General features: G+C 46.9%; 1 protein-coding gene across 3 annotated transcripts; it reads right to left on the bottom strand.

Moving 5' to 3' along the window:
* Nucleotides 1-35031: 35031 nt before the first annotated feature.
* Nucleotides 35032-99977, bottom strand: LOC141059932 (uncharacterized). 3 transcript variants are annotated; one of them, XM_073556151.1, is made up of 10 exons: nucleotides 99846-99977; nucleotides 97064-97147; nucleotides 92468-96124; nucleotides 91358-91541; nucleotides 91173-91265; nucleotides 84534-84794; nucleotides 68971-69011; nucleotides 66343-66412; nucleotides 49915-49958; nucleotides 35032-36566 (listed from the first exon to the last, which is right to left on the bottom strand). In XM_073556151.1, exons 3-9 carry the CDS (start codon nucleotides 95996-95998, stop codon nucleotides 49948-49950), a joined length of 4191 nt encoding a protein of 1396 aa, XP_073412252.1. In that variant the 5' UTR covers nucleotides 95999-96124; nucleotides 97064-97147; nucleotides 99846-99977; the 3' UTR covers nucleotides 35032-36566; nucleotides 49915-49947. The 3 variants fall into 3 exon arrangements, with proteins under 3 accessions (XP_073412252.1, XP_073412254.1, XP_073412253.1); XM_073556153.1 differs by lacking the exons at nucleotides 97064-97147; nucleotides 99846-99977 and having other exon boundaries at nucleotides 92468-95571; nucleotides 95737-96124; XM_073556152.1 differs by lacking the exons at nucleotides 97064-97147; nucleotides 99846-99977 and having other exon boundaries at nucleotides 35032-35571.
* Between the last annotated feature and the right edge of the window lie 32998 nt (nucleotides 99978-132975).

Here is a 132975-nt window from a genome sequence, read left to right on the forward strand (position 1 = left end):
AATCCATTTTTTAGAAATAAAAAACAAACAAACAATAAAAGTACACATATTAGGTATCGCCGCGTCCGTAACGACCCGCCCTATAAAACTGTCCCATTAGTTAACCCCTTTAGCAAACCCCTTAAAAAATAAAAAACGAAGCAAAAAATAATGATTTATTATCATACCGCCAAACAAAAAGTGTAATAACGCGCGATCAAAAAGACGCATATAAATATCCATGGTACCGCTGAAAACGTCATCTTGTCCCGCAAAAAACGAGCCACCACACAGCATCATCCGCAAAAAAATAAAAAAGTTATAGCTCGCAGAATAAAGCGATGCAAAAATAATTATTTTTTATATAAAATAGTTTTCATTGCATAAAACCGACAAAACATAAAAAAACGACCTAAATGAGGTATCGCTGTAACCGTACTGACCCGAAGAATAAAACCGCTTTATCAATTTTACCGCACGCGAAACGGTGTAAACGCACCCCCCCAAAAGAAATTCATGAAACGCTGGTTTTTGTTCATTCTGCGTCCCAAAAATCGGAATAAAAAGCGATCAAAACATGTCACGTGCCCGAAAATGGTACCAATAAAAACGTCAACTCGTTCCGCAAAAAATAAGACCCACATGACTCGGTGGGTCAAAATACGGAAAAATTAGAGCTCTCAATATGAGGTGATGCAAAAACTATTTTTACAATAAAAAGCGTCTTTTAGCGTGTGACAGCCGCCAAACATAAAAACCGCCATAAATAGTAAATCAAACCCCCCGTTATCACCCCCTTAGTTAGGGAAAAATAATAAAATAAAAAAATGTATTTATTTCCATTTTTCCATTAGGGTTAGGGCTAGGGTTAGGGCTAGGGCTAGGGTTAGGGTTAGGGTAGGGTTAGGGCTAGGGTTAGGGTTAGGGCTAGGGTTAGGGTTAGGGCTGAGATTAGGGTTAGGGGTGTGTTGGGGTTCGGGTTGGAGTTAGAATTGGGGGTTTCCACTGTTTGGGCACATCAGGGGCTCTCCAAATGCAACATGGCGTCTGATCTCAATTCCAGCCAATTCTGAGTTGAAAAACTTCCGTGAAGCACTGGGGGGTTCAAAGTGCTCACCACACATCTAGATAAGTTCCTTGGGGGGTCTAGTTTACAAAATGGTGTCATTTGTGGGGGGTTTCCACTGTTTAGGTACATCAGGGGTTTTCCAATCGCGACATGATGTCCGATCTCAATTCCAGCCAAAAACGTCAAATGGCGCTGCTTCCCTTCCGAGCTCTGCCATGCGCCCAAATAGTGGTTTACCCCCACATGTGGGGTATCAGCGTACTCAGGACAAATTGCACAATAACTTTTAGGGTCCTGTTACCCTTGGGAAAATAAAAATTGGGGTGAAAAGATCATTTTTGTGGAAAAAATATTATTTTTGAATTGTACCGCTGTACGTTATAAACTTCTGTAAAGCCCTTGTGGGTTCAAAGTTCTCACCACATATCTAGATAAGTTCCTTGGGGGGTCTAGTTTCCAAAATGGGGTCACTTGTAGGGGGTTTCCACTGATTAGGTACATCAGGGACTCTCCAAACGTGACATGGCGTCCGATCTGAATTCCAGCCAATTTTGCATTGAAAAAGTCAAACGGCGCTCCTTCCATTCTGAGCTCTGCCATGCGCCGAAACAGTCGTTCCCCCCCACATATCAGGTGTCAGCGTACTCAGGACAAATTGCGCAATAACTTTTGCAGTCCAATTTCTCCTGTTAGGCCGGTTTCACATTAGCGCTTTTTAAGCGCACGCACGGCCGGGGGTTGCTCCGCCCCCGAGCCGGCTCTCTGCCCGGCGTGCCCGCCCCTTGCTTATAGCGCCGCCTCCTAGCGGACAGCGGCGCCTGCGATCGGCGCACCCTATCTTTAGCATAGGGTGCGCAGATCGTGCGCAGGCCGTGCGCTAGTTGCGCTTTGACCTGCGCTGCGCACTTCTGACGGTGCGCCGTGCGCGCCAAAATCCGAAAAGTTCAATTTTGGCGCGCACGGCGCACCGTCAAAAGTGCGCAGCGCAGGTCAAAGCGCAACTAGCGCACGGCCTGCGCACGATCTGCGCACCCTATGCTAAAGATAGGGTGCGCCGATCGCAGGCGCCGCTGTCCGCTAGGAGGCGGCGCTATAAGCAAGGGGCGGGCACGCCGGGCAGAGAGCCGGCTCGGGGGCGGAGCTACCCCCGGCCGTGCGTGCGCTTAAAAAGCGCTAATGTGAAACCGGCCTTACCCTTGGTAAAATAAAAAAAATTGAACCTGAAGTATTTTTTTTGTGAAAAAAAGTTAGATGTTCATTTTTTTTTAAATATTCAAAAAAATTCCTGTGACGCACCTAAAGGGTTAATAAACTTCTTGAATGTGGTTTTGAGCACCTTAAGGGGTGCAGTTTTTAGAATGGTGTCACTTTTGGGTATTTTCTATCATATAGACCCCTCAAAGTGACCTCAAATGTGATGTGGTCCTAAAAATAAAATGGTGTTGTAAAAATGAGAAATGGCTGGTCAACTTTTAACCCTTATAACTTCCTAACAAAAAAAAATTTTGGTTCCAAAATTGTGCTGATGTAAAGTAAACATGTGGGAAATGTTAGTTATCAAGTTTTTTGTGTGCTGTATCTCTGTGATTTAAGGGCATAAATATTCAGTTAAAAAAAATTCAAAGTTGGAAAATTGCGAAATGTTCAAAATTTTCGCCAAATTTCCGTTTTTCTCACAAATAAACGCAAGTTATTTGAATGAAATTTTACCACTAACATGAAGTACAATATGTCACGAGAAAACAATGTCAGAATCACCGGGATCCATGGAAGCGTTCCAGAGTTATGACCTCATAAAGGTACAGTGGTCAGAATTGTAAAAATTGGCCCGGTCATGAAAATGCAAACCAACCTTGGGGGTTCTGACCATTGTCCGTTTATGAGGTAATAACTCTGGAACGCTTCCTTGGATCCCGGTGATTCTGACATTGTTTTTCTCGTGACATATTGTACTTCATGTTAGTGGTAAAATTTCATTCATATAACTTGCGTTTATTTGTGAAAAAAAATGGAAATTTGGCAAAAATTTTGAAAATTTCGCAATTTTCCAACTTTGAATTTTTATGCCCTTAAATCACAGAGATATGGCACACAAAAACTTAATAAGTAACATTTCACATGTTTACTTTACATCAGCACAATTTTGGAACCAAATTTTTTTTTTGTTAGGAAGTTATAAGGGATAAAATATGACCAGCGATTTCTCATTTTTACAACACCATTTTTTTTTAGGGACCACATCACATTTGAAGTCACTTTGAGGGGTCTATATGATAGAAAATACCCAAAAGTGATACCATTCTAAAAACTGAACCCCTGACGGTACTCAAAACCACATTCAAGAAGTTCATTAACCCTTCAGGTGCTTCACAGGAATTTTTTGAATGTTTAAAAAAATGAACATTTAACTTTTTTTCACAAAATAATTACTTCAGGTCCAATTTTATTTATTTTACCAAAGGTAACAGGAGAAATTGGACTGCAAAAGTTATTGTGCAATTTGTCCTGAGTACGCTGATACCTAATATGTGGGGGGATACCATTGTTTTGGCGCATGGCAGAGCTCGAAAGGGAAGGAGCGCCGTTTGACTTTTTCAACGCAAAATTGGCTGGAATTGAGATCGGACGCCATGTCACGTTTGGAGAGCCCCTGATGTGCCTAAACAGTGGAAACCCCCCATAAGTGATCCCAGTTTGGAAACTAGACCCCCTCCAAGGAAGTTATCTAGATATGTGGTGAGAACTTTGAACCCCCCAAGGACTTCACAGAAGCTTATAACGCTCAGCCGTACAATGAAAAAAATCATTTTTTTCCCCAAAAATTATCATTTCACCCCCAATTGTTATTTTCCCAAGGGAAACAGGACCACAAAAGTTATTGTGCAATTTGTCCTGAGTACGCCAATACCCCATATGTGGGGGTAAACCACTGTTTGGGCGCATGGCAGAGCTCGGAAGGGAATGAGCGCAGTTTGACTTTTTCAATGCAGAATTAGCTTGACGCCATATCGCATTTGGAGAGCCCCTGATGTGCCTAAACAGTGGAAACCCCCACAAATGACACCATTTTGGAAACTAGACCCCCGAAGGAACTTATCTAGATGTGTGGTGAGAACTTTGAACCCCCATGGGCTTCACATAAGTTTATAACGTACAGCCGAAAAATTAAAAAAGTCATATTTTTTACCACAAAAATGATCTTTTCACCCCAACTGTTATTTTCCCAAGGGAAATAGGACCCAAAAGTTATTGTGCATTTTGTCCTGAGTATGCTGATACCCCATAAGTGGAAGTAAACCACTGTTTGGCGCATGACAGAGCTCGGAAGGGAAGGAGCACCGTTTGACGCAAAACTGGCTGGAATTGAGATCGGGTGCCATGTCGCGTTTGGAGAGCCCCTGATGTTCCTGAACAGTGGAAATCCCCCAAAAGTGACACCATTTTGGAAACTAGACCCCCAAAGGAACTTATCTAGATGTGTGGTGAGCACTTTGAACCTCCAAGTGCTTCACAGAAGTATATAACGCACGGGCGTGAAAATAAAAAATCATATTTTTTCCACAAACATGATAATTTAGTCCCCAATTTTTTTATTTTCCCAAGGGTAACAGGAGAAATTGGACCCCAAAAGTTGTTGTCCAATTTGTCCTGAGTACGCTGATACCCCATATGTGGGAGAAAACTACTGTATGGGCACACGTCGGGGCTCGGAAGGGAAGTAGTGACGTTTTGGAATGCAGACTTTGATGGAATGGTCTGCGGGTGTCATGTCACGTTTGGAGAGCCCCTGATGGGCCTAAACTGTGGAAACCCCCCACAAGTGACCCCATTTTGGAAGCTAGACCCCCAAGGAACTTATCTAGATGTGTGGTGAGCACTTTGAACCCCCAAGTGCTTCACGGAAGTTTATAACGTAAAGCCATAAAAATAAAAAAAATCATATTTTTTTCCACAAAAATGATATTTTTGCCCACAATTTTTTATTTTCCCAAGGGTAACAGGAGAAATTGGACCACAAAAGTTGTTGTCCAATTTGTCCTGAGTATGCTGATACCCCTACTCATGTGGGGGTAAACCACTGTTTGGGCGCATAGCAGAGATTGGAAGGGAAGGAGCAGCGTTTGACTTTTTCAACACAGAATTGGCTGGAATTGAGTTCAGACGCCATGTTGCGTTTGGAGAGCCCCTGATGTGGCTAAACAGTGGAAACCCCCCAATTCTAACTCCAACCCTAATCCCAACACACCCCTAACCCTAATCTCAGCCCTAACCCTAGCCCTAACCCTACCCCAAACCCTAGACCTAACCCTAGCCCTAATCCTAGCGGGAAAATGGAAGTAAATAAATTTTTTTTTTTTTATTATTTTTCCCTAACTAAGGGGGTGATAAAGGGGGGTTTGATTTACTATATATGGCGGGTTTTTATATTTGGCAGTTGTCACACGCTAAAAGACACTTTTTATTGTATGGGCTTCCCAGGACATGCATGCAGGCGTTTTCTTTATTGTGATGGGGAAATGGTGAGCGACAGGATTGAAAATGGCCAATATGCATCACAAGGGTGGATGCCTTGTGATGGAAGCCGGAACGTGTATTGATCAGCAGAGGTACTGCTGATGGTTTCTGTTTTACAAGAGGGAAACTTCCAGGTGACTTGGTGAGATGGGTGGGACCAGTCACCTACAAACCCACTCAGGGGTGTGTGTCTGAACGCCCAAAGTAAAGCCTGTATGTGTGTGGCTGTGTGTGTAATAGGACCTGTAGTGAGGTTCATGACCATGTGATCCATACGTCACTTGTGGGTGTGGTTATGTACCATATAATGTGCCTGAGGTCTGGTCACATGGGAGAGAGTGCATGGACCTGGTTTGTTCCTGTGGAAGGTCCTGGAAGGCCTAGGTGTTGGAAGGTGTGCTGCCTTCCTGAATAGCACCTGCTGCAACCTTGGGCCTGGTGAGGCCAGTGTATTGGGAGACCCTGGGAGTAGGGTCGGATCCCTGAATAGCATTCGGTGAGGCCTGTATGTTGAACGGTTTCAAAGTGGGGACGGACATCCTGAATAGCACACAGATAGGCCACGTGTGTTTGCAGTCAGTGACGGCACTGCATTGGGGGAGCTACCGTCCGTCTGTGGATCTGGACTGTCAGGTGGCCTGGTGAGCAAGGCGTTGTCCGGGACGGTGATCCCAGTTCGGCAGCTTCCCAGAGAGAGAGCACTACCAAAGAGTTGGCATCTGGAGCAGGAGCTCCTGCGAGGTAACCCCGGACATGGGGATATAACTGTTGGTGCCCGTGATGTTCTATGGACACTAATGAACTGTTTGGCGTGCGCTCACCCACGGTAAAAGAGGTCCAGTGTGTTTAGTGACAGCGTGTTAAAACCGTGTACCAAGGATTGTGATGGACTATGTGTAAGCATGTGAAGTGTAACATGTTCCTCAGCGGTTTATGAAGGCATAATAAACTGCACTAGACTGTTTAAGTGAAAGTGTTCCTGTGTGCCTCAATATCGCAGCCAAGTGAGCGTCCCTCAATGCACTCAGTGAGCGCTATCTTACAGGGGGTATTGTGCCCCATGCTCTGTGGGTGAAATTTGAATCAGCTTCTGTGGGGGTACTGTGCCACATGGTCTGAGGGTGAAATTTGTAAGCTACTTTTGTGGGGATACTCTCCCCCATGCTCTGTGAGTGAAATTTGTAACTGGACTGGTGGTAGGAAACCTCAGTCTCTGTGGGGGCACTGTTAAAATTGTTATATTATTTATCTACTTCCTATTTTATCATGATTGCTATGGTAAAATAACCCCGTTAAGTCATTTTCCTATCCACATTTGTTTGCAGTGCAATTGTCCTGCTCTTACCCTCATTTTGCTTCCTTTTGCAGCCCCCTAGCGCTTACTACGACCATTTTATAGCCATTTTGCAGCTCTGAAGTTTGGGTCACCATTGACTTATATGGGGTTCAGGGTCCCGAGTTAAGTTCACGACTAGAACTGGACTTTAAAAAAAGTCCACCCGAACCAGTCGAACACAGACATCATGAGTTCCCTCATCTCTATATAGAATGTCATGGATGTACATCGCTATTTGTCCCTTGTATTGTGTAAATGGTCCACAATGAATGATTACTATATCTAATTGTAAAATTGCACTTCCTGTTAAGCCTCACCCCTAAAGTACACAATTTTTTAACTTTTGTTGGTTTTTTTTTTGTGAATCTGGGAAACGATTCTAGTGGAAGTGGTCATCAGATATTGTTATCTGACCCAAACTGGGATTGGAGCAGTTACATTAGGGGTCCTGTTACCTTACTCTCTGACCCATTCCTTTCCTATCCTGGGGGGAGGCTATGCATTTGCCTCATCTGCACAGGGCATCAAAATACCATGTCTTAGATAAAGTTCATTGTGTTTTGAATATTTTGGTTCTATGTGCACTATTTTTTGTAGATAAATTACTTTATAATTCAATACATTTTAAGTGCCCTCTTCCTGAGATTATCTATGCACTTTGTTTTCAATATATACGTTTAATTATTCTAATTAAATTTATAGATGGAAATAATTGTATTACATATGAGTGCATTTCTATTTTTGCTGCTCATTTATCATGAAGCTGGATTACTAGAATCCTCCTGTATGTGGAACTTAATACATAATTAAACTCTTAGGAACGGATCTTCAATCCGGTGTTTTTAGGTCCACAGTGTGTAATGCATAGATTTGCTGTTAAAAAGCAAAGTCAGTGATGTACGTTTATGTAATGGACCATTTACTTTAGAAGTGTTTCCTTTTTAAAATGTTCATTTCTGCTCACAAAAGGATGACGTTTGCTGCACAAGTGGACGTTTCTTCACGATCTTAAGGCCTTCATGTAGAAGCATATCTAAATCATAACTGTTGCCTTTGTGAAATGCTATTTGGTGACATCTACAAAAATATAATTTTTATTTTAGGGATAGATTACCGTATTTATGTTGGGATTAGTGATGATCTTGTCATCTCTGCAGACAGCCAGGACACTTCAAAGCCATGTGTCCCGGTCCCAGAAACTGTCCACTGTTTTGTGTGTGGGTGGTGGAAGGTCCCTTGACAACCTTCAGCCCACCAACATAGGCCAGGGCATAGCCATGGGTCTGCAAGACAATGGCGCTTAAACGACTCTTGCGCGGCCTGAGCTGGTGTCCCCACAGGAATTGGTACCCGGTAAAACCCTCGTTGTCTCCAGTATTAGAGGCCTCAAACCGTCGCTGCCCGTTCCCAAGGTGTATTTGGACTGTATATTCCCGCAAGTGTGTTGCTTGGGACAGACTTGGGGTGGCTAGTGTTCCACTACGTGGCTGCTGAACCCCCAAGGTCTGATCCTCCAGTCGAAATAGTAATGTCCACTTCTGTTGATGTCAATGTGAATAATGTGCCTACCGATGGGAATATGGGGGGGGGGTGATGTACTGTGTCCAACTCCCATCGGGGGGAGGAGATTAATCAAGCCAGCTGTGATATTGCCTCTGAGTGTGGCCAGCAGGTCTCCTGGAACAGTTTATCTGGTCAGGTTGTCACAGAGGGGACAGACAGGGGGCAGAAAGTTGTGGAGGGGAGCATGCAGTTGAGGGCGGGGCAGTCACAGGAGAGGTAAGGCATCATTGCAGGGTTCCTCCATGACCGGGATGTCAGAGGAGCTTAGTCAGTTTGGACCAGTGACTTGGTTGGAAGCAGAGAAGCGGACACTACCCACAGTGGCAGTGACCGTGGCCATGGTCACATGCAATGGTAGCACCAGGGGCCCTCGGTAGTCCGACGGCTTCCCCCCCCTTGCAACAAAGTGGCTGCTGGGTCAGATGGAAGCTAGGAGAAAAGTCCCAGGGAACGGACTGAAGACGTGGTAGTCTTGTCTATTCTGGCCATATCCAGTCAGGGGTTTCAAACAGCGTTGGAAACCGACGACAGCCTAAAAGCTCTTAAGCAGCTGGCGGCACTACCTCCCTTGGATTTAGAACTCAAGTGGGTGGTCTGGGACCAAGGATGGCTGTACCATGTAATGGTCTAATGAGGTTCACCGGAGGTGTGGCCCAGGGACCGACACTTGTTGCTGATTGCGCATGAAATTCTGATGGCTGGATACTTAGGGGTCACCAAGACCAAGGCCAGGCTAGCCCAGCAGTTCTACTGGCCAAGAATGGAAGCCGATATGGCTGCCTACTGCCGTTCATTCAACATCTGTCAGAGGGTGGGGAAGGTGGGAAGGTTCCCCAGAGCCCCATTGGTAACTCTGCCTATCATTGAAGAGCCTTTCAGGAGAGTGGCTGTGGATTTGGTTGATCCGATGGCCACTCCCAGCAGCTCCAGGAAATGCTTCATACTAACGGCAATAGAATATGTCACTCAGTACCCATAAGCAGTAGCCTTATTGTCCATTCGGGCCGACAAGATGACCACTGTCTTACTGGAGATTTTTTTCCGAGTGGATTTTCCCCAGTTCATGTTGCAGCTGATGGAGTCCCTCTGTAAACAGATACAGGTGTAACATCTGGTGACCAGCCCGTACCACCCACAGACCAATGGCCTGTATGAACGGTTCAATAACACCCTAAAGCAGATGCTTAAGATGTTGGTCGACTCCAATGGGCGCGACTGGGATTGATACCTCATGCACCTGATATTTGACTACCTGGAGGTTACACAGACCTCAATAGGGTTCTGCCCCTTTGAGCTCCTGTACGGATGACGTGTGTGGGGACCCCTAGCTCTGGTGAAAGAGGTCTGGGAGGAAACTTGGCCACCCCTGGAGTATTGGTCGTCGAGTATGTCATGCGCTTCGGTGACAAGATGCAAGCCTTGGCGCAGTTGATACATAATAAAATGACGTGAGCCCAGGCCGATCAGAAGCAATGGTACAACCAGAACACTTGTGAGAGGACCTAACAGGTGGGTCAAAAGCTGTGAGTACTGGTCCTCGTACCCCAGGACAAGCTTCAGGCGGCCTGGGAAGACCCGTATCTCGTGCACCAGCAGCTAAATGCTGTAATGTACCTGGTCACCCTGGACCAAATCCAGGGAAGGCGGAAGGCCTTCCACGTGAACATGATGAATGTACATCATGAGCAGGAGGACTGAGCCCTCCCTGTATGCCACCTGCCAGAAGAGGGAGAGGCTGAGACCCTCCCAGATATGCTCGCCCAATCTAAGGCGGGTGGGATCATCGAGGAGGTGGAAGTTTTCAACCAGTTCTTGTCAGACCAATGATCCCAGTTGTGGGCGACCCTACACCCCTTCCAGGATTTATTCGGTAACAAGCTCAGAAGGATAAAGTCGGCTGTCCATCACATGGATACCAGGGATCACCCCCCCAATCCGGTGTTCAGAAATATCGGGTCTCCCTGGAGGCACAGCAGAACATGTGCCAGGAGATTGACGAGATGCTAAACCTGGAGGTCATTCAACCATCCAGCAGCGTTTGGGCCTCACCGGTAGTGCTTGTCCCAAACAAGGACCGAACAAGCCAGTTCTGCATGGACTACAGGGGGCTCAACGCTGTTATGGTCACCGATGCGTATCCAATGCCACGCATCGAGGACCTGCTCGACCAGTTGGCCGGGGCCAAGTACCTGACCATTATGGATCTGAATCATGGATATTGGCAGATTCCTTCTAGCCCCGAGGCACGAGAACGCACTGCCTTTATCACCCTATTTGGACTGTACGAGTCCACGGTGATGCCATTCGGGTGAAGAATGCCCCTGCCACTTTTCAGCGGATGGTCAACACGCTGCTCAAGGGACTTGAAGGGTACATGGCTGCATTCCTTTAGGACATTGTCTTCAGTCTCATCTGGAAGGATCACCTAGAGCATCTGGCGCAGCTGCTCGGGCGGATCCGCTGAGCAGGCTTAACCATCAAGCCGAAGAATTGCCAGCTGGGCATTTGTGAGGTCCACTACCTGGGACACAGAGTACGAGGGGGGGGTTCTAAAGCCAGAGCCGGGGAAGGTGAATGCTATCACATCTTGGGCCACCCCCAGGACCAAGAAACAGGTGATGTCCTTCTTGGGCACTGCCGGGTACTATAGGAGGTTCGTCCTTCACTATAGTAGCCTGGCGAGGCCCCCGATGGACATCATCAAGAAGAAGCTGCCCTCCGCAGTCGATTGGAGCAATAACCGTGAGACGGCCTTCCGAGCACTGAAGACCGCCTTTTCCAGCTTCCCGATACTACAGGCAGATGACTTTACACAGCCGTTTTTAGTACAGACTGATGCCAGTGACTTTGCCTTCGTTGCTGTGCTCAGACTGGTCGACACAACATTCCATGAACACCCTGTTTTGTACCAAAGGATTCACACCCCCACTAGCAGCTGGTATGCAATGTTCTAAAGGAAGACCCTTTTGTGGATCCAAGCCATGCAGCCTTAGTCCTTTGTTAAGCCAGCTAGGATTTCATAAAGGAATTATAGAAATACTATATGTCCTAGCGGTACATCGTATATATTTCCAAGGACCACAAACCAGGGCAAGCGCATGTCTGGGTATCGAGTCATTCTAACACTCACGGGAAGTGAGATACATAGAACAGCCACTAGCAGTTAGGTAGGAAAATTGTGTTTAATCTCTATGAGTAGCAGAACGGCTCCCCTAGGACCGCCCAGAAAGGAGTTATGATCCTTCTTAGGTTTTGAGAGATTGATCTCCAAACCTCTAGGGGAGGAGATTTAGGTTCGGCCCAGAGGTCAGGAGGGGAGTGACCCAGAGGGTTAAATGCTTGTGTGAAGCATTTCCTATTGCTTTTTCTATGGATGGTCGTGAGGAAACATCATGTGAGGACAAGTCACACACACAGGGGACCACAAGCCTCCCATGTGGAAGCCCCTCCCCCGCAAGCTAGGCCTTTCATCTAACTTGTAACTGACTATATGTTCTGGTTATGCCCTTTGTCCTACCACTTTTGTATTTGCATATCTGACCATTATATATGTATAACCATTGTGTATATAGTGTATTATCTAGTGTGTCCGTAAAGCGATTAAATATATACTTTAACCTTGAGCTGCTCTTTTATCTCGATCCATAAATCCACACATACTCTTCCTGGCCTAATCTAACATGCTACTGGTGCGGGTTTCTGGCCCGATATAACCCTGTTAACGGACCAGGCTTATATACTGCTCAAAAAAATAAAGGGAACACTCAAATAACACATTCTAGATCTGAATGAATGAAATATTCTCATTGAATACTTTATTCTGTACAAAGTTGAATTTGCTCACAACAAAATCACACAAAAATCATCAATGGAAATCAAATTTATTAACCAATGGAGGCCTGGATTTGAAGTCACACACAAAATTAAAGTGGAATGGAATGTCCTTAAAACAAGTCAAAATGATGCTCAGTATTGTGTGTGGCCTCCACGTTCCTGTATGACCTCCCTACAATGCCTGGGCATTCTCCTGATGAGGCAGCGGATGGTCTCCTGAGGGATCTCCTCCCAGACCTGGACTAAAGCATCCGCCAACTCCTAGACAGTCTGTGGTGCAACGTGACGTTGATAGATGGAGTGAGACATGATGTCCCAGATGTGCTCAATCGGATTCAGGTCTGGGGAATGGGCGGGCCAGTCCATAGCTTCAATGCCTTCATCATGCAGGAACTGCTGACACACTCCAGCCACATGAGGTCTGGCATTGTCCTGCATTAGGAGGAACCCAGGGCCAACCGCACCAGCATATGGTCTCAAGGATCTCATCTCGGTACCTAATGGCAGTCAAGCTACCTCTGGTGAGCAGATGGAGGGCTGTGCGGCCCTCCAAAGAAATGCCAACCCACACTATTACTGACCCACTGCCAATCCGGTCATGCTAAAGGATGTTGCAGGCAGTAGATCGCTCTCCACGGCGTCTCCAGACTCTGTCACGTCTGTCACATGTGCTCAGTGTGAACCTGCTTTCATCTGTGAAGAGCACAGGGCGCCAGTGGCGATTTTGCCAATCCTGGTGTTCTGTGGCAAATGCCAAGAGCCCTGCACGGTGTTGGGCTATGAGCACAACCCCCATCTGTGGACGTCGGGCACTCAGGACATCCTCATTTAGTCGGTTTCTAACCTGTTGTGCAGACACATGCACATTTGTGGCCTGCTGGTGGACATTTGCAGGGCTCTGGCAGTGCTCCTTCTGTTCCTCCTTGCACAAAGGCAGAGGTAGCGGTCCTGCTGCTGGGTTGTTGCCCTCCTACGGCTCCCTCCATGTCTCCTGGTGTAGTGGCCTGTCACTAGGTAGCGTCTCCAGCCTCTGGACACTACGCTGACAGACACAGCAAATCTTCTTGCCACAGCTCTCATTGATGTGCCATCCTGGATGAGCTGCACTACCTGAGCCACTTGTGTGGGTTGTAGAGTCTGTCTCATGCTACCACGAGTGTGAAAGCACAACCAACATTCAAAAGTGACCAAAATATAAGCCAGAAAGCATTGGTACTGAGATGTCATCTGTGGTCCCCACCTGCAGAACCACTCCTTTATTGAGTGTGTCTTGATAATTGCCAATAATTTCCATCTGTTGTCTATTACATTTGCACAACAGCATGTGAAATTGATTGTCAATCAGTGTTGCTTCCTAAGTGGACAGTTTGAATTCACAGAAGTTTGATCTATTTGGAGTTATAGTCTGTTGTTTAAGTGTTCCCTTTATTTTTTTGAGCAGTGTATACGGAAAGAGGAACTGGTGGCAGTCCTACTGGACTGATAAGGTTCTGTTTCACTGGGGCTAGTGAAAGGGGCATCTCAGCCTCTCAGAGTTGTAGACGAGTGTGGTGCCACGTCAGTAAGTGCGTGGGCCATCATCTCTCATTCCCCGTACCTCCCTGGGCCCATGTGGACAGTGGGGGTCTGTGTAAAACTGTGCCAAAGTGACCTTACGTCTCCCTAGGGGGCGAGGAATGTTATATTGGTAGAAGTGGGGTGACCTTGCCACGTGATCCCACTGACATAATATTGACATCAGACGGGGTGGTGACGTGTGGCTCCTTCACGTTTCTTCACAGAGTTCATAACCAATTAACTCAATTCAACTCACTGACGTCAACTCGAGCGCCATGGGAAAAGGGAAGAATTAATTTGTTGGATGGGCAAAATGAGCAATTGTTAAGTACACAGTGCTGCATAATATGATGATTGCAATATATTAAGATGATAAAAACTTTGATGCAGGGAGGAGTGCTTCTTTAATGATTGCGTATTGCTCATTGAATATCTATTGAGCAAATGATAATTTGAGGAAATTTGTTTGTCTCTGGCCATTTTTCTATATGGAATAGACTGGATAGTATGCTTGGGAGGGCAGCTGGTCGCTCCAAAATGGTGATACCATAGTTAGGTTTATGGTAAAAGGTGGTAATTATATTTATTGAAACAGTATCCTGTTTCAGCCATAAATATGAAAGCGAAATATGATTTACTGCACCTGAATAACTAAATCTCAGGTTCAAATAATTATTCTTTATACAAAAAAAAACTCAACACGGTCTCTTCACCACCAGTCCATACCAAGAGTACATCATCTATGTAGCGACCATACCAAGCTATACTATCAGAAAATGGATTACTAAGAGAAAAAATGAACAATGTTTCCTACCATGCCACATACAGCACTGCCAATGGTTAGGAAAATTTCGCCCCCATTGGGGCGCCCCTAATTTGCAAGTAATAAGTGCCATCAAAAATAAAATAATTATTGTGCAGTAAAAACCTCATTTGTACTTAAAATAAGCTGTTGTAATTCAAAGCTGTAGGTGTTGCAGGTGGCAAGGTAGTACTCAAATACCATGAGGGCAAGAATATAGGTTAACAATGTCGCAATACAAAAATTATGAATCTTCTCTCCATGAAAAATCTTTGACAGCACATAGAACATCAGAACAGTCTTTTAAAATGCAGGAATTTTACAAGTTAATGCCTGTCATAGGTTATACACTTAAGCAACAAGGCCTTTGCAAAGTGAGCCAGTGCTAGAGATAATGGGCCTTAAAGGGGAGGGGGAAAACATCCTTGTGTGTTTTAGGTAAACCATAAATAATACCTATGATAGGACTCATGGCTGTACTAGCTCAAAAGGGTGCTTCTACTCAGTACTGAGCAAAGGGTCTGAATACTTATGACCATGTGATATTTCAGTTTTTCTTGTTTAATAAATTTGCAAAAATGTCTACATTTCTGGGTTTTTTTTACAGTCAAGATGGGGTGCAGAGTGTACATTAATGAGAAAAAAATGAACTTTTTTTGAATTTACCAAATGGCTAAAATGAAACAAAGAGTTAAAAATTGAAAAGGGTCTGAATACTTTCCGTACCCACTGTAGATAATACTATTTGATCCTTGAAGGACAAATAACTATATTCATTAATAGTAATTGCAGTAGTTTCAGGATGGTCACTGTTTACATTGTCAAACTCAAAGTATTAAATAAAGGATTTGTGTCATTTTATATAAATCCGGCAGCACTTTTTCTATTTTCATATTTGCTTCATGAAACTGACTAGTTTTTTCCTGCAGATTTCAAGACTGTTGGGAGTATATACCAAACTGTATAGGTGGGCATATTTTTCAAAATGTTTGCACTTTTCAAGAAAATAGCCCAATATCTGAACACCTCTCGGAGCACTATTCAATTCTTCATCCAAAAATGGAAGGAGTACGGCATAACTACAAATCTACCACGACATGGCTGTTCCACTAAACTGACATCCCAAACAAGAAGTGCACTAACTAAAGAAGGAGCTAAGAGGCCTACAGTTACTCTGGAGGAGCTGCAGAGATCCACAGCTCAGATGAGAGAAGCTCTCCACAGGACAACCTTTCATCATATACCCCACAAATCTAGCCTCTATGGAAGGGTAGCAATAAGAAAGGTATTTTTGAAAGCAAACCATAAAAATTTCCATTTGAAGTTGCAAAAAGCCAAGTAGGGGACACAGCTTGCATGTGGAAGGTACTTTTGTCAGCTGATACAACTTTTTCGACTAAATGCAGATCGCTATGTGTGGTGAAAAACTAGCACTGCACATCACTCTGAAAACATCATACCCACCGTTAAACATGAGACACACAAAAACGCCCAACACTTTATAAAGGGAGAAAGGCGGTAGCAAGTACGGATAAACTGCCATAGTAATGAAAATTCCACTCCATATATGATTTATGGAGGAATAGAATAATTATGACTAATGATATAAAAGTAATCCTGTATTTGTCCCTTCTATGCCTTTGGGCCATTATGTCTGTTGTTTTCACTTTCCCCTTTTTAATTGTATACCATGTATCACACTGTATCTTGCGGTATCACTTGTGATTTTGCCCGCTTTGACCACCCGGCTGTGCACATGCGTTCTGTGCCCCCCGAGCGTCCCCGGCATGGGGGCCGGTGTCACTAGTGCCTCCGACGCAGGTGCAGGGTCTTTCAGCCCTGCGCGTGCGCTCTAATGCCTGACACCTGTCTCCATGCTTGAGGACCTGGCGGCGGCAAGGCACAGGTGCCACTACTACCGTTCTGATTGGCTCATACACGCCATGTGATCACACTTGTGATCACATCACTATGGATACAAAAGGTCCTGTGTATTCCCCCAGCCCTCATCCCCTTCAGAAAGCACCCGGTGTGAGCTCAAAATGTGCATCGGGGGTCGCCTCCTGGTCCTGGGTACATGTGCACCGCCTGGTAAGCTGCCTTAATTTATGATTTATTTGCCCACTAGGGCCCGGTTATTGTTCAGAATGGGCACAGCTTATCGCCACCACTGATGCTATCATATTTTACCTTACTTCCACCTGTGGATATGCATCGGTGCACATGGCTATTTTACTCCCCCCCCAGTCTGTCCTGTTTGTGTGTTTCTTTTGCAACTTTGCTATTTATTTGAATTATTTATGTGCATTTGATCAATAAAATTGGTATACTTTTATATATACTACTTTGAATCCAGTACTCCCTTCTTTCTCCTTGCTTAAACCACCGTTAAACATGGTGGTGAATAAATAACTCAGCAAATAAGGGGATAGCATAGCTCATCAAATAATATAACATATCTAGAGATATAATACCCCATGTAATGGACAAATTGTAAAGGACAGATCGCTATACAATGCAATCGCAACCAAAGAGAGAAAAGGCGATCATCAAGTCCATAGGATTTATAAATATATAAATATTTTATTAATTACCAAAAAATACAGCAGGTACAAGTGATATACACCAAAGTGCTATGTACAGTTTAAGATTAAAACCAAAACAGAACGGGACACAGTTGTATTGCCATATATATCATAGAACTATCAATATCTATATAGAGATGACAAATTTATCTATTAGATATATATTCCCTCAATATTATGCCATATACATCACAAAAAGAGGGAATACACATCCCCCAAAGACAGCATAGTGTAGTAAATATAATATCATATAATTCCAAAGACATGATTAAAGTAACTCCCCTGTCAGCTCAACCCAACACATGCAGAGCTATAGGGACACAAAGATATATTGCCCAATACATACCCACTTGGGACTGCTGAACCGCGAGGGAGATACTGTCCGAGGGAAAATACAAATGGCAGCACAACCGCGTCGCCCCGACGCGCGTTTCGGCGAGCCTTCGTCAGGGGGCATGACGCAAAATGTAGGTGACAGGTATAAAAAGGGAACCGGAACCAATCGGCATGAACCGGAAATGACGTCAGTTGCTACGGCAACTACAATAGCGGACGCGCTCGACCGCCTCTACTCAGGGTGCGCCGGGAGATCTCGACACAGCGCACACAACTGAGGAGGCGGGAGAAGACAACCCGAACATAGAGAGCCATAGGGGGAAATGCCATAATTGGCATCTGCGCTATCACGTACCACAGCAGTTTCAGCCGGCATCCATGTCAGGGGAGGCGGCGTCGGCACACTGATCATGTGACCTGATGTCAGAGGGGGCGGCGTCGGCACACCAATCACGTGACCCGACGTCAGCCAATACCTCAGATGCTAATGTTCGGCAGACACTGAAAAAGGTGCAGCACGTATGCGTACAGAACAATGATAATGTAACCGCATATCAATCATAGCCATTTGGGAACATCGACATAATATCTTACAGCCATACAAAAAATGTAGACCGTAGTCAATCATGGTCATTATTAAAACAGTAGGCTATAAATATAATAAGATAACATCACTATGAAATGGCATCCATAACATTGCCATATAAGGCAGTAACTATGGCCATCAATCACTACATCTAATGACACATCTACATAGATATAAAGATCACTCAATGGCATTATATAAATATGCACAGATATAAGACTAAAGTATCATATATTCACCATTCTATGTCATACACAATATAGATATATCAAAATGATGAGTATAAATAGCAAAGACAATGTATATCCATACAATGCTACATAGTAAAAAATAGTAGTGATAAAATTAGCTAACAATATCAATGCAAATGGCTAAAGGATGATGATATATATAGTAATTCAGTAAGCAATGACCAAATATTGAAACATTATGCTAATAAATATCAATATCACCCACAGCTAGATTGTCTGCAAATATACATAAGGGACAAGAAACCTAGGCATCCCTACATATAAACAATAGCTGACCCACAGGACAACAATATATCCAGATTTATTTCAAGTGTTTCAAATGGATACAGCCAATAAATTCTTGTTAATGGTATCAAATATATTCTTGAAGCAGCATCTGGAAATCACGCAATGACCACACAACGAAAGGAACCGATATGTGTGAGTGTGTGTGTATGAGTATGTGTAAGTGTGTATGACTGTGTGTATGAATATGTGTGAGTGTGTATGACTGTGTGTATGAGTATGTGTAAGTGAGTGTGTGTGTATGAGTATGTGTGAGTGTGTGTGTGTGTGTATGAGTATGTGTAAGTGTGTGTGTATGAGTATGTGTAAGTGAGTGTGTGTATGTGTTCAGACGGGCAGTGTGGAGGGAGGACATTATAGAGACTAGAGGCAGTATGTGGGGGACATTATAGAGACGAACAATATGGAGAGGGACGGTGTAGGTGGGATATTATGGGATGGAGAGGTATGTTTTGGAGAGGGGTGGTGTATGGGGTATATTATAGGGAGAGTCAGCGAAGGGGATATTATGGAGAGGGGTGGTGTAGGCAGGATATTATGGAGAGGGACATTTATCATGGGGAGGGGCGGCATGTGTGGGGGTATATTTTGGTGAGGGGTGGTGTAGGGGGTATATTATGGAGAGGGGTGGTGTGGGGGGTATATTATGGAGAGGGGTGGTGTGGGGGGTATAATGGTGAGTGGTGGTGTAGGTGGTATATTATGGAGAGGGGTTGTGTGGGGGGTATATTATGGAGAGGGGTGGTGTGGGGGGTATATTATGGGGAGGGGTGCAGTGTATGGGAAGTATCTTATGGGGCGGTGCGGTGTAGGGGGTATATTATAGGGAGGTGCGGTGTAGGGGGTATATTATGGGGAAGTGTGGTGTAGGGGGTATATTATGGTGAGGGGTGGTGTAGGGGGTATATTATGGGGAGGTGCGGTGTAGGGGGTATATTATGGTGAGGGGTGGGGAAGGGGGTATATTATGGGGAGGTGTGGTGTAGGGGGTATATTATGGAGAAGGGTGGTGTGGGAGGGATATTATGGAGAGAGACAGTCTAGGGGGATTTTTTGTGCAGGAAGCACATTGAAGGGCAATTATTTCGTCAGGGGCACAACATGGTAGATATTTATACTTTGTTGGCAGTATAATGATTTTACAACGGCACAAAATACTCCCGGCCATGATGAGAGCCACGCACGTTGTTTATAAAAGCTCGGCGTCCGCGCCGCCGCATGCGGCTCTCATCGTGGCCAGGAGTATTTTGCGCCGTTGTAAAATCATAAGCTCACAGCAAAAGGGCTAAGCCTCCTGATGTACCCTAATATGATACGCGTTGAGGCGACATTGCTGAGGTGTGACAGAACTTAATATCACGGCTTAACATCTCAGGCACATTGTGGACATATTAATCCCATTATGAGTACGGGGATGAGGCAAAATTGCCGGGATGTGGCAGAGCCTTAAGTTTATGGCTCAGTATACTGGCAGACTATATTAATGTTACTCCCATGTGAATAAGGGGATAGCATGTGCATGTGAGAGGTGACATCTACGGACTGAGTGAGTGAGATAAATCATTCGGTCACTGGCTGGCATCTGTTTCAATTGGGAAAAGGAGCCTTTGTGTAGTCAAAGGATGACACTGTATTAGGTAGATTCCGTTATTCTATTGGGGACAATGTGCAATAGCATTAGCACTTTAGTCTACGGATATTGGAGTGTAAAATTGGCTATTAATGATTGAGAATGATGCAATGGTATATCCATATATGCAATAATTGTTAAACACTTCCCTTAAAAAAGGATGCCTAGTGAGATTTTCCCTCGTTAAAGGGTGTCTTAGAGTCCATGAATACAATGTTGTATAATTATATTAGTGTGCTTTATGACCCCCTCTTGTGGTAGGAGTTGATTGGACAGACTGCACACAAGCACGGTGGATGATTTGATATATTATTTATTCACAATTTATTAAAAGTTAAGTTTTATTATTTTTCCACCACAGTCAGTGATTTTTGCAATTTCGGTAATTGGTTGGATTTATATCTGGTGTAAGGGTGCCAATTCAGTGATATCTCTAATACTGACTACATCTCATAAGTAGTGAGGTTCCTGTATGGTCCTCTGTCTGATGATAAAGGTAGCAACAACTCCCAGTATCTTCTTACCATAGTTAAGGACATACTGGGAGCTACATGTTCATGTCATACAAGTGTATCATGGGGCTGATCTAACACTGAAATTGACCACTGTAATAAACGTGGTGCTGCATTCATCTACTGACTGTGGTTCTAATGTTACATTCATCTACTGACGGTGGTTCTATCGCTCCATTCATCTACTGATGGTATTCATGACCCTGCATTCATCTACTGATGGTGGTTCTGTCCCTGCATTTATCTACTGATGGTGGCTGTGTCCCTGCATTCATCTAGTGATGGTGGTTCTGGCCCTGCGTTCATCTTCTGAGGTGGATCTGTTGCTGCATTCATCTACTGATGGTGGTTCTGGCCCTGCATTCATCTACTGACGGTGGTTCTGTCGTTGCATTCATCTACTGATGGTGGTTCTGGCCCTGCATTCATCTACTGATGGTGGTATTGGCCCTGCATTCATGTACTGATGGTGGTTCTGTTGCTGCATTCATCTACTGATGGTGGTTCTGGCCCTGCATTCATCTGCTGATGGTGGTTCTGTTCCTGCATTCATCTACTGATGGTGGTTCTGACCCTGTATTCATCTATTGATGGTGCCTGTGTCACTGCATTCATCTACTGACAGTGATTCTGGCCATGCATTCATCTATTGATGGTGGTTCTGTTGCTGCATTCATCTACTGATGGTGGTTCTGTTGCTGCATTCATCTACTGATGGTGGTTCTGTTGCTGTATTCATCTACTGATGGTGGTTCTGGTGCTGCATTCATCTACTGATGGTGGTTCTGGCCCTGCATTCATCTACTGATGGTGGTTCTGTTGCTGCATTCATCTACTGTTGGTGGTTCTGGCCCTGCATTCATCTACTGATGGTGGTTCTGGCCCTGCATTCATCTACTGATGGTGGTTCTGACCCTGCATTCATCTACTGATGGTGGTTCTGGCCCTACATTCATCTACTGATGGTGGTTCTGTTGCTGCATTCATCTACTGATGGTGGTTCTGTTGCTGCATTTATCTACTTGTCGGTAGTTCTGGTGCTGCATGTATCTACTGACGGTTCTGTCACTTTATTCTACTACTGGTTCTGATCATGTACACATGTAGCAAACCATAATGTGCTTCATGGCTATGTTAAAAGTGAAACTTATATAGCTCCATATGTGATATCTGAGGTTCTGTAGGCAGGTCCAGGTGTGACCAGTATAGAGCATTGGAAAAAAAAATCCTAGGTAATGATGAGAAGCATAGCATGCTTTGCTTTACTACATATCTGAAAATGTATATCCAGTTTAAAATTACTAATACATGAGCATAATATGTGATTTGTCTGATCAATAGAAACGCTCATCTGAGCTGATCCCAGTACTTTCTGGTTTTTCATTGAACAGCTCTCAGACAGGCAATACAGTAGTAGGCATATAGCCTATGAAGCAGCCGGAGATAAATATATTAAAGGGGTTGTCCAGATTTAAGTTACAAGTTAGTCTCACATTGCTCGCAGTGCTGTCATGATTTGCCGGGCGTATGACTACAGGTATGTGATTTGCATACATGACAACTAGCCTTGCTTGGCCCCGCTTATTACACCTGTATTGAGCAAGGCCAGAAACAGTCTAGTTGTAATATGGCCGGGAATATACACATCACATACTTGATCACATAAGTGCCCGCTCCCACCGCCAGCACCAGAGAATCCTCACAGCGCACATAATGTGAGGATTCACATATAGTGACTTTAGACTTGTAGCTTAAGATGGACAACCTTTTTAACGATGGGCCGCTACTCATGGGCCACTGCTGTGTGCTTGCCCCCCAGGCTAAAATGTGCCAGCCAGCCAATGGGTGGAGGGTGCCAAGGGTCCAAATCCAGCGAGACTCCAACTGAGCCAAACGCTGTGACACTCTTCCACCCCTAATGGTCACATCAACGGAATCAATGCCCCTCACACGCAACAGTGTAGCATCACACCCATGATGTTGATAGAAATGACGCGGATTAGTTTTAAGAGTTGATATATCGCTTTGATCACTAGCAGCCAAGATGCCCAAGACGTGTTCCCTAACTCGTACTTTAAGAGGACGTGTGGTCAGACCGATATAAATCAAGCCACATGGACACATTGCGAAATAGACTACATTACGCGTATTGCAATTAATGTATTTCCTAATCTCGAATGTCCTAGATCTGTCGGCATTATGAAAGGAACTAGTTCTCTCGATGTTAGGACACGCCACACAGTTTCCGCAGGGAACACATCCACGCCTAGTAATACCCCTATCCAAAAAGGTAGCTTTTTTATTGCCGACATAGTGACTTCTTACGAGTAAATCTCGAAGATTTTCCGATCGTCTTGTAGAAATTGCTGGTCTCTCAGATATATATCTTGACAGAACCGGATTGGCTCTGAGAATTGGCCAAGACTTGTTGAGGGCCTCTTTCACGCGGGCAAACTGTTCATGATAGTCGGTAACAAACCTAACTTTCTCATTGGTACCTCTTGTATGTGATTTATATACTAGATCTTGGCGAGATGAATATTTAGCACGATGGTATGCCCTTTTAACCAATCGACGGCTATAGCCGCGTTGGTAGAATCTTTGTTTGAGGTCCTCCGCTTGAGTTTCAAAATCAACATTGGTTGAACATATTCTCCGAAGACGGAGAAATTGACCGATGGGAACCGACTGAATCACATGTCTCGGGTGAGCAGAGGAGGCATGTAGCAAACTGTTAGTTGACGTTGGCTTTCTAAAGATATCGGTCTGAATGGTATTACTATTATCGCGTTTGATCTTAACATCCAAAAATTCAACACAGTTCATATCATATTGATATGTAATACGAATATTGCGGTCGTTATCATTCAAAAGAGACATGAATTCACATAGATGCTCCACAGACCCCTGCCAGATCAGAAAAATGTCGTCAATGTACCGCGTCCAAAGGGGGACGCGGTCCATTGGCGAAGTCTGATCTGACAGGAGGAGGTCCCTCTCCCACAGCCCCAGGAACAGATTGGCGTAGGCCGGTGCAAAGGAGGCCCCCATAGCCGTTCCCTGGAGCTGTGGGTAGAAGGACCCCTTGAATTATTTATGTGCATTTGATCAATAAAATTTGTATACTTTTATATATACTACTTTGAATCCAGTACTCCCTTCTTTCTCCTTGCTTAAACCACCGTTAAACATGGTGGTGGTAGCATCATGCTCGGGTGATGCTTTTCTTCAGCAAGGACAGGGAAGTTGGCCAGAGTTGATGGGATGATGAATGGAGCTAAATACAATAATATGCTGAATATGCTGGAGGAAAACCTGTTAGAAGCTGCAAATGACTTGAGACTGGGGCGTAGGTTCACCTTTCATCAGGACAATGACCCTAAACAGACTGCCAGAGCCACAATGGAATGGTTTAGATGAGGGGTGTGGAACCTCCGGTCCGTGACCATTTACAACACACCATAACCGGGGGTCGCAGTGCTCAGTCCGACAGCCGACGAAACGCAGACCCTTTACTTGCTCTTGTTACTGTATATGCCCCCAGCTACACCTGTAATGTATATACCCAGGCATCTCCTGTGATTTATATGCCCTCAACCCCTCCTTTAATGTATATACTCCAGCATCTCTGCAATGTATATGCCCCAGCCCTTCCTGTGATGGATATGTGCCCCAGCGTCTCCTGTGAAGTATGTGACCACAGCTCCTCCTGTGATATACGTGCCCCAGCCCCTCCTGTATTGTATATGCCCCCGGCCCCTCCTGTAATGTATATGCCCCAGACCCTCTTGTGCGTCTGCTGCAATGTATGTTCCCCAGTGTCTCTTGTGATGTATATGCCCCAGCTCCTCCTGTGGTGTTTGTGCCACAGCATCTCCTGTGATGTATATGCCTCCAGCCCCTCATTCACATAATTGACTTAGGTATAAACACTAATTTTTCCATTGCCCCACATTAACATATGCTTATACCTGCCCACTGATGCTAATGCATGACATATTGTACCATTGTACTTTGGTTGGCTCTATCTCTTTTGTTCCTCCTCGGCTTATTCATTTGATTTTGAAAGTGCATTTTACCATATGTGAGACATAGGTATTATTAGTCTTTGCACCTTTCTTTACATCTCATGTGATGTGGATTTATTGTACTTTCTGCTCACTACCCTCCTGTCTCTGTACATTTGTCTGTCTATTTAATAAAATCTATTTTTATAGTGATTTGTGGACTGTTTGGTCGTGTTTTTGAGGTTTCCTCACAATCTTTCTACAGTAATGTACAGTGGGGCAAAAAAGTATTTAGTCAGTCAGCAATAGTGCAAGTTCCACCACTTAAAAAGATGAGGCGCGTCTGTAATTTACATCATAGGTAGACCTCAACTATGGGAGACAAACTGAGAAAAAAAAATCCAGAAAATCACATTGTCTGTTTTTTTTTTCATTTTATTTGCATATTATGGTGGAAAATAAGTATTTGGTCAGAAACAAAATTTCATCTCAATACTTTGTGATATATCCTTTGTTGGCAATGACAGAGGTCAAACGTTTTCTGTAAGTCTTCACAAGGTTGCCACACACTGTTGTTGGTATGTTGGCCCATTCCTCCATGCAGATCTCCTCTAGAGCAGTGATGTTTTTGGCTTTTCGCTTGGCAACACGGACTTTCAACTGCCTCCAAAGGTTTTCCATAGGGTTGAGATCTGGAGACTGGCTAGGCCACTCCAGGACCTTGAAATGCTTCTTACGAAGCCACTCCTTCGTTGCCCTGACGGTGTGCTTTGGATCATTGTCATGTTGAAAGACCCAGCCACGTTTCATCTTCAATGCCCTTGCTGATGGAAGGAGGTTTGCACTCAAAATCTCACGATACATGGCCCCATTCATTCTTTCATGTACCCGGATCAGTCGTCCTGGCCCCTTTGCAGAGAAACAGCCCCAAAGCATGATGTTTCCACCACCATGCTTTACAGTAGGTATGGTGTTTGATGGATGCAACTCAGTATTCTTTTTCCTCCAAACACGACAAGTTGTGTTTCTACCAAACAGTTCCAGTTTGGTTTCATCAGACCATAGGACATTCTCCCAAAACTCCTCTGGATCATCCAAATGCTCTCTAGCAAACTTCAGACGGGCCCGGACATGTACAGGCTTAAGCAGTGGGACACGTCTGGCACTGCAGGATCTGAGTCCATGGTGGCGTAGTGTGTTACTTATGGTAGGCCTTGTTACATTGGTCCCAGCTCTCTGCAGTTCATTCACTAGGTCCCCCCCGCGTGGTTCTGGGATTTTTGCTCACCGTTCTTGTGATCATTCTGACCCCACGGGGTGGGATTTTGCGTGGAGCACCAGATCGAGGGAGATTATCAGTGGTCTTGTATGTCTTCCATTTTCTAATTATTGCTCCCACAGTTGATTTCTTCACGCCAAGCTGGTTGGCTATTGCAGATTCAGTCTTCCCAGCCTGGTGCAGGGCTACAATTTTGTTTCTGGTGTCCTTTGACAGCTCTTTGGTCTTCACCATAGTGGAGTTTGGAGTCAGACTGTTTGAGGGTGTGCACAGGTGTCTTTTTATACTGATAACAAGTTTAAACAGGTGCCATTACTACAGGTAATGAGTGGAGGAAAGAGGAGACTCTTAAAGAAGAAGTTACAGGTCTGTGAGAGCCAGAAATCTTGATTGCTTGTTTCTGACCAAATACTTATTTTCCACCATAATATGCAAATAAAATGAAAAAAAAACAGACAATGTGATTTTCTGGATTTTTTTTTCTCAGTTTGTCTCCCATAGTTGAGGTCTACCTATGATGTAAGTTACAGACGCCTCTCATCTTTTTAAGTGGTGGAACTTGCACTATTGCTGACTGACTAAATACTTTTTTGCCCCACTGTATATGCCCCAGTTCCTCCTGTAATGTATATACCACGGCATCTCATGTGATGCATATGCCCCTAGCCCCTCTTTTAATATACATATACACTTCAGCATCTCTGCAATGTATATGCCCCCAGCCCCTCCTGTGACATTTTTGCCCCAGCATCTTCTGTGATGAATATGCTCCAACCCCTTCATTGATGTATATGCTCTCAGCCCCTCCTGTGATGTATACGCCCCATTGTCTCCTGTGATGCATATGCCCCCACTGTAATGCGCATGCCCCCAGCCCTTCCTGTGATATATATAACCAGCATCTCCTGTGATACATAAACCTCAACTCCAGCGTTTCCTATGTGATGTATATGCTCCAGTCTCAGCATTTCCTGCGTAATGTATTTTCTGCAGCCCCAGTATCTCTTATGTGAGGTAAATACTGCAGCCCTAGTGTCTCCTATGTGATGTAAATACTGCAGACCCCCCCACTGCTTGATTTCTATAAATGTAACTTGAGCATTGATGAATTTCTCGCTGTAAGGAGACGTGCAGTGTAATATACATACAGGTGCTTCTCATAAAATTAGATTATCAAAAAGTTAATTTCTTTTCTTCAATACTAAAAGTGAAACATATTATATAGAGTTATTATAAACAGAGTAATGTATTTCAAGTTCTTATTTCTGCTAATGTTGATGATTATGGCTTACAGCCAATGAAAACCCAAAAGTCATTATCTCAGTAAATTAGAATACATTATAACACGAGCTTGAAAAATGATTTTAAAATCCAAAATGTTGGCCTATAGAAATGCATGTTCAGTAAATACACTCAATACTTGATCGGGCTCCTTTTGCATCAATTAATGCATCAATGTGGCGTGGCATGGAGGCAATTAGCCTGTGACACTGCTGAGGTGTTATGGAAGCCCAGGTTGCTTTCATAGCAGCCTTCAGTTTGTCTGCATTGTTGGGTCTGGAGTCTCTCATCTTCCTCTTGACAATACCCCATATATTAAATATGGTGTTAAGGTCAGACGAGTTTGCTGGCCAATCAAGCACAGTGATACTATTGTTTGTAAACAAGGAATTGGTACTTTTGGCAGTGTGGACAGGTGCGAAGCCCTGCTGGAGAATGAAATTTCCAAAATGCTTATCGGCAGAGGGAAGCATGAAGTGCTCTAAAATTTCTTGGTAGACAGCTGCGCTGACTTTGGTCTTAATAAAACAAAAACTGGACCTACACAAGCAGATAACATGGCTCCCCAAACCATCACTGATTGTGGAAACTTCACACTAGACCTCAAGCAGCTTGGATTGTGTGCCTCTCCACTATTACTCCAAACTCTGGGACCTTGATTTTCAAACGAAATGCAAAATTTACTTTCATATGAAAATAACACCTTAGACCACTGCGCAACAGTTTAGTTATCCTTGACCCCAAGTAAGATGCTTCTGGCGTTGTCTATTGGTCATGAGCGGCTTGACACAAGCAATGCGACACTTGTAGCCCATGTCCTGGATACATTTGTGTGTGGTGGCTCTTGAAGCAATGACTCCAGCAGCAGTCCACTCCATGTGAATCTCCCCCAAATTTTTGAATGGCTATTTCTAAACAATCCTTTAACAGCTGAAGTTATCCTAGTTTCTGGTGCACCTTTATCTACCACATTTTTTCCTTCCACTAAACTTTCCTTTAATATGCTTGAATACAGCACTCTGAACAGCCAGCTTCTTTAGCAATGGTCTTTTGTAGCTTACCCTCCTTGTGGAATTTTTCAATGACTGCCTTCTGGACATCTGTCAAGTCAGCAGTCTTCCCCATGATTGTGGCGCCTACTGAAACTGACTAAGGCTAGTTTCACATTTGCACTTTATAGCGCAGCGACGGCCTGCGCACGGCCGCCGCTAAGCCCCACCCCCTGCCCCATCCGGTCATCGCCGCCTACTAGCGCACATGGGCGCTTGCGATCTGCACACCCCATCTTTAGCATAGGGTGTGCAGATCGTGCGCTAGCAGGATTTTGCTGTGCGCTGCGCACTTTTGAAGGTGCGCCCGTGTGCGCCAAACGCAGCATGTTGCATTTTGGCGCGCACGGCGCACCTTCAAAAGTGCGCAGCGCATGGCAAAATCTTGCTAGCGCACGACCAGCGCACGATCTGCGCACCCTATGCTAAAGATAGGGTGCGCAGATCGCAAGCGCCCATGTGCGCTAGTAGGCGGCGATGACCGGATGGGGTGGGCAGGGAGCCGGCAGGGGGCAGGGCTTAGCGGCAGCCGTGCGCAGGCCGTCGCTGCGCTATAAAGCGCAAATATGAAACTAGCCTAAGGGACCTTTTTAAACGCTTAGGAAACCTGTGCAGATGTTTTTTGTTATTCTAATTTACTGAGATAATGACTTTTGGGTTTTCATTAGCTGTAAGCCATAATCAGCAACAGACAACAAACACATGAAATAGATCACTCTGTTTGGAATGACTCTATATAATGAGTTTCACTTTTTGTATTGAGCAACTGAAATAAATTAAATTTTTGATATTCTAATTTTGCAAGAAGCATCTGTATATCAAATAGTAAGAGGGGGTATATCTAAAGAAGAATAAAATGCTGTCTGCAGGGAATGCAGGAGAAGTGTTAGGATGGGATCACACTACCCTGTGTGATGCGAGAAACTCGCACGAGTCTCTCGCATCAACACCCGGCACTGCCGCCGGCACTCAGGACCGGAGCTGTGGCATGTGGGAATACATGCAGCCGCAGCTCCGCTCCTGAGTGCCGTGTGTTACTCGCAAGAGGCTCGTGCCAGTTTCTCACATCAAACACAGTAGTATGATCCTGGCCTTAGAAGAGTGAGTGAAGTGAGGCTTGCAAGGGAGACCAAAAGCAATAAAAAAGGATTGGGGGGGGGGGGGGGGGGGGGTGTATGTCAAAAGCAAAAAAAAAAAAATACATCAAAAGATGCTTTAGAATTTTTATAGGATGAAAAGGGTGAAGTGATCAAAAATTATGTTGAGAATGACAAACTTTTAAATTCCTATTTTGCATGTGTTCGCTATCCACCGTCCCTGCTTACGTTCAATTAATGGAATTTTTTTTTTTCAATATTTTTTCAAATTGTTAAAATTTCTGTCTAAAAACACACAAAAAAATGCAAGTTTTTAAGGTTGCATTTTCCTGCCAAGAGATGCAGAAATGGTGCAGAAATTTCAGAAAACAAAATACTCAACATGTGCACATATCCTAACAGGCCACTGTAGCTGGCAGACCCAGAGGTCGTAATTTGACCTCCAGTTTCCAAGTCTACCATAGGCAGCCTGCCATTACATTCCAGCGGTGCTGATCTGGTGGGTGAGTGAGGCTTTTTCTCACTGTGCAAGTGGCGATCTCACTGAGATCACCGCAGTTCATTAGCCCCGCTGGGAACGCAGCCTCAGTGCCTGTGGTAACCTCTATGATGTCACCGCTAGTCACTGATGCAGCTCATTCATCAGTGATTCTCAGCCTGGATGGTCACATCTTGGCACCGTCCAGGTTGAAAACGATTTATCCACAGACATGGATTACTGCATGGGACAGAACGATGGACAGGTGAGGGATACAGTTTCTCTTTTATTTTTGTTTTATTACAGGATATGAGGGCGTCAATGGAATAGGGGTGAGTATAAATGTGTTATTTTTAAACGAAAAATTAAGTTTGTTTTGTTTTATTTGAAATAAAAGACTTTATACTTACAGCATCTTTATTTACTATATAATTATAAGATTACTAATGGATAGGTGTCTTATAGACGCCTCTCCATTTCTAAGCCATGTGCTTGATGTCGCCAAATACAAAGGTGACAACCCCACAAACATGCCAGGCAAAGCACCAGAATTAGCACATCTTTTCTGGGTGGCTACTATTTTTAGACTTGGGGGTGGGGGGGCTTGAGTGGTATATCCATGGCCCCTTACCAGCCTGAAAATACCAGCCCCCAGCCGTACGATCTATTTTGGTTGGTTGTCAAAAATAGGGGGAACCATTTTTTAAAATTTAAACAATTAAAAGTAATCGGAGTGAGGAGCGCTCTATTCTTGATAACCAGAGTTCCTGAAGCTGACAGCTGAGTGTTTTGGCAAGTTAGTTATCAAAAAAACACAGGGGAACCCAGAGTTTATTTTCTTTTTAGTTATTAAATACTTCCATCAGCCTCTGCCTGCTCTCGCTGCTATTAGTGGCAGCAGGCATAGGCTGACCCATCAGCCGATGCCAGTGATCAGAGGTAAACTTTTTCCTCAGATCACAGCTGAGGACTCACGCTAATGATTTTACCACCAATCAGAAGCAGTGTTTGAAACGCTGTCATGGGGTGCAGAACAGTAATACGGACTTCCTAGTGAAGTCTGTGCCAGAACAGTAGGTGTTTGGTACAGACAATGAACTTTACTGTTTGGGTTCACCCATCTCTTCTTACAATTATTCATTTTCCTTTATACCTACTAATTTGTTTTCCATTCAGTTTATGACATAAGGATATGGACAAGCTGCCCACATTTTCCCCTTGAAGAAACAAGTTTTATTGTTAAAATAGGTTATGTGGTATGTCATGTATAATGTAATAAGTGTTAATGATGTGCAATGTGAATTATAATAAGTGTTGTTAGTGATAAGACTGTTGTGCCAGACAGTAGGGCAAGATGGTTAATGTTTGCCTTTTTAATATTTTGCATGGTTAGAGCTGAAGCTGTATTCTGTCCAGCAACAGGTAGTTGACAGTGATCCTCAATGTCTGGGACTAGCTCAGAGTGGAAGGGGCAAAGCAGCAGGGAAAGTGACACGTTTCTGTCAGAGCCTGGAGTGCATAGTGAAAAAGCGAGGTGGGCTCAGGTGAGCAGTGCTGCATTCTGGGGTGACCCCCAAGTGAGAGGAGACATAGGAGAAGCTATAGCAAAATCCAAATTACAAGTAATTAAAAGACAAAGCGGCCTTCCAGAAAAAGATCCTAGGAGTGGACGCCTAGCCACAAAACCCTGAACTTGTAACACAGGAAGGTAATAGGGTTAAACAGGACTGAGTACATGGGACTAGTGAAATGTCCAGAGCGAGAGTTCCAGGGCGTCGGCAGAAGAAAGAATATGCGAAGCCGCACAAGTAAAGGATTCTTGGGAATCAGGACTATAGCATTAAAGTTGGGTTGTGGTTAAGTAGGACAAAACAGTGGACATAGAGAACCCTCGAGTAAACTACTGAGCAAGAAAATGTTTTGAAAACAAAACATTCTTAAGACTTTGTACCCCCTAAACCCCTTACCAAGTTACCATTCAGTAGAGGGTTTATTTTTGAACGGTGATCTTCCTCACTAAACTGTGAAACATCTGGTCCTGACAAACCAGCAACATTGGTAATATAAGGCCTGCATGGGTACAATGCCCTCATAGACCACACCCATAGCTACCGCCCCACACCATGTTACATCACATGATTTAAAAAAAAAAACCCAAAAAAACGACTAGATGAATCCTTCAAAGCTCTATGTAGAAACAGGATGTCAATTTTGCCTGCACCAGTCATAAATGACTGCAAATGTCCCTGGACAAAGTTGGAGGAGGGGAATGATAAATGCAGGGAAGAGAGACTTCTTGTTAGGGTACCGTTACACCTAGCGATGCACCAGCGATCCCGACTAGCAATATGACGCAGTTAGGATCGCTGGTGCATCGCTAGGTGAACGCTAGTGAGCTGCCACTCAGGCAGATCTCACCAGCGACATCGTTGGGGACGGGGATCGCTACTTACCTGTCAGACGCGGCGATCCTGCGTCCTCCCGCCCGCGTCCACGCGTCGCTCGTCGTCACAGCAGGAAGCACCGCAGGAAGTGACCGACGAGGAATGATCTAGCAGCTTCTCGCGCGATCAGCGATAACCAGTGGGGGAGCCGGTCGGAGGTAAGTATCACATGCAGCGATATCGCTAGCAATATCGCTGCAACGTCACAAAATCGGTGACTTTACAGCGATATTGCTAGCGATATCGCAGTGTGTAACGGGGGCTTTACTACATAGAGAAAAGAAAAAGAATTATCTGGGTAGGAATGCAAAATGAGAAACTAAGTACACCATGCTGTGAGCATTACAAGATAAGATAAAGACTTTGATGGAAGTGTTCTTTAATTCAAGCTGGTCCAGTCTTGATTTCCAGATCAGCAAGAGATGAGAGCAAGCATTTTATTCACATATGTATCGCCATCATCCTCAGTTTCCAATGGAAACTCACAATCTAAATTCAGTAGCACCATCAGAAGATCTTTAGAGTTTAGGAGGAACCCAGAAAAATTCCTTGCAGATGTTGTCCTTGGCAGAATTTGTCCTTGGCAGAATTTGATCCCAGGACCCCAGTGCTACAAGACAGCAGTGCTTCCCACTGAGATACGTTGCTGTGCAATAATATCACTGCTGAGTTGTCTGCATTACAAGACAGTTTCTTCATGGGTAATCGGGTAGTGATGGTCGAAAATGCCCTCCCAGAGCCATTGTGATAAAACCTCATGTGACGTCACATCCCCTTGCGATGGGCATTATCGTAACACACTTGTCCCCTGTACAGCCTCCTGCTGCCATCACCAGCGAGCAGCACATCCCATCAGAGGCAACACTCACCTAGTCAATGGCTGGCTCTTTATAAGATATGCTTAGGTTCTCTGATACAAAATGGTGTTTAAAAGGGGTTGTCAGATCTTGTGGTGAAAGTCTGCAGTTACTTTGACTACAGACTTCACTCTTTACAGCGTGCACAACTCAAGCTGTCAGGATTCTCTGGGTTTGCCAAAGAGACCGAGTGGTCACATGACTGCAAGTATGCAAATTGTATACTCCTGGCCACACTCCAACTAGACTTGCTCAGCCTTAATTAACTTGTAAAGAGTGAGGCAGATCACCGAATGTGTGTAAATCACATACTTTCAGTCACATGACCGCCCTGGTCTTGGCAGAGACACTGGAGAATCATGAAAGCTTGCGTTACACCCACTGTAAGAATTCAGAGGTCTGCAGCCACATAGTGACTGCACACTTCTCACCAAAAGATCAGAAAACCATTAACTCTCCAGGATCCAAATGGGGATTTCAGTTGTGCGCAAACTGTAAAGACTTCATGTGCATGACTAGAACTGACATCTTTTATAACTCCGCACAGGATCAGGAATTTAAAGTTCTACATTAATTGCAAATAATTAGCAATTTAATTTGCTCGTCTACATTGGCATGACCTTTCACGAATTAAGTGTACAAATTCTATAGCACCCAACTTACGGCAGCAGAGGCCATGTAGGATTTATAATCATTAACGTTTTGCAAAACTAGAGCACTGCTAGTCATTTTCTGCAGTTTTACCCAGGTAAATGGGGCGATCAGAGGTATTGGGGACATTACAAAGAATCTGGCACAGTGCGAGTGTAAGAGGATTGCAATAAAGGGGTTGTCCACTACTAGGACAACCCTTTAAATAAATAAATGCTCAACCCTGATAAAATAAAACCTATACTCCCCCCTCCTGTGCTGGCACTGTTCCAACTGTGTCAGCACTTGCTCTTCCCGGGCTCCCGCGCGGTTGTTGAGACATGTAATGCTGGCGACACACCAGCGCTGGCGTCACTGTCTCTGCCGTCGAACAAACTGAACATGAAGAGGATCAGAGGGATCAGCTGCAGCCTGGATTTCCTCTACATATTCAGTTTGTCCAAAGGCGGAGACAGGGACGTCAGCACTGATGGGGCATCGGGCATCACGTCATTCCACCGCATCACAGCCACAGTACCACTCGTGCCTACACCACAGGAATGGAGTCTGTGCAAGGCGACTATAAACTGTATTTTATTGGGGCCAAACATTTTTTTCAAGAAGGGGTCGTGCCAGTAGTGGACAACCCTTTATTACTATTGTTCCAAAAAGATAGAATGAGAAGTGGGGCTTTTTATAGTAAAATTATGATCGGAGACTATTTTTTTGGTCATCAATCTTTTATCTATCTTTAATGCATTTCCTTATTTGTTTCTTCCCATTTTATTTTATTTGGGAGTAGGCAAATTTGTCAGTAATGTTTTCTTGAGGTCTTATTTTACCATTTGTGCCACATTGTTTTACTAATTTTACCTTTTTCGAAGCTTTTATAGTCAGATTTGGACAATCCATTTCATGTATACATCTTTACATGATGACTGCAATTTGGTTACTACATATGTTCAGCTTTTATTTCCCCTGTACTAGAATGGGTAAAAATAAAACTACTAGATCCCAAGTTTAAAAAAAAAAAAAAAAAAAAAAAAAAACACCACTTAGTACCCCGAAATTAAATCAGTGAATTTATTTTTTTTTTTACATAGAACAACAAATTACAATATTACAGAAGACAGTGTACATATATAGTCTTATGTGGCTGGCTAGCTATGGCTGGGTGGGGCAAGAGGAACTCATTGTGCATAGAATGTAGCAGCTTTTGTCCCAATGCTTATTAGACAGCTTTGCAAACAGTTATGTAACAAACTTGTGAACCTATGCAGCTAAGTGTGTCTTCACATTGCATTTGTTGGTTCGGTCGGGTAGTAGACTACGTCTGGGAGCCCTCCTCCAAGTATGCAAATACACCCAAAAACGATGCACATAAGAGCACGTTTACGCTGCTGGCACAGTTCTAAACTATGGCCCTGTCGGTGCATGACAGAATCCCATTTGGTGGGGGTGTTCGGATGTTAGGCACCAAACGGGTGCCTGAACGCAATGTGAAAGCATTCCTATCCTTCATCTAGAGCTGCGCTCTCATGCTCTTTCAAGCCTTCATATTATGTAGCAGCCACATGGGTCACTTCCACTTCATTATGACGTACTTGACCTAAAAGTAATAAGCAGCAATTATATTAAATTACAATACTGAAACTCAACTCTGAGTCTACTAAATCCACAATATTTCAGTGCAGCATTAACTCATTCGTGACAGGTAAATTCTCACTTTTTCCTCTATCAAAACCATAACTTTAAGGCCCCATTCTGACATTAACCATCTAGTAATTTTTCGTGTACATGAGGTTTTTTTTTTAAGTTTATGTTAGTGTTTCAGTTTTTACCAGCGATTTTCTCATATACAACAATACATTGCAATGGCTAGAAGCAATTTTGCAATGTTAAATCATGAACAGCACGCAGATGTCATCCGCCTGTTGCCCGTGATTTTCAGAGAACTGTATGATTTTCATTTTCAACTATGACGCAAATTTAAAATAAATTTTAAGTTAAAAAAAAATTAACTTTCACTTATTAGCTCAATTCCCATGTGGTCAAACTATATTGCCGTATTTAGTAAAAGTTATAAGCCATTATAGATCTATTTTTTTTTTTTTTTTAGTGAGATGGTAATGAGGCTTTTTTGTAGCAGGAGGAGGACCAGGTCTGTGTTGAAGGGTAGTTCGGGAGGGCTAAACTACAACCCCCACCTCTAACATCTCATAAGTTATTAGGTTCTTCAGCCATAGTTAGTTGTGTCCGTTTCTGGGAAGGCTGGGTCCTTGAGAAAATTGTTCCAGGTTAAGTCCATACCCAGCTTTCCCAGGGATCGATACAAAGCGCAATGCCAAAAAAAAAGTTGGGATGCTGTGTAAAATGTAAAAACTAGAACTCAATGAATTGAAAATCTCTTAAGAACAGATCAGAAGGTGAACATTATTTTTTTCAAATGAAGTGGAAACAATTCTCATGTAGAAATTGATGGCAGCAACACATCTCAAAAGTTGGGACAGGGTTAATAAAAGTCACATGTATTGGCCTCTTGAGAAACTGCTTCATGAACACATGCTCATCCAAAGATGGTCAGAGGGTCATTAATCTGGACACCTGCATGAAAAGAAAAAAAGAAAAAAAAAAGTGGGAGAGTTTTAGAAAAAATGTTCAACAAAGAATAGCCAAGACACTGAATATCCCATCATCTACAGTACATAATAGCAAAAGAATTCCAAGGTTAGAGAGAAATCGATGTCCTCAAGTCTGCCTGACAGTTAGTATTGGATGCTTGTGAGCTAAGGGCCGCACTGCATTAAAAACAGGCATGCTTCTGTTGGGCAAATCACTGCATGGGCTCAGGAATACTTCTAGAAATCATTGGCTGTGAACAGTTTAAGGCAATCCACAAATACAAGTGAATGCTCCTTCATGGAGAGAAGCTGCCATACCATCAACACATTCCAAACGTTGCAGTCTTCTCTTGGTCCAAGTGCATTTAAAAAATGTGAAACTTTTGGTCAGATGATAAAATGAATATTTATGGAAACCAAGGAGAGAGTCCAGCACCAGAAACAGGATGGATGATCCCTCTCTTATCAGTGCCTGCATCTCTGGTTGTTTCTAATGAAGTTTAATTTTTTTTTTTTCTTCTTCAAATTAAAATTTAAAAAAATGGTCAGCTTCTGATCTGTGCTCCATTGTGATTAAATCATCGCTATAAGCTTTCACAATCATTGCGTTTTTTACATAGCCATCCAACTTTTTTTGGAATCAGATGTTACAAACAGCAGTTTAACCTAAGCGTTGTTCGAGAGGCAAGCTATAGGTTTGCGAGGGGTCAGCACGCATTAAACAAAGCATCGCATTAGCTAAGCATCTAGCAAGACAGTTACTCCATGACATGGAATTAACATCCACCTTCTCTCTTCACACAAGTAACCATATTATTCAACTTCTGATCTGCACCAGCCTGCATGTATCCCCATTCAATGTTAGCAAGCAGTGTGAATGGTAACCATATTATTCAACTTCTGATCTGCACCAGCCTGCATGTATCCCCATTCAATGTTAGCAAGCAGTGTGAATGGTAACCATATTATTCAACTTCTGATCTGCACCAGCCTGCATGTATCCCCATTCAATGTTAGCAAGCAGTGTGAATGGTAACCATATTATTCAACTTCTGATCTGCACCAGCCTGCATGTATCTCCATTCAATGTTAGCAAGCAGTGTGAATGGTAACCATATTATTCAACTTCTGATCTGCACCAGCCTGCATGTATCCCCATTCAATGTTAGCAAGCAGTGTGAATGGTAACCATATTATTCAACTTCTGATCTGCACCAGCCTGCATGTATCCCCATTCAATGTTAGCAAGCAGTGTGAAGGGTAACCATATTATTCAACTTCTGATCTGCACCAGCCTGCATGTATCCCCATTCAATGTTAGCAAGCAGTGTGAATGGTAACCATATTATTCAACTTCTGATCTGCACCAGCCTGCATGTATCTCCATTCAATGTTAGCAAGCAGTGTGAATGGTAACCATATTATTCAACTTCTGATCTGCACCAGCCTGCATGTATCCCCATTCAATGTTAGCAAGCAGTGTGAATGGTAACCATATTATTCAACTTCTGATCTGCACCAGCCTGCATGTATCTCCATTCAATGTTAGCAAGCAGTGTGAATGGTAACCATATTATTCAACTTCTGATCTGCACCAGCCTGCATGTATCCCCATTCAATGTTAGCAAGCAGTGTGAAGGGTAACCATATTACCAACAGTTCATCTGTTACATTGTTCTCAGGACTTAGGGTACCGTTACACTTAGCGATGCACCAGCGATCCAGACAACGATATGGATCGCTGGTGCATCGCTAAGTGGTCGCTAGTGAGCTGCCGCACAGGCAGATCTCACCAGTGACATAGCAGCGGTCGGGGGTCGCTACTTACCTGTCAGACGCGGCGATCCCGACGTCCTCCCGCCCGCGTCCACGCGTCGCTCGTCGGCGCCACAGGAAGCGCCCGACGAGAAATGGTCCTGGACATTCTCGTGCGATCAGCGATAATCAGCGGGGGAGCCGGTCGGAGGCAAGTATCACATGTAGCGATATCACTGCTGCGTCACAAAACCAGTGACATTACAGCAATATCACTATGTGTAACAGGCCCTTTACTGTTGTATATCCATGGGGGGGGGGAAATCACTGAAGATGTTATCTCAGGAGAAGTGTTTTAGCAAAGAGATGGAATCAGAACTGGCTCTTTGATCATCTTTTGCACACCAAGAGGTGCTGAGCAGCTGTTGCTAATTTATAACTAAGCAGCTCCCACAATCCCTCTCTTGGCACTGTAGTGGGGTGTATAAATGTAGACTAACTCTAAGGGGAACGCAAGTGAGGGGTCAGCACGCATTAAGCAAAGCATCGCATTAGGTAAGCATCTAGCAAGACAGTTACTCCATGACAGTCAGGGCAGGAGTCCAGTAACCCACACTTTGCTGTATTTTTATCCTCCTGTGTTCCCTTGCCATCCACATTCACTGCCCCATCCCTCCCCCATCACCACTCATACACATCAGCCCCTCTATACTTTCCTCTCCCATGTACAGCTCCCATGCACTTCTCACCTTCCTGAAAAACCTCAGTCCATCTTGCCCAAACACATTCAACAAAAAAACTGCTAACTACTTGCTCTTTATGTTCTTACTCCTACTGATTTCAGGGGACATCTCCCCCAACCCTGGTCCACCATCCTCCAACCTCAACCCCTACCCTACCCCATATTAAAACCAAAATAATCTAATTAATATTACTTGCACTCCTTCATCTCCTTTCAATTGTGCCCTCTGGAATCCACGGTCTGTATGTAACAAGCCTCCTTTCCTGCATAACTACTTTCTGAACAACTCTCTTAATCTGTTGGCCCTCACTGAAACCTGGATTCAGGATTCTGACACTGTCTCTCCTGCTGCCATTTCCTATGGTGGCTTACAATTCACTCATTCCCCGAGACCCACAAACAGACCTGGTGGTGGAGTCGGCATACTCCTGTCCCCACAATGCACTTTCCAGGTCATCCCCCCAGTTCCATCACTCTCATTCCCTTCTTTTGAGGTCCATACCATCAGGCTCTTCCGCACCTTCTCCCTCAGAGTAGCAGTCATATACCGGCCCCCAGGCTCACCCACCCACTTCCTTGACCACTTTTCAGCCTGGCTGCTGCACTTCATGTCTTCAGAACTACCAACTCTTATCTTGGGAGACTTCAACATCCCCATTAACAGCCCTACTTCCACACCTGCATCCCAGCTTCTATCACTATCCACCTCTCTCAGCCTCTCACAGCTCTCAACCTCGGAGACACAAAGAAGGTAACACCCTTGACCTGGTCTTTGTCCGGCTTTGCTCAATCTCCTACCAAAATAACTCACCGCTTCCCCTCTCTGACCACAACATTCTCTCCTTCACGCTCACAAATCCTCACCCACCCTAGCACACTCCTACCTATCACACATTCAGAAATCTACAAGCCATTAACCCTCAAACACTTTTAGACTCCCTACAATCTTCCCTATCCCCAATCTCCTCTTTTTCCGGTCCTGATCTGGCTGTTCATCACTACAACAACACTCTTACAACCACCCTTGACCAGGTAGCGCCCCTCACCCTCAGAACCTCCAAACACAGAGTAAAACAGCCCTGGCTCACATCGCAAATGCAATTTCTCCAAAAATGCTCTAGGAGTGCTGAACGCCGATGGAGAAAAACCCGCACACCAGAAGACTTCATCCACTTCAAATTTATGCTAAGAACCTACAACTCTGCCCTTCACCTCACCAAACAGACCTACTTCACCACCCTGATCTCCTCACTAGCCAACAACCCCAAGAAACTTTTTGACACCTTTCACTCCCTCCTCAGGCCAAAAGCACAAGCTCCTATCTCAGAAATTTGTGCAAATGACCTGGCCTCCCATTTTAGAGAAAATAGATAATATCCGTCAGGAAATCCGCTCCCAACCAACAAATACTGTGACTCCCATGCCTACCTGCATTTCCCCTGGCTCACTTTCCACATTTGATCCCATCACAGAAGAAGTCTCCAGACTCCTCTCTTCTTCTCACCCAACTACATGCACTACCGACCCCATTCCATCACAACTCCTCCAGTCTCTCTCTCCAGTCATCACAACTCACCCAACTACAATCTTTAATCTCTCCCTCTCCTCAGGCATTTTCCCATCCTCCTTCAAACACTCCATCATTACTCCATTATTAAAGAAACCTGCTCTCGACCCATCCTGCACAAACTACAGACCAGTCTCCAATCTTCCCTTCATCTCTAAACTCTTGGAACGCCTAGTCTACTGCCGCCCTACCTGTTACCTCTCCACTCACTCCCTCCTAGACCCTTCACAGTCTGGCTTCCGACCCCTACATTCGACTGAAACTGCACTCATCGAAGTGACCAATGACCTTCTGACAGCAAAATGTAACGGTGAACACTCTGCTCATTCTTCTCGACCTTTCTGCAGCTTTCGACACTGTTGACCGTCTACTACTCCATAGGCTCCAGTCACTAGGCATTAAGGACACTGCTCTCTCCTGGTTCTCTTCATATCTCTCTGACCGCTCCTTCAGTGTTTTGTTCGCTGGCTCCATGTCATCTCCTCTTCCTCTCGCTGTAGGGGTACCTCAGTCCTTGGTCCCCCTTCTCGCTCTACACGGCCCCAATCGGACAGACCATCAGCAGATTTGGCTTTCAGTACCATCTTTATGCTGATGATACGCAACTATATAAGTAATCCCCTGACCTTACCCCCGCTGTACTACAGAACGCCAGTGACTGTCTGTCCGCAATCTCCAACCTCATGTCCGCTCTCTATCTGAAACTTAACCTCTCAAAAACTGAACTTCTTCTGCTCCTGCCATCTACTAACCTCCCTAAATCTGACATTTCCCTCTCCGTGGGTGGCACCATAACACCCCGGCAGCAGGCACGCTGTCTGGGTGTTGTGTGACACCAACCTCTCCTTCACATCCCATATACAGTGTCTTGCCCGCTCTTGCTGCTTACACCTAAAGAACATCTCCAGAATTCACCCTTTTCTCACCATGGAAACAAAAACCCTCACTGTCGCACTGATCCACTCCCGCCTGGACTACTGCAATGCTCTATTAATTGGCCTCCCCGCTACTCGACTTTCCCCTCTCCAGTCCATACTTAATGCAGCAGCCAGGGTCATCTATCTGGCTACTCGGTACTCGGACGCGTCCGCTCTTCGTCAGTCCTTACATTGGCTGCCCATTCATTATAGGGTCCAATTCAAAGTACTTGTTCTCACCCACAGAGTTCTCCACAGTGCGGCACCCCCCTACATCTCCTCATTCATTTCTGTCTATCGGCCTAGTCGACCACTTCGCTCTGCAAAAGACTTTCGACTAACCTCTGCACTAATCCGCACCTCCCACTCCCGACTCCAAGACTTCTCCCGCGCTGCGCCAATCCTCTGGAATGCTCTACCCCAAGAAATTAGGACTATCCACAATTTGCACAGTTTTAAGCGCTCTCTCAAAACACTTCTATTCAGAGCAGCCCATCACGTTCACTAATCAAAGTCATTTTATGTGCAAGTGAGAGTATGTAGCCCATTCACCATCTCTGTCCCCCGCCTTCTCAAGATGGCTGGACCATCACTATTGTAAATACACACCTGTACTTTTTCTCCCCCACCTCATTTTAGATTGTAAGCTCTCACGAGCAGGGTCGTCTTATTTTACTTTAATTACTGTATTAACATTGTTACTTATGACTTGTGTTTTGAAACTGTTAAACTGTAAAGCGCTGCGGAATACATTGGCGCTATATAAAGATTATTATTTGCGGCTTCTAAACACCAACCCTGGTCATTGCTACTTTAACTGATCAGAGTGGAGAAGTCATATCATTGCTGACTGCTCTACTCGGACCACAGTATTTACCAGTGACCGGTGAAGGTCCAGGAATTAAAGCTACAGCAGTGACTTCAACCTGTTCTCACTCTGTTAGGATGGCACCTGTCAAATGGACACAATTGGTGTCAAAATAGATTGTGGCCAATGTAGCAGTGTAACCGCTAAACTATACAGCCGACAACTGAAAAGAAAAATAAAAAACCCTTTTCCTGAAAGTCCAAATTGGTCAGTGTGGAGCAGGGCTGTGGAGTCGGAGTCAGTATAAAATGGACCAACTCCTAAAATATATAATAAATTGGGTACAGTAGTTCAATGCAGAATGTTCTGAATATTTTTTCATAGGAATTTTGGAAAGTTATGAAATGTCCTATAAATGGCTGTTCTATTCCTCATCTAAGGCTACATTCACACAGAGTTTTTCCTGTGTTTTTTGAGGATACGGTTTTCAGCTGCAAAAGCAGATCAGCTTTTTAAAAAACCGCATCACCTGAAAGGTTTTTGAACTCATAGATAACGTTTTCAATAGCAAAAGCAGATTAGAAATCTGCTCTATCGATCTATCTATCCATTGGTGTTTCTCTGGAAAGAGAAAGTATTAGAAAATTTGTGATTTTAAGATCTTCCTTTGGTTTATGGGCTTCTTCAAAGACTCTCAAAAGACACTTCATGTTTCTTAAAATGGATGCCTGCACACGTCACAGTGAACTATTTTGCCATCAATGTTCGATATGTTTGTGACAAAGAAATTGTTACCAAGACACTGGCAGTAAAAGATACTAAAGCTCATCACAGCAGCCAGTTTCTCCAGGCCTTAGTGGACAAAGTTCTGCAAGATTATGAACTCAAAAAAGAACAGGTTCTTGCTATTGTAACGGACAATGCTTCAAAGAGAAGTACAACTAAACTGATGAATGAGAGTAATGAACAACAGCTAGAAGAAAATAGGTATTAGACCTACCGGTAATGATGTTTCCAGGAGTCCATCCTGACAGCACCATGGAGGAAGTCCTCCTCCTCCTTACAGGGACAGGAAAGCACACGAGAGGTTAAAAGGCCCCGTCCCACCCCTTTCCCTCAGTGACTTAACAAGTACCACAGCGTGGATAATGCTATAACTCTTTTAATGGTATCATATTACATCATATGACATAACCTATCTGGGAGGGAACGACCCGTGCTGTCAGGATGGACTCCTGGAAACATTACCGGTAGGTCTAATACCCATTTTCCAGGACGTCCCCCTGACAGCACCATGGAGAGTACCAAAGCACCTCCTCAGGGTGGGATCACCGCCTGGAGAACTTTTCTCCCAAATGCGGTATGTTGGCCTGATAGCACGTCAAGTTTGTAGTGCTTGCAAAATGTATTCAGGCTGGCCCAGGTTGCCGCTCTACAAATCTGCTCGACTGAGGCGCCTGCGCACTCGGCCCAGGAGGCTGAAACTGCCCTAGTAGAGTGGGCCCTTAAGGTATCTGGTTGGTTGGCGCCTTCCGACTGGTAGGCGTCTGAAATTACTGATGTGATCCATCTTGCGATGGACACCTTAGAGGCTTTTCTCCCCCTATTTTTACCCCCTAAGAGGATGAACAGGTTTGCGTCAATACGCCAGTCATTGGTGGCCTCTAGATAGCTTATAACTGCCCGTCTTACGTCTAGGGAGTGGAGACGCTGTTCTTTCTCATTGCGGGGATTGCTGCAGAAGGATGGTAGCACTATCTCCTGATTTATATTCTGGTAAGAGGCTACCTTGGGGATAAAAGCCGGATCTAATCTTAAGGTTATATGATCGTCTCTGATCTGGAGATATGGATCCTTGGTGGACAGGGCCTGGATCTCCCCTATTCTTTTGGCAGTGGTGATGGCTACGAGGAAAGCAGTCTTTCGAGAGAGAGTCGAAATGGACTTTCTATCACTAGGCATGTAGGGGTCCCTACATAAAGATCTGAGTACCAGGCCGAGGTCCCAGGGCGGGGTGAGCTGCCTAATTGTGGGGCAAAGACGCTGCGTGGCCTTTATGAATCTTACCACCCAAGGATGGGAGGCTAAAGGGTAGTCGAAGAAGGCGCTCAAAGCCGAGATCTGGACCTTTAACGTGCTGGGTTTAAGCCCCTTATTATATCCCGACTGCAGAAAGTCTAGGACACTAGGGAGGTCAGGTGTACCTGCCGAGAGGTCGGATCTGCCACCTTCCAGGCAGAATCTCTTCCATATTTTTCTGTAGATTGCGGATGTTACCGGTTTCCTGCTGGCCAGTAGAGTGGATATGACCTGCTCAGATAAGCCCTTTGCTCTCAGGATGTCCCTTTCAGGATCCATGCCGAGAGGCGTAGCCTTGCTGCGTCTGGATGGCGAATCGGCCCCTGGTGGATAACATCTCCCTTCAGGGGTAGCTCGACTGGGTTTCCTACTGCCATGGCTCCTAGCAGCGGAAACCAGCTTCTCTTTGGCCAGTATGGCACCATTAATATCACCGACGCGCGGTCCTCGCAGATCTTCCTGAGTACCGCCGGTATCAGCGCCAGTGGTGGAAATGCATACAAGAGGGGTTCCGTCCAGGCCTGGCTCAGGGCATCTACTCCGTCCGGGTGGTCTGCTGGGTTCAAGGAGTAGAATCTGGCGACCTTTGAGTTCTTCCGGTTTGCAAACAGGTCTATACTGGGGGTCCCCCAACGCTGACAAAGCTGATGGAAGAGTTCTTCATTTAGTTCCCACTCTGTCGGGCTGACCCGCTGTCTGCTTAGATAGTCTGCTACTACGTTCTGAGAACCCTCTAGGTGGATTGCCGTTATGGAGAGGACCACCTCTTTTGCCCAGGCGAATATTCGTCCTGCGAGTGCCTGGAGTGGTCGATGTCTCGGACCTCCCTGGTGCTTCAGGAATGAGACTGCCGTTGGGTTGTCGGACAATATCCGGACATGTCGATTTCTCACTACCGACCGGTTCTGACGCAGGGCTTCCCAGACCGCATAGAGCTCCCTGAAGTTGGAGGATCTGCTTCTGATGCTGACCGGCCATCTTCCCTGAATTCTCCCTTCTACGTGGGCTCCCCATCCCCACGTACTGGCGTCTGTGGTGAATACCACGTACGGCAAGGTTGTCCATAGCACGCCCACCTGTAAGTTCTGGGGCTGTATCCACCACCGCAGGGATCTTCTTACCGTGTCTGGTAAGGATATGGGCCCGTCGAGAGAATCCTGACGCCTGTTCCATCCTGCGAGGATTTCCTTTTGCAGGGGCCTCGAATGGGACTGGGCCCATCTGACGCATGGAATGCAAGCCGTCATCAGACCCAGAACTTCCATTGCACCTCTTATGGAGGAGCGATGTCTCAGCAGTCCCTTGACTCTGTCTTGAATGGTCTGCTGCTTTTTTCTCGGTAGCCGGGATATTCTGTCTCTTGAATCCAGAAGGACTCCCAGGAAGATCTTCCTGCTTTCTGGCTTTAGGTCTGACTTCTGGTCGTTGATCAGCCAGCCGAGATACTCCAGTGTTATGATCGTTCAGCTCCTGTCCTGGATGAGCCTTTCTTCTGATCCTGCGACTAGGAGAAAGTCGTCTAGATACGGTATTATAATGACTCCCTGCTTTCTCAGGTAGGCTACCACCTCCGCTACCAGCTTTGTAAATATTCGGGGGGCCGAAGCCAGCCCGAACGAAAGGCACTGGAACTGGAAGTGGCAGGTCCGGGATGGTAGACTGATTGCGAATCTTAAGCTTTGAGATGAGGGATGGATGGGGACCTGATAGTATGCACTCTTCAGGTCCAGAGTACACATGACGGCATCCCTGTCTATAAGTTGAATCGCTGAGCGTATTGATTCCATTCGAAACCTTTTGTATACCACCCAGGCATTTAGGGTTTTAAGTTTATGATTGTTTTGGCCTCACCAGATGGTTTTGTAATGGAGAATAGGGAAGAGTAATGACCTTTTCCCCTCTCCTGCTGCGGAACTGGCACTATGACCTCTGACCGGAGCAGGTCCTGTAGATCTGCCCACATGGTAGAGTCTTCCGGGACTACGGTGGGGGCGATGCATCTGTCGGGGGGGGGAGGGGAATAACATTCTATGCTGTACCCTTCTGTGATGGTTCTGAAGACCCACCGGTTCTGGGTTACCTGGCGCCACCTTGCTGCGAATCGTCGCAGTCTTCCTCCGACACCTATGGCGTCATTGCCTTCTAGACCTGGAGGATGACGCGAAAAGAGGGGCCTTGCTTCTCCCCCCTTGGCTCTGAGTGTTTCTAAAGGAGCCCCTGTTGGATCTACCTTGGCTCCTAAAATCGGTCTGTCTTCTGAAAAAGGACCCTTTACGAAAGGACTGGGGACGCTTGGGTCTTTCTTCTGGAAACCCCTTGTTTTTGTCAGACACCTGCTCTAGGATGCTATCTAGAGCTGGCCCGAACACCCTTGAGCCTGAAAAGGGGATGGAGCAAAGCTTTGCCTTTGAAGCGTTATCCCCAGACCAAGACTTCAGCCAAACCGCTCGACTAGCTGCGTTGGAAAGGGAGCCGTTTCTGGTTGCGAACCTTACTGACTCGGCCGACGTATCTGAAAGGAACGCAGTGGCTGATTTCATCAGAGGGAGGGAAGCTAGGATCTCAGATCTAGGGGTCTTGTTGGATAAATGCTCTTCCAACTGCCCCACCCATAGGAACATGGACCTGGCCACTGAGGTGGCTGCTATGTTAACCTTAGTAAGGGCAGCTGCCGATTCCCATGTTCTCTTTAACAGAATATCCGCCTTCTGGTCCATCGGGTCTCTGAGACTTGATGAGTCCTCGAAGGGGATGGCGTTTTTTTTGGTCACCCTAGCTACAGGAACATCGATTTTAGGAATTTCCTCCCACAATCGTGTTTCCTCGGGGTCAAAGGGCAGTCGGCTCTAAAAGTCCCGAGACAGTACAAGTCGCCGTTCTGCCTCTTTCCATTCTTCTAGGACCATTGTCTTAATGTGTTTGCTTACGGGAACACAGTTTGTTTCCGAGCGACCAGTCCCCCAAACATCAGGTCCTGTCGGGACTGCGGTTTTGGAACATTCTCTATCTGCATGGTGTTCCTTACCGCCTGCACCAAGTCCTCGGTGTCCTCTAATTTAAACAGGTATTTCCTGCCTTGGTCCCTCCTGTCAGTCGGGATCTCCCCCTCCTCGGGATCCGAGTCCAGGGGGTCTGACCCCTCAGGCGAACTTGTCTCCGAGGCTAGCTCCATCTCCCACCTCGGCCGCTTCCGGCTTGGCCCCGGACTAGGGGACTGCTGCCGTGAGAGACTGGATCTGGAGGCCTGTACTTCCTCCCGAATCAAGGATCGCATCTCGGCCAGGAGGGACGGCTGCTCGTCTCTTACGACCCTTGAAGTGCAGGGTCCGCAGAGAGTCTTGGTATAGTTGTCTGGCAGCTTTACCCTGCAAACCGGGCATCTGACAGACTTAGATGTGGCCTTTACCGAGTCCTTAACCTCTGTCGGGGGGGCTGGGGTACCCTTCTCCTGTACGATACAGAACAGGGATAGTCAGGTCAGTTGTCCTGTGCTGCGGGGAAGGCCGTGTGGCGGTTGGATTGTGCCAGGCGCACTTACCCCTCTGTTGGCTGGCGCCTCTGGGTCCATACCACTGAAGCAGCTGTTGCGTGCGGTGAGCTGCTAGCGTGCGGTGAACTGCTGGTGTGCGGTGAGCTGCTGGCGTGCGGTGAGAGCTGCTAGTGCGGCAGGCTGCTGGCGTGCCCAGGCTGCTGGCGAGCTGTTTTCAAATCGGCGCGTGATGTCATCATCGCGCGCCGGCCACTTCCTCTTCCTGTTCTGAAGCCCCGCCCCCCGAGCGTCCTGCAATGGCGGCGCCCATCCGGCTTTCTGCTGGGACCCGGCTCCAGCTGCCCCGGGGTTCTCTATCGCCGGCGCCCACATTGCCGGCTGCGTGCGGGGCCCGGCTTCCAGCCGCAACCACCGTGCGGTCTGAAAGTTGTCGCGCCGGCATCGCTCGCTGCCTGCGGGGACCCGGGCGACTGCCGCGCGGCCTGGAGCCGAGAGCCTCCCACCGGGAGGAGCGGCTTACTTCAGGAGCGACGTCCTGCTCCTGGCTTTGGGGCAGAGGGACTCCCCACCGGGAAGTGTCGGCCCTGGGCATCCTGACAGGGGGAAGGATTGGACCGGCCGCCCGATCCCCCTGCGCCCTCAGGTAATCTTCCTGCTCCTCTCGTATGTCCCTCCGTGCAGGGACAGGAAAGACACTGAGGGAAAGGGGTGGGACGGGGCCTTTTAACCTCTCGTGTGCTTTCCTGTCGCTGTAAGGAGGAGGAGGACGTTCTCCATGGTGCTGTCAGGGGGACGTCATGGAAAATTTAGGATTCAGTATGTTTGAGATGGAAGGCCACAGTGCTGTTCATGTAACTGAGGAACAAACAGATATTACAACAGAAGAACAGCAAAATGAAACGGAGAGACACACAGCTATTGGAAAATAAAATTTTTCTGGCAGCTGTTTATGTGGAGCCAAGTCATCGTATACTGCTTGATGATCAACAGCTTACTAAAGGAAAAGCTCTGACTGAGGTAGCAATTAAGATGAGTGGCCTACAGGACTGCCAGGCACAAGAGGACTTGGGTCCTGACCGTGCTACTGCTGCCATATCTTCATCCTCATCAGATGAGGAGTTTGACAAGTATTTGGATGACATGGAGCAGGCAAAGCGTTGCCGCAAGAAAAAAAGATTTCACTCCGTCTCGTATAGCAAGCAGATTGACCAGATTTCAGCAAAATGTTTCACTTGCTCTCAAAGAAATAGAAAAATTCAACTGTTCATCAAAACTGACTGTGCATGAGGCAATTCCTTTAGACCCGGAAATTGTTAGAGATGTTGCCCATGTGGTTACGGCTTTGCCTCCAACCCAAGTTAGTGTAGAGAGGTTGTTCTCTTGCCTTAAAATTAGGTCAGGTTTGAGGTCATCTATGAAGGAGGATCTCATGGAGGCAATTTTATTTCTTGGAACAAATTCATAGACTGCACGAATGTTATTTAGTAGGTTTTTGTTGAAATCTGTTTTTTCGCCACTTACATAGTTTATTACATAGCGTGTATATACACACACAGATTATATATCTCTCTCTATTTATTACATACACACACACACACACATATAAACACACAGTATATATAAGCGATATTACATAGTGTATTACATATTTGCAATTTATTGGTTTTTGTGTTCTAAAGTGGTATTCCAATAAATATATATGTTCTAAATATCTTGATTATTGTATCATAAAAATGATTAAATGTCTGATGTTCACATTGTGCTACAATACATTTTTCATTTAAATATAAGCAATATATGTGGGAGTCGGAGTCGGTGTAAGGGAAATTGAGGAGTCGGAGTCACAGGTTTGGCTTACCGACTCCACAGCCCTGGTGTGGAGGACCTATTGGTGGGGGGTGGAGGAATAAGAGCACCCCAAAAAAGTTCACACTATGCAAGCTCAATTTACATGAAAAGACATGACATCTTACCATTGCTGAATCAAGGTTTAAAATGTTCACGATTTATATTATGCCTGGAAGAAAAATAAAAATTGCAGTCAAGTTAAATAAAAATGAATTTGTGATACATTTACCACTAAGGCTGAGTTCACACGTGGCGTTTTGCGCGGCGGTTTTAACCGCGAGATTTTGCCGCGAAAAATAAGCATTCCATGCATTCCTATGGGATTCCGCAATGCTGTGCTAATGCTGCGGTTTTTACCGCGGCGGAATCGCTTCGCGCTAAAAACCGCAGCATGCTCATTAATTTCCCGCACCCATAGGAATGCATTGTTCTGCTTACTTTCCGCATGTGGCTGTGCACACCATGCGAGAAGTAAGCAGAACATTTGCGGATGGTACCCACGGCCCGGAGGAGACGAGACTGTCCTCCGGGCTTTGGGTACCATATCCCTGTAAAAAATAGAATTTAACAAAAAATAATTTCTTTATCGCCTTATTGGGGGACACAGATTACCATGGGTGTATGCTGCTGCTGCTAGGAGGCTGACACTATGGAAAACAATAAAATTAGCTCCTCCCCGGCAGTATACACCCACCGACAGGCACCAAGCACCTCAGTTTGTGCTTAGTGTCTGTAGGAGGCGGACCGGGATCTCCCCAGATCCGCTCTTAATAATATCCCTTTTTTCTTTTAGGTTTTCAGTCGAACCTTTTAATCTTTTTCACTTTATTTTTCAGGTTTTCCGTCGGGAAACAGGGTGTAGCTATCACCCTGCTTTCCCATATCAGACGGCTGAGCGAGCAGTGTGGTGCTATCCACATCGCACCTCTCAGTTCCGCAGGCAGGACTTTTGCCCTATCACCTTCTGGTGCTATGAGCTGTGGACAGGTGGCTGGTCCTTGCCAATCCCCCTCCTCACCCCTCTCTCTGGACAGGGCTGAGAGGAAGACGGCGATCGCAGGAGGTCTACGCCGTCTTCTGCAAGATGTGGGCACAGAGGATCCTTTCCAGCGGCTTGCACCGTGGGCCCCTGTGACATCCTCTTCAGTGACGTCAGGTAAGTGCCTGTACGATCCCTCCGGCCCCACATCATGCCCAGCCTGCCTGCCAGCGTTCATCTGAAGCATTTCCCAAATTCAAATCTCCCGCCCCTCTCCCCTGCATGCCGCGCGCCGACCTCTCAGCCGCACGACTCCCTTCCTATGCGTTTTCCAGGGGACAGGTCTGTGAGCACAGGGGGGAATCGTCCGCCCTCAGCCATGTATCCTACCGGCGCTTATATCGCCCCCGGAGTGGCTTCATCGGGACAGGCAGTGCGGGGCTGCGGCGTCCGGAGTTCACTTTCGCTTTCGGCGCCTCAGCGCGCTCCTCCCCTGTTCGGAGCGCGCTTTCCTGGCGCCCTTTCCTAGCCCATCACAGGGCTCCTTTCACTTGGACTCTCCAGCCTCCTCCGCTTTTGGCCAATTGCGGCACGGCTGCTAAGCTCCGCCCCTCCTTCCTTATGGGATGTTTCCTGGATCCTCATCCCTCTTCCTGCGCTGCTTGGGGGACACTTCAGAGCTACTCTGCTCAACTGAATCTAGGTAGGCTCTTCACTGTGGTGCTAATTAGCTCCCCTCTGCAGTTTTTTTTCACGAGCTACTGCGTTCTTTCAGCGCAATCTTACTTATGCCCAATCCTTCAAGGGATCTCTGCCTCAGGCCCACCGCTACTCATTACGCCTGTGCGCGCTGTAAAAAGAAGTGGGCTTCGGGTCGACCGTCCCCCTCCTGCCCGTCCTGCAGTCCTTCAGCTATGTCTGCATCCCAGGAGCACGCAGAGTCCCGGGCTGAGGACGCTCAACCTCCCCCGGAGTGGGCCGTAGTAATGTCTCAGTCGGTCTCTGACTTGACTAAGGTTTCTCAGTCGCTGGTCCAGGTTTTAGAACGTCTTCCACTGCTGTCTGCCACCTGCGTGCCGACCGCCTCTCAGGGTGAGCCTTCCGCTCCTGACCGCGACCTTCCGAGAGACAGACAGAGCAGGACCTCTAGGAAGCGGGCTCTTTCTACTTCGTCCTCTAGCTTGCAGGGTCCCTCTGAGCCTGCCAGGTTTCACTCTCCTTCATCCGATGACGACCCCAGGTCTGGTGATGACTCTCAATCGGAATAGAGTTCAGAAACAGACAATGTTTCTAAAACACGGGACATGGTCGATAGTCTCATTTCGGCTATTTTTCAAACCCTTAAAATCAAGCAAGATAAGGCTCCCCCTCTCAGGAATGCTCTGTACTTCTTAAACGAGCAAGACCTCCTTCTCGGACCTTTCCCAATCACAAAGAGTTCAATACTACCTTGGCCAAACACTGGGAGCGCCCTGAGCAACGTTTCTCAGCCGCAAGTACTTAGACGTGCTGTACCCTTTTGAGGCAGACCTGCTCACAAAATGGGCCAAGGCTCCTGAGGTGGATCCCCCAGTTTCCCGGATAGCCTCTAAAACGGTGCTATCATTACCAGATGGGGAATCGCTTAAAGATCTTATAGACAGGCAGATCAAATCTCTGGCTAAGTCAATTTTTTAGGCCTCCGGTGCCTCCCTCTGTCCTATTTTCGCATCAGCCTGGGTAGCGAAAGTCATTTCCGCTTGGGCAAAAACTCTTCACAGGGGCATATTGGCAACAGCTCCTCAGGACGAGTTGGCAGATCTTGCTGATCAGATTAACCATGCGGGTAAATACCTTTTGGTCGCCTCCTTGGACGCGGCCGGGTGCGTAGCAAGGGCTAATAGCAACGTAGTAGCTATTCGCCGAGTTCTTTGGCTGAAGTCATGGAATGCGGATACCACTTCAAAAAAGTCCCTTACTAATCTGCCATTCCACGGTTCTAGGCTCTTTGGGCCAAGCTGGACCAGATAATCTCCGATGCCACTGGAGGTAAAAGCACTTCTCTTCCCCAGTCTCGCCCTCGACGTTTCTTTCATAGAAAGGGTTTTCGCCCGTTTAGGCCTTTTCGCCCCTTCTCGTCCACGGACAGATCTGCCCAGCAAGATCACTCATCTGCCACTGGAGAGCGAGAACAGAAAAAGCCATCCTACAGACCAGCTCCCCGCTGGAGATCTAGAGGCCAATATTCCCGGCCTTCTGACACCAGTTCTGTCAGGTTTTATTCCAAGTGACGGGTCACCCCCACCTTAAAGTTCTTCCAGGGTGGGAGGCAGACTTTCCTTTTTCGTGGATGCTTGGCTGTCGGTTGTCGACGACGCTTGGGTCAGAGAAATCGTCGCTTCCGGATACAAAATCGAATTTGCTTCCCCCCGAACAGACGTTTTTTTCTGGTCTCGGCCTCCGCGACAGCGGTCTGATTCCAGGGTTTCTGCAGGCCATTGCCTCCCTTCTTTCCGCCGGAGTGATTGTTCCCGTTCCCTCAAACGAACGGTTTTCCGGGTTCTACTCAAATCTTTTCGTAGTCCCGAAAAAAGACAGCTCCCTTCGTCCAATTCTGGATCTCAAATTGCTCAATCGACACGTGAAGATTCTTCATTTCAAAATGGAGTCCCTTCGGTCGGTGATTGCCTCCATGGAACCTGGGGAATTCCTCTGCTCTGTGGACATTCGGGACGCCTATCTGCACATTCCGTGCAACATCAGAAGTATCTTCGATTTGCGATTCAGGGAGACCACCATCAGTTCACGGCTCTTCCTTTCGGCCTAGCTTCAGCGCCCCGTGTTTTCACGAAGGTGATGGCGACTGTTATGGCCATTCTTCGCTCCAGAGGGATCCTCATCATTCCTTATCTGGACGATCTTTTGATCAATGGCTCATCTCGTCAGGACTGCCTCCAGAGTCTTCAGATAACCCTAGACACTCTCGGCCGCCTCGGTTGGTTAGTCAACAAGGAGAAGTCCATTCTGATCCCCACTCAGCGTCTGACCTTTCTGGGCATGGAATTCGACACGAATCTAGCCCGAGTGTTTCTTCCAAGGGAAAAATTTGCGGCTCTGTCCAAGGGCATCAGAATTCTCAAAAGGCCTACCCCCCTTCCCATTCGGTCCTGCATGAAGGTTCTGGGGAAGATGGTGGCTTCCATGGAAGCAGTGCCCTATGCAGTTTCATCTTCGCCCCCTTCAGCTGTCTCTGCTTTCAGCCTGGGACAAGACCTCGATGTCCTTGGACAGTCCTATTCTGCTCCCTCTCAGGGTGAGGCAATCTCTCACTTGGTGGTTACTGCCAGCGTCAGTTCTCCAAGGGAGGTCCTTCCTTCCGCCTCAGTGGCAAGTCATCACCACCGATGCCAGCCTTCTGGGATGGGGAGCCGTGTTCCTTCAGAAAGCGGCCCAAGGACGCTGGAACCCACAGGAGACTCTCCTCGCAATCAATCTTCTGGAGATCAGAACTATCTTCTTGGCCCTTCTTCACTGGCAGCCTCTCCCCTCCAGCAAGCCGGTCCGTATTCAGTTGGACAACGCCACGGCTGTGGCATACATAAACCATCAGGGGGCACGCGCAGCAAGTAAGTAATGTCAGAAGTGGCCAAGATATTCCGCTGGGCAGAACGTTACGTTCCGGCAATCTCCGCCATTCATATTCCAGGGGTGGAAAATTGGACAGCCGACTTTGAGTCGCCAGGGCCTAGCGTCCGGCGAATGGTCCCTGCACCCCCACAGTCTTCAGATATGCCACCATTGGGGCACCCCGGATGTCGACCTCATGGCATCTAGGATGAACCACAAGGTGCCGCAGTTCGTAGCCAGGTCCAGGGACCCTCTAGCCGTCGCATGCGACGCGCTGGTGACTCCGTGGTCCCAGTTTCAACTTCCTTATCTGTTCCCGCCTCTGGCCTTGATCCCACGAGTGGTCAAAAAGATAAAATCGGAAGGCGTACCAGTGATTCTAGTCGCTCCAGATTGGCCAAGACGGCCTTGGTACGCGGAACTGGTCAACATGCTCGCGGACGTCCCCTGGAGGCTTCCAGACCGTCCAGACCTTCTCTCGCAAGGCCCCCTTTACCACGAGAATTCTCTGTCTGAGTTTGACACCATGGCCATTGAGACCGCAATCCTGAAGGAATCAGGTCTGTCCAGTCAGGTTATTCAAACTATGATCAGAGCCAAGAAACCAGCCTCTTCCCGCATTTATCATAGGTACTGGAAGGCTTTTTTCCGTTGGTGCGATGATAAAAAAAGTCTTCCCAATGTCCTTTTCTATTCCACCTATCCTTGGGTTTCTTCAGTCTGGTTTAGAAGCGGGTCTGTCCCTCAGTACGCTCAAGGGCCAGGTTTCCGGTCTCTCTATCCTCTTCCAAAGAGAGCCAGCTTCTCTACCACAGGTCAAAACCTTTCTCCAAGAGGTCTCCCATGTGGCTCCTCCTCATCATTCGCCAATAGACCCCGTGGGATCTCAACCTCGTTCTTAGCGCTCTCCAGAAGGCGCCGTTCGAGCCTCTCCAGGACATTCCTTTGTCCCTTCTCTCGTGGAAGGTCACCTTTTTGATCGCCATTACATCCATCAGAAGAGTTTCTGAATTGGCGGCCTTGTCATGTCGTTCCCCTTACCTGATTCTCCATCAGGACAAAGCCGTCCTTCAGGTCCGTTCCTTCTTTTCTTCCAAAGGTGGTTTCCTCTTTCCATATCAATGAGGATATCGTTCTTCCTTCTTTTTGTCCGGCTCCCTCCTCTCATCCGCTTGAGAAGTCTCTCCACAAACTGGACGTAGTTAGAGCCCTGCGTGTCTATCTCGCCAGGACATCTTCCTTTTCGTCTGTCCGATTCCTTGCTGGTGATCTCTGAAGGTCGCCAGAAGGGCCTTCCGGCTTCCAAATCCACGATCGCTCGCTGGATTCGTTCTACCATTCTGGAAGCGTATCGTCTTCAGGAAAAACGACCTCCTCCGGGAGTAAGAGCTCATTCCACCCGGGTTGTGGCGGCTTCGTGGCCTGTTCGTCACCAGGCTTCTGCCATGCAAATTTGCAAGGCCGCAACCTGGTCGTCTTTGCACACCTTTACGAAGTTCTACAGGGTTCATACCCAGGCCTCGTCTGATGCTGTTGTTGGTAGGAAGGTTCTGCAGGCGGCGGTGGCTCACCGGCCGACCTAAGCCTTTCCGTTACTTTCGTTCCTTATTGCTGTTCCCACCCTTGGGACTGCTTTGGAACGTCCCATGGTAATCTGTGTCCCCCAATAAGGCGATAAAGAAAGATGGATTTTTGGTTCTTACCGTAAAATCTCTTTCTTGGAGCCTTCATTGGGGGACACAGCACCCTCCCTGTTTAAGTTGTACCGTGGTGGGTCTCGGAGTCCCTTGTTGGGTTGGTACACATGTTTAGAGTTTTCTCGTTGCTTCTCCCACTGCTTTTTCACCAACTGAGGTGCTTGGTGCCTGTCGGTGGGTGTATATTGTTTTGCATAGTGTCAGCCTCCTAGCAGCAGCAGCATACACCCATGTTAATCTGTGTCCCCCAATGAAGGCTCCAAGAAAGATTTTACGGTAAGAACCAAAAATCCATCTATTATTCTCACCTTCCGACATCCCGCGTAGCCTTCCCGTCTCTCTCCACGCTCCCGGTCCCAGTAGTCCTTTGCGCGAATTACAGCAATCACGTCCATTCTCGCGGGATCGTGAAGTCTCGCGGTCGTCGCGATCCCGTGAGAACGGACGTCATCGCGGTAATTCGCGCAAAGGACTACTGGGACCGGGAGCGTGGAGAGAGGCAGGAAGGCAGCACGGGACGTCAGAAGGTGATAATATATATATATTTTTTTAAATTATTTTTTACACGCTATCTTTTACTATTGATGCCGCATAGGCGGCCTCAATAGTAAGAATTTGGTCACACTCGTCAAACACTACGTTTGACGAGTGTGACCAACCTGTCAATCAGTTCTGCAAGCGATGCTCCAGATCGCTTGGAAATCGCTAGCAATTCTGCAAGCTAATTATGCTTGCAAAATGCTAGTTTTTCCCGCGGGAAAATCGCGGGAATTTAAAATTTAATTTTCCCGCAGAATGGAATTCCGGAATTTTCGCGGTAATTTCCGCGAGAGTTCCGGTACATGTGAACTTGGCCTTACAGTGTAATGCAAGATAAGTTTTTAAGCTGCGAAAATCTGAAATTTGATGACAATTCAGAAAAATTAGCGATTTTCAGACTGAATGCTTATATCCACGGTGGTTCAGTGGTTAGCACTGCAGCCTTGCAGCGCTGGGGTCCTGGGTTCAAATCCCACCAAGGACAACATCTGCAAGGAGTTTGTATGTTCTCCCTGGTTTCCTCCAGGTTCTCTGGTTTCCTCCCACATTCCAAAGACATATTGATAGGGAATTTAGATTGTGAGCCCCATCAGGGACAGCAATGATGTATTTAAATTGCTGTGGAATTAATGGCGCTATATAAATGAGTAAATTAAACCCCAAGATGGTTTGCATGTTAATGATGGGGCCAAATTTTACAATTCTGACCACTGTCACTATGAGGCAAAAACTCTGGAACAATTCAACAGATGCCAATGATTTGGAATATGTTTTTGTGACACATCTTACTTCAAGATAGAGGTAAAAATTGTTGAGATATGACTTACATTTTATTTGTGAACAATTTTTGGCAATTTTAAGACTTCATTCTTATGCCCTTAAATTGGAGAGTTACAGCAAACAAAATTGTTAAACATTACCCACATGTCTACTTCACATCAGCATCATTTTTGAAACAAGTTGATTTTTCCTTCAGAAGTTTTAAGGGTCAAAAGCTGAGCAGCGATCTCAGTTCCCCATTTTTTTTTTTTTTTTTTTTGGGACCACTTCACATTTGAAGTGACTGAGGGGGTCTTTATGACAGAAAATACCCAAAAGTGACTCCATTCGAAAAGCTGCACTTCAATGTGGCCAAAACCACAATCAAGAAGTCTGCTAACCTGTCAGGGGGAGTGAATAAAAACATTTTCCCCCGAAAGTTATTTCAGTTCCAATTTCTTTTTTTATTTTCACAAGGTCAAGGCCTGAGTCACTACACCAAGATGTGTGGTGGCAAGTGTGTGGTTGATGTCACCTTTGAATTGTCAGGTGACACCCCCATTACTAACCCCATAGTCATATCGTATAAAAACCCAGAGGAGAAAAAAAAAAAAAAAAAAAAAAAAAAGTCCTTTAATTGAAAGAATGACACAGACTTCTTTACTAGATCTTAAACCATACTTACGACCTAGCCCATTCCACCAATGTCATTGTCTTCTGCAGAAGAGTTAAAAAGAAAAAAAATTATTATTCCTCACCTTCTCGCAGAGATGATAATGCATTTGTCCCACGACGGGTCGTTCTTCTACATCTAGATGGCAGGCTGCATGGTTGCATGATGTGACCATACAGCCTGTCATCCAGCAGAGACTGAGAATAGTGTCCTTAGAGTCTGTGAACTCCTATCTGACGGCACAGTGAGCGTGAGAAAGTTCTGCTTGCGGTTTCCGCAGCAGAAAAAAAACCACACCATTAGCACAACATGTGCATTTTCCATTCTATTACATTAGATGCTTTTCTTAAGCGTTTCCGCAGCAGAAACGTTTGTCTAAAAGCGCTGTGGAAACGCTTAAAAAACGCAACGTGGGCACACAGCCTAAAGGCACCCATCTGACACTTTCTGTAGGTTACTGAGCACAATCCTGACAGCAGGTTTTCTTTAACCCCCTTCACCCCTGAGGGTGGTTTGCACGTTAATGACAGGGTCAATTTTTACAGTTCTGACCACTGTCCCTTTATGAGGTAATAACGTTTCAATGGATCTCGGTGATTCAGAGACTGTTTTCTTGTGACATTGTACTTCGTGATAATGGTAACATTTCTTTGATATGATGGAAGTTCGGAGGAGAAAATTTTGAAATTTCACAATTTTTCAACTTTGAACTTTCATGTCCTTAAATCACAGATGTTACTTATTAACCATTTTATGTGACATCTCCTACACATCTACTTATCAGCACAATTTTGAAACTAAATTGTTAAGGAAGTTAAGGGTTAAAAGTTGAACAGAAGTTTCTCATTTTTACACCTTTTTTTCCCCTATTGAAAGGGACCACATCACATTTGAAGTCACTCTGAGGGTCTATAAGGCAAAAAATACCCAAAAGTGACATCCTAAAAACTGCACCCCTCAAGGTGCTCAAAACCACATTCAAGAAGTTTGACCCTTCAGGTGCTTCACAGGAATTTTTGGAACGTTAAGAAAAAAAATTTTTTAAAACTTTTTTCCAAAGAAAATTTACCGTATTTTTCGCTTTGTAAGTGCAGATGGAGATCTCGGCACTGAAATCTCGGGAGATTGAGATTTCAGCGCTGAAATCTCGTGAGATAAGATTTCAATCTGCGCTTGCGCGGTGGCCATTTTCCCGGAAGCAATCCACTGCACAGGGCATTGCAAGCATGAATGGAATGCAGCATGGTACAGAGCGCGGCAGCAAGCACCGGGGGACAGAGCGCGGCGGCAACACCCGGCAGCAACACCCGGTACAGGGCGCGGTGATGGCAACACTGGGGACATAGCACAGCGGCAGCATCGGACACCCGCACATCAAAACACCCCCTCATCCTAGCAGCAACGTTCCACTCCTGCCTCTTCCAGCAGCAACCCTGGGACCAGATTTCTGACCACCCCCAGAAAGCAATAAGACACGGATTATAAGAAGCACCACCATTTTATTTAAAAAAAAAAAAAAAAAAAAAAGTTTCCTATTTTTCTCCTCAAAATTTGGGGTGCGTCTTATAACGCGAAAAATACGGTACTTCAGATCCAATTTTTTTTTATTGTTTCAAGGGTAAAAGGAGAAATTGGACCCCAAAAGTTGTTAGGAAATTTGTCTTGAGTACGCCGATACCCCATATGTGCGGGTAAACCACTCTTTGGGCGCATTGCAGAGCTCGGGAAGGAGCGCAGTTTGACTTTCAATGCAAAAGTGGCTGGAATTGAGATCAGACACCATGTCACCTATGGAAAACCACTGATGTGCCTAAACAGTGGAACCCCCCCTACAAGTGATACCATTTTGGAAACTAGACACCCCCCCCCCAAGGAACTTATCTAGACGCATGGTGAACACTTTGAACCCCCAAGTGCTTCACAGAAGTTTAGAACGTAGAACCGAGAAAATAAAAAGAATCATTTCTCCATCGCTTCATTGGGGACACAGGCACCATGGGTATATGCTGCCGTCACTAGGAGGCTGACACTATGCACATAAAAAAATATCTACCTAATGTGCGTCGTTCCTTTTCAGATTTCCGAAGGGATACAGTGTGAATAGTCCCTACTGTACTCCCACGTAGAGACCGAGTATGGTGTGTACTGCCACCCCGTATTCTCATATGTCTGTTCTGCAGGACCCCAACACAGAAGCATTGTCAGGTGACCCGGTTCTCCAACATGCCCCTACCCACCAAAGCCTGTCAGGAGAAGAAGATATTCTGAGGGTATACCCTCTTTACTTCCCACACCGGGCATACCTCTTTTTGCAGCGCTTTGGGGACAGCGCCGCTCCAGGGGGCACAAGCTCCATGGTCCCTTGGGGAGATCTGCTTTAATGGACACCGGGGCTTCTTTACTTGGGGATTTTCTGCAGCCTATTCATGGTGCTTTGTTTGCACCGCTGCAGGAACCTCTGCGCCGCTGTGGGGACCTTTTTGCGCTGCTATAGAGACCTCTGCACCCCCCCCACCTTCCCCAGCAGTCACCACCTGTAATTTAGGTCCCAGCTTCTTGGGCCTAGTTACAGCGCTGGCTCCGCCCCCTCTCAGCCTTTCCGGGCTGCAGACTGACTCTCCTCTGCATCTTCAATCAAATTTATTATCGCCAAGTACATATTACATATATACAAGGAATTCTTTGTGGCAAAGAGGCAACATAATATATAACAACAGATACAACAAGTAACATCTAACAAGACAGATACAGTATATAGTCTACACATGACGATTTAATTGTTGAACAGAGAGTGGATAGAAGCTGTTCATATGGCGACTCTGAAGCGACGTCCTGAAGGGAGTAGTTGGAATGAGGAGTGTCCCGGGTGAGAGGGATCGGATGAAATTTTCAATGCGTGGGATCGAATACTCATCATAAAGATCCTGGATTTTAGGCAGGGGGGAGCCTATAATTCTCTCTGCTGTTCTGAAAGTCCTTTGTAAGCGGAGTTTGTCATGCGCAGTGGCTCCCCCATACCAGACTATCAGAGAGGAACAAATCACAGATCTGATGACAGCATTAAAGAATAAGATCAGCAGATTCTTAGACAAACCATATCTTTTCAGCTGACGCAGGAAGAACATCCTCTGTTGTGCTTTGCTTATAACAGCATCCATGTTTTTCCCCCATTTAAGATCATGAGAGATGATAACACCAAGGAATTTGGTCTCTGTGACCCTAAGAACCACTTCGTCATGGATGTAGATTGGAAGTATCTCATGTTGATCTTTCCTAAAATCCACAACCATCTCAGCAGTTTTTTTAGTGTTGAGTACAAGATTATTGGCTTTACACCAGTCACATATTCTTTCCACCTTACTCCGATACAAGTCTTCAGCATTTCCCCTGATGAGACCAATCAGTGTCATATCATCGGCAAATTTCAAGATTTTTACTGAGTCTGCTGAAGAGATGCAATCATTCGTATAGAGAGAAAACAGTAACGGGGACAAAACACACCCCAAAACACACATCTTTTCTGTCCCCTAACCTTCTGGCATCAATTAGTGGGTCTGCTCACCATGCCTAAGCACAAAGGAGAACCTGCTCGTCCTCTAGCTTCCTCTATTCTGATCAGACACTGTGTGCTCTTCTTGCAACAGCAGACTCCCTTCAGGTCAGTCCTCTCCACTCTGTCAGGCCTGCAGCAACCCCACAGTACCCACTACCCAGGAGTCCCTTTCTGCCCCAGGCTAGACCAAGACCCCTATCCCGGGGTGGGCTTCCTCTATGTCGCAGTTTGTGGCGGACCTCACCAGAGTGTCACAGACCCTGGTGTCCGTGCTAGACAGATTGCCCCTTCCTGATCCTCCGTTTGGCTCTTCCAACTCAGGCTGCAAGAGACCCAGACAGGAGCACTATTCTAGGTCCTCTTCCCGCTCCATCTCACCAGCCGGTCCTTCACGGCGAGATCCCTCTTGCGGATCATCCTCTCCCGATTCAGGCGATGAGTCTCCAGGCAATCTTTCAGAAGAGGAGTCGGACCTAGATTCAGAACAGGCCTCCAGAGCCTTATTGTAGCGGTCAACCAGACCTTAGACATCAAGGAAACCTCTATGGAACCCACAGATTAGGCGGTTTAGACGGTCAAAACCAACTTCCAAGGTCTTTGCCCCACACAGTGAATTTGTGGAGATACTCAAGAGGGAAAGGGAGAATCCTACAGAACGCTTTCAGAGAGGGAAGCACCTCAGCATCCTATATCTCTTCTCCCCCAAGCTCACCACTAACTGGATGGCTTCCCCTGATGTGGACCCGCCAGTCTCCAGACTGTCCAACACGGTCCAGAACACTTCACAGGTTTCGATTGAAACCTGTTTGTTGTGCCAAAGAAGGGCGGCACGGTTCGGCCCATTCTGGGTCCGAAGTTACTGAACAAAAGGGTCCGCCTGCGACATTTCAGGATAGAGTCCCTCCGCTCAGTAATTTCTTCCACGGAGACACGAATTTCTGTGCTCTATAGACATCCAACACGCCTACCTCCACGTTCCGATTTTCCCAGCTCAGAGGTTCCTGTTATGAATGGGTAACCGAGAAGAAAAAAAAAAAAAACACCACAAGCCAAGTCTCAGAAAACCAGAGAGGTTGGTAACTATGCAGATTGCAGATCCCTGATCCTAACCACACAACTAGCAGCAGTTGTGGAGCGTGCCTACGATGAATCTAGACGCCTCGTCACAACCAGAGGACTACATAAGCCTAAAGCAAGAAAAAAGGGGAAAACTGCCCCAGAGCAGACCCCAAAGGAAAGACAGCCCCCACCCATGTATTGACGGTGAAACAAGATGAAAACACAAACACAGGCAGGAAAATAGGCTGAGCAAACAATGGGGCCAAACTAACTAGAAAGGACAGTAAAGGAAAGACTGTCTGCAATCTGCCAAAAACCCTACAAAAATAATGTCCAACACGTCTGATAGCAAAATTAACCCTGAAGTCACTAGACTTCTCCCTCTATATCAGCACTCTGAAATAGTCTGAGACAGAGCAAAAAGAGGCCAATCTAATAAGGGACAAAAAAGGCAAATTGGCAAATACAAATAAATAAGAGTGGAAATTCAGCACAGCCCCAGCCGGGGCTGGCTGACCACACAAAAAACTGAATAGACCAACAAAAGCAAGTGTGAACATTAGCAAAAAAACTTAGCTTGAGAAGACTGAAACAGAGCCGAAGTCCAAGACCTGAGAAGCAGACTGAATCACCAGCATAGGGCGTCGGCTGTCAGATCCAGTCTGATACTCCAGAGATCCAATCGTTATCCTCATCAGGTGGCAGATCACTACCAATTAAACCAACCTCACTACCTCCTGTCACCACCAGAGGGAGAACGGAAGGAGAACTCTCAACTGGTGGAGCAGAAAATGAGTTCACAACAGGATCCTGTGTTTCGCAGTACAGCAGAACCACTTCCAATCGGACTCGCGACCGCTCCCAGGGTATTCACAAAGATCATGGCGGCATTGATGGCCATTTTGAGGATCAGGGGCCTAGTGCTTATCCCGTACCTCAACAACATCCTAATCAAGGCTCCGTCTCTCTCAGGCCCAGGAAGGTCCGTCCATCGTCCTCGACTACCTAGCCTGGTTCGGGTGGCTAGTCAGCAGGAAAAAAGTCCTGCCTTGTTCCGACTCAGCGCCTTGTCTTCCTAGGCATGCTGTTCGATACCCGACAGGCAAGAGTTTTTCTCCCCAAAAAGAGAAGCGAGCAATCCTCCAGCAGGGAGTTCATTCTCTGCAAGGCCCTCAGCTTCCTTCCGTTTAGCAATGAAGGTCCTGGGCAGAATGGTGGCAGCCTCGGAAGCAATCCCCACCCCCTTTGCGCAATTCCACTTGAGAACTTCAGCAGGCCATCTTTTCGCAGTGGGACAAGTCTGTCCTGTCGCTGGATCATCCGCTTAGTTTCCCTTCCCGAGTCAAGCAGTCTCTCAACTGGTGGCTGTCATCCTCCCGGGCCAGTCCTTCCTTCCAGTCCATTGGCAGGTTGTGACGGACTCCAGCCTTGTTAGCTTCAGGGCGGTTTTTAACCATCTGACTGTTCAGGGGCATTTGTCGGTGCAAGAGTCCTCTCTACCGATCAATATCCTCAAAATCAGGGCCATCCTTTCCCTCAGCCACTGGGAAAGGCTTCTCAGGGGTCTGCCAGTCAGAATTCAGACAGACAATGCCACAGCAGTGGCATACGTCAATCACCAGGGAGGGACCAGGAGTCCCCTGGTTCCGGCAATATCCACAGTGCGTATTCCCGGCGTGGACAACTAGGCCGCCGATTTTCTCAGCCGCGAGGGTCTCGCGGCAGGAGAGGTGGTCCCTACATCAGGAGGTCTTCTGTCAGATTTGCCTTTGATGGGGAACTCCGGATGTGGACTTCATGACGTCCTGGCTGAACAGGAAAGTTCCACAACTCTCTCGCGGTGGGCGCCAATGCTCTAGCCATTCCCTAGTTGCAATTCGTGCTTCCCTACCCGGTTCCTCCCCTTCCCCTGCTTCCCAGGCTGTTGAAGATCACAGCGGAAGGGGTGCTGCTCATTCTGATTGCACCGGATTGGCCCAGAAGGTCTTGGAGATAATCTTCTGGCGGACGCCCCTTGGAGGCTCCCAGACAGGCCAGATCTTCTGTCACAAGGACCGATACAAGGACCGATCTGCCACCAGAGTTCTCGGTCGCTCGATTTGACGGCGTGGCTGTTGAAACCACGATTCTGAGAGAGTCCGGTTTTTCCGATAGGGTGATACGTACCATGATCCAGGCTAGAAAGCTGTCGTCCAGGATCTATTATCGGACCTGGAAAGCCTATTTCCGCCGATGACTGTCGCTCCCTTCCATTTTGGCCTTTCTCCAAGCAGGGCAAGGCCAGCATCAAGTCCCTAGTTCTCGAAAGGGTCAGGTATCAGCCCTCTCCATCCTCTTTCAGAAGTCCTTAGCCTCCCGTTCTAAAGTCAGAACTTTCCTTCAAGGAGTGGCACATGTGGTTCCCCCATACTAGAATCCCATGGACCCCTAGGACCTCAATCTTGTTTTAGAGGTCATGAGAGTTTCTCCCTTTGAATCTCTCAGAGGTCTCCCTGTCCGGGAAGGTGGCGTTTCTTGTGGCTAAAACCTCTATCAGACGCGTCTCAGAGTTGGCAGCTCTTTCCTGTCGCCCCCCCAGTCTTGGTTCTTCACCAGGATAAGGTGGCGTTGCGGCCCCTGCCTTCCTTCCCGAAGTGGTAGCCACTTTTCACTTGAATAAGGATATTGTCCTCCCTTCCTTCTGTCCTGCTACGACTCATTCTCTGGAGCGTTCATTGAACAGGCTACACCTGGTCAGGGCGGTGAGGATCTATCTGGCTAGGACTGCTTCCTTTAGGAAGACTGATCTCCTATTAGTCATTCCAGATGGTGCGCGAAGAGGCCTGCCGGCCTCCAAGGCTACGATTGCTCGCTGGATTAGAACTGCAATTTTGGAGGCTAACCGGGTTAAGAAAAGAGTGCCCCCCCCACCCCGGGATTAAGGCTCGCGCTACTCAGGCAGTGGGTGCCTCCTGGGCGGTACACCATGGGGCATCCGCCCTACAACTTTGCAAAGTGGCAACCTGGTCTTCCATCCACACGTCTGCCAAATTTTACAAGGTCCATACCTTTCTTCCATTTGCTTGTACTGTTGATTTACGTAAAGTACGTTGAAGCAACAGTGACCATTTAAATTCATTTTAATAAATCATTTACAAGCCTGTCATACATGGCACATTTACCCAACAAGGAGCAGCAAAGACTAGCCAGTTGGATAAATTGTACAATTCAGCCATTTTCAGCATTACAGTACTTTGGAACTTAAGACTTACAATTTTGTCCAGTTAGAGGTGCAACCTTTTTTGGCACAAAATACTTGTTCCCATGTCTGCCCATCAGGTACTGACTGTGGCTGAAATCCAACCCTGGCATTTGAAATCACACAGGCCTATGTTGTTCCCGTCCCCATGAACCAGCTGGGATATATTACTACTAATATTACCCTGGATGGAGGAAAGCAAGATTTACTACAAGACAAATATTTCTAATACCAGAGACCTACTGGGGTAAGTGACGGAGTCAGCGACTTTGTGCTCCTTCTTAACAGTATGAGTGTCTTGAGAACACGGATTCTGCTAATAACATAGCAAACAAAGCAGCCAGTCCAGCCCTGCTACCCATTACAGGCCCAGTATTTTGCATACAGCGCATTTTGTAACTTCTTTGCTTTATTGATTCTAAGTGACTGAAAATATAGAATGCACTCACCAAAACGTATTTTAAGGTCTTCAATCTCCCGCAGAAGCTGCTGATGCCTCTCATGACAGCATTTACATATCTAAGTAAACATATATAAATTTACATATTAATGCATGTTACCACTCATTTTAATATATAATAGGCCACAGAGTGTCTCATTTTAGCCTGAGAAAACCAGTTACCATGAAGGTCATCAGCATCTCCTCAGATTTAATCTTACACTAGGAAGTTCATTGTATTGACTAAAAAACCTAGTCAACATATACAAACGTGCCACAAGGGGGAATGTCTAGCATTCTCAATGCTATGCCCAAGCCACATTCTCAAAAAGCATAACTTACCGTACTTTTTTTTTTTTTTTTTAATGCTCCACTCCAGTGTTCTTTCCCACTGCTGGAGTGGTGTGGTAAACTAAGGTCCCTGCCCAGTCTTACTACCCCTCGGAGTCTTTTGGGCGCCACTTTGGTCCCATGGCACCATCTTGAGACTGCAGCTTCCGATTGGCTGGAAGTCAGAAGCTACATCACAAGCCCCCAATTTGAGCTCGAGAGGCAGAACAAGGCTCTCACTTGCATTGGGTTGTGACCTCTGGCACGCTCTAGGAAACACTGGAGTAATCCATCAAATCACAAATTGCCTGAGACCAAAGGTGATAAAAGGTGAAGACATTGGAAGGCAAGTATCAGACCAGGTGCAGGGGGGACCTTACATTAGGCTAGTTTCACATTTGCGGACGGAGGAGCTGCGGACTTCCTCCGTGAAGATCCACCCACTGCCGCACCTCCTCCGGTCAGCTCCTCCTACTCCATCTTTAACACTGGGTATGCAGATTGTGTGGTTGTATGTGGATGCCTCCGCATGCCTCGTTTTGACGATGCAGCGACCCGCATCGAACACCGCATGTTGGAATTTGTTTTGTTTGCCATCAAAACAACGCATGCGGAGGCATCCGCAAGACCTGTGTACCCAATGTTAAAGATTAGGTATGCAGGTCGCACGCAGAAGTATGGCCGTAGGCGGAGCTGACCGGAGGAGGTGCGGCAGTGGGCGGAGCTGCATGGAGGAAGCCCGGAGCCCTCCGTAGCTCCTCCGTCCGCAAATGTGAAACTAGCCTTAGAAGCACTATCCCACTGCAGAAAAAAAATAAAAAAATAAAAAACCCACCACGACAAAGTACCATATGTTATGTGCACATATACGAGGGGCGATCCAAAAGTAATGATAATCGGTTATTTCTATTGCACACAGAAATTAAAATAAAATGTTTTCTTCTCTCTTAGGTACCCACTAGACCAGGAAAAAAACAAAAAAAAAACAAAAAAAAAACACTTAAATAGGCCACGATTCCCGGGAACTACATTCATTTGAATATGGACTGCCAAGGAGTGAACATCACAATGGAAAAAAACAAGCTCAGAGCTGTCATCAAATACCTCTGCTTGAAAAAAAATGTCTACCAAAGACATACACAGCGACTTGGTGGAAACATTGGGGGACTCTTCTCCTCCATATTCCACAGCTGCACGATGGGCCAAGGAATTTAAGCTGGGAAGAACATCGACAGAAGATGAACATCGCGAAAGACGCCCATCCAAGGCCCTCAATGAAGAAAACGTGAAAAAGTTGAAGAAGTTGTGTTGGCAGATCGAAGAGTGACTATCAGGCATGTAGCTGAGGTCACAGGGATCTCATATGGCAGTATTCAAAGAATCCTTGCAAAAGAATTGCATATGAGAAGGGTCTTCCTGCGTTGGGTGCCAAAAATGTTAACCGACGAGCAAAAGAAGAAACGAGTTGACATTTCAATAGCAAATCTCGAAAAGTTCCAAGCAGACAAGGAGAATTTTTTGTCACGTTTTTTGACCATGGATGAGACCTGGATCCACCACTTTGATCCCGAAACTAAACAACAATCGATGACATGGAAACGAGCCGACGCCGAAGAAATTCAAAGTGTCAAGCTCAGCAGGGAAGGTTATGGCGTCCGTTTTTTGGGACGCTGAAGGAATTATTATGGTGGACTATTTGGAGCAGGGAGCCACTATTACAGGCTCCTACTACGCAGAACAAATAAGAAGATTGCGGGAGGCTATCAAGGAGAAAAGGCGCGGCAAACTGCGGGCTGGAGTGCTGTTTCACCAAGATAACGCACCGGCTCACAAAGCTGCAGTTGCCATGGCTACCATTCAAGAAGCGGGCTTTGAACTGGTGGAACACCCCCCCCCCCCCCCCCTATTTGCCAGATCTAGTCCCCAGTGACTTCTTTCCTCGGCTCAAGGAACACCTCCGGGGCAAGAAATTTGACAATAGCGACGTGATAACCGCTGTTGGGAAGTTTTTTGAGGGTCAAGATCAAGAATTTTTTTCGAAGGGAATTCTAAGTTTAGAAAAGAGATGGACTAAATGTATAGACTTTTTAGGAGACCATGTAGAAAAATAAAATTTTTTTTACTATATTCATTGTGTTTATTATTGATTATCATTACTTTTGGATCGCCGCTCGTACTAAAAGGGAATCCAGCTAGCAGTGCAGTGAGATACTGCGGTCATTACAGAAAACACCAAACTATTTACCAGTCTATAACATTATGTTGATCAATTTGCTAGATCTGAACACAAAAGAAGTCTGCTAAATACCTCTAGGTGCCGGCATCGGTCATGTCCAGAGTCGGCCAACTCTATCAGAGAAGAAAATAGATTTGTGATGGTTAGAAAAAAATCTTTAAAAAAAAATTAAAGTCGTTCAGTTCTCTATAATAGGACCACATTGACTCCCAAGATAAATAGTGGGAAAGTGCAAGCTTAGTCTACTATTAGAGGTGATCATGTAGAGACAGTTGACGGCAGGGCCGCTGAAAACTGCTAAAGACATGCAGGTTTTTTATGTGCATTTTTTTCAGCTAGAAAAGTCTACATCTTAAAAAAAAAAAACAAAAAAAAAAAAAACACAAACTAAAACAAAATCTGTTTAGTTTTGTCAGAACAGTTTTTGGCTAGTTTTTTTTCTGGATGCAAACACTGACTTTTTTTTAAAGAATGCACATTAATTAGAATGAAATACGTGTACTATATGAGTGCCCCTTAAAGTGACACACACCACTGTGGAAACATACCTTAAATGGGCAAGACTGAGCAATCTGAACCCCATCAGAGCACTCCTGTAAAAGGGAGCTGCTCATTTGTCTCACTAAGGCCTCATTCACATGTCCATGTTTAACCCCTTAAGCCCCAAGGGTGGTTTGCACGTTCATGACCGGGCCAATTTTTACAATTCTGACCACTGTCCCTTTATGAGATTATAACTCAAACGCTTCCATGGATCCCGGTGATTCTGACATTGTTTTCGCGTGACATATTGTACTTCATGTTAGTGGTAAAATTTCATTCATATAACTTGCGTTTGTGAAAAAAACGGAAATTTGGTGAAAATTTTGAAAATGTCGCAATTTTCCCCAAATTTGAATTTTTATGCCCTTAAATCACAGAGATACGGCACACAAAAAACTTAATATTCAAGGGGCGTGGCTTGCTTGCTAATGGCACCGGTCACTTAGCTGCTGAGCTCCAGCCACTTCGACTCCTAATCTGCTCATTGCGGCTCGCCAGCGGCACCAATCTCTCTGCACACGGGGGGGGGGGGGGGGGGAGTGCTGCGGAGGTATCCAGGATCGTAGCATGCCAAGGGGAAAATCCCAGAAGAAGCCGTCCCCGGCGAAAGTTACAGACTTCTTCTCCAGCACGGGGCGAGGGAAAATGGCGGCAGCATCCTCCTCCACAGCTTCCTCACGCTCATCCAGGAGGGGATCCTCAGCAGGCCCAGACTTGGACACAGACGCTGCAGATATACCGCTTACCAAAGGTACAATGCAGAAACTGCTCAGTGCCCTCCGCTCATCACTGCAGCAGGATTGGAAAGATATGGTGGCTGAGCTGAGGGGAGATATCACTGCCATAGGCAGCCGTACAGCACATATTGAATCTAAAATGGGGGAGCTGACAAAGTCACACAATAGCCTCATTGATGCCAATGCAGCACTGGAGGAACAAGTGCAAAAGCTCCATACCAAGGTCTTGGATTTAGAGGACAGGTCCCGCCGAAATAATATAAGAATCAGAGGAATTCCAGAGGCCATACCAGACAAGGGGCTGCAGAGTTTTCTGGGCTCCTTGCTGCAGGAGCTGCTCCCAGACCTGACTGCAACTGATTTCCTGGTGGACAGAATACACAGAGTCCCTAAGCCTAAATCCCTCAGTGCTGATGTCCCTCGGGACACTTTAGCTCGCCTGCACTTTTACAAGACCAAAGAAGCCCTGCTGCAAGCCCTGAGAAAGAGACCCCCTCTGTCTGAGCAATTCCGGCACCTGTCCATTTTTCCAGATCTGTCTGCAGGAACCCTGGCAAAAAGGAGGGAATTTGCTCCTTATACCAAAGTTCTCAGGGATGAAGCTATATCCTATAGATGGGGTTTCCCTGTAAAGATCCTGCTTTTCCGAGCAGGAAATACCCACGCCTGCCATTCCCCACAGCAGTTGGCAAAGCTCCTATCCTCATGGAACTTGGCAAATCTCCCGGCCAGATCTCCAAGAGCTACAGGATCATCCCAACAGGATAAAGTGAATGAAGATTGGTCCGTCGTGTGAGTTATGTGATATGTTTGAGTCGCGGCTGAGACTTAGTTGCTACTTTTAGGGTCTGCTGGTTCTGTTCAACCAGGACCCTGAACCCCCATGGCGGTAAGTTTCCACCATACCGCAGGCCCCTTTTTTGGGCTTTTTTCTTTGTGGACTGATGCTCCCTACATCAGTAATGTTAGTGATGTCAATATTGTTAGTGTTATCTCTTTCCTGCCTAACCTTCCTTTTCCCCCTGCAGCTCTAGGCAAGAGACTTTTTTTTTCATGTACAATGGTACTGAACTGTATGTCTATAAATGTTAGGGGTCTGAACTCGCCAGCCAAGAGATCCATGTTTTGGCGGGAAGTGGTTAAATCCAAATGTGATGTAATATGTGGTCAGGAGTCTCATCTCCTCCAAGGGGACTCGCACAGGTTAAATAATGCTAAATTTCCTTTCATACTGCTGGCTTGTGGAAAAAAAAAAAAAAAGCTGGAGTATTCATTTGTGTAAAAAATACTGTTGCGTTCACACTACATTCACAACATTTAGACCCTGACGGTAGATACGCCATTATTAATTGCTCCATAAATGGATCTAAGTATACTATTGCAACCGTTTACGCCCCCAACTCTGGTCAGATCAGCTTTTTGCGGAGGTTTCTTTCCAAGCTTTCATCCGTTAAAGAGGGTAAGCAAATAATCTGCGGGGATTTTAACATGGTAATGTCCAGCACTCTGGATTGCTCCAATACTGCTGTGAGGAGGAAGGAGATGAGCACAATAATTTCAGAAAGGCATCTCCATGATATATGGAGATACCAACATGCAAATGAGAGGGACTACACATTCTTCTCGCCTCGGTTCACCTCTTACAGCAGATTGGACTACTTTCTGGTTGATAGCTCACTTATTATGGATTGCTCAGATTCAAAAATTGGACTTATAGCTTGGTCGGACCACGCCCCCATATACCTGACAGTTCAGGAGCAAAACCGCGTGCCTGTTTTTGCCCGGTGGCGCATGAATGACTCCCTCCTAGCCTGTAGACAAATCTCTGAGGAGTTGCGGGCCGACCTCGCAGAGTTTTTTAACTTTAATGATAACAAGGAGGTGACAGAGGAAACGCTTTGGTCTGCACACAAGGCCTATATTAGGGGGTCATTCATCAAAATTGCCACTAGGGAGAAAAGGAGGCGTCAGGCAACTTACAAAGCTCTACTGTCCCACATAGTACTTTTGGAAGCCCACAATAAATCTGCCCCAAACTTGTCGACATCTGACGAACTCAGGAAACTAAGAACACAGCTCCGCCAGGTGTTGATGGCAGACTATGAGAAAAACTTAAGATCCCTCAAACAGCGGTACTATGTGATGGGTGACAGGGCGGGTGCCTTACTAGCCAGGAGGGTTAAAAAACGAGAAATGCAAAATAAAATTGAATACCTCGTGACGGGTTCTAATGCCACAATACGCAACCCAACGGAAATAGCCAACGCATTCGCTGACTTTTACCAGTCTCTCTACAACCTTAAAAATGACCCCACTGCCCCAAAGCCTACCCAAACGGCAATTAATTCCTTCTTAAACAATATTAATCTTCCTCGGTTATCTGCAGTACAGCTGGAGCAACTAAATTCCCCTTTTTCTCTGGAAGAGGTTCGCCAGGCGGTGACCACAGCCAAAAGAAATTCAGCTCCAGGCCCAGACGGCATCACTAACTCCTATTATAGGCAATTCACTGAAACCCTGTCTCCTTTCCTCCTGAGACTTTTCTCCTCTTGGCGAGCCACAGCAGATATTTCACCAAATAATCTAGAGGCCATTATAACTACCCTGCCAAAACCAGGAAAACCCCCTATTTCAACAGGAAACTTCAGGCCAATATGCCTCCTAAACTGCGACTTAAAATTGTACGCCAAAATAATCTCAGCTAGAATACATAAAGTTCTTCCATCACTGATTTCCCCGGATCAAGTGGGGTTTGTGGCGGGGAGGCAGGCGAAAGATGGGACGAGACGTATGCTGGATCTGATTGCGGTGGCTGAGGGGAGGAAAATCCCCAGTGTATTCCTGTCCCTGGACGCAGAGAAGGCGTTCGACAGGGTGCACTGGGGATATCTGAAATCTGTTCTGGCCAAGTTTGGTTTCAAAGGCCCCATACTTAATGCCATAATGGCGCTGTACTCTAACCCTAACGCCAAAGTTCTGGCATCCGGATTTATATCTCGGAGTTTTGAATTAACCAATGGGACACGCCAGGGGTGTCCGCTCTCCCCTATCATCTATGCCCTTGCTATAGAGCTTCTGGCGCAGACTATCCGTGAATGCCCTCGGATCTCGGGGATTCGAGTGGGGAGTATAAATCATGTGGTCAGTCTATATGCAGATGACGTGATTTTATCTTGCACTAATGTAGAGGTGTCCCTACAACACGTAATGGAGATCCTGTCCTCCTTCGCTCAAGTCTCGTATTACAAGCTTAATATTACCAAGTCCTTAATTTTTCCGCTCTTCTTGCCAGCCTCTACCAGAGCCACTCTTTCTCATCTTTACCCTTTCAAATGGGAAGACGAGGGAATCCCCTACCTGGGTATTATACTGGACCCACTACACTCCATGATCCAGAAAAATCTGCTGACCCTGCACACCTCATTGGATAAAGAACTTACTCGCCTTTCTCTTCTCCCCCTCTCTTGGGTGGCGAGAATGCAGACTTTTAAAATGATCTGTCTCCCAAAAATTATCTACTTACTTCGGTGCCTGCCCCTAACAATTCCGCAACGGTATCTCAACAAAATTCATTCGCTAATGAGTAAATTTATATGGGCTGGGAAAAAACCTAGAATAGCCCTGAGATGTATGCATGCCCCGTTCAGTGGTGGAGGAATGGGTATTCCTAATATTCTAACATATCACAGAGCTGCTATCCTGGAACCGGCTCGAGATTGGTGGAAGAATGATTCAGACTTGAGATGGTTACAGATTGAGTACACCTGGGCACAGGCCCACTCCCCTAAACAATTCATAGACTCCCTGCTCCTAACCCCTTCGCCCCCCGGCGATCTTCTACCCACCACAGCAGCTCTAAAGAAAGCTTGGTCCTTATGGAGCAAGCCAGTGTCACAGGCTCTAGGTCCCAGCCTTCCCCTTAGATCGCTGGAAGCCTTCATTCCGAATTTGAATCTTGCCGCCTGGACACGTGGAGGTCCAATTACCCTAGCAGATCTCTATAGAGAAGGCGTCCTACTCCCGTACTCAGAAATGTGTGTTAAATTTAACCTCCCCCGACACAGTTTATTCCAGTTTTTTCAAATACGTCACTTCCTTCAGTCCGCTCCTCACCTACCGGTTCCCACAATAGCCGATCACGCCGCAATTAAAAAATTCTTTCAAAATAGCAAAATCAAAGGCCTTTCATACATCCATAACCTGCTAAACTCCCCGGAACCGGACAAACAATTGCCGTATATGCTCAAATGGGAAAAAGATCTAGCCTCTCAGCTTCCGTCGCAAGAATGGTTCGCGGCCTCAAAATGGATTCACAAATTCTCTTCATGTCTCAATCACATAGAGCAATTAAAAAAGGTTCATCTGCGGTGGTACAACTCCCATACTAAACTGGCTTCTTTTTGCCCACATGTCACCTTTGTGCTGGAGGGGATGCAACCACAGGGGCACCTTGTGTCATATGTGGTGGTTTTGCCCTAAGTTATCTAACTTCTGGCAGGAGGTGTTCAATCTAATCCATGAGGTTACTAGTCTCCGTCTTTCCCCAAACCCAACCTTAGCGGTGCTACACATTGGCCTAGATGGGATCCCGGATCTTTTAAAAAATATCACTTCCCACATTCTCATAGCCGGCAGGTACTGTGTGGCATACAAGTGGAGGTCGGTGAGCCCCCCTACAAAAACAGAATTGAGAGGACCAACCTACACTGGCTATACGAAACCAACTTGACCCCCAATCTAGAGAAGAGAACGGTGAGACTTAAACAATGGCATCCGTGGGCCACTTCCCTTTATGCAACGGCCCTCCCCCAGATACAGACACCTACACCATAAATAAATTGATTGTGCCTAAGAATGCCATGCATGTAGAGCTGCTTCCCCTTCCCCCTCCCCGCTGCTATGTTCAAGTTGTTGTTGGAAGGGGTATTTAATGTCCCAGATTGATATTCTAATAATGGCTCGAGGTTATTCCACCTCTTGCTACTCATTGCTCCTGTTCTTGATGTTTTTGTATGAGAAGTTTGTATTTTTTCTGAAAACTCAATAAAAACCTTTATGATAAAAAAAAAAAAAAACCACATTCAAGAAGTTTATTAACCCTTTAGGTGCGTCACAGGAATTTTTTGAATATTTAAAAAAAAAAAAAAAAAAAAATGAACATTTAACTTTTTTTCACAAAAAAAATACTTCAGGTTCAATTTTTTTTTATTTTACCAAGGGTAACAGGAGAAATTGGACTGCAAAAGTTATTGTGCAATTTGTCCTGAGTACGCTGATACCTGATATGTGGGGGGAGAAACCACTGTTTCGGCGCATGGCAGACCTCAGAAGGGAAGTAGCGCCATTTGACTTTTTCAATGCAAAATTGGCTGGAATTCAGATTGGACGCCATGTCGCGTTTGGAGAGCCCCTGATGTACCTAAACAGTGGAAACCCCCCACAAGTGACCCCATTTTCGAAACTAGACCCCCCAAGGAACTTATCTAGATATGTGGTGAGAACTTTGAACCCACAAGGGCTTCACAGAAGTTTATAACATACAGCCGTACAATTAAAAAATCATATTTCTTTATCGCCTTATTGGGGGACACAGATTACCATGGGTGTATGCTGCTGCTGCTAGGAGGCTGACACTATGCAAAAAAATAAGAAAATTGACTCCTCCCCGGCAGTATACACCCACCGACAGATACCAAGTACCTCAGTTTGTGCTTAGTGTCTGTAGGAGGCGGACCGGGATCTCCCCAGATCCGCATCTAACCATTTTCTTTTAGGTTGTGTGTGTATTAATCTTTTCCCATTTATTTTCCAGATTCTACATCGGGAAACAGGGGGTAAATGTTCACCCTGCTTTCCCATATCATGCGGCTGAGCGAGCCGTGTGGTGTCGCCCACATCGCAACTCTCAGTACCGCAGGCAGGACTTTTTCCATATCACCATTCGGTGCTATGGGCGGACGACAGGTGGCCGGTCCTTGCCAAAACAACTCCTCATCCCTATCCTAGGACAGGGCTGAGAGGAAGACGGTAGTCGCCATTGCTCCCAACAAAAGGACGCCGTCTTCTACGTGACACGGGTAAGAGGACCTCTCCCAGCTGCCTGTCTGCTATGCATGCCCCTGCGGGGTCATCCTCTTCAGGGACGTCAGGTAAGACCCTAACAATCCCTTTAGCCCCGTATGTCTTCACAAGCAGTGGATTCAAACTTTGAATTTCCCGGCCCTACTCCCCCACTGCAGCCGCGCGCATCACATCGCAGCCGCGCTCCGGTTATACTAGGATCAGGGAGAGAGGCACACAAGGTCTACTAGGACACAGGGGGGGTCCTTGTAAGCAGCGGTTCAACGCAGGCTCACCTTTTATTATCGGCGCCGCGGGCATCAGTATAAGAGCTCGGCGGGGAGGGAGACATGGTTTCACTTTCGCTTTCAGCGCGCTCCCTCCTCCCTGTTCGGAGCGCGCTCCCCTTTTCTCTGGGCGTGAATTTCCACTCTGGGCGCGCTTTTTCTCGCGCCCATTTCACACCAATCACAGCACTACTTTCTTTTTAAGGACGTCAATCTCCATTTTTACAGCGCCCCTCCTCTGCCATTGCCGTGATTCGTCACGACGCCAAGTGCCGCCCACAGAGATCACAGCCAGCTTCCTCCTGCAATTTCACTGGCTTCCTGCGCTGCTTGGGGGACACGTCAGGGTCCAGCTCGTCAGAACTTCGGTAGGCTCGGCGCTTAATGGAAAAATTGTCTCTCCTCTGCAGCCCTTCTATTTAGTGCAGCCTTTAGTGCAGCCATAGTGCTCAACATACCTATGTTTAACCCTTCAGCGGCGCCATCTTTCAAGCCCACCGTTATCCACTACGCTTGTGCACGCTGTAAAAGGAAGTGGGCGTCAGGTCAGTCGTCTCCCCTCTGCCTGTCCTGCAGCCCTTCAGCTATGTCGGCCTCTCAGGAGCACACCGATTCCCGGGATGAGGGCACTTCCCCTCTCCCAGAGTGGGCCGTTGCAATGTTCCAGTTGGTCTCCGATCTGACTAAAGTCTCTCAGTCCCTGGTCCAGGTCCTAGAACGTTAGCCTCAGCTATCTACAGCCACCTGTGCACCGACTGCCTCTCAGGGTGAGTCGTCCACACCTGACCGCGACCTTCAGAGGGACAGGCCGAGTAGGATTTCTAGGAAGCATGTTCTGTCTGACTCGTCTTCCAGTTCGCTAGGCCCGTCGGGTTCTCCCAGGTGTCCTTCTCCGTCTTCAGAGGACGACCCTAGGTCTGACGACGATCCCCAATCGGGATCTAGTTCAGAAGCAGATAATATATCTAAAACGCGGAATATGGTAGATAGTCTTCTTACTGCCCTCTTCCAAACCTTGGAATTTAAGCAGGACGAACCTCCTCCTTAGGAATGTTCTGTTCCATTTAAACGAGCGAGGCCTCCATCCCGAACCCTTCCAAACCACAAGGAGTTCAATACTACTCTAACCAAACATTGGGAGCACCCTGAACAACGCTTTTCAGGCCGCAGGTACTTAGATGTCCTGTATCCCTTTGATGTAGATCTGCTCACAAAATGGATCAAAGCCCCCGAGGTGGATCCTCCCGTCTCTCGTATAGCCTCCAAGACGGTTCTATCCCTTCCGGACGGGGCATCGCTTAAGGATCCAACAGACAGGCAGATAGAATCTCTGGCTAAGTCTATTTTTGGAGGCATCCGGCGCCTCTCTCTGTCCTATTTTCGCTTCCTCCTGGGTGGCAAAAGTCATTTTAGCTTAGGCAAAATCTCTTCACAGAGGCATCTTAGCGGCAGCTCTCCAGGACGAGCTGACAGATCTAGCAGATCAAATTAATCATGCGGGTAAATACCTCTTAGCCGCCTCCTTGGATGCAGCTGGGTGCGTAGCAAGGGCTAACGGCAACATAGTAGCCGTACGCAGAGTCCTTTGGCTAAAGTCATGGAATGCAGGTACCACCTCCAAAAAGTCGCTTACCAATCTGCCTTTCCTTAGTTCTCGGCTCTTTGGAGCCAAGCTAGATCAAATAATTTTGGATGCCACTGGTGGTAACAGCACTTCTCTCCCTCAGTCTCGGCCAAAACGCTTTTTTAACAGAAAGGGTTTCCGGCCGTTTAGGCCCTTTTCTGCCTTCTCGTCCACAGAAAAACCTACCCAGCAAGGTTCTCCTCCATGTGACGGGTCACCCCCACCTGGAAGTTTTTCCAGGGTGGGAGGCAGACTTTCCTTTTTCGCGGACGCTTGGCTGTCTGTTGTCAACGATGCTTGGGTCAGGGAAATCATCGCATCCGGATACAAGATCGAATTTGCTCCCAGCCAAACAGACGTTTTTTCCTGTCTCGACCCCCAAGACAGCGGTCCCACGTTCCAGGATTCTTTCAAGCCGTCTCCTCCCTTCTTTCCGTCGGAGTGATTGTCCCCGTTCCCTCAGACGAACGGTTTTCAGGGTTCTACTCAAATTTTTTCGGAGTCCTGAAAAAAAAAGACGGGACCCTTCGACCAATCCTGGACCTCAAGTTGCTCAATCGCCATGTGAAGATTCTCCACTTGAAAATGGAGTCTCTTCGATCAGTGATAGCCTCAATGGAACCCGGAGAATTCCTCTGCTCTGTGGACATACGGGATGCTTATCTTCACATCCGTTTGTTTGCAACATCAGAAATATCTTCGGTTTGCAATTCAGGAAAATCACTATCAATTCACGGCTCTTCCCTTCGGCCTAGCCTCTACTCCCCGTGTTTTCACGAAGGTGATGGTGACGGTCATGGCCATCCTTCGATCCAGGGGGATTCTCATCATCCCTTATCTGGACGATCTCTTGTTCAAAGGCTCGTCCCGTCAAGACTGTCTCCTGAGTCTTCACATAACCCTGGATACCCTCGGCCGTCTCGGATGGTTAGTCAACAAAGAAAAGTCCATTCTCAGACCCACTCAGGGTCTGACCTTCCTAGGCATGGAATTCGACACAAATCTGGCCCGGGTGTTTCTTCCGAGGGAAAAATTTGCGTCTCTGTCCAAAGAAATTCGAGCTCTCAAACGGCCGAAGCCCATTCCCCTTCAGCTCTGCATGAAAGTTCTGGGGAAGATGGTGGCTTCCATGGAGGCAGTGCCTTTTGCACAGTTTCATCTTCGCCTCCTTCAGCTGTCCCTCCTCTCAGCTTGGGACAAGACGACGTTGTCCTTAGACCGCCCCATTCTCCTCCCTCTCAGAGTGAGGCATTCCCTGACTTGGTGGGCAATGCCTACGTCAGTCCTACAGGGGAGGTCCTTCCGCCCGCTCCAGTGGCAAGTCATTACCACCGATGCCAGCCTTCTAGGTTGGGGAGCGGTTTCCCATCAGAGAACGGCCCAAGGGCGCTGGATTCCACAGGAAGCTCTGCTCCCCATAAATCTTCTCGAAATCAGAGCAATCTTCCTGGCCCTTCGCTGGCAACCTCTTCTCGTCGGCAAGCCGGTCCGCATTCAGTCGGACAACGCCATGGCTGTGGAGTACATAAACCATCATGGCGGCACGCGCAGCATCCAAGTGATGTCAGAAGTGGCCAAGATACTGCGCTGGGCAGAACAGTGCGTTCCAGCAATCTCCACTGTTCTAATTCCAGGGGTGGAAAACTGGGCAGCCGACTTTCTGAGTCGCCAAAGCCTAGCATCAGGCGAATGGTCTCTCCATTCCACAGTCCTCGATCAGATATTCCAGCGCTGGGGTTATCCGGATGTCGACCGCATGGCATCTCGGATGAACCACAAGGTTCCGCGTTTCGTAGCCAGGTCCAGGGACCCCCTAGCCGTCGCTTGCGACGCCCTAGTTATTCCGTGGTCCCAGGTCCAACTCCCTTATCTGTTTCCACCTCTTGCCTTGATCCTAAGAGTGGTCAAGAAGATAAAATTGGAAGGCGTGCCAGTGTTTCTTGTGGCTTCAGACTGGCCAAGAAGGCCTTGGTATGCGGAACTGGTGAACATGCTCGCGGACGTCCCCTGGAGGCTTCCAGACCGTCCGGGTCTTCTCTCGCAAGGCCCCCTTTACCACGAGACTTCTCGGTCTCTTGAATTTAACGGCATGGCCATTGAGGCCGCAACCATAAGAGAATCAGGTTTTTTTTTTTCCCAGCCAGATGTTTCAGATGATGGTCAAAGCCAGGAAACCATCCTCTTCCCGCATCTACCATAGGCATTGGAAGGCCTTTTTCCGTTGGTGCGACGATAAAGAGTCTTTCCAATGTCCTTTTCCATTCCGTCCATACTGGGTTTCTCCAGCCTGGCTTTGATTCGAGTCTCTCTCTCAGTACCCTCAAGGGCCAGGTTTCCGCTTTGTTTATCCTTTTTCAAAGGAAGCTCGCTTCTTTACCGCAGGTTAAGACATTTCTCCAAGGAGTCGCTCATGTGGCCCCTCCTCATCATTCACCGATAGAACCGTGGGATCTCAATCTCGTTCTTAGCGCTCTCCAAAAAAAAAAAAAAAAAAAAAGCGCCGTTTGAGCCCATCCAGGACATTCCTTTGTCTTTTCTTTCATGGAAGGTAACCTTTCTGATTGCCATAACATCCATCAGAAGAGTTTCTGAATTAGCGGCCCTGTCATGTCGTTCTCCTTAGCTGGTACTCCATCAGGATAAAGTCGTCCTCAGGCCCGTTCCTTCCTTTCTTCCAAAGGTGGTATCCTCCTTCCACATCAACAAGGATATCGTTCTTCCATCATTTTGTCCTGTTCCTTCTCACCCTCTTGAGAAGTCACTCCACAAACTGGACGTTGTTAGAGCCTTGCGTGTTTATCTCGCTAGGACTGCTTCACTTCGTCAATCCCATTCATTGCTGGTCATCTCCGGTCACCGGAAAGGGCTTCCGGCATCCAAATCCACGATCGCTCGCTGGATTCGTTCTACTATTCTGGAAGCATACAGTCTTCAGGAAAGACGGCCGCCTCCGGGAGTGAGAACTCACTCCTCCCGGGCAGTGGCAGCTTTGTGGGTCATTCGACACCAGGCTTCGGCTCTGCAAATTTGCAGGGCCGCGACCTGGTCGTTCTTGCATACGTTTGCGAGGTTCTACAGGGTTCGTCTGATGCAGTCGTTGGTAGGAAGGTCCTGCAGGCGGCGGTGGCGCATCGGCCGACCTAAGCCCTTCCTGTTCTTTCGTTCCTTATTGCTGTTCCCGCCCTTGGGACTGCTTTGGAACGTCCCCCAATAAGGCGATAAAGAAAGATGGATTTTTGGTTCTTACCGTAAAATCTCTTTCTTGGAGCCTTCACTGGGGGACACAGCACCCTCCCTGTCTAAGTTGTACCGTGTTGGGTCCTTGAGTTTCTTGTTGGGTTGGTACATATGTTTATAGTTCCGTGGCTTCTCCTACTGCTTTCTCACCAACTGAGGTACTTGGTATCTGTCGGTGGGTGTATACTGCTGGGGAGGAGTCAACTTTCTTGTTTTTTTGCATAGTGTCAGCCTCCTAGCAGCAGCAGCAGCAGCATACATCCATGGTAATCTGTGTCCCCCAATGAAGGCTCCAAGAAAGAGATTTTACGGTAAGAACCAAAAATCCATCTTTTTTCCACAAAAATGATCTTTTCACCCTCAATTCTTATTTTTCCAAGGGTAACTGGACCCTAAAAGATATTGTGCAATTTGTCCCGAGTGCGCTGATACCCCACATGTGGGGGTAAACCACTATTTGGGAGCATGGCAGAGCTCGGAAGGGAAGCAGCGCCATTTGACGTTTTTGGCTGGAATTGAGATCGGACACCATGTCGCGTTTGGAAAGCCCCTGATGTACCAAACAGTAGAAACCCCCCACAAATGACACCATTTTGGAAAATAGACCCCCCAAGGAACTTATCTAGATGTGTGGTGAGCACTTTGAACCCAGTGCTTCACAGAAGTTTATAACGCCCGGGCGTGAAAATAAAAAAAATCGTATTTTTTCCACAAACATGATCTTTTAGTCACCAATTTTTTTATTTTCCCAAGGGTACAAGGAGAAATTGGACCCCAAAAGTTGTTGTCAAGTTTGTCCTGAGTACGCCGACACCCCATATGTGGGAGAAAACTACTGTATGGGCACACGTCGGAGCTCTGAAGGGAAGTAGTGACGTTTTGGAATGCAGACTTTGATGGAATGGTCTGCAGGTGTCATGTGCGTTTGGAGAGCTCCTGATGTACCTAAACTATTGAAACTCCCCACAAGTGACCCCAATTTGGAAACTAGACCCCCCACGGAACTTATCTAGATGTGTGGTGAGCCCTTTGAACCCCCAAGTGCTTCACAGAAGTTTATAACGCTCAGACGTGAAAATAAAAAAAAAAAATCATTTTTTTCCACAAAAATGATATTTTTGCCCCCAATTTTTCATTTTCCTAAGGGTAACAGGAGAAATTGGACCCCAAAAGTTGTTTTGCAATTTGTCCTGAGTATGCTGATACCCTATATGTGGGGGTAAAACACTGTTTGGGCGCATGGCAGAGCTTGGAAGGGAAGGAGCACCATTTGACTTTTTCAACGCAGAATTGGCTGGAATTAAGATCAGACGCCATGTTGCATTTGGAGAGCCCCTGATGTGCCCAAACAGTGGAAACCCCCCAATTATAACTCCAACCCTAACCCCAACACACCCCTAACCCTAATCTCAGCCCTAACCCTAGCATGGAAATACATTTTTTTTTATTTTACCCTAACTAAGGGGGTGATAACAGGGGGTTTGATTTACTATTTATGGCGGTTTTTATGTTTGGCAGTTGTCACACGCTAAAAGACGCTTTTTATTGTAAAAATAGGTTTTGCATCACCACATATTGAGAGCTATAATTTTTCCGTATTTTGACCCACCGAGTCATGTGAGGTCTTATTCTTTGCGAGACGAGTTGACGTTTTTATTGGTACCATTTTCGGGCACGTGACATTTTTTGATCGCTTTTTATTCCGATTTTTGGGACGCAGAATGAACAAAAACCAGCATTTCATGAATTTCTTTTGGGGGAGGTGCGTTTACACCGTTCCGCGTACGGTAAAATTGATAAAGCGGTTTTACTCTTCAGGTTAGTACGGTTACAGCGATACCTCATTTAGGTTTTTTTTATGTTTTGGCGGTTTTATTAAATGAAAACTATTTTATATAAAAAATTTTTGCATCGCTTTATTCTGCGAGCTATAACTATTTTTTTTGCGGATGACGCTGTATGGCAGCTCGTTTTTTTTGCAGGACAGGCTGACGTTTTCAGCGGCACCATGGATATTTATATGCGTCTTTTTGATCGCGCGTTATTGCACTTTTTGTTCGGTGATATGATAAAAAAAAAAAAAAAGCAAAAATGATTTTTTTTTTTTTTAAGGGGTTCGCTAAAGGGGTTAACTAATGGGACAGTTTTATAGGGCGGGTCGTTACGGACGCGACGATACCAAATGTGTACTTCTATTGTTTTTTTTATTTTCAAAAAAACGAATTTATTGGGGAATATATATTTTTTTTTTTTTTACTTATTTATTTGGCGTTTTTAAAATTATTTTTACACTTTTTTTTTTTACCTTTATTACATTGTCCCAGTTGGGACATCACTGTCCTGTGACAGATCGCTAATCTGTCACATCACAGATCACTGTGACAGATCAGCAATCTGTCACAGGCACTGCTGCAGACTTCCTCATGCCTGCGCTTTGCAGGCACTGAGGAAGCCAGCTCCCTACAGGCCCCCATCACCATCTTGGATCCGGAGGCCTGTAGGGAAAGAGCCCCCGGCAGCAGCGCTGCACACTGCGCTGCCGTGGGGGGGCTCAGGGAAGCACGGAGGGAGCCCCCTCCCTGCCGATGCTTCCCTTTAACCCCCCCGGTACACCGCGAGTGTTTGATCGCGGTGTACAAGGGGTTAACGAGTCGGGGGCGGTCCGTGACCGTCCCTGACACATTGTGCCAGGTGTCAGCTGTGATAATCAGCTGACACCCGGCCGCTATCAGCGGCGCTCATCACGTGGGCGCAGCTGATCGCTATGACGTACTATCCCGTCCCTGGGAATTAAGTCCCAGGGCACATGGACGGGATAGTACGTCATATGGCAGAAAGGGGTTAAATCATAAACAAAGAAAAAACTGCAGCAACAAAAACCCATGATAAAAATACAAGTGATCTAATTTAGCCAATAGGTGCAAAAATATGCTGCAACATCAAGTACTCACCATCCATGGGAATATAGCCTAAAAGGCTGCAGGTTATATTTTGCTGACTCCTATACAACTTCTAGACCTGTACAACCTGCCCCTAGGCTTTCTTACCATATGTTTCTAGCTGGGCTCATCACGGGAGTACAGAGGAAGTAATAACTTATTACTCATATGTGAATCTGAATTTTGGGTTGAAATCCTTCTTCCTTACCAGTAGAACTAGAAGGAACACTTGAAACATCAGGTTTTGAAAACCGTGAGCATTGTTCCTTTGAGAGGTTTTCGACTTTTGTTTGCGCCGTCTGGTTTATTAGGGAAGGACTAGCTTGACTACTAGCTTCAGTAGCGGAGCCTAGTGCAGGAGGGGGCTGTCTTGCAGAGGCTCTTACAGATGTGCCTTCAGCTTTGGTTCCAATTTCTCTCCGACACCCAAATGTGGGGATTTCTCTAGGATTTTTCTTGGCAGCTAATCCTGTAACACAGAATTGTCATGAATGAAATGTGTCACTCACGATTTGTACTGTAAAATAGACCATCAGCAGTGATGGAATACCCTGGCATGCGAGAATTACAAAATAGTAAAAGACACCTCCAAGAGCCATAACTTCTATATTTTTCTTTTTTGCAGAACAAGTTAGTTTTGGATGACATTCATTTTAGCATTAAAAAAAAAAAAAAAAAAAAAAAAAAAGCTTTTTGTGTGCGCACCGCAAAATCTTTTTCTCCGAGCCATTCATTGGGGGACACAGACAGTGGGCGTTATGCTGCCTGCCTCTAGGACGACACTAAGTAAACCAGAAAAAAAAAAAAAAGTCAACTCCTCCCCTGCAGTATACACCCTCTCGCTGGATGAGATTTCTCCAGTTCGGTGAAAAAGAGCAGTAGGAGCTTAAACAGTCAAACAATTAATCATAACTAGGTCACAACCTAAGAATGCTACAATGAGCCAGTAGGCTAAACAGGGTGGGTGCTGTGTGCCCCAATGAATGGCTCGGAGAAAAGGATTTTACGGTGAGTACACAAAAATCCCTATTTCTCCTATGACACATTGGGGGACATCCTAAAGCAGTCCCTGGGTGGGGAGCATACATCTGCTAATACCCCATGTACCACTGAGTCAACACTGAGGTACTGCCGATTGCAGGATGCGTCTGCCGAGAGCTGCATCCGCAGAGGCCTGAAAATGAATTTGGTAATGTTTTGTAAAAGTATGCAGACTGGACCAAGTCGCAGCCTTGCAGACTTGTTCTTCCGAGGCCTGGTGCCGAATGGCCCAAGAGGCACCCACTGACCGGGTAGAGTGCACCTTAATCCCCACTGGGACAGGCGCGTTCCTGACACGGTAGGATTCCTGAATCGCCAAGCGAACCCACCTGCTTTTGACGAGGCTAGATCCTTCCTATGCCCCTCTGGAAGTATGAACAGGGCATCTGACTTGTGGAAGGGAGCCGTCCGCGAGATGCACTGTCTCAGCGCCCTAACCACATCCAGGGTGTGGAGGGTCTTCTCAATGCGATGGACTGGCGCTGGACAAAAGGAAGGCAAAACAATTTCCTCATTGAGATGGAAAGAGGAGTCGACCTTGGGCAGGAATGACGGGGACGTCCTGAGAACTACCTTGTCCTGCTGAAAATTAAGGTACGGAGAACGGCAGGACAGGGCTGCCAATTCTGAAACTCGTCTGATAGACATAATTGCCACTAGAAAGACCACCTTCCAAGAGAGGACGGTCAGTGACACGTCCTGCAGCGGTTCGAAAGGAGCCTCCTGTAAGGCCCCAAGAACCAGGTTAAGGTCCCATGATTCCAAAGGCCTTCTATAAGGAGGCGCCACATGGGAAACTCCCTGAATGAACGTCTTGACCTGAAGTTTGGTGGCAATTTTGCGTTGGAAAAGCACTGACAAGGCCGAAATTTGGCCCTTGAGCGAGCTAAGCACTAATCATGGTGTAAATCACGTCGTGAGAGAACCCAGCCTGTGCTAAAATCCAGGATTTAAAGGCCACGCCGTCAAAGACAGGGCCTCGGAGTTCTGGTGGTAAATTGGGCCCTGTGAGAGAAGTTCCATGCGATCTGGAAGTCGCCAGGGGTCGTCGGCGACTAGTTGCATTAGTTCTGCATACTATGCTCAGCGCGGCCAATCTGGCGCGACTGGTACTCCCTCTGCTCTGATCTTCTTAATGACCCTCGGAAGCAAGGGAAGAGGAGGAAAGATGTACGGGAGCTGGAACCGGTGCCATGGCAGAACTAGGGCGTCCGCTCCGATGGCGCATGGATCGAGCAATGAACGTTGTTTAGTCTTCAGGCCAAGAGATCAACATCCGGAGTCCCCCAGCGATGACAAATCTGCTGAAAGACTTCCGGATGAAGAGACCACTCCCAAGGTAATGCCTTGGCGACTGAGAAAATCTGCCGCCCAATTTTCTACGCCCGGGATGTGGATTGCGGAGATGGGCGAATGGTTGGTCTCGGGCCAATGGAGGATGTGACTCACTTTGTGCATGGCCATTCTGCTCTGGATACATCCCTGGCGGTTGATATACGCTACAGCCGTGGCGTTGTCAGATTGGATCCTGATGGGGTGACCTGCGAGGAGATGGTGGAAACTCCGTAGAGCTAGTCTGATCGCTCATATCTCCAAAATGTTGATGGGGAGACATTACTCTTGGGTTGACCAATGACACTGTCGTGTGGTGACGAAAGACCGCACCCCAGCTGAGAAGACTTGCGTCGGTGGTTACTACCAACCATCTTACTGGGAGAAAAGACCTCCCTTGATTCAGGGAGGACCTCAGTGTCCACCACCTGAGGGCTTGCCTGACCCGCAGGGGCAGAAGGATCCAACGGTGCAGGGAGAACGGGTTCTTGTCCCAAGCCAAGAGCAACGCATGTTGTAAAGGACGGAGATGGAACTGTGCAAATGGAACTACTTCCACTGCAGCCACCATCTTTCCGAGAACTCTCATGCTGAAACGAATGGAGTGAGAAACTGGTTGGGAAAGAGTCTGCGCTGCCTGTTGTAAGGCTTGGGTCTTTTCTGGAGGGCAAATGACCAACCTGCGAAAGTGTCCAAGATCATTCCTAAAAAGGAAATCTGCTGAGCCGGTTTTGGGAAAGACTTCTGAAGTTTATCTTCCACCCCAGGCGAGAAAGTGTATTTACTGTTATATCCACGGATTCCTCGCAGGCTGGAAGGGACAGACCCTTGATGAGCAGGTTGTCCAGATATGGTAACACCACTACTCCATGAGAGTGGAGAATGGCCATGACCTTGGTAAAGACCCTGGGGGCGGTGGCGACTCCGAAGGGCAAGGCAACAAACTGGAAGTGTTCCTCGTGAATCGCAAGACACAGGAACTGCTGGTGGGACAGGCAGATCGGAATGTGAAGGTAAGCATCCTTGATGTCAATGGATGCTAGGAACTCTTTTTCCATGGAAGAAACAACTGATCGGAGAGATTCCATTCGGAATCGCTGTACCTCGACAACAGATTTAACTGTTTGAAATCCAGAATGGGTCACATCGTCCCGTCCTTCTTTGGAACCACAATAAGGTTTGAATAAAAACCTCTGAACCTTTCGTGATGAAGGACCGGAATGATGACTCCGTCCCTTAGCAGTGCCTAAACACTTGTTCTTGGGGGGGGGAAGAGACGAAAGGAGAAAGCGAGTGAGGAAAACTATCTTGTATCCGGAGGACACCAGCTCCCTGACCCACTTGTCGTGGACGACCGAGAGCCAGGTGTGGCTGAAGGAAAGTAGGCGACCGCCGGATACCGCAACAAGTCATTGGGTAGATCTAGGAGGAGATCTGGCTCCCCTAGATCCAGAAGCCCTAGGCCTGGGTTTCCAAGAGCGGTTAGGTCTGTATGAGATCCGGGAGCTTCTCTCTCCGCGCGGGGACCGACCTGATTCGGAAGAGAACCAGAGGACCAGTCGGAATTGTTACGAAGAGATCGAAAACGCGTTGGCAGTTGGTTGCGAAAGTATCAGAAATGAGCTGGTCCAGGTTCTCTCCAAAGAGACGACCCGTTTGAAAGGGGAGAGAAGTCAACCATCTTTTAGATGTGGCAGTCGTGGAGCCATAGGGCTCTTCTAATGGAGATCGCATTAGCGGCAGTTTGAGTAGCGCAATCGGTGGCATCAAAAGAAGCTTCCACTACAAAGTCCGCTGAGTGAATTATCTGTCAGGCAACAGTGGTTGCCTCCGGAGGAAGATAGGTGCCCTGGAAGGAAGTAATCAAGACTTCTGCCCAAATGGCCATTGCCTTAGTGACCCAAATTGCCGCGATGGAAAAAGCGCTGCTCCTGAAGCTTCAAAAACTGAATGGGCAAGGTAGTCAATTTGACGATCGGAGGGGGGTTTCTGACTGAGGAACCCTCAGAAATGGATAGGAGCGTTTTAGAAGCAAGACGCGATACAGGAGGGTCCACCGGAGGGGACTGTAAGCAATCCTTCATTAGGTATGGATCAAAAGGGTATTTAGCCTGAGTAGACTTTTGCCCTGTGAACCGCTTATGTGGAGAATCCCTATGTTTCTGGACAATTTCCTTAAAGTCCGGATGGCTGGTAAATAACTTGCGCACACGCTTGGTTTTCTTAAATGAGAGGGTGTGCTGGAGCAGGAATATTTTCCTCGTCCAACTTCAGAATCCTGTTGACTGATTCTATAAGAGAATCAAGCGACTCTTGATCAGTTGGGGCATTCTGAGGGGCTGAAGTGTCAGATTTGAATTCAGAGTCATGCTCACTGTGAACCTCAGGAGAGGGAGAGCGAGAGACAGGATTCGCAGATGCCCAGGCACGAACGTGACTAGGGGACGAGTCATGGGTCCGCTTTCTAGAGACCTGACCATTCCTTGAACGAGTATGGCCCCTGCTGGTGGGCGGTTCCCGTTCGACGCCAGAGCCTTCCTCGGGGGGTAAGGATGCTCTCTGGGTTAAAGAGTCCTCCCGGAGGGAGAATATAGCCTGGGTCAGAGACTCCACTGACCGTGACGCAGCCCACTCTGGGGTACTAAAAGCAGGAGGCCCGTCAGCAGCGGCGGCGAGGGGCGTTTGAGCGCAGGCCGGGTCACAGGCCGGGGCGCAGGCCGTGCATAACGGATTAGTCTGTGCTCTGGGTAAGGCAGACTTGCAAGTGGTACACACGGTAAAAAACGCAGTGTGCTTCTTAGCAGCCCGTTTAGCCTGCTTAGATTGAAAAATAGTGCTCCTGAAAGGGTTAACGGCAGAGTGTCTGCAGCTGCAGGGAATGTGTCGGGAAGGGGTTAAACATTAATCTGAGGGCAAATGCAGCTTACCTACGGTCCTGTGTCCCCCGGGAAGAAGAGGTGGCCCTGTGGTGTCATCCGGTATCCAGCAGCGTGCATGCCTCACAGCTCGTATCCAAAGCAGGCTGAGGTAAAAGACATGGCCCCCGAGATTAGAATTGCGCGTCTTGTAAGAGGCGCCAAGAGGAGGGGGCGGCGACATTCAAATTGCGGTCTAGTAGGCCGGAAAAGCCGGGGACTAAATTTTTGGCCTACCCGAGCGCCGAGTGTGTGTGGGGGGGGGGCCGATGCACCGCCGCTGACGCTAAGTCAGCGCTTCTCCTGGGGATCAGAACCCAACCCCATACCTCCACTCCAGTGCTTGGCAGGCTGCGCTGTCTGGGGCCATCCAGGCAGGTCTTCTCATCCTCCTGGGCTGATGTAGCAGAGCTGGAGGAGTTCTTAAAGGGGTATGCTCAATCGATCCTCCCTATTGCAGGGGGATGGAGAGCTATGGGGCTGATTCAGGGCATTCGGCTGTTCCAGTCTTCTCCATTGCACTCCATGCGCCTGCCCTCCTATCCGTGGATTACCGGGACCGTAAGGATCATCGCCAGAGGAATCAGCCCCATTCGTCACAGGAAAGTGTACGGGGCGGTATACTCCGTGTGCTTGCCTGTTTTGGTTCGGGGGAGAGCGGGCCGTAGAAAGGAACAGTCGCCCCCTTCACTCCGTTAATTAAAAAAATTTACAGAAAATTCAAAAATAAAATAAAAACAGTGGGGTCTGAAGCCAGACCCAAGTGCCTCCTATAGACACTAAGCAAGAACTGGAAAAATCTCATCCAGCGAGAGGGTGTATACTGCAGGGGAGGAGTTAACTTTTTTTCTGGTTTACTTAGTGTCCTCCTAATGGCAAGCAGCATAACATCCACTGTCTGTGTCCCCCAAAGAGGCGTAGGAGAAAAAAAAAAAAAACCCAAACCAATAAATTCTGGAGTTGTTACGGCATTGATTGTGCTGTAAAAGTGACGTGGGAAAAGTCATTGACTAGGAGTGTATAATTATGGCAGTGCCAAAACTTGTATAGGTTTGTTTTGGGTACATTTAACAAGTTCCAGACCATCCATAGACAAATGCATGGCCAGTCCACGTTCTACTCTGTATAAACGTTCTAAAACATTACTGTATATATTATAGCAGCTGCAGGCATTTGTACAGTTGTAGAGTGCAGGCATCCTGCTGTCAGACACAGCCAGACTCCCCATAAAGAATGGAGAGCCTGTTAATTACAGTTTTTGCCTTCCCAATCACTGCATACACCGCACTAAAATGTTGTGTGATGTTTGAATGAGCAGGCATTCACAATTACATCCTTGGGCGCCATCGATCAGCGCCTTTTACGTGATGGACAAGAATTGTGACGCGCTTCTGGCTGGTGAGTGCTAAATCCCGCTGTCAGTTATGGACTGCTCTGGTCACGTGCTCCTCTGACAAGAAGCCATCATATGGACCGAAGAGCTGGTCAGTGTGTGAGGAATACTGCACTAACAAGAGAGTGTCAGACCCCTTTAAAAGAATACATTTGTTTTTGGTCACCTTGGACTTGAGTTTTAAGTTTTGGAGAAGCCTTTTGAGATTGTGGAAGAGGGGGACGTACTGATGATGTTCCCGGTCTTATAAGGCCTGTCCCTATGAAAGAAAAATTAAGTTAGCGCAACAGCATTTCTACCATCTACAAAGTAACATTAATACCCCGTTGTTTGGAAATGCTGCGTTCTCACCTGTTGATGTTGGTGGACGCACACCTGAAACAGTCTTGACACTTGGAGCATCATGCAGATTCAGGACAGCATTCTGGCTGCCAATAGACAATTGTCTAGAGGGACCTGGGATCCCTAATCTCGATTGTGGTTTATCAGAAGAGGGGGCAGGTGGCAACTGTGAATCTGTCATAGCTGACTTTACCTATGAAGAAGACTGAAATCATGAATATGAAAGACCCACTACCAATTGTACAGAATTTAGTAGGTTAATGCCGCACAGTATTGATTCAGGTTAAAAGTGGAAATTATGTTGCACTGTTCTATAGGAAGAACTTTAGTATTCTGTAGGGACAGCCACCACATAGCACTGTATTCTCAACAGGATGTTCCATACATCAGCAAGCATAAAATCATGAAGGGAGACTGTCCATTGTACTGAAACCCATCAATACGTAGTGTAACTGCACACTTGTGAATCCTTGCCGTATTCACCGATGTCGGCATCAGGGACGGCAGTCAAGTATGATTTGCATCCATCCATATCTCTTCTAATGTGTGCAGCATCGCTTCATAAAAGTGTATAGGGCGAGGCCGCACCTGTTAGACGGGTTCTAGCAGGGAGAATGCAAGTTGTGTACTTGACCACCATCCCCGGTGCAGAAACTTGTAAGTCCACAGTGGACAGTGCGTGTGCTGGGAGGATTCACAAGTCTGCTCTCTGAGTGCCTGCATACTTGTCATTCTAGACCGGACAACCACTTTAAAGAGTGACTTATAATAATCATTTCATAAATCAATAGTGCACAAGAAAATAAGAGTCTTTGCAATAAATCTCAGAAATCTGCTTCCTTCTACCCATGGACTAATAATTTTCAATTCACAGGTAAAAATCTGTATTCCGTGAAGAGCGATAACTACATTGGACAGGAGATGATTTACAGTTGGCGAGATTCTATGTACAGGAAAGGAAGAAAGATTTTTTTAAGACGAGAAAGAAGCAGATTTCTCTGATAAGATCCATTATAAAGTTGCTTATTTTCATGTGCACTATTGATTTCTGAAATAAAAGTTAACGGTTGTCCCAAGTAAGCCGGACAAGTTAGGTATTAGGTAGTGAATCCTACAAACCTTTAAAGCAGCGGCTTTTGGAGCTCTGAATCGGCTTCCAGCGGTAGATTTGCTTATCACGCTTCCTCCCATGCTTTCCATGGCTAGTTTTGGGTTTCCCAGGCTAGCCCTTGGCAAACTTTGGCGGACCATTGGAGGGCGGAGAATACCTCTCACTGGTATTCCACCCCTCTGTGCAATTTTAGAGACAGCAGTTTCCCTTGCCGGATTCTGACACAGCACTAAAGAACGGCGTGCTGACGGGATGCCAGATGTTGAAGCCATCGTTTTTGGCATGGCTTCTGATGGAGGAACCAAGCCCCTCCGCAATCGGAGTGGGATAGATGATCCATGTGACACTTCTAGTTGGTCTTTACAGTGCAATCCCTGTGTATCATGTGGCGTGTTCATTCGTGGTCCTCTCGAGACCTTATTTGCAGATTCATCGAATACAGAGCCAATGGACAAACTAGGGTCTTGTTGCATAGGATCCATGACAGTTTTTTGATACTGAAAATCATTTATTCCAGGAACAGGCGTGGAAGTGACAAAAGAAAGCGATCCAACAGAAAAGACACTGATATCATGAGCATTTTCTTCTTCCTGGAGCATACTACAGGATTCAGAGAGCGATGGTTGATTACCAGATTCTTTGCAGATATCCACTTCTGTCGGGGAGGCCATCATTCCTGGGTCACAGTTGCTGCCACATTTCTGAGATCCTTCCAATTTCTGTCCTTCTGTAACATTAGGATTGGCCTGAACAGGTGGACTCACAAGTATACTGGGACCAGTAGTGACACAAGTTACAACTAAGGCTTGTGCATTTGGTGCTACTGATGGCAAGTCATTCCCATCATCAACCACTAAAGCTTCTCGCTTAGGGTCAAGTTTGGAAACATTTCTGCAGTCATTTACCATCAAGCCCTCATTGTCTGCATTCAAGCTATAGCCAGAATTTGAAATAGATATTTCGGCTTTTGTTCCTGTAGCACCAGTAAGGCTTATATCACAGATCACATCACTGTGCCTAGCTGGTGCATCTAGAGTCATATTTAAGCAAGGCTGGGTCTCCTCTTTACAGAGGTTACTATGATTAGCTGTCGTTTGTAATACTAAAGAAAATTGTGCGCAGAGTGCTTTGGGACTGGGGTCAGTACATGGGGTAGCGGTCGCTTCACTCGCCCTTGGAACCACCACAAAAGATTCCTGCATGCCTCCAGTGTCTTGAGTGCAACAGGTTGGAACTGAAACATCACAAATTGCAGTCTTACCCGATGCTCTATCAGCTGAAGCTTTGGGAATTATCTCGATGTATTGGGTTGTATTGGTTGGTGTTGCTGCCATGTAAACTGGTGCAATGTGTGTAGCATTTACACACGACTCTGTTACGACTTCAATTTCATGCATGGTGTTGGCTGCTTTGCTCTCGGTGAATGGGAGGTCTTGTGTACCGTTTGCCAGAATTTGTAGTGCCATGTCAGTAATCTGCATTGTGTTGGCAGTGGCAGCAGTAACTCGCTCATGCTCTGGTGTGAGGTCGTGTGTGGTATTGGCAGAGTGTGGCACCACATCCATAACGTGCGTAATATTGCCAGAAATTGCACCATCATGACCTGAGGAGATGTCCAGAGCCGTGTTAGCAGGTGGGCCTACCATCTCAACCTGTGTTGTGTTGGTTGCTTTGCTCTCAAGTGTGAATGGGATGTCTTGTGTACCATTTGCCAGAATTTGTGGTGCCATGTCCGTTATCTGTGTTGTGTTGGCAGCAGTAACTCCTTCATGCACAGGTGTGAGGTCGTGTGTGGTGTTGGCAGAGAGTGGCACCACATCCATAACCTGCGTAATATCGCCAGAAATTGCACCATCATGTACTGAGGAAATGTCCAGAGTCGTGTTAGCAGGTGGCCCTACCATCTCAATTACCTGCTTGGTATTCGTTAAATTAACTTCCTCCTGAATAAATGGTATATCTTGTGTTGTATTAGAGGTAGGTGGCAAGATTTCAGTCACGCGAGTGGCATTTTCTATAGTCATCTCCTCATGTATAGATATAATGCTCAGCCAGGGATCCGTCAATACCTTGCTCTTCTCAATCTCATGAGTCGTATCAGTTGGTGGCAGCTCATAGGTTTCCTCAATGTCCTGTGCAGTACTGGCGCACAGGTTATGCTCATTCGATTTGTCCATCTGTTTTATGCAGGTTGTAGACGGCCCTTTACATACAGGATTATTTGTAGTAATGACCAGAGTTTGAGGTGAAGTCTTCATTACTTGGTTGACAACCTGAGGAGAAGCCATACTCCGTGTCATTACAACATCAGAGAGCTTCGGTTCCGTATGTAGTATGCTGTTCGAGAAGACTTGAGTTATATTTTCACCACTGGATTTGCTGGTGGCAGAAATAGCCAATGGTGACAATATTTTATCCTCTTGATTTACCTCACAGTTATTTTTCTCGAGTGGTTCCATCTTCAGCCTCTTAGAACATACACCATTCAGCTCATTTAAGAGAGAAAGCCCTTCAGCATTACTCGCAGCACACCGAGTGTTATTTTGAATTTGACATTCAGATAGGTTAAAATCATTGAGTTGCATATCAGTCTTCTCAAGATCCAAAAGACTCACCCCAAACAGTGACAGCCCTTCATTGACAGGGCTATTTTCCAGAGAAGATATCACTTTGTCCACTTCGCAAGCCAACATTGACTTCATTGGTGTAGTGTCATATGGAGGAGGTTCTGCATCAATGGTAGACAAATCAAGTTCTTCCACTTTACGCTTAGAGCCTGGGGTTCTCACAACTGGTTTTTTGGTCACGATTTGATTAACTATTTCTTGGCACTCGGTAGCAAAGAAACTCCTATATAGTGGAGTCTTTGTGGGACTTTCATGCAACAAAACATCGGTAGGGTATGATTTCTTGTGAAGCAGATCTATTGTTGATAATCTGTCTTGAGGTTGCGATTCATCTGACATATTCAATTCACTATCCACTTCCATAACTGGAGTAAGCTTTTTCTTCACCCTTTCTCTTGAAGGCATTGGAGTGCTGAAATACTTGTCCTTATTCATAGACATATCAGTAGGATCCTGCTCCTCACCTTCACTGGAAGCTGTAGGGTCTGTAAAGTAGGACAAAGACTTGTTGGAGACACCAAAAACTGTAGATGCAGAGTAGGAATCGGGAGAAGAGAACAGATTGTGTGGCAGCTTCTCTTTACTCAGAACAGGAAAGACTACACCATCATTGTTCTTTAGGTCACTTAGTCCGGAGATTTCCATCTTACCAAGAAGACTTGCATTTCCTTCTTTATCTTGAAGGGACAGTATAGTGTTTGTGCGGTCTGTGTGACTATTCAGATTTTGTTCACTTCTCAAATCTGCAGAGGCACAATCTAGATCTTGTTCCACATCACCTTTCCCAAACTTTGAGTCACATGGTAGTGAAGATGGACATCCAGAATTACTCATTCTCCTTTTGAGCCAACTTAGTGGCCGCTTCAGACCACTAGTCACGCTAGGTTCATTTTTTATGTCTTTCAGCACCATACGTCGCAGCTGATGTAAGGGGCTCTTCGTGCCTAGTGGCACTTTTGTTGTTTTTTCAGTAGATCCCTCCAGGTTTAAATATGAACGTAAACTCCGCGTCAATGATTTTTAGATTTCTCTTGCAATCTGAAAAAGAAGATCACAGTGGGGTGATAAGATAAGGGCACTGGTTTTACTGTATGCCACACGTTAAACTGCGATAATAGTGGATCTTTGTCTTTACAGAGGGGTTATCAAGCTTATAGATTGCTAATTACTATTGCTAATACTGTAAAACAACAGCATTTCTACTCACCCATTCCATCCCTTCTGCAAGTGAAACCACACTTAAAGAGTAACAGTTATTATAACTTATTTCATAAATCAGTAGTACATATTAAAATAAGTAACTTTTATAATAAATCTGATTTTGCCTCCTGTACTGATCATTCATTCACGTCTTCAGTAAATACAGATTTCCCCATGGACATGTATGACAGATGATGCTTTTAAGTTGTATGGAGAAGGAAGGAGCTGGAAGCCAAAACAGAAATTCTGCTATAAGGGACTCCTGAAACTTCTTAGAACTATTTTGAGCAACAACTGTCATCTCCTATCTTAATAATAGGAAAATGTGTGCTCCTTGAAGACAGTTTACCTGTGAAGTGAAAATTTTAAGAACAAAAGATTATTCCAGGGGAAAGAAGTGGATTTCTCTACAAGATACAAGTATTTCAGAGGTGTACTATTGATGTTTTTTTTTTAATAAAATGTAAACAGTTACTCTTTAAGGCTTGTCTTACTTGGTAGTTATGCTATGGCACAAACCGTGATTGACTGCATCCTATCCATTAGTGGGTTGACCTGCAAATAATATCAGTTTTCAGTACATGTAAAATTCATCACAAAATAAAAAAAAAACAAAAAAAAACAAAACAGATACTTAATTGCACAACCTCTTGTAAAAAATTGTGCAGACAATTCACAAATCGTATTGGAACAAAACGATTGCGTTACTAATTGCCCATCCCCATAATTCGCATAGTCTGTGTCAGATGACAGGTAAACGGGTGCAAATCCACTTACAATAATGATGATTGGCGCTTGTTATGAACGGAAGCATTCACTATGGGGTGTGCAGCATCATGGCAATAGGAAAGGTGTGAAAGTCTAAAAAAAAAAAAAAAAACCCAGGGAAGAATTATTGCCTCAAATATTTCCATACATCATGTAAATAGTGAAGATTCCTTAACAATAGTTTTATTACATCATTCCACTCGACTGCGCTTTAATTCTAATGTCTTCAGTGTGGCATAGAAGGCAGCCTGTGTATTCCTATGAGAACTATTGTCACGATCAATGAAAAAAAAAAAAACAGACTGACTTCCCTGTCACACTGAGGACAAGAACTAAAAGGAAGCAGATAACTACCGTAATAACGCTATTGGTAAGGAAACCACCAAGAAAGTAGTCACAGAAGAAACATCACACCAGTGCTACTCCTGGGATCATGGTGGGGGTGGCATAATGTACAGTAGCTGGATCCTATTAGTCCTCGTTCCAGGTACACTAATAGCTCGGTGTTACATTGATTTGGTGGTGGAACAAGCAGTACGGTCATTTTTTCAAAGTGTCCCAGGAGTCATTATTCAAAACAACCTCAGGCGACATGTTGCTCGTGCAACTATGAGCAAGCCGAATGGCTTAAAGGTGCTAACATGGCCTGCAGCATCTCCGGACTTGTCTCAAGCACATGGGACGTCATCAATAGGGAACTACAAAGTTGGCTGTCAGGAGGGGATCTTGATGATTTGCTTTAGTGCTGTCAGTGCAGCAGTACATCCCTCATACAACCATTAATAACCTCAGTGATAGTAGCCAAGTGCCTGTGTTGCTCATCTATACTGAATAAAGAGAGATGTTCTGAATAGGTTTCCACCATTAGCAGATCAGTAACATATCTACCCTCCTGGGATTTCCAGGACTTGCCCTTCTTGATGCTGCAATCAATGTTACGAGTGTAGTCACACCATGTACATAACTGATCGGAGGGAGGATACCACATTCTGGCTGGGCTCCCAATACAGACGATGGCCAAACGTGCTGATTTTGAAGGGACAAGCTGACTGCACGGGACAATATTGAGGGGTAAGAGTGGATATGCCAACATGTAACACCCCACTGCTGTGTTTCTCTGTGGGCAGCACCCTGTGCCCATACTGAGCTCCTCCATCTAACTGACATTGAGGGGCCATTACCAGTTCCCAGCAGCTGTAGACAGACTGTACTGGTGCCCATACTGAGCCCCTGCACCAGGCCCGGATCGGTAATATAACCAACCGGGCATTTTCCCGCTGGGCCGCTGTCATGTGGGCCGCAGCCAGCAGCGCCCGATCATCTGGCCGCTTGCCAGCTGATGCGGCCACTGGCCTGGCTGTTGCTCCTGCCGCCGGCCTTCTGCGGGCACGGCGGTTATAGTTTCCAACCCTCCCGCACTGCAGGGAGATAATCCGCCACGCCCCCCCATCCTCGCTTGCCTGCTCTCTTGTCTGTTCACAGGACCTGTGATGAGGTCACAGGAGGGGAGGAGTCAGGGGTCACATGATCAGGAGCCTTTGTCCAGACCCCTGATCATGTGACCCCCTGACTCCACCCCTCATCACAGGTCCTGTGCGCTCAGCCTTGCCTCTTGGTGTCTGCAAGACTCTGCTGTGCTGTTGTCATGGTGCTGGATGAGGTAAGTATGTGTGGGGTCAGGAGGGGTTTACAAGGTAGAGGTGAGCGGAGCCGCGCGCGTACGAGGAGTGCGGAGCCGGGTGCGTACGAGGAGTGAGGAGCCGGCTTTTCCCAAGGACACAGGATGACATGGCAGAGCCCTGAGGACCATTTTAAAACTCACATGACGTTCCACCTGAAGTGATGTGCTGGAAGCTGACCGGAAAGGAGATAATTTCTTGAGGAGATTGTGACAGAACCAGGAATGCTTCAGATCCGTGTCCTCCTCCGACAGCAGGATCGCCTTGGAATCGGGGATGCCGGCCATGTGAGCGGATCATGATATGTCCTGCACCGGGAGGCTCAGGTGGGCACTAAAATGGGAGCCAGGCTGCTATAGTATCTTTATAGAATCTCTCTTTATTTCTCATTCTCTGTTCTGTCTTTCCCTCATTTTCTTTCTCTAATCTTTCCCCTTTCTTTCTCTCTCTCTGTTCTTTCCCCTCTTTCTTGCTCTCCTTTCTCTCTTCCTCAGTACCAGTCAGTGTGATCAGCAGTGCTAAATGGGTGCGGTTGGGCGTGGACATGGGTGTGACTAGTTGTGAAATGGGTGTGGCCAGGGCATGGCCTAAAATTTGCAGCGGTGCGCCGCAGTCTTTGTCCCTCTTTCCCTTCTTCAAAACTTGGGAGGTATGATAGGGGCAGCTATGACCAGGGGGTCTGGTTGCCCAATGGATAGCAGTTCTGCCAGGAATTCTGTCATCGTGCGTACAAAAGGGGACAGAGCTTTGGGAGGAGTACTGTACCTAAAAGCAATAAATAGGACTGAGCTGAAATACTGGGCACAGCTGTGACTACATGTTATATAGTCGTGTTAATCTCCTCTCACTTCTTATAACCTACAACTGTACAAAGATATGATATAGTCGCCATGTGACTAGTGGGCCTGTGTAACTTCAAATGCCAGGGCTGAATTTTAGTCCCAGTCCGGCCCTGCCCTCCACCACACTGTGACATTGAGGGGCCATTACCAGTCACTACCAGCTCCCAGCAGCTGTAGACAGACTGTACTGGTGGTCTCCTCCATACTGGGAGCACCATTGCATTACACACCCCGTCACACAGCGCCACTGCCTCACACATGACAACTCACCAACGGCGGAGCCGTTCACCGGGGAGGAGGCGGCCACCTACACCCAGCGATCACTCCCGACCTGCACCAACAGATAAACAGCTTCAAATGCCGCGCGCTACAAAACGGATTGGTCTCTTTATCACGTGACCCCGGTATAGAGACCACCCATATAGGAACATCCAATCACATTAGAGACAAAAACTCAGCGCGCCAATTAGAATTGTCCGAGACGGATCAGGAAGCGGCAGAATTCCCACAGTGGCTACATACACTACGAAGGCGGAGCTTATAGCGGAGCAGTCTGGTTGCGCTATAACATGGAGAGGCATGCGCAGTCCGGCAGGACCGGTGTACGGGCGCGATGTGTTTTGCCAGGCATGCGCAGTAGAGTGGCGTTGCTCCTCTGAGGGCTTCTTTCCAGACGGCTCACTAGTGCGGTAATGAGGGTTTCGCTGGAGCGAGCGAAGTCGTCAGAGGGACAACAGTGTAGACGGCTCAGCAGCAGGACCCTCAGTACAGCGCGGGCAGGGGTCTCTGCAGGAGGGGCTTTTTTAGAATAGGAATTATATAGCAGCTTTAGAATAGGAATGATTTCATGGCAATGGAATGGTTTTTTTGTTATTTTTGCTCATGTTTTTAATACCGTACTTGTCAAAAATTGTACATGAGGTTTTTTATTTACACTTTTATGTTTTATATGTTTCTTTATGGCCGACAAATTCTGAAAATTTCAGCTTTTTTCCCTGATTAATAAAACTTACCTTTTTCTAACTTCTTTTGAAATCTAGAGAATTGCACACAGCGCTGATTGTCCAGTTTTGCTAGAATTTAACACACAATTTTGAAGAGTGGGCGGAGCTTCGTGGAGGGGTGTGATGGTGCAGCCGACACAATCATCACAATTTACAGCAGACAAGTGACAGAAACGTCACTCGAGGGCATTTCTGCAGCCGAATCCGTCACTTTTGTAATGTGACTTATGATGATTCTGTCGGCTCTGCTCCATCACACCCCTCTCCACAAAGCTCCGCCCACTATTCAAAATGGTGGTGCTGGCCAAGACTTGTGTACTTGCACAATTGACTGACGAGGTCGCTGCTGCTTCCACTACTAGGCTGGTTATTGAGGCGCTAACAGTGAGCGTATAGTATGTACACCTCCGATTCTAACACATGGAATATGCATATTTACTCCGGTACGCTCACTGACAGCTCCACAGTAACAAAAGGAACCACTAGCTGCCACCAACAATCTAGAAATGTAGGCAGCAATTATAAAAAATATACAAAGATGTTAGAAAATAAGAACAAAACAATACAGTATATACAATTGCATGACAAAAAATGAATAACAAAAGAAAATGACTAAATCTATGTCGCGGAATTGGCTCAGAGCTTAGCGGACGAAGGTGCTTAGGAAAACGGATAGAACCCACAGCAAGCTGTACCTTCCAGATCTGACAGTGACAGAAGCACCAACTTTAATTGCGCACTAGACAGGGTAAGTTCATGACCAGTGTGGGCTTAGGCACGTGATTGTGCGTGGGGTTAAGGACCCGCCTAAGAATGAAAGGGAGTTCAGTGATCAGGCTCAAGTTTATATTAGGAGGTGAACCCTTCTCCTTATCGCCAGGGTCTTCCTTGTACATCTTCCCTGGTGTTGCGCCACACGCCGTGCGTCCTCTTGGCCCCAACATGACATTATAACTGGCTTATGTTTTTTCTGAATCTTAACATGGATCCCATAGAGGCCTTGGCAAAACAGATGCTGAGTCTGACTGTCGAGCTGACACACCTGCGATGTAGGGTTTTGCTCCCACAGCAGACCATGGGTCTGGCAAACAGCCATGAGGAGCTTGAACCCTTAGGGCCCCGTCACACATAGCGACTCACCAGTGATCCCGACAACGATATGAACTTGTCAGGATCGCTGGTGTGTCGCTACATTATCGCTGGTGAGCTGCCAAACAGGCAGCTTCACCAGCGATCAGCACCAGCTACGACGAGTGCGCGCGTCGCTGTGTACCTTAGATACCAGCCAGCACGCTGGTGCAGGGAGCTGGTATCCAAGGTAAACAGCGGGTTTCTAAGCGCCGCGCGGCAATTAGAAACCCGCTGTTTACCTTGGTTACCTGATCGCTGGTCTCCCACCTGCCACACGCAGCGATGCGTGCTGGCCAGCGTGAGACCAACAATCAAAAAAATGTCCAGGGCTTTCCACAACCATCAGTGATACCCAGCAGGGGGGCCTGTCGCTGATGGGTGTCACACACAGCGATCTCGCTGGTGAGATCGCTGTTGCGTCACAAAACTTGTGACTCAGCAGCGATCTCGCTAGTGAGATCGCTGTGTGTGACGGGGGCTTAAGTGTCCCTCCCCAATAGGTTTTCGGGGGATGTGATAAGTTTATTGTTTTTCATGAAGCTGGCAAGCTCTATTTTAAGCTTCGCCCTTGATTGTCTGGCAGTGAGGAACAACAGGTAGGGATTGTTATCTCCCTCTTAAGCCCCCCGTTACACACTGCGATATCGCTAGTGATATCGCTAGAGCGACACCGATTTTGTGACGCAACAGCATCATCGTTAGCAATCTCGCTAAGTGTGACGCAGAAACGACCGGCTCCCTGCTGCGATGTCGCTGATCATGTGCGAATGTTCAGGATCCTTTTTTGATCGCTGGTGTCACGCAGAGCAGCATGCATCGCTGTGTTTGACGCCCCTTTTCATATAAGGAGACGCTCAATCCTGGGCCTTTTCACTCCCGTCCGACTCATAGTCACACTGGGCAGTCATTCTGAAATGGAGACCAGGATCAGCACTGTCTTCTGTTGCCATGAATGCATTTGTAATATGACTTGGTGCTGCAATCAAAAAGACACCGTCCTTGATTCAGTCATGGCATCAGTAGACCGTGTTGATCCTGGTCTCCATTTCTGATTCTTCCACTGTGGGAAACTACTGGATGCGGGTTCCCTTGTTTCTCCGGGAATAGCTGTAGTCTATTACTTTTGAATCCAAACCAAAATCATAGTTGTGGCTCAAGCAACGCAACTATATTTGGAGAGCAAGTTTCCTTATAGAACTTACCTTTTACAACTTGACATAAACTTACTACGCTTCCATGCAAATAGTGATTATCTGGTCAGTTGATTTTTTTTGGGGGGCTCTAGGCCTCATTTACGATGATCCCGACCGTGTCTCCCTTGCTGAGTCTAAGCTAATTCTTTAGATAGGCTACTGACACCAGATGGAACAACCCTGCCTTGAGAAGCCATTTTTATCACGGTCTGTCTGACAGGTTAAAAGACGCACTGATGCTATATGAGGCTCCTGAGTCACTAGAGGCCACTGTGGCTTTAGTCCTATATATTGAGTGACGACTCAGGGATAGACCTGTAGTGACTCCACCCCCAGTTGTACTTCCAAAAGCTGAAAGGTATCCTGTGTGCCCATGCAGTTCGGGCGGACCTTTCCTCAGCATGGTTCGCTTGCGGTTCGCCGCAACACAAAGGTGTGTTTCTTTTGTGGTTGAGAGGGTCATTTTATTGGGGTCTGTTCTGCTCCAAAGAACAAGAAACTGAAAACTTCTGACCCCAGGTTGTGTAGGGGATTACAACCTGAGCGTATAAATCTCCTCTGCATGTTCATCTCAGTTTATTTTACCTACAGAAGTAGTTTTTGGTACAAAAACTGAGATCATATCTGTCTTTTTGGATAGTGGGACAGAAGCCAATACGGTAGATGCTCGGTTCGCCCAGACACATTGTCTCTCCTGTAGCATGCTGGTGAAGACCATCCCCGTATTTGCTATCCACTCTGCACCTCTCGGTCAGTGGAGTTTTACTCAAGTAGTGCATAATGTGAACCTATGCATAGGAGCTCCTTTCTTACTATGTATGCCTTCGAAAGCCTCCCCACACCTATTCTACTGGGCCTTCTCTGGTTGGTGGCGCATAATCCTGTTCTTGACTGGCAATCCAGGGAAATAGGTGGAGTGGTTTCTGTAAGAATAATTGCCTGAGTACTATTATCTCTAGCATGTCCACTAAAACTGCATCCTCTTTTCTGTCTGATTTTGTGCATTTATTCTCGAGAAAAGGGTGCCAAGAACTGCCTCCCCATCGTGCATATGATTGCCCTGTTAGCTTGCTTTCAAGAACAAAACTACCCAAGACCATATTATATAACCTTTCTGGTTTTCAAAGGCAGGCAATGAAAGATCACATCTCTGAGAGTCTTGCTATGGGACATATTAGACACTCCTCTCCTCCTGTGGCGGTGGAGTTTAATAAGAAAGATGGGGGTCTGCGTCCCTATTTAGATTTTTGCAAGTAGAATCGAATTACCATTCGAAACCCTTAGGCCTGTTTCACACATCAGTTTTTCTTGTCAGTTGTAATCCACCAAAATGGCGGAAAACGGATCCCTCTGTGTACGGACATCAACGTGTGCCACCGGACCGTTTTTTTTACGGATCCGGCAAAGGAAGAAATTTAAAGGAACCGCTGTCTGGAGGAGAGAGAGAGAGAATGAGAATTTTTCAGCCGCCAGAACAGAGTTTAGGGTTAAATTTGCAGCCGAGGCAAGTCCTCCGGGCATGCGCAATGTAAAATACGGATCCAGCCGCCCAAAAAAACGTTGCATTGTCCGTCCAGGCATGTCGGCGGACGCCAAAATTTTGGCGGATCCGCAAAAATGGATCCAATGGATGGCCATCCATCCAGATCCACCGGTAATGCAACTCAATGGGAAAAAAACGGATCCGCCAAGCAAAATGGCGGATCCGTTTTTTTTTTGCAAAACGGCGGATTTTGACTGATGGTAACAGACGGATGTGTGAAACAGGCCTTATCCTCACCAACTCATTCCTGACTTATTTAACCCCTTAGTGACAGAGCCAATTTGCTACTTAATGACCGGGCCAATTTTTATAATTCTGATCACTGTCACTTCATGAGGTTTAACGGATCCCGCTGATTCTGAGACTGTTTTTTTCGTGACATATTGTACTTCATGTTAGTGGTAAAATTTCTTTGATATGACTTGCGTTTATTTACGAAAAAAATGGAAATATGACAAATTTTTCAAAATTTTGCAATCTTCAAATTTTTAATTTTTATGCCCTTGAATCAGAGAGATATGTCACATAAAATACTTAATAAATAACATTTCCCACATGTCTACTTTACATCAGCACAATTTTGGAAACAAACATTTTTTTGTTAGGAAGTTATAAGGGTTAAAAGTTGACCAGCGATTTCTCATTTTTACAACAAAATTTACAAAACCATTTTTCTTCTACGCCTCATTGGGGGACACAGAGACAGTGGGTGTTATGCTGCTTGCCACTAGGAGGACACTAAGTAAACACAGAAAAAAGTTAACTCCTCCCCTGCAGTATACACCCTCTCGCTGGCTGGGAATTCCTCAGTTCTTGCTTAGTGTCTGTAGGAGGCACTTGGGTCTGGCTTCAGACCCCACCGTTTTTATTTTATTTTTTAATTTTCTGTAAATTTTTATTTTTTAATTAACAGAGTGAAGGGGGCGATGGTTCCTTTCTACGGCCCGCTCTCCCCCGAACCAACAACAGGCAAGCACGCGGAGTATACCTCCCCGTACACTTTCCTGCGACAACTGGGGCTGATTCTTCTGGCGATGGTTCCTTTACGGTCCCAGTACCCCACACAGATATGAGGGCGAGCGCACGGAGAAGATTTGACCAGCGCTTTCGGATGCCCTAAATCAGCCCCATAGCTCTCCGTACCCCTGCCCATAGGGTGGATCGATTGAGCAATACCCCTGTAACAACCTCTCTGGCGCTGCTACATCGCCTGGGAGTTTTTAACCTCAGGATCTGAGATGGGATGAAACCTGCAGGATCCTAGATAGCGCAGACGGAGCGAGCACCAGATTGGAGGTATGGGGTCGGGTCCTGGTCCCTGGGAGAAGCACTGACCGAGTCTTAGCAGCAACATACCAGCGCCCCGTCGCGGCCCCCCGCTCCCCACTTCACCGGGTGCTCACCGCGGGTAGGCCCAAAAATTTAGTCCCCGGCTTTTCGGCCTACTAGGCCGCAATTTACATATCGCTGCCCACTGTTAACGCCGCCGCCCACGTCTTTGGCGCCTCTCGCTCTGTACGAGAGGCGCCCTGGTAGTCTCGGGGCCATGTCCTTAACCCCTTCTCTGCTCCTCGGGCTCTGTGACGGCTGCGGGGGTGTGTGCATGGATGGCAACACCTGGTGATGCTATAGGGCCACCAATATTCCTCCCAGGGACACAGCGTCAGGACTGTGGGTAAGCTGCATCTGCTCTCAGAGAAAAGCTTAACCCTTCGCTGCACATTCCCTGCAGCTGCAGCCCAGGCTCTGCTTGTAACCCTTTCACGGGCACTATGTCTCAGTCTAAGGAAGCAAAAAGGGCTAACAAGAAGCGCACTGCGTTCTTTACCGCTGGTACCTTTTGCAAGACTGCCTTGCCCAGTACCCAGACTAACTATGCACGGATTGCGACCCGGCTTGTGCTAAAACGCCATCTGCCGCCGCTGCAAGGTGCTCCCTGCGTTTAGTCCCCCTGTGTGGGCAGTGTTCTTGTCACGGTCTGTGGAGTCACTGACCAAGGCTATAGACTCCTCCGGGAATCCTCTTTAAGTCAGAACACGTCTTTACCGCCCGAGGAGGGCTTTGGCGATGGCCGGGAACCGCCAGCAGGGGCCGTGCTCATTCAAGGGATCCTCAGGTCTCTGGAAAGCGGACCCATAACGCGTCCCTTAGTCACGCTCGCGATTCAGCATCGGTGAGTTCTGTCTCTCGCTCTCCCTCTCCTAATGTTCGCAGAGAACATGTCTCTGAAATCGAGTCTGACATGTCAGTCCCTCAGAATTCCCCAAATGTCCATGAATTGCTTGATTCTCTGACAGAGTCAGTCAACAAGTTTCTGACGTTGGACGAGGAGAACATTCCCACTCCAGAACACGTTATCTCATTTAAGAAGACTAAACTTGTACCAGGGTATTTGCCAGTCTAGAAACGTAGGAACCGACCACATAAGCGGTTCACAGGGCAAAATCCTATCGAGGCTAAATACCCCTTTACTCCAGATCTATTGAAGTATTGGTTACAGTCCCCCTCGGTGGATCCTCCTGTATTGTGCCTTGCTCCTAAAACGCTTCGATCCGTTTCTGAGGGCTCTTCAGTCAGAAACACCTCCGATTGTCAAATTGGCTATCTCGCCAGTTCAGTTTTTGGAGCTTCAGGAGCAGCTTTTTTCCCAGCTTTCGCGGCGACTTGAGTGGCTAAGGCCATGGCCACTTGGGCAGAAGTCTTAATTACTGCCTTCCAAGGTAGCAATCCTCCTCCGGAGACAACCAGTGTCTCCAAGCAGATAATTCACACAGGGGATTTTGCAGTAGACACCTCTTTAGATGCCGCTAATTGCGCTGCTAAGGCAACCGCTAATACAGTCTCCATCAGAAGAGCCCTATGGCTACGCCGTATCAAACTGGTCGCCTGTTTGGACAAGAAACTAGACCAGCTCATTTCTGACACTTCCGGGGGGAAGAGTAGATTTCTTCCCCAAGAAGGGGCTTCCCGGCCGTTTTCAGAATCAACAGCCGACTCGTTTGTCAACCAACAGCTCCAGCTGGTCCTCCACAATCTTCCGGATCAGGTCGGTCCCCGCATGGAGACAGAGGATCTACGGAAGCAGATCGCAAAGATCCTCTACTCTATGACTTGTTGTGGTATCCGGCAGACACCGACAAAGTAGGTGGCCGTCTGCTGTCATTCAGTCACAGCCTTCCTTCGGGCCGTTCATGCGCCGCAAAGGAACGGAGTCATCCTTCCTATCCCTCAAGACGAATGGTTCAGCGGTTTGTTATTCAAACCTTTCTTTGTGGTTCCAAAGAAGGAAGGAATGATGCGGTCCATACTGGACCTCAAGCTGTTAAATCAGTTTGTCAAAGTACGGCGATTCCGAATGGAATTCCTCCGATCGGTGTCGCCTCCATGCAAAAGGGAGAGTCCCTATCAATATCATCCAGCAGTTCCTGCGTTTTGCAATTCGAGAAGAAGACTTCTAGTTCGTTGCCTTGCCGTTCGGTCTCGCCACCGCCCCCAGGGTCTATACCAAGGCCATGGCGGCTGTCATGGCCATTCTTCACGCTCGGGGAGTGGTGGTACTGCCGTATCTAGATGACCTGCTGATCAAGGGTCCATCCCTTCCAGCCTGTGAGAAATCCGTGGATGTCACAGTAAAAACACTTTCTCGCCTGGGTCGGAAAAGTCTTCCCCAACACCGGTCCAGCAGATTTCCTTTTGGAATTGATCTTGGACTCTTCCCGTGGGTTGGTCATTCTCACTCCAGGAAAGGCCCGAGCCTTACAACAGGCAGCGCGGACTCTTTCCCGACCGGTTTCTCACTCCATACGGTTTCAGAATGATAGTTCTGGGAAACATGGTGGCAGCGATGGGAGCAGTCCCATTCGCACAGTTCCATTTCCGCCCTTTACAACATGTGTTGCTGTTAACTTGGGACAACAACCCGTTCTCCCTGGACCGCCTGTTCCGTCTGTCACTGCGGGTCAGATGAGCCCCCAAGCGGGGGACACTGAAATCCTCCCTGCACGAAATGAGTCACATCCTCCATTGGGCCGAGACCAACCATTCGCCCATCTCAGCAATCCACACCCCGGGTGTGGACAAATGGGCGGTGGTTCTTTTCTCAGTCGCAAAGGTCTTGCCTCAGGAGAGTGGTCTCTTCATCTGGAAGTTTTTTCAGCAGATCTGCCATCGCTGGGGGACTCCGGATGTGGGTCATATGGCCTAAAGACTAAACAACAGGGTTCCTCGATTCATTACCCGATCGCGCGATCCATGCGCCATTCGAGCGGACACCCTAATTCTGCCGTGGCACCGGTTTCGGCTCCCGTGCATTCTTCCCTTGCTCCCGAGGGTCATCAAGAAAATTAGAGCAAAGGGAATACCAGTGATCCTAGTCGCGCCAGATTGGTCGCGCCAGCCATGGTATGCAAAACTAGTACAACTAGTCGCCGGCGTTTCCTGGCGACTTCCAGATTGCATGGATCTACTCTCACAGGGCCCGATTTACCACCAGAGCTCCGGGGCCCTGTCTTTGACGGCATGGCCGTTGAATCCTGGTTTTTAGCACAGGCTGTTTTTTTTCTCCCGATGTGATCTCCACCATTATTAATGTTAAGCCCGTGTCCATGCGCACTTATCACCGCACCTGGAGAACCTTTTTCTCGTGGTGCAAGGATCATGGTCGATCCCCACTGGTGTTTTCTATTCTTTCCATATTGGAATTCCTACAATCCGGATTAACGTCAGGTCTCACGCTTAGCTCACTCATGGGACAGATTTCAGCCTTGTCAGTGATATTCCAATGCAAAATTGCCACCGGACTTCAGATGAAGACATTCATTCAGAAAGTCTCCCAGGTGGTGCCTCTATATTTTAAGGGCCACTGGAATCATGGGACTTTAATTTTGGTTCTCGGAGCCTTACAGGAGGCTCTTTTCGAACCACTGCAGGACGTACCACTAGCTATTCTCTCTTGGAAGGTGGTCTTTCTAGCGGCAATTACATCAATTGCACAAGATTCTGAATTGGCAGCCCTGTCCTGCCGTCCTCCGTTCCTAAAATTTCATCAGGATGAGGCAGCTCTCTTCTTTTCATCTCAATGAAGAAATTGTTTGGCCTTCCTTCTGTCCGGCTCCAGTCCATTGCATTGAGAAGGCCTTCCACACCCGCGATGTGGTCAGGGCTCTGAGACGGTACATCTCGCAGACAGCTCCCTTCCACAAGTCAGATGCCCTGTTCGTACTTCCACAGGGTCATAGGAAGGGTCTAGCCGCTTCAAAAACCACGCTAGCCAGGTGGATTTGCTTGGCTATTCAAGAATCCTACCGTGTCCGGGACATACCTGTCCCAGCAGGGATTCAGGCGCATTCTATCCGCTCAATGGGCGCCTCTTGGGTCATTTGACACCAGGCGTCGGCAGAACAGGTCTTCAACGCTGCGACTTAGTCCAGCCTGCATACCTTTACAAAACACTACCAAATTCATTCTCAGGCCTGTCTGCAAGGCTGCGACTTGGTCCAGCCTGCATACCTTTACAAAACATTACCAAATTCATGCTCAGGCCTCTGCGGATGCATCTCTTGGCAGACGCATCCTGTAATCGGCAGTACCACAGTGTTAAGCCAGTGGTACATGGGGTATTAGCAGTTGTATGCTCCCCACTCAGGAACTGCTTTAGGACATCCCACTGTCTGTGTCCCCCAATGAGGCGTTGGAGAAATAGGGATTTTTGTGTACTCACTGTAAAATCCTTTTCTCCGAGCCAATCATTGGGGGACACAGCACCCACCCTGTTTGGCCTATTGGCTCACTGTAGAATTTTTAGGTTTTGACAGAGTTATGATTATTGTCATTCGTTTAATGCTCATACTGCTTTTTTCACTGAACTGGGGAATTCCCAGCCAGCGAGAGGGTGTATACTGCAGGGGAGGAGTTAACTTTTTTTCTGTGTTTACTTAGTGTCCTCCTAGTGGCAAGCAGCATAATACCCACTGTCTGTGTCCCCCAATGATTGGCTCGGAGAAAAGGATTTTACGGTGAGTACACAAAAATCCCTATTTTTAGGGACCACATCACATTTGAAGTCACTTTCAGGGGTGTACATGACAGAAAATACCCAAACGTGACACCAATCTACAAACTGCACCCCTCAAGCTGCTCAAAACCACATTCAAGAAGTTAATTAACCCTTTACGTGTTTCACAGGAACTGCAGCAATGTGGAAGGAAAAATGAACATTTAACTTTTTTCATAAACATTTTACTTCAGAACCAATTTTTTTATTTTCACAAGAGTAAAAAGAGAAAATAAACCACAAAATTTGTTGTGCAATTTATCCTGAATACGCTGATATCCCATATGTGTGAGTAAACCACTGTTTGGGTACACGGCAGAGCTCGGAATGGAAGGAGCATCGTTTGACTTTTTCAATGCACAATTGGCTGGAATTGAGATTGGACGCCATGTAGCGTTTGGAGAGCCCCTGATGTGCCTAAACAGTGGAAACCCCCCACAAGTGATACCATTTTGGAAACTAGACCCCCCAAGGAACTTATCTAGATGTTTTGTGAGAACTTTGAACCCCAAAGTGTTTCATTAAAGTTTATAACGCAGAGCCGTGAAAATAAAAAATCATTTTTTCCATAAAAATGATTTTTGAGCCCCCAATTTTCATTTTTACAAGGGTAACAGGAGAAATTGGACCCCAAAAGTTGTTGTCTAATTTGTCCCAAGTATGCTGATACCCCATATATGGGAGAAAACTACTGTTTGGGCACATGGGGCTCGGAAGGGAAGTAGTGACTTTTGGAATGCAGACTTTTATGGAATGGTCTGCGGGCGTCATGTTGCATTTGAAAAGCCCCTGATGTGCCTAAACAGTAGAAACCCCCAAGAAGTGACCCCATTTTGGAAACTAGACCCCCCAAGGAACTTATCTAGATGTGTGCTGAGCACTTTGAACCTCCAAGTGTTTCACAGAAGTTTATATCGTAGGGCCATGAAGATAAAAAAAAATCATTTTTTTCCACAAAAATGATCTTTTCACCCCCAAATTTTTATTTTCTCAAGCACCGTTTGACTTTTTCAACGCAGAATTGGCTGGAATTGAGATCAGACGCCATGTCGCATTTGGAGAGCACCTGATGTGCCTAAACAGTGGAAACCCCCCTATTCTAACTCCAATCCTAACCCCAACACACCCCTAGCCCTAACACACCCCTAAACCCTAACACACTTAACATTATGGCTGGTCCATACAATTGTTACCACCCACCTTTCGTGTCTACCTTTTTCCTCATAGATTGTAAACTTGCGAGCAGGGCCCTCATTCCTCTTGGTATCTGTTATGATCTATGTGATTATTGTTATGCTGTAATGTCTATCTTCTGTACATGTCCCCTCTGAAATGTAAAGTGCTCCGGTATATATCGGCGCTATAGAAATAAAATTTATTATTATTACTATTATTATTATTATAACCTGTGCCTAAACAGTGGAAACCCCACAATTCTAACCCCAACACACCCCTAACCCTAATCCCAACCCTAACCACAACCTCAGCACACCCCAACTCCCAACCCTAACCACAAACCTAATCCTAACTCTAACTCTAACTTTAGCCCAACTCTAACCCTAATGGGAAAATGGAAATAAATGCATTTTTTTATTTTTCCCTAACTTAGGGGGGTTTGATTTACAATTTTTTTATTTTGATCATTGTGATAGGGTCCATCACAGTGACCAAAATGAACCAATAGGAAAAATTTCCTATCGTTGACATGTGCCGGCCGGCAGATCTTGACAGGCGCACTGCGTATGTGCACGTTTTCTTCCCGGAAGAAGATGCTGGTGGGGGGAAGCAGGAGGGCCCAGGGACACAGGGAGGTACTGGGGGGGATCGGGGACCTTATTTCTCTCTCCTCTGATGTGTGCTTACATCAGAGGAGAGGGAAATTAAATGGGAAATCAAACTTTTTTTTGGCGGTTGCCATTATACCGATCGCAACATTGGGGTCGGTAAGAACCGACCTGAATCATTGTCACTGGGAACTCGGCTACTCCAGGCAGCCGAGACCCCAGAGAAATTCTGACTCTGGGGGACGCTATACACTTTTTCCTCAGCGCCGTTAATGTCACGATCCATTTTTGGATCTGTGGCAAATTTGGCTTTTCTTATTAAAACTTTTTTCCTTTCAGGCCATCGGGGGTTAATGTCAGTTTCTCCCCCAGTGGCCGCTGGTGTAATTACATTACTGCTGAGTTTGCTGATGCAGGTGGTGACCACTCCCACCTTCCTTCAAAAGGTCACCTGATGCATTAGCTGACTGTTGGTGACACAGGTCCTTTTGGATACCAACTGTGCTGAAGACAGGAGGTTGCTGGTGCAGTGGTGCTTCAGCTGAATGCTGTGATCTGGTGCCTTACTCAGCTTTCTCTGCTGCAATGCACTGCACAGCAAAGTGTTGTTTTGTGTTTCCTATTCCCTGTGGTGTCTGTCTTACCTTTCTTTATGTTGTCTTAGTGCAGCGGTGGGACCAGTGACTTCACTTGCCAATTCCCTACTTAGGGATAAGAGCAGGGCAAGTGAGGGTTTAGATGTCCTGCTCGGCGACGGGTTGAAAAAACCCATCTAGGGACCGTAGTAAGAGCAGGGCACATCCTCGGGTGAGTGCAGGAGGTGTCCATTTCCCCATTCTCCGTGACAGGCGCTGTGGTTTCAGTACCCTTTACTGCCGCCATTAAAAGGCGTATCAGTGGTCGTTAAAAGGTTAATGAGATTGCTGGTGCTAAATGGTTCTCCAAGTTGGATCTCAGGAGAGCCTATAATCTGATTAGAATCAAGGAGGGGGTTAGGTGGAAAACGGCCTTTAACACTCCTGAAGGGCATTATGAAAACCTTGTCATGCCGTTTGGCCTGACTAATTCTTCTGCCATTTTTCAGGATTTTGACAATAACTGTTACAATTCTGTTGTCAGATGTCCCGGGACCAGGGGCTCCTTCCCTGTCCCTAACGCTAGGGGGGTCCAAGCTTACCCTATTTCCCGGATTACTTCTGATGATGAAGACGCCAGGGACAAATACCTTGCCTTAGCTCCTGAATCCGCCTTCAGTCTGTACTATTCCCCACTCAGGGAAGCAGAAATGTACGATAATACACAAACCATATTAACAAGGTAATACGAACAGGGATAACTGAAAATGCCAAACATAAAAATATACTCACACAGACAACAGAAGATTCGGGTCACAGCATTCACCCATGTGACCTACCCTGGCCGCAGTATATGGTTCATAGCCATGCCCACCGAGTCACATGACTCTGACCTCATCACAGGTCCTTCAAGCACTTACTCTTTACAACAGTGTTCTTTAAACACACCCCCTGGGTGTGGTTTGTAGGTAACTGGCCCGCACATCTCCCTAGTTACCTGGAGACTTCTCCCTGTCACATTAAAGCAGCACCTCAGCAGTATCACTGCTGATCAACACATAAGTCTCCATCTCAAAGCCACCCACCTTGAGATACATAATGGCCATTCAGTATTCTGCCATTCATCCTTTCTCCTGGGACATCCACACAGCGCCCCCTAGCGGACACAGTGGTTACTACACCACATACCTCCCCCCTCTGTTCAAACTTGTGGGGTTGAACACACAACCTTACATCAGGCTCTCGAGACCGGGCACTCATTACACCTTGCCCCACAGGTCGAGAGAACCGGCTCCATCTATCATACGGCCTCATCTCTACGTTAGGCCTCCCCCGCTCCCAGCAGTCAGAGTACCAGCCCTGATCTTTGGCCCTCCAGTTACAGTCTGTCTGCATCATCAGACACTGTTTGGTCACCACGTTCCTCTCCCTGTTTGTTCCGTTCCCTGACCAGCTCCCCCGGTTGGTACAGTCATCAGTCTTAATCAGGCCTACAGTCTGGCCTGAGTCTGACTCATTCAGGGTCTCACAGGAACTACGGTCTCTCAACGTCATCCTGCCAGTCAAACTACCACTTGCTGACATTCTTCGTCCATCTGCCCTGTCACTTCTTGGTGGAACCCTTCGGGCTCTTACATCTTGGGTTGAAGGCGGCCGCCACCTGGTATTCTGTACTTCTTTATTAATTCGACGGCGGTCCAGCCTCAACTGCTCAATTTCTTGCAGGTACCCCACTCGATTCTCCACGAGCATCCGAAAGTCTCTCAGGCTCTCCACGGAGCCAACCACCATGATGAGAATCCTACCCACTTCACTGGATACCTGGTCTTCATCATCGGGAGGGATCCCCACCCTCACCACACCGGAGATATTCACAAGGTCTTGCATTACCTTCCTGGATCTTCCAATGATTCTCCCAATCAGAGCTTTGGGTACCAGAACCACATCTTTCCGCAAACCCAGCCGATCCACAGCCTCCCTTGCTAACTCTAGGCATCGAGCAGCCTTCACATTACTCCCAGACCAGACGTTTGGCATGGAGACATTGTAGATGCATCTCCTTCAGGACAGCTACTCGGTTTGATGTATCTTCTCTGGCTGATACTATCACCATCTGCCGAGTCTCAGGTGCCCAGCGCACCTTACACGCTTTGACCGCCTCTTTGAAAGCCTCATGCACACCTTCCTCAGCACAGGCTTCTCGCATGTCCTCTGGTACATCAATCACAGACTGGAAGGTCGTGGTCTTGCTCTCTTCCTTGACCGAAGGCTCTAGCTTTGCCACAGACACTTCCCTCACTACCATTGACCCGACCGGGTGACTGTCTTCTTCAGTTCTGAATTCACCAACTTCACACGATTTGATCACTTCATGACCCTTTGTCACGATGGCTACTAGCAGTTCTGTCTTATTATCACTCGTGCTCACCCGTAGTAAGTCTTCGTCGAACTTCTCCCGCAGAAGACTTTTTACTACTCCTCTGAGTTCCTCCATCTCTTCCTTGAGGTTCTTGTTCACACTTTGCCAGGTGGACAGGTGACCTCTGAGCTCCAAGACTTATTTTCAAGCCCCTCCACCCTGTGCTCAGCCATTTGTCTCAGGACTCTTTCTCATTCGAGATGTTCTTCCACTGTCTCTTTTATTAACTGTATCTCATGATCTTGTTCCCTTTTGGCCAGCACGTGTCGCACCACTACTTCTTTGATTATATTGTCAAAGGGTACCACTGGGTCAGTCCCGTCAGTTGAGTGAACCATCCCGTTACCGTTTAACCGTGTTTTCCCCCCCAGTCGTCTCATCTCCCAGCCCTCCATCCGTCATATCACGAGATGTCAGGTCCGTAAGTTGGGCAGATGTACTTCTTCCGGTCAGTTCTACCTCTGACCTGTCCACATCAGGAGCCGTCACTGTCTCAGTGTCTGCTGGCCCCACAGTCGAAACGTCTTCATCGTCCGACCACACGTCATCAAACACGACAAAGTCTCGGCCCCTCTCAAAGGTATGCACTAAGTTTGGTGGCATACTATCACCTTGACACTTCCCCTTTGTCATCTCAATCATAACTCTGTCCACCATATAATTCACCGTGACCCCGTGTTTACAGCGAACCCTGACGTTTTTCTCGGCCAGAGATAAAACAAGAGGAGTTCCTGTCAGAGATACCAGAATCTCTGAGCCCAGTCTACCAGAGACTCCTTCCCGGTGCAGCATCATGGTACACACCTGTCGCCCGTCATTATCTGGAAAATACATGCCGCATTCCTCAAAACTCATACAGACACACTGCGGTTTCCCAGACATACCCAGTGAGGCATTTCCTGAACCACCCCAATTTGGGTCACCGCCCCCTCCTGGGACTCCACCCCCTTTTGGGTTATCACCCCAATTTGGGTCACCGCCCCCTTTTGGGACTCCACCCCCTTTTGGGCTACCACCCTGATTTGGGCCACCACCCCCTTTCGGGACTTCCCCATGTCCGTTATACCGGTCTTCTCAGACCAAAGTTCACACAACACAGTTTATGTCTTTTAATGATACCACACAAGTCCTTGCTGGCACCACCACAGCTCCTGCTGTCGCCGATCACCGACACCACCGGCTGCTGTTCACACACAGCGGCTGGTGTACTCTTCGTAACCCCACCGAGTTACCAGAAGCCGCTTGTCCCCTTTGTAACCCCGCCGAGTTACAGGAAGCCGCTTGTCACCTTCTTGACTCCCACTGAACCACCGCAGGCTGAGTTGGGAAAAGAAAAAAAACACCACACAAAAAACTCACATGTCCTTTCTGTGTGCTATTCAGGACATTCCGTTTCCTCTCCTGAGACCGTCCAACACATAGGGCGCACCGGGTGCCCAACACACCAGCCACACCAACACACCACACAAAACTCACGTGTCCTGTCTGTGTGCTATTCAGGACGTTCCGTCTCCGCCTGAGACTGTCCAACACACAGGGCGCACCGGGTGCTATTCAGGGAGTGGCCCTCCTCCCAGGGTTTCCCAACACACCGGCCTCACCAGGTCCAGGGGCTTAGCGGGTGCTCTTCAGGACATCCATCTCCTCCTGAGACTGCCCAACACTCGCGCCTCACCAGGTCCAAGGTCATACCATGTGCTCCAGGGATCCGATTCTTCTCCTAGAATCTCCCAACAATGACCCTCCAGGACCTTGCTCACTGAACCCTGCAGGTACACAGTCTCTCTCACTGACCCAGGTCAGTACAACACAAACACCTGTCCGTTACCTGTGTCGGCCCCACAGGTCCTCGGATACCTCTTCTCCACAGAGGCACGCTATCAATCACCAGTCTCTCACTGACCCCGGTCAGTACAACACAGTTTTCACGACCGTCACCTGCTGGCCGCGCAGGTTCTCGGACCCCTCTACCGCAGAGGTATCCTATAAGTCTCTTTCTCCTGGGGAAACGGCCGCACTGGGCTCACCGATCCGGACAGTGCCTTATTCACTACGCCGCCCCACGGTTCCAGAACCACAGCTGGGCAGTGGCTTCCCCAACCGTCAGCCTTCCTGACTCAGCGTTGCCCTTAGCAACCGACTTTGCAGTCCTCTTCCGTTGCTCCCAGCAACAAGGCTACAATAATGCCCATAGCTTTCTCCACCAATTGTGAGGTAGCGCTGTCATTCAGTTAGGGGATTCTCGCTTAGCCGCCACAAAACCAGATCCAGCACGGGTTTTCATAAAGCAGTATAGTCCATGAGGTTTATTCATCATCATAAACCCACAGCAGCAACAAAACTTCATATAAACAGCAGAGCGTCCATTATAGCTTCACTTTGCAAACCCTGTGTTCACATAGGTTGTACAATGTCCAGCATACAGGCTCTCTTAGCCTCATTTATCTCACCCATGTCCCGGTTTCCTCATGGCTGCTTCAGCTTACTGCAGACGTTCATTCCCTCCCCTGGGAACTCTCAGACATGTGCAGCCATTCACCACAGCCACTTCACAGGCTGTTAGCCAGGAAGCTCCATCTCAGCGGGACCTTCCACACTGGACCAATCGGGTCCAAGCATTCACCCATGTGACCTACCCTGGCCACATTATATGGTTCATAGCCATGCCCACCGGGTCACATGACCCTGACCTCATCACAGGTCCTTCAAGCACTTACACACTCTTTACACCAGTGTTCTTTAAACACACCCCCTGGGTGGGTTTGTAGGTAACTGGCCCGCCCATCTCCCTAGTTACCTGGAGACTTCTCCCTGTCACATTAAAGCAGCACCTCAGCAGTATCACTGCTGATCAACACATAAGTCTCCATCTCAAAGTCACCCACTTTGAGATACATAATGGCCATTCAGTATTCTGCCATTCATCCTTTCTCCTGGGACATCCACACAGCACCCCCTAGCAGACACAGTGGTTACTACACCACACAGTGCACAGCTGAGAGCATCAAGGCAGGAAAGCTTCCAGGAGCTCTCAACTGAGCAGATTAACTCCTGCACTGCTAAGTGAAATTTACACCATTTAATATGAAGGTAAAATGCTTCGAATCAGTGCAGGAGTAGGAGAAATCAGATGCTGCTGTCTTCTGGCTCCTCTCTACTGTGGTAAACCTGTGACACTATGGGTGAGTATTTGAATCCAGAAATTTTTTTTCAACGCCTTTTTGGAGTGTTATATACCACTAAAATGTACCTCATAACATGTAATACTCTATGGCTGAATAGTTGAATCCAAAAAAATTTTACAACGCTTTTTTTAGTGCTATATACCACCGAAATGTACCATAATGCACGTAAGTACTGTATGGAGGAATAATTGAATTCAGAAAAAAAATCAACTCTTTTTTGGAGTGTTATATACCACAGAATTGTATCACAAAGCATGTAATACTCTATGAATGAAAATTCCATCAATTCACCCCTCCCCCAAAAAAATGTGGTCACGTGCAGCAAATATATATTTAGAAACTGACTGCAATCCTTACATCCTATATAGAGACTGTATTCTGCCTCTCCCTGCTCCTGTCCCTCCCTAGGCTAAATGCAGAACGTATCTGATAAAAACAGCAAAGCTGGGCTGTTAGTATGAAGGTTCAGAATAAGCACCAGTATCAATGCTAGAGGACTTTGATTCGTTGCACTGTGCACATACAGCCCTGGACAAGCACGCTCTCCCTCCAATAAGATCTAACCCTGAGCTGTGCAATGGCATCAGTGTGCCGAGTATAGGGGTGCTTGTCCTTTTATAACCTCTGATGTCATACGGCAAGCCAATTGCAGTAATGCCATTACCAAGATGGCTGCGGCATTACATGGATTCGCAGGCAATCACGGCATGCTTTTTGGTTGTGTAAGGCTGGTTTAACATTAGCGTTTTACCGCGCAGCGCGTCGTGCGCTATCGGGCGCATGCGCAATGCTCCCCTATCTTTAACATGGCGGGCGCATGGTCTAGCGCTTGCAAGCATCCATCAGCGTTTTCGTGAGCTGAGCTTTTTCCAGGTGTGCGCCCAGACGCGCCAGACGCTACATGTTGCATTTTTTGTGCCGCCCAACCTCGTCAAAAAAAGCGCATGGGCACGGAATGCGCCAAAAAAAAATCACATTACAGTCTATGGGGTCGCTGGCGTGCGCTTGGTAATGCGCACGGCAGCGCTTTTGAGCACGTGCAATTTTTGAGTAAACAATGGCTAGACACTTGTTTAAACCACCCCCTACACAAAAAACATTGTTTGGGAGGAGTGTAGATAAAAGAAGGGGTCTGTTCTGTCAGACCACTACTTTACAGACAGCCTGCAAGAGACAAGACACCCAGTAAGAGACAAGAGCCATATTTGGATCAGAGCTGCTTCATCAAGAATGTGAGTATTCTTAAATCTAATGTCTGCCTGTCCTTTCAAGTGTATTATGTACTAATGCTTTGAATTTTTGAATTGCAGCATGTCTTCTGGATCGGAATACTCACCATCCCAGCAAGAACTGGCCCAAGCAGAGCATGAGGAGAGTATCTTCCAGCCTTTGGGTAAATATAGCTGCTGCATCTACAAATGTGTAATAATTTGTGTTCTTTTTCAGACATCATCATCGGACACGGCAAGTGAGGCCGAACAGCAGGAGCAGCCAAGCCAAGTCCCGGCGAGGAGACGAAATGTAAGTATATAGACTTGAATGTCCCTTTTTTTAAAATTTGTTTTCTGTTCCTTTTTTTCTGTCCTGTTTTTCATCTTCTATCTTTCTTCTTTTCTGTAGCTATTTCTATCTTTTTCATTCCTAAATATTACCAAGCTTCTAATTTTTCTTTTTTCTAGGTTCCACAACAGGATGAAGACGACATCAATCTGGACAACGACGCCCTGATCCTCCTGGTCCAGGAGTGTGTCCCGTTGTGGGACAGCCGTGACCAGCAGCACAAAGACCTTGTGGTGACCCGGAGGCTCTAGAATGAGGTGGCCGCAGTGATGATGGATGGCTGGGACAGCGCTTCTCCAAGTTCAAAAAAGGCGTTTAGTAAGTATTTCCATGCTTTGTGATGCCGCAGTGACTATTGTCCCTGATGACACTGTTGTGTTTCCTGCTAGATATATTCTAGCAGGAAACACAACAGTGTTATCATGATCAACAGTGAATGCATTGTGTATTGTATTGCTGTATTGTGCCGCTTTGACTATTGTTCCTGATGACACTGTTGTGTTTCCTGCTAGATATATTCTAGCAGGAAACACAACAGTGTTATCAGGATCAACAGTGAATGCATTGTGTATTGTATTGCTGTATTGGTCCGCTTTGACTATTGTTCCTGATGACACTGTGGTGTTTCCTGCTAGATATATTCTAACAGGAAACACAACAGTGTTATAATGATCAACAGTGTATGCATTCTGTATTGGATTGCTGTATTGTGCCGCATTGACTTTTGTCCCTGATGACACTGTTGTGTTTCCTGCTAGAATATATCTAGCAGGAAACACAATTGTGTTATCATGGCCAACAATCAGTGCATTGTCCATTGAATTGTTTTGTGATGACGCATTGAATGGTGTGTGAAGATACAGATTTTGCCATCAGTGCACTCTATAATGTCTTTTTTTTTTTTCAAACAGTGAACAAAGTCTGAACACGTTGGCGCTCGATGAAGGACCGCTTCAACAGTTATGTTAGTGCTGAGGGACAGATTCGCAGTGGTTCAGCGGCAAGGACCAAAAGAAAATACCAGTATCATCAGGAGTTGGCATTCCTAAGACCGGTCCTTGCCACCAGAGCGTAAGTATATATATATTTTTTTACAAGTTTTATTTTAATCTGTGCTTTTCTATTCCACAGCTGTTGCTTTTTGTAAATGCATGATAGTAATGTTTTTATTTTCTTTCCACAGCACCTGGATCAGCACCCTGCAACCTGTCCCTGGAGCGGTCCTTCATCAGACGACCTTGGATCTGTCCCAGCCATCCGACAGCCAGGAAGCAACTTGCAGGTCATCAACACGGACAGCTGGTGACCAGGAGCTGGTCAATCAGGTGTTCCCCTGTCCCAGGTCTCTGCCACTGGTTATGCGGGCACTTCCCGCCAGCAGCAGAGGGCCTCGGACAGGAATGTCTAGCCCGAGTTCATGCACTTGAGCGAGGCCTTTCATGCCAGCCTCAAGTCGCTGTCAGACAGAGTGGAAAGCGGTTTTTCCCTCATGAAACGCAGTTTTAATCACAGGGAACACCGCTTCTACTCTGTCGACCAGTGCCTTGACCGTCTGGAGGCCGACCTCAACAGACCAGTGCACCATTTTTTCAATACAATTGAACGGGGCATGGCGGAACACCTTAGTCCTGAGCAACAGCTGAATGTGTTGCAGGCCTGCAACACTGCTTACTTGCAGGCTATGCAGCAGAATAAGTACGTGCAGCAGTCAGTGGTGGCATTTCCACCTGTGCCACCACTGACTTGCTTCACTTCACTACCGACTTCTGCTGGACACCACTACACTACACCAATGCCAAGTGCTGCTGGACACTCCTCCACCGCCACCACCATGGCAAGCGCTTCTGTCTGGAGCACCACCGCCGCCACCGCTCCACCTGCTCGTAGCACCGCCACCGCTCCACCTGCTCCACCTGCTTGGACCACCGCCACCGCACAACATGCTTGGACCACCGCACAACCTGCTTGGACCACCAACGCTCCACCTACTTGGACCGCCGACAACAATCCCCCTGCTCGGAGCACCGACACCACTCCTAGGAGCACCACCACCGCTTCTCCTGCTTGCAGCACCGAAAACAATCCTCCTGCTAGGAGCACTGACAACACTCCTCCTAGGAGCACCACCACCGACACCGCTCCACCTGCTTGGAGCACCGACAACAAACCTCCTGGTAGGAACACCGCCAACAGTCCTCCTAGAAGCACCACCACTGCCACCGCTCCATCTGCTTGGAGCAGCGACAACGATCCTGCTAGGTGCACCGCCAGCGCTCCTCCTCCTTGGAGCACCGCCACCACTCCTTCTAGGAGCACCGCCAGCGCCTCTCCTGGTAGGAGCACCACCCCCGCCACCCCTGAGCATCATCAGCAGAGGGGTGATCCCCATTCCCTCTTTGTGCAAAGTCACCCAAGTTCTACCCGGTTCAGCCGGTCAAAAAGGGCAAAAATGTCACACACTGTCAAAAGGTCCAGGCAGGAGACTCCAGGACAGAGAAATAAGAAAACAAAAACTTTGTCTGTCCCTCCCCCCTCTCCTCCTACTGTGTCTGAACCTGCCTCCAGTTCCATCCCTGATCTCCCTTCCCCCACTACTTTTGTAGCCCCTTCCCCTAGAAACCCTTCCTCGCCTTCCAGCCGTTCCTCATCTCTCCACATCCCCAGAGTAGCCCAATCTTCCCCCAAACGTCGTTCCCAATAAAAATGTTTTTTTTTTTAAAATAAATGTGACATTCTGGTTTTCCCTAATACGGTTTGATTAATGTGTCTTTCGCCACCTACACACACTGCGCCGTACACACACTGCGCCGTACACTTTGCGTTTTTGACACCTCATAGCTCCATTACTGACGCATGTTTCTTGTGTCATTCATGGTGATATGTGTAGTCAAAAACACAAATATATGACTTGTATTTTCACCACCAGTCTCTTCAGTCTTCTAATATTGCACAGAGTAGAGGATGGTGTTGAGTGCAAGGCATATCTATTGTTACCTTGCCAGGTATCATAAAAAGTTAATTGAGGATGGTGTGTTTTTACCATCATCATTTAACTATTTGTGACACAAGGTGATTCTAGATATAACTTGCAACTAACCACATCCTCTATTCAGTGTGTGGTTAATAAACTGAGGAGATGATGGGGAAAATACACGTCATATCTACAATAACCTGGCCTCGTATCATAACTATTTATCACACCTGGCCAGGTGAATATACATATGAGTTAATGTGCAGCGTCGCTTCAGTCTGCATTATCTATTTCATGCCGACTGGAGCGATGCTGCAGTTTAACTCGTATGTGTATTCACCTGGCCATGTGTGAAAACTTTCTGAAGTTAGGATGCATTATTTTGGGCGTCCTCACTTCAGCATGACACCAGGCCTGGGTATTGTAGAAGTTGTATAACATTTATTATCTCTCCAGTCTGCGTTCAAACTCAAGCCACAGTGGTGATCCTACAAATAATATTTAGAGTCACATGGTCAGGTGTCATAAAGAGTCACGGATGCTAGTGCATCCCCAAATCACTATTTGTAACATCAGGCCAGGTGACACAAATATTAGTTGTATTATCTCCACCGTCGCTGTAAATTGAACACAAACTGTAGAGATGATAAAGGTCATACAACTTGTGTGTGTGTATGTATAGTCACCTGGTCACGAGTACTAGTAAATTCATGATGCACAAAACAGCATCATGAATTTACTGGTACACCTGGCCAGTTGATTATTGTATTGGAGTGTAAAAACACAGAGTGCACTCGGTACAGGTATCAAAACAGGTTTTTTATTAACATACACACAAGGAAAATTTTTTACACCATTTGATCTTGCCATTCCACCCGTCCTACATCTGAGATGAAGTAGGCCGCAAATTGGTCCCTCATTTGGCCAACTTCAACAGATGACCTGAGAGGGTGCTGAGTGAATTCAGACAATGGGTTAGGAGCTGCATCATCGAGTTCAAAGGTCAGATGCTCTTTAGCCATCACAAAATTATGAAGAACCACACATGCTGTTACGATTCTAGTAGGAACCGGAGAGTGGACCCTCTGGGTCGTGGCTCCAGAGCCCCCGAGGGCGAGCGGCCCAGGTGATGACCACCCCCTATACAGGGAGTGTTAGGGGCAGGCCCAAGGGGGGTGAGACCACGACAGCCGGAACCAAAGGGACGACCCAGGGAGTGTACAGAGGGAAAGGCCAAAGGGTACTGACTAGAGTAGGCCCGGAGCAGGAGGGAGACAGAACGTAGGGAACCAGGACCGATCAGGATGGAGCCAGAGCAGGAACGCTGGAAGAAAGAAGGAAGAAAGGTTAGGGGGGACTGACCTAGGGGTGAGGACGGAACCCTAGCTAAGGAACCACCGGTGACAGCAGCAGAGAAGGACCAGGCGAGGTACAGGCACGGAGGCAGCAGAGGGGACTGAGCGGGGGTCCAGTCGGGGCTATGGAGCGGAGAACAGAGCGCAGACCAGAGAGAGGGGGGACCTGAGAGTCGGGTGCGACGCTGCGCAGGAACGCTAAGCGCCACAGAGGAAGACAAACAGGCGTCTTACCATTCCAGACGCCAGACAGAAATACCCGGTGGGCGCCGCCATGTTGGGGGCGGAGCCACCGGGTCACGTGCTCCCAGGATGCCCCGCGGTGAGAAACGAGCGAGTGCGCATGTGCGTGCCTCTGACGCGCCGTGACCCTGCAAAGCCAGACAGGGCACGGCGCGAGGATGAAGGAGGGACGCGCCGGGAGGAGGGGGACCCCAGGTGAGCATCGGGGCACGTAATAGTACCCCCTCTCTTACTCCCCTCCTTCTTCAGGCGGGATAGAAACCTTCTCATGATATGAGGAGCATTGATGTTCTCCCGGGGCTCCCATGACCTTTCCTCAGGACCGAATCCCTCCCAATCTACCAGAAAGAAGGTTCTACCTCGAACGGTCTTCTTTGCCAGGATGTCCCTGACATCAAAGACGTCCCCAGCGGAGCTAGGTTGCGGAGCGTGGGACGAGGCTGGCTGAAAGCGATTAAACACTGTGGGTTTGAGAAGCGAGACATGGAAAGTGTTGGGGATCCGCAGGGAGGCAGGCAATTTTAGTTTATAGGTTACATCATTGATGCGAGTCAAAACCTCAAAGGGACCAACGTAACGTGGACCTAACTTATAAGAGGGGATTTTAAGTCGGAGGAAGCGCGAGGACAGCCAGACCTTATCGCCTGGATGATAAGGAGGGGTGTCCAGGCGCCTCTTGTCGGCGTATCTTTTCATCCGATCGCTAGCTCTCTCAAGGGACGTCTTAGTCTCCTCCCAAATTTTAGAGAATTCTGAGGACAAGGAGTCCGCCGCCGGCACGCCCGAGGTGGGGGACACGGGAAGAGGAATGCCCGGATGCTGCCCAAAAACTACAAAAAAGGGAGACTTGGAAGAGGACTCGTTGGGGTGATTGTTGTGAGCAAATTCCGCCCAGGGTAGCAGTGAGACCCAGTTACTTTGGTGTGCATTAGAAAAATGTCGAAGATAAGTGGTTAACACCTGATTGATCCGCTCCACTTGGCCGTTGGATTGTGGATGATAGGCGGAGAAGTCCAGGACTACCCCCATTGAGCTAGAGAGAGCTCTCCAGAAACGAGAGGTGAATTGAACACCATGGTCAGACACGATGTGCTGGGGAAAACCATGAAGTCGGAAAACATGATGCACGAAGATCTTCGCCAACTCGGGCGCAGAAGGCAGACCAGGTAGCGGGATGAAATGAGCCATTTTGGAAAAACGGTCTACCACCACCAAAATGATAGAGCAGCCGGAAGATGGAGGTAGATCCATGACGAAATCCATGGCGATGTGGCTCCAGGGAACTGATGGAACCGGCAAAGGATGTAAGAGACCAGAGGGTAGCTGTCGTGGAATCTTATTCCGGGCGCAGGATGAGCAAGAAGCGGTAAATTCCAGGACATCCTGGCGGAGTGAAGGCCACCAACGTGCAACAAGACAGACAGAGTGAGGGGTAGAGAGGTATCATACACACCTAGGGAGGCCTCTCTTACCTGACCTAGGCGGAGGAGTTTTCCGGACGTTCAGGGCAGGTACGGACCAGATGGGAGTCACTACCACAGTAGAAGCAGAGACCGTGAGTGCGTCTTTCCTCCCGGGGTTGTGCAGATACCTTAAGCCGGTCTACTTGCATGGGTTCAGGCATGGAAACAGAAGCGGATATTCCGGGTCGAAGACAGGGTAGAGCGCGGATAGTTGGGGAGGCACGGGGAAGTCTCCTCTCGCGAGCACGTTCCTGGAACCGAAGGTCGATACGTGTAGCTAGCGAAATGAGATCTTCTAAGGCAGTGGGAGTATCCCGCCCAGCTAACTCATCCTTAATTCGACCCGCGAGGCCTCGCCAAAAGGCCCCTACCAAGGCCTCGTTATTCCATCCCAAATCAGAAGATAAGGTTCGGAATCGGATGGCATACTGACCCACGGTTTGGGACCCTTGGTGGAGGTTAAATAAAGATTCCGTAGTAGAGGCCAGGCGACCCGGCTCGTCGAACACTCGACGAAACGTCTCGAAGAAAGTACCTAGCTGGGAGACTACCGGATCATCACGTTCCCAGAGGGGGTTAACCCACGCTAAAGCGTCTCCCTCAAGATGGGAGACAATAAAAGCCACCTTAGCCCGCTCAGTGGGATATTGCAGGGGCAGGAGTTCGAAATGGAGGCGGCATTGATTCAGGAAACCTCGGCACAGCTTGGGATCCCCGTTATAGCGGGGCGGCTTAGCTAAACGGGGTGGCGGGTGAGGCGCCTGGGCTGGAACGGGGGCTGCAGCGGCCGACTGTAAGGAGAGTAGGCGGTCATCTATGGAGGCCATATAACTAAGGATATGGGTCTGGGTATCTCTTTGCTGGGCCAGTTCCTGCTGCAGTCCAGCCAGTTGGGAGGCATTCCCAGGGTCAGAGGACTGGAGCCCGGAAAGACGAGAATCCATGGATTTCATGAAAGCCATGATACGAGTTTGATTCTCTCGCAAAAACAGCAACTCCTTTTGAGCCGCAGCGGCTCCAGCGGGGTCCATGGCCTGTTTGTTCTGTTACGATTCTAGTAGGAACCGGAGAGTGGACCCTCTGGGTCGTGGCTCCAGAGCCCCCGAGGGCGAGCGGCCCAGGTGATGACCACCCCCTATACAGGGAGTGTTAGAGGCAGGCCCAAGGGGGGTGAGACCACGACAGCCGGAACCAAAGGGACGACCCAGGGAGTGTACAGAGGGAAAGGCCAAAGGATACTGACTAGAGTAGGCCCGGAGCAGGAGGGAGACAGAACGTAGGGAACCAGGACCGATCAGGATGGAGCCAGAGCAGGAACGCTGGAAGAAAGAAGGAAGAAAGGTTAGGGGGGACTGACCTAGGGGTGAGGACGGAACCCTAGCTAAGGAACCACCGGTGACAGCAGCAGAGAAGGACCAGGCGAGGTACAGGCACGGAGGCAGCAGAGGGGACTGAGCGGGGGTCCAGTCGGGGCTATGGAGCGGAGAGCAGAGCGCAGACCAGAGAGAGGGGGGACCTGAGAGTCGGGTGCGACGCTGCGCAGGAACGCTAAGCGCAACAGAGGAAGACAAACAGGCGTCTTACCATTCCAGACGCCAGACAGAAATACCCGGTGGGCGCCGCCATGTTGGGGGCGGAGCCACCGGGTCACGTGCTCCCAGGATGCCCCGCGGTGAGAAACGAGCGAGTGCGCATGTGCGTGCCTCTGACGCGCCGTGACCCTGCAAAGCCAGACAGGGCACGGCGCGAGGATGAAGGAGGGACGCGCCGGGAGGATGGGGACCCCAGGTGAGCATCGGGGCGCGTAATACATGCCTTCACCACCTCATCCACGGTTTCCAGTTTCAGATTATTGGCTGTGCCGAGAATGCGCCATTTGGAGACAAGTATACCAAAGGCACACTCTACAGTTCTTCGGGCCCTGGACAGTCTGTAATTGAAGATTTTTTTGGTGTGGTCCAAGTCCCGACTGGAGTATGGTTTCATCAGGTTTTGGCACATTTGAAATGCCTCATCCCCAACCATTACAAATGGCAGTGGCGGACCTTCGGTGTGGGGAAGAAGCCGTGGTATGGGGAAATTTAAATGGTTGTCCGGCCCATGTCCGAGTTCTTAAAAGCCTGGGAGTCTCATTCCCACGGCCAAATGCACCAATGTCCACTGCAACAAACATACAGTCTGCATCAGAAATGGCCATGAGTACTGTAGAAAAGTACTTTTTGTAGTTATAGTACTCAGATCCAGTTCTTTTAGGTTTGATAATCCGGATGTGTTTCCCATCCACCGCTCCCAAACAGTTGGGGAAATTGCAGACTGTCCAGAATTTTTCTGCTATTTCCATCCACTTTTCGGTAGTGGGCAGGGGCATAAATTCGGGACAGAGAACGTTCCACAAAGCCCGGTATGTGTCCGCAACAATTCCCGACAACGTGGATATTCCAATCCGGTATTGGAAGTGGAGTGAAGAGAGGCTCTCTCCAGTAGCCAGGAATCTGGGAAACCGAGAAAGAACAAAAATTAATATTTATGTATATGTTTTTTCAAAACACACACACAAAAAAAATTACATGGCATAAAAATAATTCTGCAGGCTTTTGTTTACTACATGGCATAAAAATAATTCTGCAGGCTTTTGTTTACTACATGGCATAAAAATAATTCTGCCAGCTTTGGAATAGTACATGTCAGAACAAAATATTATGCAGGCATTGGTTTTTCAATACGTACCGTAATGTGACCAGGAGCCGTTCCTCCGGAGGAATCGCACGACGGAGCTGTGTGTCCTGTCTCCGGATGGATTGTTGAACATGAGCAAGTAAATCCCTGAAGCTTTGTTGGGACATCTGGGTATAATCAGTAAATTACTCCGGGTTTGCCTGGAGATCGCTGTAGAGGGTGTGGTACGTTCAACGGCACTCCCAGAGTTCAATAATCGGATGTATCCACAAACGCTGCCGTCTTCGCTGTCTTTCTCGCTCCCTTTGTTGATGGCAAGCAACTGCATAAGCCTGAGCCATCACGATGTCCAGATCCAAGTTGAAGTGAAAACTCTTCCAGCGCAGATCCTTCAAAATATCGCAGTGTTTACAAGCGTTTTTTTTCATGCGTTTTATGTGCGCTTGAAATGCTGCGCAAAACGGCGCAAATGTGAACTTAGCCTAACAGTTGCCAAACGTGGGGCGGGGATTCAAGTTTCAGTTTTGAGCACATCTGAGCACCCAGATACTTGAGTGATATCTGAGTATTACCGAGCACCTTCGCTCATCCCTAATAGTTATACATTCACACAGAAACATGCATTTTGGTTGGTAAACAAACTAAAGCATCCTCATAACTTTACATAATAGTACAGTGGGGAAAATAAGAATTTGATATACTGATGATTTTGCAGGTTTTCCACCTACAAAGAATGGACCGGTCGGTAATTTTTATTGTAGGTACATTTCAACTATAAGAGACAGAATCTTAAAAAAAATAATCAGAAAATCACATTGTATGATTTTTACATAATTAATTTTCATTTTATTGCTTGAAATAAGTATTTCATACAATACAAAATTAGAACTTAATATTTGGTACATAAACCTTTGTTTGCAATTAGAGGTCAGACACTTCCTGTAGTTTTTGACAGTTTGCACACAATGCAGCAGGGATTTTGGCCCACTCTTCCACCCAGATCTTCTCCAGATCTTTCAGGTTTGTCGCTGGGCAACATTGAGTTTCAGCTCCCTTCAAAGATTCTGTTGGGTTCAGGTTTGGAGACTGGCTAAGCCACTCCAGGACCTTGAAATGCTTCTTACGGAGCCTCTCTTTTTAGTTGCCCTGGCTGTGTGTTTTGGGTCATTGTCATGCTGGAAGACCCATCCTGAACCAATCTTCAATGCTCTTGCTGAGGGAAAGAGGTGGTTGGCCAAAATATTGCAATACATGGCCCCATCCATCCTCCCTTCAATACGGTGCAGCCGTCCTGTCCCCTTAGCAGAAAAGCACCCCCAAAGTATGATGCTTCCCCCAGCATATTTCACGGTTGGAACAGTGTTCTTGGGGTTGTTCTCATCCTTCCTCTTACTCCAAACACGGTGAGTGAAAGGTCGATTTTGGTCTCATCTGACCACATGACTTTCTCCCATGCTTCCTCTGGATCATCCAGATGGTTATTGGCGAACTTCAAACGGGCCTGGACATGTGCTGGCGTGAGCAGGGGGACATTGCATGCCCTGGAGGACTTTAATCTATGACGGTGTAGTGTGTTACTAATCATAATGTTTGAGACTGTGGTGACTCTTCAGGTCATTGACCAAGACCTCCTGTGTACTTCTGAGCTGATTCCTGACCTTTCTCAGAATCATCCTTACCGCAAGAGGTGAGATCTTACATGGAGCCCCAGACCGAGGAAGATTGAACAACAAGTGTGTGAGAGACAGAATTCTTCCTGGTTGGTAGGTGATCAAATACTTATTCCATGCAATAAAATGCAATTTATCCCCTTATTGACCGCTAACAGGATAATACGTCAGCGGTCATTATCCCTTGCTTTGAGGTGGGCTCTGGCGGTGAGCCCACCTCAAAGCCGAGACATGTCAGCTGTTATAAACAGCTGACATGTGCCCGCAATAGGCGCAAGTGGAATCGCAATCTGCCCGCACCTATTAACTAGTTAAATCCCGCTGTCAAACACTGACAGCGGGCATTTAACTAGCGCTTCCGGCCACCGGGCCGGAAATAAGCGCATCGCTGACCCCCGTCCCGTGATCCGGGGTCAGCGATGCGTTGCCTTGACAACCAGAGGTCTCATAGAGACCTCTATGGTTGTTGCCAGCACATTGCTATGAGCGCCACCCTGTGTTCGGCGCTCATAGCAATGCAGTAAATCTGCTACATACTGTATAGGCGATCTGAGCATTGCCTATATGTAGCAGAGCCGATCAAGTGTGGCATGCTTCTAGCCTCCCATGGAGGCTATTGAAGCATGCCAAAAGTAAAAAAAAAAAAAAAAAAAGTGTTTAAAAATTAAAAAAATTAAAAAAAACCTAACAGTTTAAATCACCCCCCTTTCGCCCCAATCAAAATAAAACAATAATAAAAAAAAGAAATCACACATACACATATTTGGTAACGCCGCGTACAGAATCGCCCAATCTATTAATAAAAAAAGGATTAACCCGATCGCTGAACGGCGTAGTGAGAAAAAATTCAAAACGCCAGAATTACGTTTTTTATGGTCGCCGCGACATTGCATTAAAATTCAATAACTGGTGATCAAAAGAATGTATTTGCACAAAAGCGGTATCATTAAAAACGTCAGCCTGGCACGCAAAAAATAAGCCCTCACCAGATCCCAGATCACGAAAAATGGAGACGCTACAGGTCTTGGAAAAATGCGTGTTTTTTTTTTGCTTTTTTTTTTTTTTAGTAAACTTTGGAATTTTTTTTCACCACTTAGATAAAAGAGAACCTAGACATGTTTGGTGTCTATGAACTCATAATGACCTGGAGAATCATAATGGTAGGTCAGTTTTAGCATTTAGTGAACTTAGCAAAAAAAGCCAAACAAAAAACAAGTGTGGGATTGCACTTTTTTTTGCAATTTCACCGCACTTGGAATTTTTTTCCTGGTTTCGAGTACACGACATGGTAAAACCAATGGGAGTCGTTCAAAATTACAACTCATCTCACAAAAAAATAAGTCCTCACATGGCCATACTGACGGAAAAAATAAAAAAGTTGTGGTTCTGGAAAGAAGGGGAGCGAAAAATGAAAACGAAAAATCTAAAAAAGCTCTGGTCATTAAGGGGTTAATTAATTAAAAATCATACAATGTGATTTTCTGGTTTTTATTTTTAGAGTGTCTCTCACAGTTGAATACAGTGTACCTATGATAAAAATTTCAGACCCCTCTATTATTTGTAGATGAGGAAACTTGCAAAATTAGCAGTGTATCAAATAAATGTGTGTGAAAAAGTGTTTGCCCCACTCCTGATTTCCTATTCTTTAGCATGTTTGTCACACTTAAATGTTTCAGATCACCAAACAAATTTAAATATTAAACAAAGATAACACAAGTAAACATAAATGCAGTTTTTAAATGGTCTTTATTATTAAAGGAAAAAGAAATCCAAACCTACAGGGCCCTGTTTGAAAAGTGATTCCCCCCCCAATAAAATATAAATTAAGTGTGGCTTATCACATTTTAAGGAAACAGTTCAAATTCCCTAGCCACACCCAGGTCTGATTACGGCCACACCTGCCGTTGATGAAGAAATTACTTAAATAGGACTTGTCTGACAAAGTGAGGTAGACCAAAATATCCTCAAAAGCTAGACATCATGCTGCGATCCAAAGAAATTCTGGAACAAATGAGAAACAAAGCAATTGAAATATATCAGTCTGGAAAAAGTTATAAAGCCATTTCTAAAGCTTTGGGACTCCAGCAAACGACAGCGAGACCTATTATCCCGAAATAGCGAAAACATTGAACAGTAGTGAACCTTCCCTGCAGTGGTCGGCGGACCAAAATTAGCCCAACAGTGCAGCAACAACTCATTCAAGAGGTCATAAAGGACTCCACAACAACATCCAAATGTGATGGTCACGTGTGACTGGACACACCGCCTCCAGCAGGGTGAGTTTCTCTGACACACGTGACCCTGGATACACCGCCTCCGGTAGGCGACTTTAAATAATATAACGTGCAGCCGGATACACCGCCTCCAGCAGGCGAATTTCAGTATTACACGTGAATCTGGATACCCCGCCTCCAGCAGGGCGAATTTAAATAATAAAGGGAAACACCAGGGAAACCGATACAATGGAGGGCCCTGCGATAGAGAACGGGGACGTGGAGACCTCCTGCACTCCCCTGAGTCAGTGTCTCTACACTCCTAACAGTCCCTATGCAGGTTCCACACCTGGCGCCAAGCAG

Source organism: Dendrobates tinctorius, unplaced genomic scaffold, assembly GCF_039654945.1.
Source record: "Dendrobates tinctorius isolate UK_male_01 unplaced genomic scaffold, ASM3965494v1 ptg000231l, whole genome shotgun sequence".
Classification (NCBI taxonomy): domain Eukaryota; kingdom Metazoa; phylum Chordata; class Amphibia; order Anura; family Dendrobatidae; genus Dendrobates; species Dendrobates tinctorius.

Excerpts from the sequence above, each read along its gene's own strand:
- LOC141059932 (XM_073556151.1), bottom strand. The coding sequence starts at position 95,998 with ATGGTGCTGAAAGACATAAAAAATGAACCTAGCGTGACTAGTGGTCTG. Across the intron at positions 91,542-92,467 it reads CAAAAGCCGCTGCTTTAAAG|GTAAAGTCAGCTATGACAGA; the intron begins GTTTGTAGGATT and ends TCTTCTTCATAG. Across the intron at positions 84,795-91,172 it reads ACTTAAAACTCAAGTCCAAG|GATTAGCTGCCAAGAAAAAT; the intron begins GTGACCAAAAAC and ends TCTGTGTTACAG.